This window comes from Oncorhynchus nerka, linkage group LG16 (assembly GCF_034236695.1).
Source record: "Oncorhynchus nerka isolate Pitt River linkage group LG16, Oner_Uvic_2.0, whole genome shotgun sequence".
NCBI lineage: Eukaryota > Metazoa > Chordata > Actinopteri > Salmoniformes > Salmonidae > Oncorhynchus > Oncorhynchus nerka.
The window spans coordinates 4,328,993-4,473,171 of NC_088411.1; the positions used below are offsets into that span (position 1 = coordinate 4,328,993).

Genomic DNA, 144,179 nt, shown 5'->3' on the forward strand with positions numbered 1-144,179 from the left:
GGAGATAGGTTGGAGAAGGTTTGAGCAGAGGGAAGAGATGATAGGATGGAAGAGGAGAGAGTAGCGGGGGAGAGAGAGCGAAGGTTGGGACGGCGCGATACCATCCGAGTAGGGGCAGTGTGGGAAGTGTTGGATGAGAGCGAGAGGGAAAAGGATACAAGGTAGTGGTCGGAGACTTGGAGGGGAGTTGCAATGAGGTTAGTGGAAGAACAGCATCTAGTAAAGATGAGGTCGAGCGTATTTCCTGCCTTGTGAGTAGGGGGGTAAGGTGAGAGGGTGAGGTCAAAAGAGGAGAGGAGTGGAAAGAAGGAGGCGGAGAGGAATGAGTCAAAGGTAGACGTGGGGAGGTTAAAGTCGCCCAGAACTGTGAGAGGTGAGCCGTCCTCAGGAAAGGAGCTTATCAAGGCATCAAGCTCATTGATGAACTCTCCGAGGGAACCTGGAGGGCGATAAATGATAAGGATGTTAAGCTTGAAAGGGCTGGTAACTGTGACAGCATGGAATTCAAAGGAGGCGATAGACAGATGGGTAAGGGGAGAAAGAGAGAATGACCACTTGGGAGAGATGAGGATCCCGGTGCCACCACCCCGCTGACCAGAAGCTCTCGGGTTTGCGAGAACACGTGGGCAGACGAAGAGAGAGCAGTAGGGGTAGCAGTGTTGTCTGTGGTGATCCATGTTTCCGTCAGTGCCAAGAAGTCGAGGGACTGGAGGGAGGCATAGGCTGAGATGAACTCTGCCTTGTTGGCCGCAGATCGGCAGTTCCAGAGGCTACCGGAGACCTGGAACTCCACGTGGGTCGTGCGCGCTGGGACCACCAGATTAGGTGGCCGCGGCCACGCGGTGTGGAGCGTTTGTATGGTCTGTGCAGAGAGGAGAGAACAGGGATAGACAGACACATAGTTGACAGGCTACACAAGAGGCTACGCTAATGCAAAGGAGATTGGAATGACAAGTGGACTACACGTCTCGAGTGTTCAGAAAGTTAAGCTTACGTAGCAAGAATCTTATTGACTAAAATGATTAAAATGATACAGTACTGCTGAAGTAGGCTAGCTGGCAGAGGCTGCGTTGTTGACTATGTAGGCTAGCTGGCAGTGTCTCGTTGTTGACACTACACTAATCAAGTCGTTCCGTTGAGTGTAATAGTTTCTACTGTGCTACTGTGCTGCTATTCGGGGCTAGCTGGCTAGCTAGCAGTGTTGATTACGTTACGTTGCGTTAAAAGAACGACAATAGCTGGCTAGCTAACCTAGGAAATCGCTCAAGACTACACAATTATCTTTGATACAAAGACGGCTATGTAGCTAGCTATGTAGCTAGCTACGATCAAACAAATCAAGCCGTTGTACTGTAATGAAATTAAATGAAAAATGTGATACTACCTGTGGAGCGAAGCGAAATGCGACCGGATTGTTGAGTGCGGAAGTTCTGTTCGGTAGACGTTGGCTAGTTGTTGGCTAGCTAGCAGTGTCTCCTACGTTAAGGACGACAAATAGCTGGCTAGCTAACCTCGGTAAATTAAGATAATCACTCTAAAACTACACACTCTAAACTACACAATTATCTTGGATACGAAGACAGCAAAGACAACTATGTAGCTAGCTAACACTACACTAATCAAGTCGTTCAGTTGAGTGTAATAGTTGTGCTGCTAATCGGTAGACGGTGGACTAGCTAACGGTGGACGTTGGCTAGCTGGCTAGCTGCAGGGCAGTGTAGACTGCGTTAGGACGACGAAATACGATAATTACGCAATTATCTATGATACAAAGACGGCTATGTAGCTAGCTAAGAAGAAATTGCTAAGATTAGACAAATCAAACCGTTGTACTATAATGAAATGTAATGAAATGTAATACTACCTGCGGACCGAGTGCAGATGCGACCGCTCGCTCCAACCCGGAAGTAATCAAGTGGTAGGCCTGATCACTGACAATGATGAGATGGCCTTAGGGAGGAGGTCAGAGAACTGGCAGTGTGGTGCCAGGACAAGAACCTCTCCCTCAATGTGAGCAAGACAAAGGAGCTGATTGTGAACTACAGGAAAAGGCATACCAAACAGGCCCCCATTAACATTGACGGGGCTGTAGTGGAGAGGGTTGAGTTTCAAGTTCCTTGGTGTCCACATCACCAACGACTTATGGTCCAAACATACCAAGAGAGTTGTGAAAATGGCACGACAAAACCTATTCCCCCCCCAGGAGACTGAAAAGATTTGGCATAGGTCCTCAGATTCTCAAAAGGATCTACAGCTGCACCATCGAGAGCATCCTGACTGGTTGCATCACTGGCTAGTATGGCAACTGCTCAGCCTCCAACCGCAAGGCACTACAGAGGTAGTGCGTACGGCCCAGGACATCACTGGGGCCAAGGGTCCTGCCATCCAGGAAGTCTGTACCAGGCGGTGTCAGAGGAAGTCCCCATTGTGAAATACTACAGCCACAATAGTTATAGACTGTTCTCTCGGCTTCAACGTGGCAAGCGGTACTGGAGTGCCACGAGGCTTCTAAGAGGCTTCTAAACAGCTTCTATCCCCAAGCCATAAGACTCATGAACATCTAATCAAATGGATACCCAGACAATTTGCATTGCCCCCCCCCCCCACCTTGACACTGCTGCTACTCTCTGTTATTATCTATGCATAGTCACTTTAATAACTCTACCTCCATGTACATATTACCTCAATTACCTAGACTAACTGGTGTGCCCGCACATTGACTCTGTACCGGTACCCCCTGTATATACAGTGGGGAGAACAAGTATTTGATACACTGCCGATTTTGCAGGTTTTCCTACTTTCAAAGCATGTAGAGGTCTATCATTTTTTTTATCATAGGTACACTTCAACTGCGAGAGACGGAATCTAAAACAAAAATCCAGAAAATCACATTGTATGATTTTTAATTACTTAAAAATCATACAACAAAGTACGATCTTTTTCCCCATGTGCAGTTGCAAACCGTAGTCTGGCTTTTCTATGGCTGAGCGGCCTTTCAGGTCATGTTGATAAAGGACTCGTTTTACTGTGGATATAGATACTTTTGTACCGGTTTCCTCCAGCATCTTCACAAATTCCTTTCCTGTTGTTCTGGCATTAATTTGCACTTTTCGCACCAAAGTACGTTCATCTCTAGGAGACAGAACGCGTCTACTACAAGTCTGGTTCATCCACCAGACTTGTGGAGCTCTACAATTTTGTTTCTGAGGTCTTGGCTGATTTCCCCATGATGTCAAGCAAGGAGGCATGGAGTTTAAAGGTATGCCTTGAAATACATCCACAGGTGCACCTCCAATTGACTCAAATTATGTCAATTAGTAGCTTCTAAAGCCATAAGCCATAATTTTCTGGAATTTTCCAGGCTGTTTAAAGGCACAGTCAACTTAATGTATGTAAACTTCTTACCCACTGGAATTGTGATAAAGGGATTTATAAATTAAATAATCTGACTGTAAACAATCATTGGAAAAATTACTTTTGTCATGCACAAAGTAGATGTCCTAACCGAATTGCCAAAACTATAGTTTGTTAACAAGAAATTTGTGGAGTGGTTGAAAAACAAGTTTTAATGATTCCAACCTAAGTGTATGTAAACTTCCGACCTCAACTGTAGATCAATTCTCTAGTAAAAAGGTGCTGCCCAGCCTGTAGTTTTTTTCTGATAGTGGATATAACGTTGAAGATTTGACGTTGTTTCAAAAAGGTACAAATTCAACATATTTTATTCAAGGTTTGTCAATGTTGAAAACTGGTTACAATGATGACATAATCCTGTGATTGAAAAAAACAATTTACGTTGATAACTTTTTCAAATCCAATGTAGATTCCACATCACAATATGTTGACCAATTACGTTGATTCAACCAATTTGTGCCCAGTGGGAACCTAATATGAGGGAAGGATTAAAAGAAAAATCAAGAACACATCAAGTAACTGTTCCTGTTGACCTTCCATAGGAAGGATTACATAACCTTATTTGGAAGAGGAATTATAATGTGGAACAAAAAATTGCAAACACTTAGTTTCCATCCATTTTACAGGTATTTTTTAATTACAGCTTTTACAATCATTATCATTGTTATATTACTTTCAATTATCATCACTACTCTTCATTAATTTAAATCCTAAGTTGTTTTTAAAATGTACATATACAAGTATATCTTAAATGTCCATAATTTAAAATGCATTTACTTTATAAACAAAAATTACAGTCAGTCTTAACTAAGTATGATATTAACATACAGTTCAGACACACACACACCATAAAAACATGATACAAATAAAACACACACAATTTACAAATTACCCGTACCCAAGGTTTCATGTCATTACATGATTGATATCATTAATCTCACTCTAAAATGGTTTTGTTTTGGCATGCATATTAACAAATTTGTTGGTGGAACAGGATTTTGTCATAATGCACTTCACTCATTGTCCTTCTCATTGTGCACCTCATGGTGTATGTTATGGCTTAAGAACATGATTCCATTCCCTCACACACTCTCCCTTCATAACCCTTATAACTTATTTCGTAACCTCCCTCTCCCTCTGTCCTAACACAGTGTTCCTCAACCTCTGGTCCATGGACCGACCAGTTCCTTGGATGATGCTGACTGGTCCCTCAGATGGTTAGCTGTACCTGATTTAGTCAGTTCTCAAGTGCTCATTTTAATGTAAATGGTTCCCCAAGAGAGAAGGACCATAGCTTGTGGGTCCTTAGTAAAGGAAAGACCTTATCTTGCCTGTCCACGTTACAAAAAGGTTGAGAAACACTATCCCAATACCCTGTTCTGAGATTTGAACAGATAGGGTATGCATGTTCTCTCGACAGTCCAAAACAATCTGGATCATCATTCTGTTGATCAGAATGGGAATGCAGTTTTACATCTCAAAGAAAAACAAGAAGAGTCATTATGTCGTCATTTCACACTCACAACTGAACTTAACAATTGGCGATAGAGTCACTTTCTACAGCATCAAACAACTGTGGACAGACACAGAGACAGAGAGACACACAGACACAGAGACAGAGAGACAGAAAGACACAGAGACACAGAGACAGAGAGACAGAGAGAGAGATGGACATTCACTCTATTTTAGCATCTTTTCATTCTCTCACATTGTCCTTGTTTCTTGAAGGATTCCAGTTGAATTCTTGTTGTTTGTGTTCTATTCTCCATTTTGTTGTTCTAAAAACTGGGTAGATTTTTTTCGGACTCTAAAACAAACACAGGGTTGCTATATAATGAAGCAACCAAAAAATAACTACAATTCAGTATGGGTCGGCTCTTTTCTGAAATGTGTTTGGATGACTGAGATGACTGAAATGACAAATGGGTTCTGATGACAGTACTGAATATTTAGTGAGTCTGCCAGATCAGAGGCAGTAGGGATGACCAGGAATGTTCTCTTGATAAGTGTGTGAATTAGACAATTTTCCTGTCCTTCTAATAAGCATTCCAAATGTAGCGAGTACTTTCAGGTGTCAGGGAAAACATACTGAGTGAAAAGTACATACGTTTGATAAGAATGTAGTGAAATAAAAGTTGTCAAAAATATAAATAGTAGAGTACAGATACCCCCCAAAAAACTACTTAAGTAGTACTTTCAAGTATTTTTACTTCAGTACTTTACACAACTATTTACAACTTTGTACATGTTTATGATATTATTTGGCAATTAAGTATTTTTCTCACCTGGTGTGCTTATCTCTAGCAGGAATATGTTCTCACTGACCCTGACTCACCCCTGGGACCGGAGTTCACTGAAACAGATAGCATTACGATTTTAAAACACCAGTCAATGACACTAGATTTCCAGTCAATAACACTGAAATGATTGGTCAGCATGGAATCAATGACTCAAATAGCAGGTACCCGGCGGGAAGGAGATGAAAGAAACGACCACCTCACCTTCACTTTGGACTTTCCTCAGGGTGACGGAGGGCGTGGAGATGGCGGAGGCACGGAAGTTGGCGGGTAACGTTTCCGAGGAATCAGAGGTCACGCCCCGGAGGTCCTTCTCTCTGAACATCTTTCTCCACGAGGGTGAGCGAGTGAACGTCTTAGTGCCATCCTATCAAAGAGACAATATTGTATGATGATATTCATAAGGTTTACCAGTGCTAGTTAAAGTTGAAGTCAGAAGTTTACATACACCTTAGCCCCCCAAAAATTTACTCAGTTTTTTATAATTCCTGACATTTAATCCAAGTAAAAATTCCCTGTTTTAGATCACTTTATTTTAAGAATGTGAAAAGTCAGAATAATAGTAGAGAATGACTTATTTCAGCTTCTATTTCTTTCATCACATTCCCAGTTGGTCAGAAGTTTACATACACTCAATTAGTATTTGGTAGCATTGTCTTTAAATTGTTTAACTTGGGTCAGATGTTTTGGGTAGCCTTCCACAAGCTTCCCACAATAAGTTGGGTGAATTTTGGCCCATTCACACTGATAGAGCTGGTGTAACCGAGTCATGTTTGTAGGCCTCCTTGCTCGCATGCACTTTTTCAGTTCTGCCCACAAATTGTATATGGTAATGAGGTCAGGGCTTTGTGATGGTCACTCCAATACCTTGACTCTGTTGTCCTTAAGCATTTTGCAACAAATTTGGAAGTATGCTTGGGGTCATTGTCCATTTGGAAGACCCATTTGCGACCAACCGATAACTTCCTGACTGATGTCTTGAGATGTTGCTTGAATATATCCTCATGATGCCATCTATTTTGTGAAGTGCACCAGGCCCTCCTGCAGCAAAGCACCCCAACAACATGATGCTGCCACCGCCGTGCTTCACAGTTGGGATGGTTTTCTTTGGCTTGCAAGCCTCCCCCTTTTTCATCCATACATAACAATGGTCATTATGGACAAACTACTCTCTTTTTGTTTCATCAGACAAGAGGACATTTCTCCAAAAAGTATGATCTTTGTCCCATGTGCAGTTGCAAACCGTAGTCTGGCTTTTCATGGCGGTTTTGGAGCAGTGGCTTCTTCCTTGCTGAGCGGTCTTTCATGTCAATATAGGACTCGTTTTACTGTGGATATAGATACTGTTGTACCAGTTTCCTCCAGCATCTTCACAAGGTCCTTTGCTGTTGTTCTGGGTACGTGCATCTCTAGGAGACAACGTTCAAAGTACGTTCATCTCTAGGAGACAGAACGCGTCTCTTTCCTGAGTGGTATGACAGCTGCGTGGTCCCATGGTGTTTATATTTGCATACTATTGTTTGTACAGATGAACGTGGTACCTTCAGGTGTTTGGAAATTGCTCCCAAGGATGAACCAGACTTGTGGAGGTCTACAATTTAGTTTCTGAGGTCTTGGCTGATTTCTTTTGATTTTCACCTGATTTGTTAACAAGAAATTTGTGGAGTGGTTGAAAAACGAGTTTTAATGACTCCAACCTAAGTGTATGTAAACTTCCGACTTCAACTGTAGGTATACTATAGAACAGCATGTGGGAAAAATACATGCACATGGTTCCCAGTTAATGTTCGTAGAAACAAACTGCCTTTCTTCATGATCAAAAGCCTCCGGCAGGCAACTATCCACCTACCATTTCATAAAGATTGTAACGCTTGCTTGTATGAGTCATTAACATTGAGCATACCTTTATTGATGTTGTTTTCATTGGCATTCTTGTATTATTATTTTTACCTCATCTGGTCTTCTCTCAGTTCCCATGGAGATGAGAGCATTGTAGTCCTTCTCCAGCATCTGCCTCGCCTGGGAGAGAAAGAATGAGTGTATTAAGATTATAATTAAGATTATAAAGGGAATTTATTGATTACATTGAATTACAAAACAGTTGTAAATGAAGTAGGTTGGTGATTGTGGTGAATGATGGTTGTTCTGATTAGACTACGATAGTAAAATGGGGAATGCCTGTCCTCTGATTGGATAGTGGTCAGCCCGTCGGCATGGCTGGATTTTAGAGAACATTTTAGAGGACCCCATCTTGGCGGTGTAGAGACTTTTTCTTAAATTTAAGGACATTTTTTGCAATTCTACAAGTTTCTTAATGAAGTTGAAAGAAATTGTGTCCGTTTTAAAGGTGTGATATGCAGAAATCGCATCGCCATTGCTTGGTTAAAAAAATTCAAATAGTTTGCCTAATTTCAATTTGTGTGACAAAATAAGCAACAAAAACTAGTAGAGAATCATGGGACCATGTAAAACGTTGTGAAATATATTTTAACGAAAAAATATTGTATTTTCAGCTTGTTTGAAGTTGGTGTACAAAAGTATCAAAGTACGAGAGTAAAAGATACAAAAACGAAACATAAGAATTATAAGCATAGAAAATGCGCACATAGAACACATCTACCGCTTCTTAGACTTGCTTTCAATGAGAATGACAGATCTATAACCCACATATGAATTTGGTCAGGTCACCCATAAAGTTACATATTGCAGCTTTAAAGTAAATGTCTTAGCTTTTATTTTGCTGATTGTTAGTTCTCAAACATTATATTAGTACAATATATACATCTGTTATTATCGTTATGTCTGGTTTTAGTCATTTAAGTTTACACCGAAAGCATTTTTCCAGCATAAAATAAATATGAAAAAAAACTTAGACGGCCCTTCCAAGGATTTCCATGGCAGAAAAATCCCTGTTGGTGAGCATGTTCTGATTGGACTACTGTACACAGAAATATGCTGGGTTGTTTGGATGATCCAACTGCTGGGTTGCAGGCATTGGGCCACTTAGTTGGGTTGTTAACTTTAAAAAGAGCAAGGTTGGGTTGTTGATGCTGATAGACCGTAGGCGTGGCTTAGTAGGGGGCGTGGCTTTCAGGTAGTTTTTGGCCACCCAGGAGTGCAAATGTCATTCCGGTTAATCTGTTCTGTTGTTGCATTGTTATCACATGAAGGTTGAACACTAATGATTTTATAGCAATAATAAGGGTTACACAAGTGTATGAGTCAAAAGCCTATGCATATCTGAATGTTGGGATAGATACCACTTTGTTACAATATTAAAAATCCTATTGTTATTCATTTCAAATTAGAATATGGAAAGATTAAAAATATTCAAGGCAAATTTAAATTTGCAGTGTACAAACTTAACATGATGAACAGGAATGACATTTACTCTCACGGGTGGGCAAAAATAACTGTCTGAAAGCCACGCCTGCAAATTACCTATGGATTAGAATAAAAAAGGGTTTGTGCTACCCTTGGGATGTCCCTACCCCAAACCCTACCCTAACCTTAACTGTTTTAAATGTCAACTTCAACGGGGTGACGTCAGCGTTGGGACGTCCCAAGGATTCCTGATAGCAAAAAACAATAAAAATGTGAATAGCAGCAGTCTTACCACTAACCTGATCAATTCTGCCATTGTGTTTTTTTACACTGTTCTTAACTTTTTTTGTACATAATGTCTCCACCATCATTTCCTATGACCAAAAACAGCTTACTATTATTCACTGTGTATTTATTCCTCAAGTCTATTTTAAATTCTCTTTTTTATCTTTAACTCTGCATTGTAGGAAAATAACCGTAAGTAAGCATTTTACTGTTAGTCTACATCTGTTTACAAAGCTTGTGACAAATACAATTTGATTTGAATGGATAAAGCCATCGATAACGTGACACCATTCATTCCTATGTGAAGACTCAATAGTGCATTGAAGCCAAATGAAGTCGGTTAAGATGACGTCTCGGAGACATACCATGCACAGTCTGAGCTTCTCCAGGAAGTGATGTTGCAGACATACTGACAGGCCAGTTTATTAGGTACACCATCCACCGTCACGGAAATTATTATTTTTACAGTGAGTCACGTGGCTGTGCCTTGCTATACAAAGCAGGCAGACAGGCATCGAGGCATTCAGTTACTGTTCAATTGAATGGGCAAAATGAGTGATCTAAGCGACTTTGAGCGTGGTATGATCGACGGTGCCAGGCGTGCCGGATCCAGTATCTCAGAAACAGCGACCCTCCTGGGCTTTTCAAGCACAACAGTGTCTAAGGTTTACAGAGAATGGTGTGACAAACAAATAAATAAACATCCAGTCAGCGGCAGTCCTGTGGGCGAAAACGGCTCATTGATGAGTGAGGTCGAAAGAGAATGGCAAGAATTGTGCAAGCTAACAGGTGGGCCACGAACAGGCAGGCAAATAAATGAGCAACACAACAGTGGTTGGCAGAACGACATCTCAGAACGCACAACTGGTCGATCCTTTCTATGGATCAGCTATTGCAGCAGACGACCACAACGGGTTTCACCACTACCAGCTAAAAACAAGAAGAAGTGGCTCCAGTGGGCACACCATCACCAACACCGGACAATTGGACGGTTTCTTGTGTCATGTTGATGGCAGAGTCATGTCTTGGCGAAAGCAGCATGAGTCCATGGTGTACTGGTGTGGGGAATGTTTTCCTGGCAGACATTTAGGTCCCTTGATACCAATTGAGCAACGAATGTTTCCAACACATTGTAGAATCCACGCACTGAAGATTTCAGGCTATTCTAGAGGCAAAGGGTGATCTGACCCGGAAGCAGATGGGTGTACTTAATACACTGTCAGGTGACTGTACATCTGGTCTATTAGAAGCTATTATTGGTATCATGATTGTGTTCAAAAACATTTACCACGAAGATTGCAATTTTTCCATTCACTATAACGAGGGATCCTGTTTCCTGCTAACAATTCCTGCAGTACCGCGGTTGGCTTTCAACTTGCGTGGCTTCAATGCGAGGGGGCAGTCATTCACCCCTGGGTCAACCCAGCATGAAAGTGATGGTTAAATGATGGTTAAATTAGCCAATGTTTGTGTAAGCCAAACAACCAAACATATTGGGTTCTTCACACAACACAACTGGCTGGGTCAAAATAACCCTGTGTGTGTGTTCTGTCCAATATTTACCCGAATATCTGAACAGACATTGTTATTCGATTACCTGTGAGAGTATATCTTTTTTTATTTTTTATTAAAAGGCTTTGACTAAAATTGTATTATATATGTGCCATTGCTACATGCAAGGATAGACCATGACATTAAAAATGTTTATAAAACAGTTTTATGACAGTTTCGATGACAGTTTTAATGAGTGTGTTTATCAGTCATTCAAAACAGCTTTACTGTCAGAGGCTCTATGTGTAGCAGTGATGTGGGAGAGTAGGCTACAATGATCATCCAATAGGTAGGCTGTTGTTTAATATGAATGGAATTGTTGGACGGGGAGAGCAGCAAAATAGCCTCAATTAGCCTTGCTAGCTAGCTGGCTAGTGTAGCTAGCTAGCGTCTTTACTTCAATTTGATGCAGTCAAGACAGACCAGATGAGATGATAAATTTGTTGCTGCAATAGGTTGTCTAACCGAGTTGGTCTGTCTACTTTCTCTCTCCCCCTCCATGTCAGACACTCCGTCCCTCCCACACCGTTCTGTGCTGAAACAGGCAGAATTACACCTCTTGAATCGCACGAGCAAGTCCCCATTGAAGTTTTAAATGTATTTAGACTATCCGGATACCATGATGTTATTCGAATAGTGAAATTATTTCAAAAGCAAACTGGGTCGTTTTTAACCCAGCATTTTTTGGGAATGTAGCAGGAAGGGAAGGTACCTGTGTGTTCTGATTGGGCATCTGGAGGAGCAGGGCTAGGTCGGTGTAATCAAACGTGTCGTCCAGGGCTAGGAGGGCCCCATGGACCCCACTCTCTGTGAGATTATCTGCAAACTCCTTTAGCCCAATGGCCTGGACCCAACACATCACTCGATCATTGGACCATACCATCACATCTAGGGAGCAGGCAGAAAGAGGCAGCTACTGTAGTACAATAACAATCGTGTGGGGTTACAAATACAGTGAACATTTGCATTTGAGAAACAAAGAATATGGCGACGTTATAGCCCAAGTTACCCGGTTAAAAGTTACCTGTACGTATGCTCACCTTGGTTCTGATGTTGGTTCTCATCCCTCCTCCTTTCAAGCTCCTTCCTGTCATAGTTCAAACGCTTCAAGCACATGATGCCATAATGTAGACTGACCCTGAGAGAGAGAGAGAGAGAGAGAGAGACAGAGAGAGAGAGAGGGATACTGTTGATGTCCTCACAACCAAACACATTAAAAACCCTGATGCAGAGAGACTGGAGAAAAGAAAACTATTGAGTAGGGGAGACCAGGGTTGGTTGTCACAGTGCTAATTACTCCCAATCTAAATGGCACTCTGTAATATTTTTAAAGGTTAATATATGTGAATTCTTTGAAAGAGCTCCGTTTGATGCCCCTCTCTCACACATTTGTTTCTGTCACACACACCCACATGTGCAAGCACACGCAAACACTCACAAATGTCCTAAAAAGGTACTTTGTTATTCTCATGGCCTAAAATGCTGAATTTTGTTAGGAATATCATTCGATCAAAGAAAGGCTATTTTTTTGTATGCTATATTGCTTTATTTCCTGTAGCAAAAGGTATACGCTTCTAGCAAAAACCAACCCCATACTGTGTGGCTGGTTGTCACAAGTGGACAGAGTGTTTGATGGCTTATGGAATAAGATATGAGGATAAAAATGGTCTCCATTTCAAACCAAGTCCTTGGTCTTTCTCCTGATATTGAAAAATTGATTGACACTACAAAAGTATGTGGACACCTGCTCGTCGATCATCTCATTCCAAAATATCATTCCACTAGATGTTGGAACATTGCTGCGGGGACTTGCTTCAATTCAGCCACAAGAGCATTAGTGAGGTCGGGCACTTATGTTGGGCTATTAGGCCTGGCTCACAGTTGGCGTTCCAATTCATCCCAAAGGTGTTCGATGGGGTTGAGGTCAGGGCTCTGTGCAGGCCAGTCAAGTTCTTCCACATCAATCTCAACAAATCATTTCTGTATGGACCTCGCTTAGTGCACGGGGGCATTGTCATGGTGAAAGAGGACTGGGCCTTCCCCAAACTGTTGGCACAAAGGTGGAAGCACAGACTCGTCTAGAATGTCATTGTATGCTGTAGCGTTAACATTTCCCTTCACTGGAAATAAGGTGCCTAGCCCGAAACATGAAAAATAGCTGCTCCAGAGTCCAATGTCAACAAGCTTTACACAACTCCAGCCGTCGCTTGGCATTGTGCATGGTGAGGCTTTTTCATGAAAACACATTTCATGATGCTCCCGACAAACAGTTCTTGTGCTGATGTTCCAAACTGCCTCTGGAGGACAGACCATTTAAACGCGTTACGCACTTCAGCACTCGGGCAGTCCCGTTCTGTGAGCTTGTCTGGCCTATCACTTCTCAGCAAAGAACATTGTTGCTCCTAGATGTTTCCACTTCACAATACCAGCACTTACAGTTGAACGGGGCAGCTCTAGCAGAGCAGAAATTTGACAAACTGACTTGTTGGAAAGGTGGCATCCTATGACAGTGCCACGTTGAAAGTCATTGAGCTCTTCAGTAAGGCCATTCTACTGCCAATGTTTGTCTATGGAGATTGCATGGTAGCGTGCTCAATTTTATACACCTGTCAGAAAAAGGTTTGGCTGAAGTAGCCGAATCCACTAATTTGAAGGGGAGTCCACATACGTTTGTATATATAGTGTATACTGGTGCTAAGAAATACACACAAGAGTAAAACGTATGACAACCAACCCCTTCTCCTCTAGAGAAGAGGAACAAAAGAGATGATGATAAGAAATACATGTAAAAACCATTGAACTAAGCAGACGACACTAGATAAGATGCCCTTTGGTAATTGCACATTTAATATTCCCATCCCACTACTCCTCTTTGCTGTTGATGATCAGTATTTTATTTGTTTTCATGCAGCACATAAATTAAGGAAGCAGATTTGTGCCAAATCAATACCAAGATTTTGGCATGAATGGAATGCTCTTCGATGACAGCAAAGATTGATTGAAACTATTTGAATCCAACCTGTGGAAGCTGTCCACCATTTTAAGCTGTCCCCTAAGCTCCTTCTTGGTGAGATGGTCCAGCATGCGAGCGTCCACCAGAGACTCCATGAAGTAGGAACGGTACTGGGGCAGACCCAGGCTGGGCAACCACTCATTCCCTACCCACTCATGATTCATGTCCCCGTAGGCCAGGATCTAGATGGGGGGGGGGGGGAGAGGGAGGGAGAGAGGAGGGGTGTTGGGATACAAAACATAGGGGGGAAAGAGGGAGGTGGGATATAAAAACAGGAGAAAAAGTGGATGAGAGAGCGCTAGACAATTTATTTCAATTTCCTAAATTTCCTTCCAAAATCTTCTCTGAGAATAGATCAAATCATTTAAAGGAACATTTGGATTTGGGATATACAGTTGAAGTCGAAGTTTATATACACTTAGGTTGGAGTCATTAACTCGTTTTTCAACCACTCCGCCAATTTCATGTTAACAAACTATAGTTTTGGCAACTCTACTTTGTGCATGACAAGTAATTTTCCCAACAATTGTTTACAGACAGATTTATTTAATTTATAATTCACTGTATCACAATTCCAGTGGGTCAGAAGTTTAGATACACTAAGTTGACTGCCTTTAAACAGCTTGGAAAATTCCAGAAAATTATGTCATGGCTTTAGAAGCTTCTGATAGGCTAATTGACATCATTTGAGTCAATTGGAGGTGTACCTGTGGATGTATTTCAAAGCCTACCTTCAAACTCAGTGCCTCTTTGCTTGACACTATGGTAAAATCAAAAGAAATCAGCCAGGACTTCAGAAAAAAAATGTGTAGACCTCCACAAGTCTGGTTCATCCTTGGGAGTAATTTCCAAATGCCTGAAGGTACCGCGTTCATCTGTACAAACAATAGTACGCAAGTATAAACACCATAGGACCTCGCAGCCATCATACCGTTCAGGAAGGGGATGCGTTCTGTCTCCTAGAGATGAATGTACTTTGGTGCAAAGTGCAAATCAATCCCAGAACAACATCAAAGGATCTGGTGAAGATGCTGGAGGAAACAAGTACAAAAGTATCTACATCCACAGTAAAACGAGTCCTATATCGACATAAGCTGAAAGGCCGCTCAGCAAGGAAGAAGTCATTGCTCAAAAACTGCCATAACAAAAGTCAGACTACGGTTTGCAACTGCACATGGGGACAAAGATTGTACTTTTTGGAGAAATGTCCTCTGGTCTGATGAAACAAAAATAAAACTGTTTGGCCATAAAGACCATCGTTACGTTTGGAGGAAAAAGGAGGAGGCTTGCAAGCCCAAGAACACCATCCCAACCGTGAAGCATCGGGGTGGCAGCATCATGTTGTGTGGGTGCTTTACTGCAGGAGGGACTGGTGCACTTCACAAAATAGATGGCATCATGAGCTAGGAAAATTATGTGGATATATTGAAGCAACATCTCAAGACATCAGTCAGGAAGTTAAAGCTTGGTCACAAATGGATCTTCTAAATGGATAATGACCCCCAAGCATACTTCCAAAGTTGTGGCAAAATGGCTTAAGGACAACAAAGTCAAGGTATTGGAGTGGCCATCACAAAACCCTGACCTCAATCCTATAGAAAAATTGTGGGCAGAGCTGAAAAAGCATGTGCGAGCAAGGAGGCCTACAAACCTGACTCAGGTACACCAGCTCTGTCAGAAGGAATGGGCCAAAAATCACCCAACTTATTGTGGGAAGCTTGTGGAAGGCTACCCAAAACTTTTGACCCAAGTTAAATAATTTAAAGGCAATGCTACCAAATACTAATTAAGTGTATGTAAACTTCTGACCAACTGGGAATGTGATGAAATAAATAAAAGCTGAAATAAATCATTCTCTCTACTATTATTCTGACATTTCACATTCTTAAAATAAAGTGGTGATCCTAACTGACCTAAAACAGGGTGTGACTAGGGTGGGTACGCTAGTTTTGTTTTTGTCTAGGGGGTTTGTATGTCTAGGGTTCCGTAGGTCTAGGGATTTTTGTAATTCTATGTTGGCCTGATATGGTTCCCAATCAGAGACAGCTGTTTATCGTTGTCTCTGATTGGGGATCATATTTAGGTATCCATTTCCCTTTGGTGTCTGTGGGATCTTGGAGGAATGGACATGGACCTGGGAAGAGATTCTGGATGGAGCAGGACCCTGGACGCAGGCGGGGGAGTATCGCCGTCCGAAAGAAGAAATCGAGGCAGCGAAAGCGGAACGGTGATATTACGAGGAGTTATACAAACGAGGCGAGCACAAGAGGGAACCCCCCCAAAATATTGGAGGGGGCACACGGGGAGATTGGCTGAGTCAGGTTGGAGACCTGAGCCAACTGCTTGTGCTTACTGTGGGGAGCGTGTGACTGGTCAGACTTGCCGGGCTCAAGTGAGCCTCCAGCCAGGACGCATTGTGCCAGCTCTACGCTCCAGATATCCAGTGTGCCTCCACAGTCCAGTACGTCCTGTGCCTGCTCCCCGCACTCTCCCTGAGGTGCGTGTCACCAGCCCGGTACCACCAGTGCCGCCACCACGCACCAGACCTCCAGTGTGCCTCCACAGTTCAGAGCTTCCGGCGACAGTTCCCAGTCCAGAGCTTCAGGCGACGTTTCACTGTCCGGAACCTCCAACGACGGGCCACAGTCCGGGGTCTCTGGCGACGGGCCACAGTCCGGGGTCTCCGGCGACGGGCCACAGTCCGGGGTCTCCGGCGACGGGCCACAGTCCGGGGTCTCCGGCGACGGGCCACGGTCTGGTGGATGGGGTATGTCACGCCCTGACCTGAGATATCTCTGTTTTCCTTATATTTTGGATAGGTCAGGGTGTGACTAGGGTGGGTACGCTAGTTTTTGTATTGTCTAGGGTTTTTGAATGTCAAGAGTTTTGTAGGTCTAGGGGGTTTTGTAATTCTATGTTTGCCTGATATGATTCCCAATCAGAGACAGCTGTTTATCGTTGTCTCTGATTGGGGATCATATTTAGGTAGCCATTTCCCTTTGGTGTTTGTGGGATCTTGTTCTATGTTTAGTTGCCTGTCTGCACTATTCATTACAGCTGCACGTTTCTTTTGTGTTTGTTTGTTTTGCTGAGTTTCGGTGTTATTATAAGCATGTGGAACTCTACTCACGCTGCGCCTTGGTCTGATCTTTATAACGAAAATGACATCAATATAGTTTTCCCGATCATGACAATAATATTAATGACAAAAAACAACTCACCTGGTCCCAGCTGAACTCCTTTACTTCCTTCAGTAGAGGCAGAAGAAAGGGAAAGAGGAAAAAAAGGATAGATATGGAGGGAGAAGGAACGATTGCCAGAACGGTAAATGGCAGGAGGCATTATGGAGAGGAGAAGATATAAGGAAGGAGGGGCAGAAGGAGGAACAGTTTGTTGGTGAAGGAAAATTAGTTGGAGAAACACTACATTCAAAGAGAAATTGGGGGAGTAGTGGGGGAAAGGTGCAGCAATACATGCCTAATCAGAGACAAAGACAAAGAAAACAAATGTTAAATGGCATTTCATTCAGCATAGTCTCAAGTTGCCTGACGATTTTAAGCCAGTTAAATGTGTACCATACAATCTTATACAGTTTCAAATTAATACACCATCGTTAGACAATTGAGTTGCACGAAATGTCTTTTAATTGGTTGAACAAAGATTTAATCACTTTTGAAATAAGATACTTTCTAGGAGAACTTAAAGCAAATAGAAACAGCTTACTGGTTTTATGGCAGAGGTCAGTGACTCCATTTCTGCATGAGTCATCCAGATATTACTGGTCGACTGTGATGTCATAGAGGACAATTTGAGATTGGAAAAGAATAAATGATTACAGTTGGAATACATTTTCACTCAGACACATTTAAACTTCTGGATGTGTGGCAAGTATGTTACTGAACATATGCTAATGTTTGTGTACAGGTTATTACGTATTGTTTCACTTACAGAGTGTGTGCTGGCCGGTGCCGAGGGGCTGGTGAGGGACACCATCTCCTGAATGGCCAGGCGTAGTTTAAGGCGATGCAGGGGGTTACTGATGCCAATCTCCCGCTGGATCTCTGTGTCCGACAGGTTGGCCATAATGGCACCGCTCTTCACATTGGCACGACACGCAGCCACATACCAGGCAGGCATGCCCACCCACAACTAAGACGAGGGAGACCGAATATGGAATATGGGAATATTTACACACATTACCTGCCAATAAGGCTGAATTGAATTAAAGAATATCATTATGTACAATAACAGTAAAGAAGTTGACACCTACTCATTCAGTGGTTTTTCTTTATTTTTACTATTTTCCACTGCAGAATTATAGTGAAGACATCAAAACTATGAAATAACACATATGGAATCATGTAGTAACCTAAAAGGCATTAAGTAAAAAAGTAGCCACCCTTGGGCCAAAATACCAGCAACAGTGTGTGAACCTTGTGAAGACTTACAGAAAACATTTGACCTCTGTGATTGGCAACAAAGGGTATATAACAAACTATTGAGATACATTTTTGTTATTGACCAAATACTTATTTTCCACCATAATTTGCAAATAAATTCATAAAAAATCCTACAATGTGATTTTCTGGATTTTTTTTCTCATTTTGTCTGTCATAGTTGAAGTGTACCTATGATGAAAATTACAGGCCTCTCTCATCTTTTTAAGTGGGAGAACATTCACAATTGGTGGCTGACAAAATACTTTTTTGCCCCACTGTATATGTCAAGGCTGAGAAATGCTTGTTCTTCCAACAATCGTCTCCTTCCTAGGGCATCAGATTGCCACGTCAGGAGTGGAGATGGAGAGAGACCGCATTGCAGCCGTGCGTAATTGGCCGACTCCCACCACGGTAAAGGAGGTGCAGCGATTCTTAGGGTTTGCCAACTACTACCGGAGGTTTATCCTATTACCTCACTGCTAAATGGGGGCCCGGTGCGCTTACTGTGGTCGGTTGAGGTGAACAGGGCTTTTAGGCACCTGAAGGCTCTGTTTACCTCGGTTCCTGTGTTGGCTCATCCGGATCCCTCTTTGCCATTCATAGTGGAGGTGGACCTATCCGAAGCTGGGATAGGAGCAGTGCTCTCTCAGCGCTCGGGTACGCCACTGAAGCTCGAAACTATGATGCGGGGGACCGGGATTTGTTGGCTGTCGTAAAAGCCTTGAAGGCGTGGAGACATTAGCTTGAGGGGGCTAAACACCCTTTTCTCATCTGGACTGACCATTGCAATCTGTAGTACAGCCGGGAGGCAAGGTGGGCCATGTTTTTCCACTCGTTTTGTGTTTACTCTCTCTTACAGACAGGCTCCCAGAACGTTAAGGCAGACGCATTGTCCCAGCTGTATGACACAGAGGAGCAGTCCATGGATCCCACTCCCATACTCCCAGCTTCTTGTTTGGTGGCGCCGGTAGTGTGGGAGCTGGACGCGGACATTGAGCGGGCGTCACGTGCAGTTCCCTCTCCCCCTCAGTGTCCAGCTGGGTGTCTGTACGTTCCGTCTGCTGTCCGTGACCGACTGATCTATTGGGCCAGCACGTCACCCTCCTCTTGTCATCCTGGGATAGGTCGGACGGTGCACTGTCTTGATGGGAGGTACTGGTGGCCCACTTTAGCTAAGGACGTGAGGTTTTATGTTTCCTCCTGCTCAGTGTGCGCCCAGTGCAAAGCTCCTAGACACCTGCCCAGAGGCAAGTTACAACCCTTACCTGTTCCACAACGGCCGTGGTCGCACCTGTCAGTGGATTTTTTTACTGATTTTCCACCTTCACAGGGTAACACCATGATCCTGGTCATTGTGGATCGTTTTTCTAAGTCCTGTCGTCTCCTCCCTTTTCCCGGTTTCCCTACGGCCTTACAAACTACGGAGGTCCTGTTTACACACGTTTTCCGGCACTATGGGGTGCCTGAGGATATAGTGTCTGATCGGGGTCCCCAGTTCACATCAAGGGTCTGGAAGGCGTTCATGGAACGTCTGGGGGTCTCGGTCAGCCTTACCTTAGGTTTTCACCCCAAGAGTAATGGGCAGGTGGAGAGAGTTACCCAGGATGTGGGTAGGTTTCTGCAGTCTTATTGCCAGGACCGGCCGGAGGAGAGGGCGAAGTTTGTGCCCTGGGCAGAGATGGCCCAGAACTCTCTACGCCACTCCTCCACTAACCTTTCTCCCTTTCAATGTGTATTAGGGTATCAGCCGGTTCTGGCTCCTCAGAGTCAGACCGAGGCTCCTGCAGTGGACAATTTGTTCCGGCACCAGGATTGAAACCTGGAAATCTCAAGTGTTCCACATACAGGGGAAGAACTATTGGATACCGCAGCGATGGCCCCGGCGTTCGACCAGGAATACATCTTTCTCCGACCCGGAACCTTTGTTCCCCTCCACCCTGGACCTGGGATCTGGGTCCCCGGTTTGTGGGGCCAAAAAAGTCCTGAGGAGAGTGAACAAGGTATGGTCAGACTCACAGCGATCACAACATCCACTGCTAACCCCATCGTTCCATGCAATGTCCAATCTCAGATAACAAGGTGGTAGCTGGTTGCTTCCAGGAGAGACATTAGGATGTAACATTCTCTGTTTCATAGAGGGGAGATATGGCTCATCTTGGATATGTGGTCAGGCGAGGCCTTCATTACCCAGTTTCTTCATGCACGGTCCAGAGGAGAAATGCTGGCTTCCAGTAAGGAGGACGGGGGTGATCCTTCCATATGATTCCACCGACTCATCCAGGTGCCCTCACTCGCCCTCCGGGGAACATAAGGCTTTTGTTCACCTGACCTCGAAGCCTCTACTTGTTTCGGTGCTCGGCCGTCATCATCTAGCCATCATTGATCCATTTTTCATTTTCCATTGGTTTTGTCTTGTCTTCCTAGTCACACCTGGTTTCAATCCCCCAAGCATTACCTGTCGGTCCTGATTTAACCCTCTGAACTCTATGTCTTTGTCAGAGATAGTTTATTATTCAGTGCTGCATTTTTGTATTGGTGGGGATTTTACCCAAGTTAACTAGTTGCTCCTACCCTCTACTTTTTGAACATTTTGTTAAAAATCGCGCAACATTTCAGCGCCCTGCTACTCATGCCAGGAATATAGTACGTTCATATGGTTAGAAGGTGTATAGGAAACTATCGGAATATTTTAAAACTGGTTAAATGTATTTTTTATGCATTTTTTCTTACATTGTTAGCCCAGGAAATCTCAAGTGTTATTAAATACAGCGCGGGAAGAACTGTTAACAGTGATATAATAAGACCGATGCACAACTCGACCAGGAATACATCCCCATGTAGTCGGTATCTTTGTTCCAAATCCACTCTTTGATTCTTGGATCTTATCCCAGAAGCTGAGCCAAAACAACTCCGGTCTCCGCAGGAGATCAGACGGAGCAGCCTACTCCTCAGATTTTTCAGAAGGCGATCACTAATGATACTGCTCGCCTACGGATGCATTTTATGGCAATGTCCAACGTTTACTAGATAACAAGGTAGCATTACAAACGTATTTACGAGTGTTTTTCCAAAGTTTAGTCTACTTTTTGAATTTTAAAAAATCTCGTTACGTTGTGAAATCGCTGTAACATTTTTTTCATTTATCACACAGTCTACATATAACAATATCTTGGTCAGAGTCGATTTACATTCACCCAGTTTCTTCATGACATCGCGCCGACAGAAACAAAACAGATGGTAAGAAGGTAATGACTGTTTTCTATTTGATTGTGCGGTTGGTGTAATCACAACAACATACAGGAACTTAATTATTTTGTTCACCTCCCCTAGCTGTACTTTTCTGTTGTAGTGTATTTATCTTCAAAATAGCTTCTCATGCTTCGAAAAGCATTTTTATAGTCACAGCTGCCTGGATTCATCCCCCCGAGTGTAGCAGATACCCTGCATGTGTATTTTAAGAACTTTTGAACTCTATGTAAACTTGAAACCATACATCTTGAGGCTGCATTTATTGTAGCTGGGGATTTTAACAAAGTTAACCTGAGAACGAGACTTCCTAAATTCTATCAGCATATCGAATGCGAGACACGGGCTGCTAGCATTCTGAATCATTGCTACTCTAAATTCTGCGATGCACAGAAAGCCTTCCACTGCCCTGCCTTCGGCAAATCTGACCATAACTCCACTTTGTTGCTCCCAGCCTATAGACAGAAACTAAAACAGGAAATGCTCAGGTCCATCAAACAATGGTCTGACCAATCGGATTCCACGCTTCAGGATTGCTTCGATAACGTGGACATTGATGTATACGCTGAGTTGGTGGGGTGAGTTTATTTGCAAGTGCATCGGAGATGTCATACCCACCGCAACTATTAAAACATGTCCTAACCAAAAACCTGCCACATTCATCAATCACAGGATGTATGTGGCAGGTTCTACAGCCAATCACGGATTACAAAAAGAAAACCAGCCCCGTCGCGGACATCGACGTCTTCCAGACAAATTAAACAACTTCTTTGCTCGCTTTGAGGACAATACAGTGCCACTGACATGGGCCGCTACCAAAGCCTGTGGGCTCTCCTTCACCATGGCGAACGCGAGTAAAACATTTAAATGGGTTAACCCTGGCAAGGCTGCCGGCCCAGACGGCATCCCTAGCCATGTCCTCAGAGCATGCGCATTTACGGACATATTCAATCAATCTCTATCCCAGTCTGTTGTCCTCACATGCTTCAAGATGGCCACCATTGTTCCTGTTCCCAAGAAAGTTAAGGTAACTGGTAACTAAAGGTAACTAAATCACAATTGCCCCGTAGCACTCACTTCTGTCATCATGAAGTGCTTTGACTAGACTAGTCAAGGAGCATATCACCTCCACCCTACCTGATACCCTAGACCACACCAATAGATCCACTGACGATGCAATTGCCATAACACTGCACACTGCCCTCACCCATCTGGACAAGAGGAATACCTATGTAAGAATGCTGTTCATCGATTACAGCTCAGCATTTAACACCATAGTACCCTCCAAACTCGTCATTAAGCTCGAGACCCTGGGTTTTGACCCCGCCCTGTGCAACTGGGTCCTGGACTTCATGATGGGCCGCCCTCGGGTGGTGAGGGTAGGAATCTCCACCCCGCTGATCCTCAACACTGGGGCCCCACAAGGGTGCATTCTCAGCACTCTCTTGTACTCCCTGTTCACCCACGCCTCCAACTCAATCATCAAGTTTGCAGACAACACTACAGTGGTAGGCTTGATTACCAACAACGACGAGACGGCCTACAGGGAGGAGGTGAGGGCCCTCGGAGTGTAGTGTCAGGAAAATAACCTCACACTCAATGTCAACAAAACAAAGGAGACGATCGTGGATTTCAGGAAACAGCAAAGGGAACAGCCCCCTATTCACATCGACGGGACAGTAGTGGAGAAGGTGGAAAGTTTTAAGTTCTTCGGAGTACACATTACGGACGAACTGAAATGGTCCACCCACACAGACAGCGTGGTGAAGAAGGCGCAGCAGCGCCTCTTCAACCTCAGCAGGCTGAAGAAATTTGGCTTGTCACCAAAAACATTCAAACATTTACAGATGCACAATCAAGAGCATCCTGTCGGGCTGTATCACCGCCTGTTACGGCAACTGCTCCGCCCACAACCGTAAGGCTCTCCAGAGGGAAGTGAGGTCTGCACAACGCATCATCGGGGGCAAACTACCTGCCCTCCAGGACACCTACACCACCCGATGTCACATGAAGGCCAAAAAGATCATCAAGAACAACAACCACCCGAGCCACTGCCTGTTCATCCCACTATCATCCAGAAGGCGAGGTCAGTACAGGTGCATCAAAGCGGGGACCGAGAGACTGAAAAACAGCTTCTATCTCAAGGCCATCAGACTGTTTAACAGCCATCACTGACTTTGAGTGGCTGCTGCCAACATACTGACTCATCTCTAGCCACTTTAATAATTAAAAATGGATGTAATAAATGTATCACTAGCCACTTTAAACAATGCCACTTTATATAATGTTTACATACCCTACATTACTCATCTCATATGTATATACTGTTTTTTTCTACTGTGTTATTGACTTGTTAATTGTTTACTCCATGTGTAACTCTGTGTTGTCTGTTTACACTGCTATGCTTTATATTGGCCAGGTCGCAGTTGCAAATGAGAACTTGTTCTCAACTAGCCTACCTGGTTAAATAAAGGTGAAAAAAAAATATATATATATATATATATATATATATATATACTATACTCTTGCCTATGCCGTTTGGCCATCGCTCATTCATATATCTATGTACATATTCTTATTCATTCCTTTACACTTGTGTGTATAAGGTAGTTGTTGTGAAATTGTTAGATTATTGTTTGATATTACTGCATGGTCGGAACTAGAAGCACAAGCATTTCGCAACACTCGCATTAACATCTGCTAACTATGTGTATGTAACAAATTTGATTTGATTTGTCCCTCAGATATGCAAGGAGAGCTTCCCATATAATTGGTGCTCAAAAATAGGTCTACATGAGTGTTCAGAAATGTTACACGTGAGATTATTTAGTAAGTATGTGCCAAACCTCCATCTTCTTGAGGGTGGCTGTGCTCTACTGACTGGTACTGAAGCCAGTCGGGCATAATGATCTGATATACATCTTGGTAAGTACTTACGGCCAGTAGTTAAACTTCCCTTGGCTGCAGGAAAAATAAATAAGTCAATTCTATAGTAACTGTTATGGACAGGGGAGTAAAATGAGTATTCTTGAACCTTTTAGTTGTGAAATCTCCATGTCTACAAGTCCAAAATGTTTAATTTCTGCCTCTAACATTTTAGCTGCCTGTGTGAGGTTGAGGTCTTTAATCTGAGATTGTATCTGAAAGGGGCAATGCTTATGGCCATCCCTCCTCCCGAGAGGTGAACGGTGAATCGTACACTTGACCCACCCACTCTCTCTTCAGTTTATCATGAAGAAGATCTATATCAACCTTACGCTGCTTTAGATCATTCAGAATGCGTTTGCGCTTGACTGGGCATTTAGTACCCATAATGTTAAGTGGCATCGACATCTTTAAAGATGGTGCCGACATCTTTAAAGATAATAAGAAATAGGGAAAAGGAAAGAAACAAAATTGCGTTGAGTGTATACAACTTGGACAAAATGAAATTATGAAAGTATAAAGTAGTAAACATCTCATGAACTAATAGCCTGACCCTACCCCAAACCCACCCAACCCCCTCCCCAACTGAGGGAGTTAAAGAACCCATATCCTTAGACACTAGTCTTTCAGATAGATGTACCTGCTATACATAGCATCGCTCAAATTAGGTTAATTCTAAATTATATGTATATGGAATTAGAAGTACACTGCTCCAAAAAATAAAGGGAACTCTAAAATAACACATCCTAGACCTGAATGAGTGAAATATTCTTATTAAATACTTTTTTCTTTACATGGTTGAATGTGCTGACAACAAAATCACACAAAAATGATCAATGGAAATCAAATTTATCGACCCATGGAGGTCTGGATTTGGAGTCACACTCAAAATTAAAGTGGAAAACCACATTACAGGCTGATCCAACTTTGAAGTAATGTCCTTAAAACAAGTCAAAATGAGGCTCAGTAGTGTGTGTGGCCTCCACGTGCCTGTATGACCTCCCTACAACGCCTGGGCATGCTCCTAATGAGGTGGCGGATGGTCTCCTGAGGGATCTCCTCCCAGACCTGGACTAAAGCATCCGCCATCTCCTGGACAGTCTGTGGCGCAACGTGGCGTTGGTGGATGGAGCGAGACATGATGTCCCAGATGTGCTCAATTGGATTCAGGTCTGGGGAACGGGCGGGCCAGTCCATAGCATCAATGCCTTCCTCTTGCAGGAACTGCTGACACACTCCAGCCACATGAGGTCTAGCATTGTCTTGCATTAGGAGGAACCCAGGGCCAACCGCACAAGGGGTCTGAGGATCTCATCTCTGTACCTAATGGCAGTCAGGCTACCTCTGGCAAGCACATGGAGGGCTGTGCGGCCCCCCAAAGAAATGCCACCCCACACCATGACTGACCCACCGCCAAACCGGTCATGCTGGAAGATGTTGCAGGCAGCAGAACGTTCTCCACGGCGTCTCCAGAGTCTGTCACGTCTGTCACATGTGCTCAGTGTGAACCTGCCTTCATCTGGGAAGAGCACAGGGCGCCAGTGTAAGCACAACCCCCACCTGTGGACGTTGGGCCCTCATACCACCCTCATGGAGTCTGTTTCTGACCGTTTGAGCAGACACATGCACATTTGTGGCCTGCTGGAGGTCATTTTGCAGGGCTCTGGCAGTGCTCCTCCTGCTCCTCCTTGCACAAAGGCGGAGGTAGCGGTCCTGCTGCTGGGTTGTTGCCCTCCTACGGCCTCCTCCACGTCTCCTGATATACTGGCCTGTCTCCTGGTAGCGCCTCCATGCTCTGGACACTACGCTGACAGACACAGCAAACCTTCTTGCCACAGCTCGCATTGATGTCCCATCCTGGATGAGCTGTACTACCTGAGCCACTTGTGTGGGTTGTAGACTCCGTCTCATGCTACCACTAGAGTGAAAGCCCCGCCAGCATTCAAAAGTGACCAAAAGATCAGCCAGGAAGCATAGGAACTGAGAAGTGGTCTGTGGTCACCACCTGCAGAACCACTCCTTTATTGGGGGTGTCTTGCTAATTGCCTATAATTTCCACCTGTTGTCTATTCCATTTGCACAACAGCATGTGAAATTTATTTTCAATCAGTGTTGCTTCCTAAGTGGACCGTTTGATTTCACAGAAGTGTGATTGACTTGGGGTTACATTGTGTTGTTTAAGTGTTCCCTTTATTTTTTTGAGCAGTGTACATTGACTGTTCCTTGTAGCATGAAAATATTGTTAGGCAAGTAAGAAAATACAATTTGATTACAACAATAATGACCGTAATATTTAACCCCACTTAACAACAACAAAAAACTTGGGTGAATCCATAGTCACCAACAGAGCCTGCCCTTATCCCTGCCTCAGTATCACTAGCATACATCTCTAACAGTAAACAAGCAAACGTAATAGTAGCTAAAAATCCCCGAAGTACTAACTTAGTTTGGCTTGAAAGCCAGTCAAAAGCCACATAACTATTTAACCAAATCCGACCTCTCTGCGTAAAATAAAAGTGTGCAGCAAAAATGTAACTACCTGGCATAGTGTGGATGTTTAGTAGCTATAGTTACACCCTTGTAAACATAGCGAGCTGGCTAAATAGCACAGCCAGCATTAGCTATGATCCAACTTTACCTCTTCAGTCATTATCACGCTAGCCATCTAGCCAGCCGTTTCCTGGAGGGGGTAGATCCAGAATTTTGGGAATCCATTCCCGTAGAAAGGAGATTGCGTCCCTTCCCTCCACAGCCTCCGGGAAACCTTGAAGTCTCGTAATAATAAAATGTATCCTCGAGTTTAGAGATGGCGTCTTCCAACCTCTTGTATTTTTGGTCCATTTCCTCGCGGACATCCAGGATGGCAGCCTGGTGGTCAGCATGGTCTTTTTCTAACTTTGTCACTCGTCCCTTTGTGACTTTCTGGTCTTCGTGGAGTTTATCGACCAGTACATCAATTTTGCTGAGGCGTTCAGAAAGTGTCTCTTGGATTTTTGTTTTACCTTTGTCCATCTCCATTCTGAACCTGGTGCTTCTTCCAAGCTAGCATCCTCCGAGGCCAAAGAAGGGCTGTCAGAGAGAGGCATTTTTCCATGCTTAATCTGAGGCTTTGACATGTTGGGCATCTTTTGCTTTGGCGATACAGTAGATGTTTTAACTTCCAACTCACTATTAACGAACAGGTAAACCGTGTCAAAATGCCATTTTTCGAAAGTTTGAGACCCGTCTTGTTAGAGCTTCGCCATTGTCGGAAGTCCCATGAAGACACAGTCTTGAAAATCTGTGTCATCGCGTGTCATGATGAAATTGCGCACCTGCTAAAATTGGTTTCCTATTGAACATACTTCTTTCTTTCCGAAATATTTATTATAGTTTGATTTCATTTTAGGGTTTCTGAGGAGTAAATACGTCTTTTGACTTGCTGAAACTAAGTTCAGGGGTAGATTTTTGGATTTCTTTCTCTTCAAGTTGAACGAGTAGATTACTCAAATTGATGGCGCCAACTATACAGGCTTTTTGGGATATAAAACATTATTTTATCTAACAAAACAACACTACATGTTATCTCTGGAATTATTTTTTATGTGGGGCGCAATCCTCAAACAATCGCATGGCATGTTTTCACTGTAATAGCTACTGTATATTGAACAGTGTAGTTAGATTAACAAGAATTTAAGCTTTCAGCCAATGTAAGACACTTATGTACCTAAATGTTTAACTATATAATAACTATTAGAATTTATTTGAATTACCGCCCTCCAGTTTGACCGGAAATTGTACCGCCAGTGGTACACTGATCCCGAACAGGTTTTAACATCTGCTAACCATGTGTATGTGACCAATAACATTTTATTTGATTTGGCATTAACTGTTCAGAGTGTAAATCAGGCCATAATGGTCAAATTGTTGCAACAACAAAAAAAACTACTAAAGGACACCAATAATAATAAGATTACTTCTTAATCAGCTTTGGTCTGATGAGTCCAAATTTGAGATTGTTGGTTCCAACCGCCATGTCTTAGTGAGAGGCAGAGTAGGTGAACGGATGATCTCTGCATGTGTGGTTCCCACAGTGAAGCATGGAGGAGGTGGTGTGATGGTGTGGGGGTGCTTTGCGGGTGACCCTGTCTGTGATTTATTTAGAATTCATGGCACACTTAACCAGCATGGCTACCACAGCATTCTGCAGCGATACGCCATTATGGTTTGCGCTTAGTAGGACTATCATTTGTTTTTCAACAGGACAATGACCTAATTCATATCCAGGCTGTGTAAGGGCTATTTGACCAAGAAGGAGAGTGATGGAGTGCTGCATCAGATGACCTGGCCTCCACAATCACCTGACCTCAACCCAATTGAGATGGTTTGGGATGAGTTGGACCGCAGAGTGAAGGAAAAGCAGCCAACAAGTGCTCAGCATATGTGGGAACTGCTTCAAGACTGTTGGAAAAGCATTCCTCGTGAAGCTGGTTGAGAGAATGCCAAGTGTTCAAAGCTGTCAAGGCAAAGGGTGGCTACTTTGAAGAATCTCAAGTATAAAATATATTTGATTTGTTTAACTGTTTTGGTTACCACATGATCCCATATGTGTTATTTCATAGTTTTGATGTCTTCACTATTAATCTACAATGTAGAAAGAACCCTTGACTGAAAAGGTGTGTCCAAACTTTTGACTGGTACTGTACTCATAATTAAATGGAGCAACTTCAGGTAAAACACTGCACATCATTAATGATTTCCTCCCAGATAGTTAACCAATAAGACAACGTACCTCAAGCCATGTGACCACGGTGGGGCCATCCCATGAGGCAAAGGGCAGACCCTGACGACAGGCTTGTTCTAGCAAGTCTTGCTTCTTCCTGATGCGGCGATCTTTCTCCACGGTGCCAGTTCCTATCTTGGCCAGGCCCAGGGGGTCGGCTGATCCCAGGTCATCAGAGGGCGTGGAGGCTGAGGTCAAAGGTCACTGCTTAAATCACAGGTGTCAACTCATTCCACGGAGGGCAGAGTGTCTGGGTTCACACCTCCCTTGTACTTGATTGATGAATTAAGGTCACTAATTAGTAAGGAACTCCCCACACCTGGTTGTCTAGGGCTTAGTTGAAAGGAAAAAACCTACAGACACTAGGCCCTCCATTGAATGAATGAGTTTGACACTGGCTTAAACCACCTCTGTCTAGGACAGGGTTCACCATCCCTGTTCCTGGAGAGCTACCCTCCTGTAGGTTTTCGCTCCAACCCCCCTGTAGGTTTCGCTCCAACCCCCCTGTAGGTTTTTGCTCCAAACCCAGTTGTAACTCACCTGATTCAGCTTATCAACCAGCTAATTATTAGAATCAGGTGTGCTATATTAGGGTGGAGTGAAAACCTACAGGAGTGTAGCTCTCCAGGAACAGGGTTGGAGACCATACTCCACATGATTACTGGAAAATCAGTTTTGCCATCAGTTTTTCTTCTTAAAACTGAAAGTAGCTGACCTTGTTGTATATGTCTTTAGGGTAAATGATATTACTGTTATATTGTGAATAATAGTGTATACTGTATAAGTGTGCAGGCAACCTTACATTGTTTCTAACCCTCATAACACACACATGGTTAACACTCTATATTTACTTACCCAGAGAGGCAGACTGACTCCCAGGTCCTCCAATCCTCCCTTTCTCCTTCTTTCCAAACAGGCGTCCAATGGAGGACTTGATGCTCTTCTTCTTGCTGGCTTTGTGGAGAGAGTCCTGACTACTGGTAGTTGCACCATCAGCAGACAGACGGACAAATTAATCTCAGAACATCACTGGTGACACATCACTGATCTAGTTGGTAATCTATTCTATATGTATTCTATTGGCTAGCTATTTTATATATATTTTATTTGATTTATTTCAACGGGAAGTGAATTATATTACCTAGCATCCTAACAAACACCACACTAAAGTAATTTCTGTACCTGCAGAATTCACGGTGATCATTCAGCCCCGCACCTGGGTGTGTGTGAGTCATTCTGTCTAATCGCAGAGCGCGAGGAACTGGAGGGGTAGAGTCAATCAGGGCTAGCGCCCGGCAGTCGTCGCTCTCTTTGCTGTTCTGTATTGACAGAGAATCAGTTCAATTGAGTCACTGTAGACAACTCTAATACATTCTAATTGCTGTAGGAATATGTGTTCATTCAAGTAACGGTGCTAGTTTAATTAATTTGGAACCCTATAGACAGTTCAACCCATACTGTAAACAATTCAGCTCATTTAGGTCACAGCACACTTGAGACTTGCATATTATACCATATTGTTTTTCTCGTGCAGCCACATGAGAATATATTTAGAAGACCAAACACACAAACAAACACAGTGTAGAAATAAAGAAGGGGCTCCTTTACCCAGCGGGTAAAACTATTGAAATTATGTTACAACTAGGCTATAACCAGTTCTGATTGTAAACTGACATATGTCATTTCAACTAGCCTTACCCGTTGGGGAGCAACAACCAAGAAGTGCACATTGAAATGCTAGATGTGTCCAAACACAGACAGCCACCAGCAGTACGGTACTGTACCTGTCTGTCTGACTCTCGGGCAGGGGAATGTGACAGTCGGGGGGTGGAATATCCAGAGCTAGGGGGAGACGGGGAGGCCAAGGTGGAGGAAGTGAGGGAGGGGGTCATGTAGCCCCTCCCCACACTCTCCCTGCCCCCGCCCAGTGAGGAGGGGGGGAGAGGGTTGGAGTCCATGGCCACGCTGCTGACCCGGCTCTCGATCTCCTCCGCCCTCAGCTCAGTGCTCTCCTTCTCCTCCTGGATCAGCCTGAGAGGAGAGTGGAGGAGAAAGGGGAGGAAAAGAAGAGTGATGAGACAGAAAGGGGCAAGTGGAGGGCATTGGAGAAGTGAGGAAATGAGAAAAGAGGAGAAGAAAGAGAAGGGAGAAAAATAGGATAGCTCAAAGAGATGTTTGCGGTATCACTATTTTCTAATATGCATGTGCAAAAAACCTCTGGCTTAAGTAAAGCAAGGGAGTGTGAGTTTTTCCATCTGTATCGGTGTTGTTATTCACTCCTGGTTTAGACAAAGCAGAGTGGAAAAGCAAAGAGGTCGATTTTTAGAAATTGTTTTGACCTCTGGATCACCCATTGAATGGGACAGAGGATATAGTAAGAGTGTAGTTTATTGACGTATTTCTGAGGCAATTTTAGGTCCGTTAGGAATTCAGTCAAACCCAGCAATCCTGTTTGTGTTGTACCAGAAGACTTACTTGATCTCCTTGTTGATGGCCTCCAGTTGCTCCTGCAGCATGATGGCAAGGGTCTGCACGTCCGTCTGTCCACTGGGCGAGAGCAGCTCCGAGCCAAACAGGGTCTCACTGTCCTCCTCGTCGTCTGAGCAGCCCCCCTCAGTTCCCCCCTCAAACCTGGGACCCAGCATGGTGCCACTGTCCCTCTCTCCATACTGCAGAAAGACAGAGGAGGAGGGAGAAAGAAAGAAAGACAGAAAGGGAAAAGAAGAGATGACTTGGAATGCTGTTAGCTACACTGTAAAACATTTATTGTAAAATGTACAGTAAGACAGGGTTTCCCAAACAAAGCTTGATGATGAGTTGGTTAATTGAAAACCGCTGTGAAACGTTTCACTTAGATTGGCACAGGACACTCACTAACGGGTGCAACAAATATAGCCACTTCAAGGCATACCTTCAAATATGTTAATGAGCCAGCGATTATTTCCCTCCCACAATGCACCATAATTTACATTACGCTACATCAAATATACAGCAAAACAGTACTTTATTGTTGAATTGTATTGAAAAACTATTCATAAATTGCTGATAGTGAATATGTAATTATATATTACAGCATGCCAAACTGATATTTGGTGTTTCATATCGCTTGCACTTTAGGCCTCAACAGGCTTCTAAACTGACAGGTGACTACAGGGCAAAACAGATCAAAAGGACATGGCTAGCCAATCAACCATTAACGGTTTGAGACTAGACGCCACACTGATCTGTCCCCTATATTACTTAAATTATTAGGGACCCACTTCCACATATCAGCTAAATTCAAAAAACATTCTCACTAACAGGTACAACAAATATAGCCTCTTACAAGAAACCCCTAAAAATATGTTAATGAGTCAGAAACAACAATACTATGCACCCACTAGTGTACAAAAGGTTTTTGGAGCTCCAAAAATACATTATGGTACTGTATTCTGAACTATTGTAAATTACTGGCAGAAAATAGTAAGTTACTGAAAATATTTGTAGAAATTCTTCTTATACAGTCTATTACTGTATTCTGTGGGGGTACAGCGTTCCCATAATTAATTCTGTAAAACACATTTATGGTATTTTACTGTGCATTCAACAGTGTTTTACTGTTGAAATTAGAGAAATGTCTTACTTACTTAGTGTACTTTTATCCTTGCATGTCAAATCAAGACTCAAATTAAATGGCCCCAATGTGTAGGAGTGACAGGTCACTCAGTCAATCATAAATCATTAAAACACAAAATTGGGTGCCACCCAGAGAGCTAGACTGGTCTAAGACTGTACATTGTGGGACAGGAGTTGAAACTCTTACAAAGGCAGCAAAGCTGTTGAAATGTTGGTATTTATTCAATTGCATTGGACCACATACAGTGCCTTCGGAAAGTATTCAGACCCCTTGACTTTTTCCATATTTTTTACGTTAAAACCTTATTCTGAAATGTATTAAATATTTTTTTCCCTCATCACACAATAGCCTATAGTGACAAAGCAAAAACCAATATTTAAAAAAATTTTTGCTAATGAAAAAAATATATATATATATATAATTTACACAAGTATTCAGACCCTTTATTCAGTACTTTGTTGAATCACCTTTGGCAGCGATTATAGCATTGAGTCTTCTTGGATATGACGCTACAAGCTTGGTACACCTGTATTTGGGGAGTTTCTTCCATTCTTCTCTGCGAATCCTCTCAAGCTTTATCACAGCTGCTGCACAGCTATTTTCCGATCTCTCCAGAGATGTTCGATCAGGTTCAAGTGCAGGCTCTGGCTTGGGTCACACAAGGCATTCAGAGTATTGTCCCAAAGCCACTCCTGCATTGTCTTGGCTGTGTGTTTAGGGTCGTTGTCCTGTTGGAAGGTGAACCGTCACCCCAGACTGGGGCCCTGAGCACTTTAGAGCAGGTTTTCATGAATGATCTCTCTGTACTTGGCTCCGTTCATCTCTGCCTCGATGCTTACTAGTCTCCCAGTCCCTGAAAAACATCCACACAGTATGTTGCTGTCACTACCATGCTTCACTGTAGGGATGGTGGCAGGTCTCTTCCAAACGTGACGCTTGGCATTCAGGCCAAAGAGTTCAATCTAGGTTTCATCAGACCAGAGAATCTTGTTTGTCATGGGCTGAGAGTCCTTTAGGTGCCTTTTGGCAAACTCCAAGCGGGCTGTCATGTGCCTTTTACTGAAAAGTGGCTTCTGTCTGGCCACTCAAATCAAATCAAATTTATTTATATAGCCCTTCGTACATCAGCTGATATCTCAAAGTGCTGTACAGAAAGGCCTGATTGGTGGAGTGCTGCAGAGATGGTTGTCCTTCTGGAAGGTTCTCCCATCTCCACAGAGGGGAGCCAGCTCCAGAAAGACTCTTGGTGGTTCCAAATGTCTTCCATTCAAGAATGATGGAGGCCACACTGTGTTCTTGTGTATCTTCAATGCTGCAGAAATGTTTTGGTACCCCTCCCCAGATCTGTGCCTCAACACAATCTAGTCTCGGAGCTCTACGGACTGTTCCTTCGACCTTATGGCTTGGTTTTTGCTCTGACATGCACTCTGTAAACTGTGGGACCTTATATAGACAGATGTGTGCCTTTCCAAATCATGTCAAATCAATTGAGTTTACCACAGGTGGACTCCAATCAAGTTGTAAAAACATCTCAAGGATGATCAACGGAAACAGGAGGCACCGGAGCTCAATTTCGAGTCTCATAGCAAAGGGTCTGAATACTAATGTAAATAAGGTGTTTCAGTTTTTTTATTTAGCAAAAATTGTTATTATGGGGTATAGTGTGTAGATTGCTGAGAATTGTTATTTATTTAATCCATTTTAGAATAAGGCTGTAACGTAACAAAATGTGGAAAAAGTCAAGGTCTGAATACTTTACGAAGGCACTGTAAATGCGCAGCCTTTCTATTCTAGGAGTTGGCTATAGCCAATACGTTATGGGACCAGGCTACTAGGGAGCTACAGTACTGTAGATAGTCCATGAGATCCTCACCTTGTTGCTTTCATCCCTAGGGAAAGCCCATCGGCCACGGTGTGCCCTCCGGACCACCACACCACAGGAGGAGCTGCCATAGCCGGCTGGGAGGGAGCCACCACCCTGGGGGTACCGGAGCTCTGAGGCACTCCCTGAAAGAGATCTTCAAAATAGATTGGAAGGAAAGTGAGCTCACATTGCTCGCCCTACAGCATTGGTCACAAACAGTCGATCGCAATAGAATGGTCGATCTCCAAGGCATTCCTAGTTAATGGAGAAACATTTCTATAATAAAGCCTTGCATTCCTACTTTTTTCTGTCTTGCGTTGTTGGCAGTAGGTGCATTTGTTTCAGCTGCCCTGAACACCGGGTAGGTGAAGTATTCCCATTTTGAACCATTTCATGTGTCTGAAGGTACAAACTCTGCCTACTCTGCATGCTCGGAGAGCAAATCAAGTGCACCTATAGACTTTCTCGTTGATACTGTGATTCCAAAACATCTAAAACCATGACTAGAAAGAGACTGCCAACAAATACAGCAGTGCTGTTTTTTATGAGTGAGTTCATGTTTAAGTTTCATTCAGCACAGACAATACTTTTTATTCAACACTTTATAAGCCATGAAAGGCGCTGCTCCACTTGCGCTGCAACCAGTACTTGCAGCTTAAATTAATGAGTAGCAAAGTGTAACGATAGGCTTGCGTAGTTATTATTAGCGGCTGTGTTTTTTAATATTTCACTTTCTCTAGTCATAGGAGTAACAACATGAATTTGTGTATGAGGCAGAAATGATGCGGTGTTACTGGAGTTTTACCATCAGCTCGAAGACGGTTTCCCCTTTTTGGTCAGTCTTAGCGGAGGGGGGAGAGCTGAGGGACGGTCCAACGATGAGAGGCAGAACCTCTGTTATCCCTCCGCTGAGACTGACCATCAGATGCAGGCACCATCAGTCCAGTAAAATGTAGAAAGCAAATAATTAAATTTATGCTCACTTAGCTGTGTCTCACAAGTAATACAACAAATGATGTATTACCAGTGTGATCATATACATCAAGTTTTTAAATACAATTTGATAATGGTTTGAGAGGAACAACATTGGCAGGGCAATTCAATCATAGCCAATATGCAGTGATAATATATTGGGTGTATATTATACTGCACAAAACTCACTGATACAAAACTGTTTTTAATAGATTAGTATTAGTATTATTATTATGCATAGGCTTACGTTTTTTAAGTCATGTAAAAATTAAAAATAAACATCTGTGTTGTAGATCTCAGCCTGCATAGGGCAGTGGTCACCAAAAAAGTTAGTTGACCAGTGCCCAAAAGAGTTCGTCATATTTTGTGAGATGAGAAAATAAAAATACTTTATTCGTTATAGCACATCTTTCAGAATGTATTCCCCTCGTTTCTTGAAAAATAAAGTTTCTTCAGCATCGGTGGGTTCCCCACGTGACGGTTACATAGGCTAACAAAGGCTAATGCGATTAGCATGAAGTTGTAAGTAACCATAACATTTCCCAGGATATAGACACATTTGATATTGGCAGAAAGCTTAAATTATTGTTAATCTAACTGCAATGTCCAATTTACAGTAGCTATTACAGTGAAATAATACCATGCTAATGTTTGAGGAGAGTGCACAGTTCTGAACTTGAAAAGTTATGAATAAACCAATTAGGCACATTTAGGCAGATTTGATACAACATTTTGAACAGAAATGCAATGGTTCATTGGATCAGTCTTAAACTTTGCATATACACTGCAGCCATCTAGTAGCCAAAATCTAAATTGTGCCTGGGCTGGAATAATACATTATGTCCCTTTCTCTTGCATTTCAAAGATGATGGTACAAAAAAATAATTTAAAATGTATTTTTTTTTCTTTGTATTTTCTTTTACCAGATCTAATGTGTTACATTCTCCAACATTCATTTCACATTTCCACAAACTTCAGTGTTTCCTTTCAAATGATATCACGAATATGCATATCCTTTCTTCAATGCCTGAGCTACAGGCAGTTCGTTTTGGGTATGTTCATTTAGGTGAATTTTTTTTTAAAAGGGGCGGATCCTTAAGAGGTTTTAATGATTTTTTTTTTAGATTTGTAAATTGAGTGAAATTGTGACATTTTATCCTCAATCACAATATATTCTTTATTTTTCACACTACATTAGAAAGAAATCTAATGCTACCTCAACTAACAAAAAGTGAGAAGAACAATGTAAACTTAAAGGTCCGGAACAGTCATTCTGATTCCCATGTAAAATAGCCTTTTGAGTGACTAAAGCAATATTTTTTATGGATACAAATGCTAAAAATGTGTTTTTTCTCTCATGTCAAACTACCAGGAAGTCTGAAAAGACAGATTGAGTGGGCTTGAGCTAGTAGGATGTTAGGGTGGGGTGGAGCTCACCTTGACTGGCGATTCTTTGAAAACACCTACAGTACAGTACCAGTCAAAAGTTTGGACACACCCACTCATTCAAGGGTTTTTCTTATTTTTTACATTGTAGAATAATAGTGAAGACATCAAAACTATGAAATAACTGTCACATTCTGACCTTTATTTCCTTTGTTTTGTCGTTATTTAGTATGGTCAGGGCGTGAGTTGGGGTGGGCAGTCTATGTTTGTTTTTCTATGATTTGGGGATTTCTATGTTTCAGCCTAGTATGATTTTGGGATTTCTATGTTTCGGCCTAGTATTCACTGTTTGTTTGTGGGTGTTTGTTTCCGTGTCTGTGTTTTTCACCACATGGTACTGTTTAAGTTTTCGTTCGTTTCACGTTTATTGTTTTTGTATTCCTAGTGTTCAGTTTATGTTTTTTAAATAAACAACCATGGACACTTACCACGCTGTGCATTGGTCCTCCGATCCTTCTTGCTTCTCCTCCTCAGATGAAGAGGAGGAGGAAAACCCTTACAATAACACATATGGAATCATGTAGTAACCCAAAAGTTTTAAACAAATCCAAATATATATTATATTTGTGACCCGATTCTGGAAACTAGGTGTATGTCTTAAGTCACGACTTCACAGGAGAGCCGGTTGATGGTAAAAAAAAATATGTTTTTTATCAGAAATGCCTTCTCGAACATGTGAACTTTCCTGTGCCTTAAAAAAAGTGTATGCCATCTGTAAATACAAATAAAATTGTGAAATTACGAGCCTTGTTGGTTAAGCCACATAATTTTTCCACTAGCCATGATTGGCTGAGGTAATGAGTGGGCTGGACATGCAGGTTTATGTCTATTTTAGCTCATCAGTCTGTGTCGGTAATCCGGTCGAACACGGCATTTAAAAAATATATATTGTGTAGTGGAGCTGCATAAGTGTTGTTCTCCACTTTCTGGAGGATCAAGTTTTGAAATCAGTGGAATTTGAGTATGATAGCTAAAGAGATGGCGATAACACCTGTCTCCGGATTAAATCTTCAAACTAAGGGCAACCATGTTATGGCATTCCTGACAGGTAGACACGTCCATCATGCATAATGATGTATACAGGTAAGATAGTCTAGCATTAGCTAGCTCCATTTTCACATATTATACGTTTCTAATTTTGACAGAAAGTGGTTTTATTTCAAGCTAAAGTGTACTGTTAGCTAGCTAGCTAATGTTAGCTGGCTGGCTCCCTAGCTGATATTATTATTTATTTCCCAGAGCCGTTTGCTTTTCTAGTTAGAGCCTAGAGTTAGCTAGCTAACATTGAACCTGGTTGGTTAGCTCCCAGCACTGTGGCATTGTTGTAACTTTGTTTATTGTTGTTTAAATAGCTAATGATAGCTAGCTGGCTCGTTAGCTAACGTTACATGTGTGATCTTAAATGTTGTTTACCTTGCTAGCTATATGTCTTAAAATGAAGTGTACTGTTAGCTACCTAGCTACCATTAGCTGGCTGGCTCCTTAGTGGAGGTTATAATTCGTTTCTCAGAGCTGTTTGCTTTTCTAGTTAGAGCCTAAACGTTAGACATTGTTGGGACTTTGTTCATTGTCGTTAAACTAGCTAATGTTAGCTGGCTGACTCGTTAGCTAATGATACGTGACGTGTGTACTACACCCGTTGAATATCGCAGGTGTCAGTAAACGTCTGCAAAAAAGAGTAATGAAAATGTTGCCAGCAGAGCTGGTTGGCCTTTTTTCATGTTATCCATAGGCAAACAAATCATCGGCCAGAACGTCAAGTGTGCGCTCCGAGAGCGAAAGGAGATGGGTGGGGCTAAAGCTTAAGAGGGTGTGAACGATGGTGAATGGGTGTAGACAAAGAAGAGCTCTTCACTAGATACCAAAACATTTAAATGCAATTTTCTCAAAAGTGAGTTTACAAGTTGATCAACTTTCAAAGGAAGAGTTACTTTCCCCTTGTTCCTCAAATGCAGTGTATGATATGCCATTTTGTAGCTCTGAGTCTCTACTCTTATCCTATGTAAAAAAACAACATTTCCCGTTTTGCTACATAAGACCGAATCCAAGTTGTAGAAACATCTCAAGGATGATCAATGGAAACAGGATGCACCTTAGCTCAATTTTGAGTCTCATAGCAAAGAGTCCCGAATACTTATGTAAATAAGGTGTTTCTGGGTTTTTTAAATTACACATTTGCAAACATTTCTAAAAAACTGTTTTTTGCTTTGTCATTATGGGTTATGTGTGTGTGTGTGTGTGTATTGATGAGGACAATAATTAATTTAATCCATTTTAGAATAACATTACAAATACTTTCCAAATGGCTTGTATGTAAACCACGCCCCTCAGCAAACCTTTCTCCTGCGATGTTGGTTACAAGGTTTAACTTATTTAAATTCGGTAAGAGAATAAGATTTTACCATTGATGTAATCAAATTAGTATTTTTGTGATGTCACAAAAAGCCCTTAATAATCTTGCCTCCATCCAGCCTCCTGAATCGAAGTGTTTGACATGGGGGAGGGGACCAGTAACTTTATGATACAATTTTATCAATGTAGAAGCAACAGTAATTTTTCATACTTTGGTAGTCCTACTTTGATCTGGTTTCATCCAATTATCATCCAATTTCATGAAAAACATGATTTTGACTGTTCAGGAACTTAAAAATCAGTGACTTGTCACCAACCATTATTTTTGTTGGTTTTGAGGATATTAGGGCAAAACATATTGATAATATCTCTGCTCTAAACTATTTGCTTTGGTCGTCTTAGCAAAATTATAAACAAATGTAGAAAGTCTATCATTTAGGAGTGGTAACGTGTTCATAACATGATCCTCTGACAAGGGGTGGATTACTTTTCCCTCGAGAGAACAAATGTGTTTATTTTATGCTTTTATCAAATGTATTTATAAATACCCTTGCAGCTCAATTGTGGCTAACCTGGAATAAGAAGAGCCAGGCCTCCCCCTCAGTTGATCCACCTCCAGCTGAATCCTCTCCAGCTCGGCTATGAGCTGGTCCTGGGAGAGAGAGATGGGAGCACAGTACAGGATAACATTATATTCCAGTAAAGAAAAGTGCCTACTTGTTTACATGCATCTATTTCCATACTAAAATAACAAAACAAAGACCACATATAAGAATAACTAAAGAACAGACAGAACTGACAAAACTACAAGATCACATAAGTCTTTGTCTGTTGGCAAAACCAACATACAGTGCAGAGCAGTGTGACTGGTCTCCAGTTCTCGCCGCGAAACAGACAAACCCTTGCGATGATAGATTAAATTGTATATTGAGACTGGGGAGGGTAAACTATCCACACTAGTATCCCAAAAAGGGTTTGCAAAAGTCAGTGTATAGCCCTAAAAACAACCGATGAGTAAGACCCGAGTCCAAAGTTTTAAATCAGTATAAAGTACTGCCGATGTCCTCATTCCATGTATCGACAGATGTAAAGTACAACAACAATGTACATATTGAAATCTGATCAACTGGATACAATAAGGGGAAGATATGTACCTTGTTCGCTAAAAGATCATCTTGGATTTTCTTCATGTTTGCTAACTCCTCTGACAGTGAATTCTAGAAGAGTAGAGGAGTGATTATGCCACGTTTACTCATGTTTGCCATTGATTGTGTTGATAAAAAAATACTTAGGATTATTGATGGCAATATTAGCTTAATTTAGCATATGGTTAACAATGCTTTATAGTACCTTCTCCTCTAGGGCAGCCATTCTCTCTTTGAGGTGAAGCTGCAGTCGCTCGTTGGACTCAGACAGTAGCTTGTTCACCGTATCCGAGAGGCGTTTGTTGTGTTCGTCATTCATTCTCTCTCTCTGCCTTGCCTGAAACAGATGACATTACATAGTGAGGGTCAAGGTAGAGAAGAGAAACACGGTTCATTAGTCAGAGCTTCATTATCTGTTCACAATGCACATAAGTGACATCTGCTGGTTAGCAATAAAAGGCAGCGTGTGATTATCAGAAAATACGTTTTTCTCTCCACTGTTTTCATCTAAGCATCTTGATGCAATGGTAAGTCGCTGGCTGTAATAGCTTATAATCAATTGGAATGGTTCCTTGTTTTTCCTTCAAGTTTACTATCTTTCAAAAACTGTATCTATGGCACTATTTAGGATTCTTAACACAGATGCACACGATACTAAATAGAAAAACAAATATTTTAACTACAGTGCAGAAATGGTGGTTTCACCTAAATCAAATCAAATGTTATTGGTCACATACACGTGTCTAGTAGATGTTATTGCCGGTGTAGCGAAATGCTTGTGCAGCGAAATTCAACTTGATTTGACCTCATACCCCTCACATCCCTGAATGTTCCATAGTTCACTACTCTACCTGCTAAGCTACCGGTCAGGTGACTACACTGAAGAAAAATATAAATGCAACAATTTAGAAGATTTTACTGTGTTACTGTTCATATAAGGAAATCAGTCAATTGAAATAAAGGCCCTAACCTATGGATTTCACATGACTGGGAATAGAGATATATATCTGTTGGTCACGATACACTACATGGCCAAAGGTATGTGGTCACCTGCTCGTTGAACATCTCATTCCAAAATCATGGGCATTAATATGGAGTTGTTCCCCACCATTTGCTGCTACACCAGCCTACACTCTTCTGTGAAGAGGACTTGCTTCCATTCAGTCACGAGCATTAGTTAGAACCGGGCACTGATGGGCAATTAGGCCTGACTTGTAGTTGGTGTTCCAATGCATCCCAAAGGTGTTCAATTGGGTTGAGGTCAGGGCTCTTTGCAGGCCAGTCAAGTTCTTCCACACCGATCTCAGCAAACCATGTCTCTATGGACCTCGCTTTGTGCACGGGGACATTGTCATGCCGAAACAGGAAAGGACATTCCTCAAATTGTTAGCATAAAGTGGAAGCACAGAATCATCTACAATATCATTTATGCTGTAGCGTTAAGATTTCCCTTCACTGGAACTAAGAGGCCTAGCCCGAACCATGAAAAACAGCCTGTACAGTTGCCACTATGCATTCGGGTAGGTAGCGTTCTCCTGGTATCCGCCAAATCCAGATTTGTCCGTTGGACTGCAAGATGGTGAAGCGTGATTCATCACTCCAGAGAACTAATTTCCACTGCTCCAGAGGCCAATGGTGGCGAGCTTAACACCACTCCAGCCGACTCTTGGTATTGCGCATGGTGATCTTATTTATGCTTGTGGGCTGCTCGGCCAATAGAAACCCATTTCATGAAGCTCCCGATGAACAGTTATGTTGTCATTGCTTTCAGAGGCAGTTTGGAACTCAGTAGTGAGTGTTGCAACTGAAGACAGATGATTTTTACGCGCTAGTGCTTCAGGTCCCGTTCTCTGAGCTTATCAAATCAAATGTTATTTGTTACATGCGCCGAATACAACAGGTGTTGTGAAAAGCTTACTTACAAGCCCTTAACCAACAATGCAGTTAAGGAAAGAAGTTAAGTATTTACTCAAATAAACTGTTGTAAAAAATACAAAAACACAATTATAAAAAGAAAAATAACAAATAATTAAGGAGCAACAATAAAATAACAGTAGCGAGGTTATAAACAGGGGGTACCGGTACAGAGTCAATGTGCGGGGGCAATGGTTAGTCGAGGTAATTGAGGTAATATGTACAGTACCAGTCAAATGTTTGGCCACACCTACTCATTCCAGGTTTTTTCTTTATTTTTACTATATTCTACATTGTAGAATAATAGTGAAGACATCAAAACTATAAAATAACACATATGGAATCATGTAGTAACCAAAAAAGTGTTAAACAAATCAAAATATATTTTAGATTCTTCAATGTAGCCACCCTTTTCCTTGATGACAGCTTTGCACACTTTTGGCATTCTCTCAACGAGCTTCCCCTGGAATGCTTTTCCAACAGTCTTGAAGGAGTTCCCACATATGCTGAGCACTTGTTGGCTGCTTTTCCTTCACTCTGCGGTCCAACTCATCCCAATCAATCTCAATTGGGTTGAGATTGGGTGATTATGGTGGCCAGGTCATCTGATGCAGCACTCCATCACTCTCCTTCTTGGTCAAATAGCCCTTACACAGCCTGGAGGTGTGTTGGGTCATTGTCCTGTTGAAAAACAAATGATAGTCCCATGAAGAGCAAACCAGATGGGATGACATATCGCTGCAAAATGCTGTGGTATTCTGGTATGCTGTGGCTTAACCATGCTGGTTAAGTGTGCCTTGAATTCGAAATAAATCACAGACAGTGTAGTGTCACCAGCAAAGGACCACCACAACATTACACCTCCTCCTCCATGCTTCACCGTGGGAACCACATGGGTGGAGATCATCCATTCACCTACTCTGCATCTCACAGACACAGCAGTTAGAACTCAAAATAAAACATTTGGACTCATCAGACCAAAGGACAGCTTTCCGGCCCAATGTCCATTGCTTGTGTTTCTTGGCCCAAGAAAGTCTCTTCTTATTATTTGCTGTTTTTTTTGCAGCAATTCGACCATGAAGGCCTGATTCACGCAGTCTCCTCTCAACAGCTGATTTTGAGATGTCTCTGTGAAGCATTTATTTGGGCTGCAATCTGAGGCTGGTAACTCTAATGAATTTATCCTCTGCAGCAGAGGTAACTCTGGGTCTTCCTTTCCTGTTGACGGTCCTCATGAGAGCTAGTTTCATCATAGCGCTTGATGGCTTTTGCGACTGCACTTGAAGAAACTGTCAAGGTTCATGAAATGTTCCGCATTGACTGACTTTCATGTCTTAAAGGAGCGATGGACTGTCGTTTCTCGTTGCTTATTTGAGCTGTTCTTGCCATAATATGGAATTGGTCTTTTAGCAAATAGGGCTATCTTCTGTATGCCACCCTACTTTGTTACAACACAACTGATTCGCTCAAACGTATTAATAAGAAGGAAAGAAATTCACAAATTAACTTTTAACAAGGCACACCTGTTAATTGAAATGCATTCCAGGTGACTACCTCATGACGCTGTCTGAGAGAATGCCAAGAGTGTACAAAGTTGTCATCAAGGCAGAGGGTGTCTACCTTGAAGAATGTCAAATACTAAACATATTTTGATTTGGTAAATACTTTCTTGGTTACTACATGATTCCATATGTGTTATTTCATAGTTTTGATTACTTCAGGTGTTCTACAATGTAGAAAATAGTACAAATTAAGAAAAGTCCTGGAATGAGTAAGTGTGTACAAACTTTTGACTGGGACTGTACATGTATGTAGAGGGGCGGCAGGTAGCCAAGTGGTTAGAGCATTGGGCCAGTAACCGACAGGTTGCTAGTTCTAAATCCCCTAGCTGACAAGGTAAGAATCTGTCATACTGCCTCTGAACAAGGCAGTTAACCCACTGTTCCTAGGCCATCATTGTAAATAAGAATTTGTTCTTAAATGCCTTGCCAAGTTAAATAATAAACAAACAAAAAAAATAGAGGTAAAGTGACTATGCATGTACAATAAACAGAGAGTAGCAGCAGTGTAAAAATGCCTTCAGCTCAGTGCGGATGTTGCCTGTAATCCATGGCTTCTGGTTGGGGTATGTACGTACGGTCACTGTGGGGATGACGTCATCGACAACACTTATTGTTGAAGCCAGTGACTGATGTGGTGTGCTCCTCAATGCCATTGGAAGAATCCCGGAACATATTCCAGTCTGTGTTAGCAAAACAGCCACTGGTACTTCCTGCTTTAGTTTTTGCTTGTTAGCAGGAATAAGGAGGATAGAGTTATGGTCAGATTTGCCAAATGGAGGGCGAGGAAGAGCTTTGTACGCATCGCTGGTTGCACGTTTAACATGCTGGTAGAAATGAGGTAAAATGGATTTAAGTTTCCCTGCATTAAAGTCCCTGGCCACTAGGAGCACCGCCTCTGGATGAGCATTTTCTTGTTTCCCTTTGGCCTTATAGAGCTCTTTGAGTAGATAGACAGCTGCAAAAAAATACAGATGAAAACTCTTGGGATACTCTACCTTAGGTGAGCAAAACTGTGAGACTTCATTAATATTCGATTTTGTGCACCAGCTGTTATTGAGAAATAGACACAGACTGCCACCCATCTTACCGGAGGCAGCTGTTCTATCTTGCCGATGGACAGAAAACCCCGCCAGCTGTATGATATCCATGGCGTTGTTCAGCCACGACTCGGTGAAACATAAGATATTACAGTTTTTAATGTCCTGTTGGTAGGATAGCCTTGATCGGAGCTCATCCATTTAGTTATTCAATGATTGCACGTTGGCTAATAGGACTGACGGTAGAGGGGGTTACTCACTCGCCGTTGGATCCTTACAAGGCCCCCCGACTTGTTGGAAAGGTTGCATCCTATGACGGTGCAACGTTGAATGTCACTGAGCTCTTCAGTATGGGCCATTCTACTGCCAATGTTTGTCTATGGAGATTGCATGGCTGTGTACTCAATTTTATACACCTATCAGAGATGGGTGTGGCTGAAATAGCCAAATCCACTAATATGAAGGACATTTGGCCATGTAGTGTACATTTAAAAAAAGTAGGAGCGCGGATCAGAAAACCAGTCAGTACCTGGTGTGACCACCATTTGCCTCATGCAGCTCGACACATCTTCTTCACATAGAGTTGATCAGGTTGTTGATTGTGGCCTGTGGGATGTTGTCCCACTCCTCATCAATGGCTGTGCGAAGTAGCTGGATATTGGCAGGAACTGGAATCCGCTGTCGATCCAGAGCATTCCAAACATGCTCTGTCTGGTAAGTATGCAGGCCATGGCAGAACTGGGACATTTTTAGCTTCCAGGAATTGTGTACAGATCCTTGTGACATGGAGCAGTGAATTATCATGCTGAAACATGAAGTGATGGCGGTGGATGAATGGCACGACAATGGGCCAAAGATCTTTTATTTTTTATTTAACCTTTATTTAACAAGGCAAGTCAGTTAATTAAGAACAAATTCTTATTTACAATGACTGCCTACCCCAGACAAACCCTAACTTGGATGACGCTGGGCCAATTGTGCGCCGCCCTATGGGACTCCCAATCACGGCCGGTTGTGATAATGCCTGGAATCGAACCAGGGTCTGTAGTAACGTCTCTAGCACTGAGATGCAGTGCCTTAGACCGCCACTTGGGTTTGGCAGCTGTAGGCCGTCATTGTAAATAAGAATTTGTTCTTAACTGACTTGCCTAGTTAAATAATGGTTAAATGAAATAAAAAATGTCTGTCACTAACAATAAGTGGTAATTCTGCAATACACTCGAAAGGGCAAGCTGATACCGTCCAACTCATATCTGGATCCCCCTATAGCATGTGTCAAACTCATTCCACGGAGAGTCAAGTGTCTGCGGGTTTTCCTACCTCCCTTGTACTTGGTCGATGAATTAAGGTCACTGATTAGTAAGAAACCTACCTCAGCTGGTTGTCTAGGTCTTACCTGAAAGGAAAAACCTCAAATCAGCAGACACTAGGCTCTCCATGGAATGAGTTTGACACCCCTGCCCTACAGGGTCACATCGACTCTATCGATTTGAGTAATGACTCCAAAATCACTTTAAGTAACTGTGCTCAAATATATTTAGTGCAACAGGTTTCCTAAACATTTTTGAATAATGACAGCGCATTGGGGTTTACAGTGTACAAACAAATAGTCCATTATTACCCTCTGCAACTCCTGATTCTTCTCTTCAAGTTGTGCCTCGGTCTGTCGTAGTCGCTGCTCAAAGTTTCCATGGCGTTCCTCTGCCTAAATAGAAAAGATAGAGTCTGTATATGAGATCAAATATAAACTCAGACTAACACACGGACAGATAGTTGGTTTGCCAATAGGAGGACAACTCAGGTCTTACAGACGGACGGACGGTAGAAAGTGGAAAGAGACAGACAGACACAACCAAGCAGTTTCACAGACAGTCAGAAATATCCACATGAGTAAACAGAGCAAACAGAATGAACGTAGACATCCAGTACAGTACCTTGTTGAGGGCAGCCACTCTCTGGGCGAGCTGGGCCTCAATCTCGGGCAGTGTTTCGGCCCGCTGCAGGGTCTGCTGGAGCTTCTGCTTGGCGTCCTCCAGACGCTCCTGGAACTGCCTGTTCTTCTCCTCACTCTGACAGCACACAGGACGAGAAAGAGGGAAGAAAGCAGATGAAGTCAGGGATATTTTTATACAATCCAGGTCTGAGCCCGAGGGCTGGTTTTCTGGACTCAGATTAAGCCTAGTCTTGGACTAACACACTTTTAATGGAGATACTCCATTGAGAATGACTTCAATCTCGGTACAGGAAATTGGCCGTAAGAATCTGGCCCTAAGTATTAAAAGACAATGCTACTCTGGATATAACCTACTCATTTTTACAGGGTTATTGTACATCTATGTAAGCCACCCTTGTAGTCGTGTGTTAACCATTACCTGTCTGTGCAATGACTCCTTGCTGGCCAGCTCATTCTCCAGCTTATCTTTGATGTCATGTAGAGAGGTTGCTTCCCTCTGAGCACTAAGGTACCTGCAAACAACATGGACACATTGTGATGTGATGGTAACAAAGGTGGATAACACCAACGGTGAACGTTGGTCGGGCCGATGACCGACAGCGAGTAATGTCAATGTTAACGCTAACAAATCTTATTTGGCACAATAGGAGTGTAAACATTTTCTAAACAAAGTTTATGTGCATTTACGCTCCACTACATCCCTGACCATTAGTTATGCACATCCACTCTTCACTGTATGTACAGTATGCAGACACAAGCCTAACTATTGCAGTGTGCTGTAACGATTGAAAATACCCAGGCATTGAGATAAAGACGAAAGGTGTTGTGACACCTTGGTGACAGCTTTTCAGATAATGAGGGAAAAACCTGGTAGTTTGGCACCATTGTACTCGGTGTAAAAAATGGGAAATTAATAATCACACAAGTCAGTATCATTCTGCAAATAAAGGGTTACCTGCGTTCTAATGTAGTGATCCTCTCCTCCATATCCTCCCTCTGGCACAGAGCCTGAACGATGCAGAAATGTAGTAAAGCATGGTTAATCATCCAAATAAACACATTACACATTGTGAATATCACAACCTGTATAAAATGGTAACCTAAACATTTGACAGAGAAATGTGCACATTTACAGTGGGGCAAAAAATATATATATTTAGTCAGCCACCAATTGTGCAAGTTCTCCTACTTAATAAGATGAGGGAGGCCTGTAGTTTTCAACATAGGTACACTTCAACTATGACAGACAAAATGAGAGAAAAAAATCCAGAAAATCACATTGTAGGATTTTTTATGAATTTATTTGCAAATTATGGTGGAAAATAAGTATTTGGTCAATAACAAAAGTTTATCTCAATACTTTGTTATATACCCTTTGTTGGCAATGACAGAGGTCAAACGTTTTCTGTAAGTCTTCACAAGGTTTTCACACACTGTTGCTGGTATTTTGGCCCATTCCTCCATGCAGATCTCCTCTAGAGCAGTGATATTTTGGGGCTGTTGCTGGGCAACACAGACTTTCAACTCCCTCCAAAGATTTTCTATGGGGTTGAGATCTGGAGACTGGCTAGGCCACTCCAGGACCTTGAAATGCTTCTTACGAAGCCACTCCTTTGTTGCCCGGGCGGTGTGTTTGGGATTATTGTCATGCTGAAAGATCCAGCTACGTTTCATCTTCAATGCCCTTGCTGATGGAAGGAGGTTTTCACTCAAAATCTCACAATACATGGCCCCATTCATTCTTTCCTTTACACGGATCAGTTATCCTGGTCTCTTTGCAGAAAAACAGCCGCAAAGCATGATGTTTCCACCCCCATGCATCACAGTAGGTATGGTGTTCTTTGGATGCAACTCAGCATTCTTTGTCCTCCAAACACAACGAGTTGAGTTTTTACCAAAAAGTTATATTTTGGTATCATCTGACCATATGACATTCTCCCAATCTTCTTCTGGGTCATCCAAATGCTCTCTAGCAAACTTTAGATGGGCCTGGACATGTACTGGCTTAAGCAGGGGGACACGACTGGCACTGCAGGATTTGAGTCCCTGGCGGCGTAGTGTGTTACTGATGGTAGGCTTTGTTACTTTGGTCCCAGCTCTCTGCAGGTCATTCACTATGTCCCCCCGTGTGGTTCTGGGATTTTTGCTCACCGTTCTTGTGATCAATTTGACCCCACGGGGTGAGATCTTGCGTGGAGCCCCAGATCGAGGGAGATTATCAGTGGTATTGTACAGTGGGACAAAAAAGTATTTAGTCAGCGACCAATTGTGCAAGTTCTCCCACTTAAAAAGATGAGAGAGGCCTCTAATTTTCATCATAGGTATACTTCAAGTATGAGAAAAAAAATCCAGAAAATCACATTGTAGGATTTTTAATGAATTTATTTGCAAATTATGGTGGAAAATAAGTATTTGGTCACCTACAAACAAGCAAGATTTCTGGCTCTCACAGACCTGTAACTTCTTCTTTAAGAGGCTCCTCTGTCCTCCACTCGTTACCTGTATTAATGGTACCTGTTTGAACTTGTTATCAGTATAAAAGACACCTGTCCACAACCTCCAACAGTCACACTCCAAACTCCACTATGGCCAAGACCAAAGAGCTGTCAAAGGACACCAGAAACAAAATTGTAGACCTGCATCAGGCTGGGAAGACTGAATCTGCAATATGTAAGCAGCTTGGTTTGAAGAAATCAACTGTGGGAGCAATTATTAGGAAATGGAATAGAAAGTGCTGTATGTAGAAATGATAATTGACCTATATAATTTTGAAATAGCGGTCCTTTTTCTGTCACGCAAATTGATTTTGACAAACATATAGGTAAAAAAAAATCGCTTCAGCCCTCCGTTGAATTTCGTAATACCGATGTGGCCCTCGAGCGAAAAAGGTTTCCCACCCCTGACCAAAGGCCTTGGCCAGGAACAGATTGGCCTGACTGACCTCCTTCACGTCCCTCTGGAGCTTCTGATTGGCCTCCTCCGACTTTGTCACCTCCCTCCTGGCGGCTGCAAGCTGTTCCTCTATTTCCCCAACCTGAAATGACACGAGGAAGGGCAATAAGATGATAAGGGGCAATAAAGGACTATAACAGGATAGAGGGCCTTTATGTGTGAAGCCGTGAAGCACTGGTTTGGGTAGATGCAGGTTTATGGCAATTATATAGAAAAGAGTGTCATGTTCAATGATCAGGCTGTGTGGGTTTTGTCAAACAGATGAAATGTTATGACTGTCCACAAGAGGGAAGAAGGGAACTGGTTTTAAGAATCTTCAAACACCCCCCCAACCTAATCTCTTTTTCTTTATATTTCTTCTCTTTCACTCTCTTTCACTCTTGTTCTCTTTCACACTCTCACACAATAGTGTTGGGAATGGTTCATAACAGTATAGGTTGCATTAAGCCCATATTATTTAACGGGTGGGTCAAATCCTCAATGCTGATTGGTTAAAAACGCATTCCAGCTGGTGTCTATTACCACCAGCTAAATGACGTTAAAATGCATATTTACTCTGTTCCATCTGACTGCGCAATCCACTGTCTCATCAGCCCAGGCAGGGAAGTTATACACTTGATCTCCAATATAGAAAGCATCTAGACATTATCGCACATTTCTTTTAGACTAACATTTTGTTTTCAACAGCAGAGATTTGTATAAACCTTACGACATTTGCAACATTGTTTCAATATTAAAATATTCAGCTGTCCCATAGTAATGAACGTGTAGGGATCAGAAGTCAGGACGAGAGAGGCAGGCAGCGTTTCTCAGGCAGTCGAAATCATGAATCAGCTGGTATATTTATGGATATAATCAAAGAAATGTCAATTGAAAAAGGGTATAACTAAAAGACGTGCAGCTAGCTTGTAGTGTTTCCAGCTTTAGTTTGAAGTTATTGTGATAGCTGTGTTGATGGCTAGCTCCTCTGAACAACTGTCCTGACGAGAGAGCACATTTTCTATGCCAGGTGAAATCGCACCTCATTAGCTCAATGTTATAGATGTATTCAAATAAATGTCACCAGAAAACAGCTTCAACAAATGCAGCTGCTGTTGTTATTCTGTCTGCACTGTTCGACGTGACTGTAAGTTAGCCGTAGTTGACTAGCTAGCAAGCAAGTCATAATGTTGCCAGTCAGTGTGGTAATGGAACCTTTAGGATGAACGACTGGGTCGCGTCCGTAGATACAGAACAAAAAGACTGAACGACTGGGTCACGTCCATAGATACAGAACAAAAAGACTGAACGACTGGGTCGCGTCCATAGATACAGAACAAAAAGACTGAACGACTGGGTCACGTCCATAGATACAGAACAAAAAGACTGAACGACTGGGTCACGTCCATAGATACAGAACAAAAAGACTGAATGAGTGGGTCACATCCGTAGATACAGAACAAAAAGACTGAATGACTGGGTCACATCCGTAGATACAGAACTAAAAGACTGAACGACTGGGTCACGTCCATAGATACAGAACAAAAAGACTAAACGACTGGGTCACGTCCATAGATACAGAACAAAAAGACTGAACGACTGGGTCGGGTCCATAGATACAGAACAAAAAGACTGAACGACTGGGTCACGTCCATAGATACAGAACTAAAAGACTGAACGACTGGGTCACGTCCATAGATACAGATCAAAAAGACTGAACGACTGGGTCACGTCCATAGATACAGAACAAAAAGACTGAACGACTGGGTCACATCCATAGATACAGAACAAAAAGACTTAACGACTGGGTCACGTCCATAGATACAGAACAAAAAGACTGAACGACTGGGTAACATCCATAGATACAGATCAAAAAGACTGAACGACTGGGTCACATCCGTAGATACAGAACAAAAAGACTGAACGACTGGGTAACATCCATAGATACAGATCAAAAAGACTGAACGACTGGGTCACATCCGTAGATACAGAACAAAAAGACTGAACGACTGGGTCACGTCCATAGATACAGAACAAAAAGACTGAACGACTGGGTCACGTCCATAGATACAGAACAAAAAGACTGAACGACTGGGTCACATCCATAGATACAGAACAAAAAGACTGAACGACTGGGTCACGTCCATAGATACAGAACAAAAAGACTGAACGACTGGGTCACGTCCATAGATACAGAACTAAAAGACTGAACGACTGGGTCACGTCCATAGATACAGAACAAAAAGACTGAATGAGTGGGTCACATCCGTAGATACAGAACAAAAAGACTGAATGACTGGGTCACATCCATAGATACAGAACTAAAAGACTGAACGACTGGGTCACATCCGTAGATACAGAACAAAAAGACTGAACGACTGGGTCAAATCCGTAGATACAGAACAAAAAGACTTAACGACTGGGTCACATCCGTAGATACAGAACAAAAAGACTGAACGACTGGGTCGGGTCCATAGATACAGAACAAAAAGACTGAACGACTGGGTCACATCCATAGATACAGAACAAAAAGACTGAACGACTGGGTCACGTCCATAGATACAGAACAAAAAGACTGAACGACCGGGTCACGTCCATAGATACAGAACAAAAAGACTGAACGACTGGGTCACGTCCATAGATACAGAACTAAAAGACTGAACGACTGGGTCACGTCCATAGATACAGAACAAAAAGACTGAATGAGTGGGTCACATCCGTTAATACAGAACAAAAAGACTGAATGACTGGGTCACAACCATTGATACAGAACTAAAAGACTGAACAACTGGGTCACGTCCATAGATACAGAACGACTGGGTCACGTCCATAGATACAGAACAAAAAGACTGAACGACTGGGTCACGTCCATAGATACAGAACTAAAAGACTGAACGACTGGGTCACATCCATAGATGCAGAACAAAAAGACTGAACGACTGGGTCACGTCCATAGATACAGAACTAAAAGACTGAACGACTGGGTCACGTCCATAGATACAGAACAAAAAGACTGAATGAGTGGGTCACATCCGTAGATACAGAACAAAAAGACTGAATGACTGGGTCACATCCATAGATACAGAACTAAAAGACTGAACGACTGGGTCACATCCGTAGATACAGAACAAAAAGACTGAACGACTGGGTCAAATCCGTAGATACAGAACAAAAAGACTTAACGACTGGGTCACAACGACTGGGTCACGTCCATAGATACAGAACTAAAAGACTGAACGACTGGGTCACGTCCATAGATACAGAACAAAAAGACTGAACGACTGGGTCACGTCCATAGATACAGAACAAAAAGACTGAACGACTGGGTCGGGTCCATAGATACAGAACAAAAAGACTGAACGACTGGGTCGGGTCCATAGATACAGAACAAAAAGACTGAACGACTGGGTCACGTCCATAGATACAGAACTAAAAGACTGAACGACTAGATACAGAACAAAAAGACTCGACGTCCATAGATACAGATCAAAAAGACTGAACGACTGGGTCACATCCAAAGATACAGAACAAAAAGACTGAACGACTGGGTCACGTCCATCGATACAGAACAAAAAGACTGAACGACTGGGTCACATCCATAGATACAGAACAAAAAGACTGAACGACTGGGTCACGTCCATAGATACAGAACAAAAAGACTGAACGACTGGGTCACATCCATAGATACAGAACAACAAGACTGAACGACTGGGTCACGTCCATAGATACAGAACAAAAAGACTGAATGAGTGGGTCACATCCGTAGATACAGAACAAAAAGACTGAATGACTGGGTCACATCCATAGATACAGAACTAAAAGACTGAACGACTGGGTCACGTCCATAGATACAGAACAAAAAGACTGAACGACTGGGTCACGTCCATAGATACAGAACTAAAAGACTGAACGACTGGGTCACGTCCATAGATACAGAACAAAAAGACTGAACGACTGGGTCACGTCCATAGATACAGAACAAAAAGACTGAACGACTGGGTCGGGTCCATAGATACAGATCAAAAAGACTGAACGACTGGGTCACGTCCATAGATACAGATCAAAAAGACTGAACGACTGGGTCACATCCAAAGATACAGAACAAAAAGACTGAACGACTGGGTCACGTCCATCGATACAGAACAAAAAGACTGAACGACTGGGTCACATCCATAGATACAGAACAAAAAGACTGAACGACTGGGTCACGTCCATAGATACAGAACTAAAAGACTGAACGACTGGGTCACATCCATAGATACAGTACAAAAAGACTGAACGACTGGGTCACGTCCATAGATACAGAACAAAAAGACTGAACGACTGGGTCACGTCCATAGATACAGAACTAAAAGACTGAACGACTGGGTCACATCCATAGATACAGATCAAAAAGACTGAACGACTGGGTCACATCCGTAGATACAGAACAAAAAGATTTAACGACTGGGTCGCGTCCATAGATACAGAACAAAAAGACTGAACGACTGGGTCACATCCGTAGATACAGAACAAAAAGTCTGAACGACTGGGTCACATCCATAGATACAGAACAAAAAGAATGAACGACTGGGTCACATCCATAGTTACAGAACAAAAAGACTGAACGACTGGGTCACGTCCATAGATACAGAACAAAAAGACTGAACGACTGGGTCACGTCCATAGATACAGAACAAAAAGACTGAACGACTGGGTCACGTCCATAGATACAGAACAAAAATACTGAACGACTGGGTCACGTCCATAGATACAGAACTAAAAGACTGAACGACTGGGTCACGTCCATAGATACAGAACAAAAAGACTGAATGAGTGGGTCACATCCGTAGATACAGAACAAAAAGACTGAACGACTGGGTCGGGTCCATAGATACAGAACTAAAAGACTGAACGACTGGGTCGGGTCCATAGATACAGAAAAAAAAGACTGAACGACTGGGTCACGTCCATAGATACAGAACTAAAAGACTGAACGACTGGGTCACATCCATAGATACAGATCAAAAAGACTGAACGACTGGGTCACATCCATAGATACAGAACAAAAAGACTGAATGAGTGGGTCACATCCGTAGATACAGAACAAAAAGACTGAATGACTGGGTCACATCCATTGATACAGAACTAAAAGACTGAACGACTGGGTCACGTCCATAGATACAGAACGACTGGGTCACGTCCATAGATACAGAACAAAAAGACTGAACGACTGGGTCACGTCCATAGATCCAGAACAAAAAGACTGAACGACTGGGTCACGTCCATAGATACAGAACAAAAAGACTGAACGACTGGGTCACATCCATAGATACAGAACAAAAAGACTGAACGACTGGGTCACATCCATAGATACAGAACATAAGGACTGAACGACTGGGTCACGTCCATAGATACAGAACAAAAAGACTGAATGACTGGGTCACATCCATAGATACAGAACTAAAAGACTGAACGACTGGGTCACGTCCATAGATACAGAACAAAAAGACTGAACGACTGGGTCACGTCCATAGATACAGAACAAAAAGACTGAACGACTGGGTCACGTCCATAGATACAGAACAAAAAGACTGAACGACTGGGTCACGTCCATAGATACAGAACAAAAAGACTGAATGAGTGGGTCACATCCGTAGATACAGAACAAAAAGACTGAATGACTGGGTCACATCCATAGATACAGAACTAAAAGACTGAACGACTGGGTCACGTCCATAGATACAGATCAAAAAGACTGAATGACTGGGTCACGTCCATAGATACAGAACAAAAAGACTGAACGACTGGGTCGGGTCCATAGATACAGAACAAAAAGACTGAACGACTGGGTCACGTCCATAGATACAGAACTAAAAGACTGAACGACTGGGTCACATCCATAGATACAGATCAAAAAGACTGAACGACTGGGTCACATCCATAGATACAGAACAAAAAGACTGAACGACTGGGTCACGTCCATAGATACAGAACAAAAAGACTGAACGACTGGGTCACGTCCATAGATACAGAACTAAAAGACTGAACGACTGGGTCACGTCCATAGATACAGAACAAAAAGACTGAATGAGTGGGTCACATCCGTAGATACAGAACAAAAAGACTGAATGACTGGGTCACATCCATAGATACAGAACTAAAAGACTGAACGACTGGGTCACGTCCATAGATACAGAACTAAAAGACTGAACGACTGGGTCACGTCCATAGATACAGATCAAAAAGACTGAACGACTGGGTCACGTCCATAGATACAGAACAAAAAGACTGACATCCGACTGGGTCGGGTCCATAGATACAGAAAAAAAAGACTGAACGACTGGGTCACGTCCATAGATACAGAACTAAAAGACTGAACGACTGGGTCACATCCATAGATACAGATCAAAAAGACTGAACGACTGGGTCACATCCATAGATACAGAACAAAAAGACTGAATGAGTGGGTCACATCCGTAGATACAGAACAAAAAGACTGAATGACTGGGTCACATCCATTGATACAGAACTAAAAGACTGAACGACTGGGTCACGTCCATAGATACAGAACACTGAACGACTGGGTCACGTCCATAGATCCAGAACAAAAAGACTGAACGACTGGGTCACGTCCATAGATACAGAACAAAAAGACTGAACGACTGGGTCACATCCATAGATACAGAACAAAAAGAATGAACGACTGGGTCACATCCATAGTTACAGAACAAAAGACTGAACGACTGGGTCACGTCCATAGATACAGAACAAAAAGACTGACGACTGGGTCACGTCCATAGATACAGAACAAAAAGACACGACTGGGTCCGTCCATAGATACAGAACAAAAATACTGAACGACTGGGTCACATCCATAGATACAGAACTAAAAGACTGAACGACTGGGTCACGTCCATAGATACAGAACAAAAAGACTGAATGAGTGGGTCACATCCGTAGATACAGAACAAAAAGACTGAACGACTGGGTCTGAATGACTGGGGTCCATAGATACAGAACTAAAAGACTGAACGACTGGGTCGGGTCCATAGATACAGAAAAAAAGACTGAACGACTGGGTCACGTCCATAGATACAGAACTAAAAGACTGAACGACTGGGTCACATCCATAGATACAGATCAAAAAGACTGAACGACTGGGTCACATCCATAGATACAGAACAAAAAGACTGAATGAGTGGGTCACATCCGTAGATACAGAACAAAAAGACTGAATGACTGGGTCACATCCATTGATACAGAACTAAAAGACTGAACGACTGGGTCACGTCCATAGATACAGAACGACTGGGTCACGTCCATAGATACAGAACAAAAAGACTGAACGACTGGGTCACGTCCATAGATCCAGAACAAAAAGACTGAACGACTGGGTCACGTCCATAGATACAGAACAAAAAGACTGAACGACTGGGTCACATCCATAGATACAGAACAAAAAGACTGAACGACTGGGTCACATCCATAGATACAGAACATAAGGACTGAACGACTGGGTCACGTCCATAGATACAGAACAAAAAGACTGAATGACTGGGTCACATCCATAGATACAGAACTAAAAGACTGAACGACTGGGTCACGTCCATAGATACAGAACAAAAAGACTGAACGACTGGGTCACGTCCATAGATACAGAACAAAAAGACTGAACGACTGGGTCACGTCCATAGATACAGAACAAAAAGACTGAATGAGTGGGTCACATCCGTAGATACAGAACAAAAAGACTGAATGACTGGGTCACATCCATAGATACAGAACTAAAAGACTGAACGACTGGGTCACGTCCATAGATACAGATCAAAAGACTGAACGACTGGGTCACGTCCATAGATACAGAACAAAAAGACTGATACGACTGGGTCGGGTCCATAGATACAGAACAAAAAGACTGAACGACTGGGTCACGTCCATAGATACAGAACTAAAAGACTGAACGACTGGGTCACATCCATAGATACAGATCAAAAAGACTGAACGACTGGGTCACATCCATAGATACAGAACAAAAAGACTGAACGACTGGGTCACGTCCATAGATACAGAACAAAAAGACTGAACGACTGGGTCACGTCCATAGATACAGAACTAAAAGACTGAACGACTGGGTCACGTCCATAGATACAGAACAAAAAGACTGAATGAGTGGGTCACATCCATCCGTAGATACAGAACAAAAAGACTGAATGACTGGGTCACATCCATAGATACAGAACTAAAAGACTGAACGACTGGGTCACGTCCATAGATACAGAACTAAAAGACTGAACGACTGGGTCACGTCCATAGATACAGATCAAAAAGACTGAACGACTGGGTCACGTCCATAGATACAGAACAAAAGACTGAACGACTGGGTCGGGTCCATAGATACAGAAAAAAAGACTGAACGACTGGGTCACGTCCATAGATACAGAACTAAAAGACTGAACGACTGGGTCACATCCATAGATACAGATCAAAAAGACTGACGACTGGGTCACATCCATAGATACAGAACAAAAAGACTGAATGAGTGGGTCACATCCGTAGATACAGAACAAAAAGACTGAATGACTGGGTCACATCCATTGATACAGAACTAAAAGACTGAACGACTGGGTCACGTCCATAGATACAGAACGACTGACTGGGTCACGTCCATAGATCCAGAACAAAAAGACTGAACGACTGGGTCACGTCCATAGATACAGAACAAAAAGACTGAACGACTGGGTCACATCCATAGATACAGAACTAAAAGACTGAACGACTGGGTCACGTCCATAGATACAGAACAAAAAGACTGAATGAGTGGGTCACATCCGTAGATACAGAACAAAAGACTGAATGACTGGGTCACATCCATAGATACAGAACTAAAAGACTGAACGACTGGGTCACGTCCATAGATACAGAACTAAAAGACTGAACGACTGGGTCGGGTCCATAGATACAGAAAAAAAAGACTGAACGACTGGGTCACGTCCATAGATACAGAACTAAAAGACTGACGACTGGGTCACATCCATAGATACAGATCAAAAGACTGAACGACTGGGTCACATCCATAGATACAGAACAAAAAGACTGAATGAGTGGGTCACATCCGTAGATACAGAACAAAAAGACTGAATGACTGGGTCACATCCATTGATACAGAACTAAAAGACTGAACGACTGGGTCACGTCCATAGATACAGAAAAAGACGACTGGGTCACGTCCATAGATACAGAACAAAAAGACTGAACGACTGGGTCACGTCCATAGATCCAGAACAAAAAGACTGAACGACTGGGTCACGTCCATAGATACAGAACAAAAAGACTGAACGACTGGGTCACATCCATAGATACAGATCAAAAAAGACTGAACGACTGGGTCACATCCATAGATACAGAACAAAAAGACTGAATGAGTGGGTCACATCCGTAGATACAGAACAAAAAGACTGAATGACTGGGTCACATCCATTGAACAGAACTAAAAAGACTGAACGACTGGGTCACGTCCATAGATACAGAACAAAAAGACTGAGCGACTGGGTCACGTCCATAGATCCAGAACAAAAAGACTGAACGACTGGGTCACGTCCATAGATACAGAACAAAAAGACTGAACGACTGGGTCACATCCATAGATACAGAACAAAAAGACTGAACGACTGGGTCACGTCCATAGATCCATAGATACAGAACAGAAAAAGACTGAATGAGTGGGTCACATCCGTAGATACAGAACAAAAAGACTGAATGACTGGGTCACATCCATAGATACAGAACAAAAAGACTGAATGACTGGGTCACGTCCATAGATACAGAACTAAAAGACTGAGCGACTGATACAGGTCGGGTCCATAGATACAGAAAAAAAGACTGAACGACTGGGTCACGTCCATAGATACAGAACTAAAAGACTGAACGACTGGGTCACATCCATAGATACAGATCAAAAAGACTGAACGACTGGGTCACATCCATAGATACAGAACAAAAAGACTGAATGAGTGGGTCACATCCGTAGATACAGAACAAAAAGACTGAATGACTGGGTCACATCCATTGATACAGAACTAAAAGACTGAACGACTGGGTCACGTCCATAGATACAGAACGACTGGGTCACGTCCATAGATACAGAACAAAAAGACTGAACGACTGGGTCGGGTCCATAGATACAGAACAAAAAGACTGAATGACTGGGTCACGTCCATAGATACAGAACAAAAAGACTGAACGACTGGGTCACATCCATAGATACAGAACAAAAAGACTGAACGACTGGGTCACATCCATAGATACAGAACATAAGGACTGAACGACTGGGTCACGTCCATAGATACAGAACAAAAAGACTGAACGACTGGGTCACGTCCATAGATACAGAACTAAAAGACTGACGACTGGGTCACGTCCATAGATACAGAACAAAAAGAATGAACGACTGGGTCACGTCCATAGATACAGAACAAAAAGACTGAACGACTGGGTCACGTCCATAGATACAGAACAAAAAGACTGAACGACTGGGTCACGTCCATAGATACAGAACAAAAAGACTGAATGAGTGGGTCACATCCGTAGATACAGAACAAAAGACTGAATGACTGGGTCACATCCATAGATACAGAACTAAAAGACTGAACGACTGGGTCACATCCATAGATACAGAACAAAAAGACTGAACGACTGGGTCACGTCCATAGATACAGAACAAAAAGACTGAACGACTGGGTCGGGTCCATAGATACAGAACAAAAAGACTGAACGACTGGGTCACGTCCATAGATACAGAACAAAAGACTGAATGACTGGGTCACATCCATAGATACAGATCAAAAAGACTGAACGACTGGGTCACATCCATAGATACAGAACAAAAGACTGAACGACTGGGTCACGTCCATAGATACAGAACAAAAAGACTGAACGACTGGGTCACGTCCATAGATCCATAGATACAGAACTAAAAGACTGAACGACTGGGTCACGTCCATAGATACAGAACAAAAAGACTGAATGATACAGAACAAAAAGACTGAATACACAAAAAGACTGAAGTGGGTCACATCCGTAGATACAGAACAAAAAGACTGAATGACTGGGTCACATCCATAGATACAGAACTAAAAGACTGAACGACTGGGTCACGTCCATAGATACAGAACTAAAAGACTGAATGAGTGGGTCACATCCGTAGATACAGAACAAAAAGACTGAATGACTGGGTCACATCCATAGATACAGAACTAAAAAGACTGAACGACTGGGTCGACGTCCATAGATACAGATCAAAAAGAGAACGACTGGGTCACGTCCATAGATACAGAACAAAAGACTGACGACTGGGTCACATCCATAGATACAGAACAAAAAGACTGAATGAGTGGGTCACATCCGTAGATACAGAACAAAAAGACTGAATGACTGGGTCACATCCATTGATACAGAACTAAAAAGAAAAGACTGAACGACTGGGTCACGTCCATAGATACAGAACAAAAGACTGAACGACTGGGTCACATCCATAGATACAGAACAAAAAGACTGAACGACTGGGTCACGTCCATAGATCCAGAACAAAAAGACTGAACGACTGGGTCACGTCCATAGATACAGAACAAAAAGACTGAACGACTGGGTCACATCCATAGATACAGAACAAAAGACTGAACGACTGGGTCACATCCATAGATACAGAACATAAGGACTGAACGACTGGGTCACATCCATAGATACAGAACAAAAAGACTGAATGACTGGGTCACATCCATAGATACAGAACTAAAAGACTGAACGACTGGGACGTCCATAGATACAGAACAAAAAGACTCGACTGGGTCACGTCCATAGATACAGAACAAAAGACTGAACGACTGGGTCACGTCCATAGATACAGAACAAAAAGACTGAACGACTGGGTCACGTCCATAGATACAGAACAAAAAGACTGAACGACTGGGTCACGTCCATAGATACAGAACAAAAAGACTGAACGACTGGGTCACGTCCATAGATACAGAACAAAAAGACTGACTGAACGACTGGGTCACGTCCATAGATACAGAACAAAAAGACTGAATGAGTGGGTCACATCCGTAGATACAGAACAAAAAGACTGAATGACTGGGTCACATCCATAGATACAGAACAAAAGACTGAACGACTGGGTCACGTCCATAGATACAGATCAAAAAGACTGAACGACTGGGTCACGTCCATAGATACAGAACAAAAAGACTGAACGACTGGGTCGGGTCCATAGATACAGAACAAAAAGACTGAACGACTGGGTCACGTCCATAGATACAGAACTAAAAGACTGAACGACTGGGTCACATCCATAGATACAGATCAAAAAGACTGAACGACTGGGTCACATCCATAGATACAGAACAAAAAGACTGAACGACTGGGTCACGTCCATAGATACAGAACAAAAAGACTGAACGACTGGGTCACGTCCATAGATACAGAACTAAAAGACTGAACGACTGGGTCACGTCCATAGATACAGAACAAAAAGACTGAATGAGTGGGTCACATCCGTAGATACAGAACAAAAAGACTGAATGACTGGGTCACATCCATAGATACAGAACTAAAAGACTGAACGACTGGGTCACGTCCATAGATACAGAACTAAAAGACTGAACGACTGGGTCACGTCCATAGATACAGATCAAAAAGACTGAACGACTGGGTCACGTCCATAGATACAGAACAAAAAGACTGAACGACTGGGTCGGGTCCATAGATACAGAAAAAAAAGACTGAACGACTGGGTCACGTCCATAGATACAGAACTAAAAGACTGAACGACTGGGTCACATCCATAGATACAGATCAAAAAGACTGAACGACTGGGTCACATCCATAGATACAGAACAAAAAGACTGAATGAGTGGGTCACATCCGTAGATACAGAACAAAAAGACTGAATGACTGGGTCACATCCATTGATACAGAACTAAAAGACTGAACGACTGGGTCACGTCCATAGATACAGAACGACTGGGTCACGTCCATAGATCCAGAACAAAAAGACTGAACGACTGGGTCACGTCCATAGATACAGAACAAAAAGACTGAACGACTGGGTCACATCCATAGATACAGAACTAAAAGACTGAACGACTGGGTCACGTCCATAGATACAGAACAAAAAGACTGAATGAGTGGGTCACATCCGTAGATACAGAACAAAAAGACTGAATGACTGGGTCACATCCATAGATACAGAACTAAAAGACTGAATGACTGGGTCACGTCCATAGATACAGAACTAAAAGACTGAACGACTGGGTCGGGTCCATAGATACAGAAAAAAAAGACTGAACGACTGGGTCACGTCCATAGATACAGAACTAAAAGACTGAACGACTGGGTCACATCCATAGATACAGATCAAAAAGACTGAACGACTGGGTCACATCCATAGATACAGAACAAAAAGACTGAATGAGTGGGTCACATCCGTAGATACAGAACAAAAAGACTGAATGACTGGGTCACATCCATTGATACAGAACTAAAAGACTGAACGACTGGGTCACGTCCATAGATACAGAACGACTGGGTCACGTCCATAGATACAGAACAAAAAGACTGAACGACTGGGTCACGTCCATAGATCCAGAACAAAAAGACTGAACGACTGGGTCACGTCCATAGATACAGAACAAAAAGACTGAACGACTGGGTCACATCCATAGATACAGATCAAAAAGACTGAACGACTGGGTCACATCCATAGATACAGAACAAAAAGACTGAATGAGTGGGTCACATCCGTAGATACAGAACAAAAAGACTGAATGACTGGGTCACATCCATAGATACAGAACTAAAAGACTGAACGACTGGGTCACGTCCATAGATACAGAACGACTGGGTCACGTCCGTCCATAGATCCAGAACAAAAAGACTGAACGACTGGGTCACGTCCATAGATACAGAACAAAAAGACTGAACGACTGGGTCACATCCATAGATACAGAACTAAAAGACTGAACGACTGGGTCACGTCCATAGATACAGAACAAAAAGACTGAATGAGTGGGTCACATCCGTAGATACAGAACAAAAAGACTGAATGACTGGGTCACATCCATAGATACAGAACTAAAAGACTGAATGACTGGGTCACGTCCATAGATACAGAACTAAAAGACTGAACGACTGGGTCGGGTCCATAGATACAGAAAAAAAAGACTGAACGACTGGGTCACGTCCATAGATACAGAACTAAAAGACTGAACGACTGGGTCACATCCATAGATACAGAACAAAAAGACTGAACGACTGGGTCACATCCATAGATACAGAACAAAAAGACTGAATGAGTGGGTCACATCCGTAGATACAGAACAAAAAAGACTGAATGACTGGGTCACATCCATTGATACAGAACTAAAAGACTGAACGACTGGGTCACGTCCATAGATACAGAACGACTGGGTCACGTCCATAGATACAGAACAAAAGACTGAACGACTGGGTCACGTCCATAGATCCAGAACAAAAAGACTGACGACTGGGTCACGTCCTGATACAGGTCACGTCCATAGATACAGAACAAAAGACTGAACGACTGGGTCACATCCATAGATACAGAACAAAAAGACTGAACGACTGGGTCACATCCATAGATACAGAACATAAGGACTGAACGACTGGGTCACGTCCATAGATACAGAACAAAAAGACTGAATGACTGGGTCACATCCATAGATACAGAACTAAAAGACTGAACGACTGGGTCACGTCCATAGATACAGAACAAAAGACTGAACGACTGGGTCACGTCCATAGATACAGAACAAAAAGACTGACGACGACTGGGTCACGTCCATAGATACAGAACAAAAAGACTGAACGACTGGGTCCGTCCATAGATACAGAACAAAAAGACTGAATGAGTGGGTCACATCCGTAGATACAGAACAAAAAGACTGAATGACTGGGTCACATCCATAGATACAGAACTAAAAGACTGAACGACTGGGTCACGTCCATAGATACAGATCAAAAAGACTGAACGACTGGGTCACGTCCATAGATACAGAACAAAAAGACTGAACGACTGGGTCGGGTCCATAGATACAGAACAAAAAGACTGAACGACTGGGTCACGTCCATAGATACAGAACTAAAAGACTGAATGACTGGGTCACATCCATAGATACAGATCAAAAAGACTGAACGACTGGGTCACATCCATAGATACAGAACAAAAAGACTGAACGACTGGGTCACGTCCATAGATACAGAACAAAAAGACTGAACGACTGGGTCACGTCCATAGATACAGAACTAAAAGACTGAACGACTGGGTCACGTCCATAGATACAGAACAAAAAGACTGAATGAGTGGGTCACATCCGTAGATACAGAACAAAAAGACTGAATGACTGGGTCACATCCATAGATACAGAACTAAAAGACTGAACGACTGGGTCACGTCCATAGATACAGAACTAAAAGACTGAATGAGTGGGTCACATCCGTAGATACAGAACAAAAAGACTGAATGACTGGGTCACATCCATTGATACAGAACTAAAAGACTGAACGACTGGGTCACGTCCATAGATACAGAACGACTGGGTCACGTCCATAGATACAGAACTAAAAGACTGAACGACTGGGTCACATCCATAGATACAGAACAAAAAGACTGAATGAGTGGGTCACATCCGTAGATACAGAACAAAAAGACTGAATGACTGGGTCACATCCATTGATACAGAACTAAAAGACTGAACGACTGGGTCACGTCCATAGATACAGAGACTGAACGACTGGGTCACATCCATAGATACAGAACAAAAGACTGAACGACTGGGTCACGTCCATAGATACAGAACAAAAAGACTGAACGACTGGGACTCACGTCCATAGATCCAGAACAAAAAGACTGAACGACTGGGTCACGTCCATAGATACAGAACAAAAAGACTGAACGACTGGGTCACATCCATAGATACAGAACAAAAAGACTGAACGACTGGGTCACATCCATAGATACAGAACATAAGATACAGAACTGAACGACTGGGTCACGTCCATAGATACAGAACAAAAGACTGAATGACTGGGTCACATCCATAGATACAGAACTAAAAGACTGAACGACTGGGTCACGTCCATAGATACAGAACAAAAGACTGAACGACTGGGTCACGTCCATAGATACAGAACAAAAGACTGAACGACTGGGTCACGTCCATAGATACAGAACAAAAAGACTGAACGACTGGGTCACGTCCATAGATACAGAACAAAAAGACTGAATGAGTGGGTCACATCCGTAGATACAGAACAAAAAGACTGAATGACTGGGTCACATCCATAGATACAGAACTAAAAGACTGAACGACTGGGTCACGTCCATAGATACAGATCAAAAAGACTGAACGACTGGGTCACGTCCATAGATACAGAACAAAAAGACTGAACGACTGGGTCGGGTCCATAGATACAGAACAAAAAGACTGAACGACTGGGTCACGTCCATAGATACAGAACTAAAAGACTGAATGACTGGGTCACATCCATAGATACAGATCAAAAAGACTGAACGACTGGGTCACATCCATAGATACAGAACAAAAAGACTGAACGACTGGGTCACGTCCATAGATACAGAACAAAAAGACTGAACGACTGGGTCACGTCCATAGATACAGAACTAAAAGACTGAACGACTGGGTCACGTCCATAGATACAGAACAAAAAGACTGAATGAGTGGGTCACATCCGTAGATACAGAACAAAAGACTGAATGACTGGGTCACATCCATAGATACAGAACTAAAAGACTGAACGACTGGGTCACGTCCATAGATACAGAACTAAAAGACTGAACGACTGGGTCACGTCCATAGATACAGATCAAAAAGACTGAACGACTGGGTCACGTCCATAGATACAGAACAAAAAGACTGAACGACTGGGTCGGGTCCATAGATACAGAAAAAAAAGACTGAACGACTGGGTCACGTCCATAGATACAGAACTAAAAGACTGAACGACTGGGTCACATCCATAGATACAGATCAAAAAGACTGAACGACTGGGTCACATCCATAGATACAGAACAAAAAGACTGAATGAGTGGGTCACATCCGTAGATACAGAACAAAAAGACTGAATGACTGGGTCACATCCATTGATACAGAACTAAAAGACTGAACGACTGGGTCACGTCCATAGATACAGAACTAAAAGACTGAACGACTGGGTCACGTCCATAGATACAGAACAAAAAGACTGAACGACTGGGTCACGTCCATAGATACAGAACAAAAAGACTGAACGACTGGGTCGGGTCCATAGATACAGAACAAAAAGACTGAACGACTGGGTCGGGTCCATAGATACAGAACAAAAAGACTGAACGACTGGGTCACGTCCATAGATACAGAACTAAAAGACTGAACGACTGGGTCACGTCCATAGATACAGATCAAAAAGACTGAACGACTGGGTCACATCCATAGATACAGAACAAAAAGACTGAACGACTGGGTCACGTCCATAGATACAGATCAAAAAGACTGAACGACTGGGTCACGTCCATAGATACAGAACTAAAAGACTGAACGACTGGGTCACGTCCATAGATACAGATCAAAAAGACTGAACGACTGGGTCACATCCATAGATACAGAACAAAAAGACTGAACGACTGGGTCACGTCCATAGATACAGATCAAAAAGACTGAACGACTGGGTCACATCCAAAGATACAGAACAAAAAGACTGAACGACTGGGTCACGTCCATCGATACAGAACAAAAAGACTGAACGACTGGTTCACATCCATAGATACAGAACAAAAAGACTGAACGACTGGGTCACATCCATAGATACAGAACAAAAAGACTGAACGACTGGGTCACATCCATAGATACAGAACAACAAGACTGAACGACTGGGTCACGTCCATAGATACAGAACAAAAAGACTGAATGAGTGGGTCACATCCGTAGATACAGAACAAAAAGACTGAATGACTGGGTCACATCCATAGATACAGAACTAAAAGACTGAACGACTGGGTCACATCCAAAGATACAGAACAAAAAGACTGAACGACTGGGTCACGTCCATCGATACAGAACAAAAAGACTGAACGACTGGGTCACATCCATAGATACAGAACAAAAAGACTGAACGACTGGGTCACGTCCATAGATACAGAACTAAAAGACTGAACGACTGGGTCACATCCATAGATACAGTACAAAAAGACTGAACGACTGGGTCACGTCCATAGATACAGAACAAAAAGACTGAACGACTGGGTCACGTCCATAGATACAGAACTAAAAGACTGAACGACTGGGTCACGTCCATAGATACAGAACAAAAAGACTGAACGACTGGGTCACGTCCATAGATACAGAACAAAAAGACTGAACGACTGGGTCACGTCCATAGATACAGAACTAAAAGACTGAACGACTGGGTCACGTCCATAGATACAGAACAAAAAGACTGAACGACTGGGTCACGTCCATAGATACAGAACAAAAAGACTGAACGACTGGGTCGGGTCCATAGATACAGAACAAAAAGACTGAACGACTGGGTCACGTCCATAGATACAGAACTAAAAGACTGAACGACTGGGTCACGTCCATAGATACAGAACTAAAAGACTGAACGACTGGGTCACGTCCATAGATACAGAACAAAAAGACTGAACGACTGGGTCACGTCCATAGATACAGAACTAAAAGACTGAACGACTGGGTCACGTCCATCGATACAGAACAAAAAGACTGAATGAGTGGGTCACATCCGTAGATACAGAACAAAAAGACTGAATGAGTGGGTCACATCCGTAGATACAGAACAAAAAGACTGAACGACTGGGTCACGTCCATAGATACAGAACTAAAAGACTGAACGACTGGGTCACGTCCATAGATACAGAACAAAAAGACTGAACGACTGGGTCACGTCCATAGATACAGAACTAAAAGACTGAACGACTGGGTCACATCCATAGATACAGAACAAAAAGACTGAACGACTGGGTCACATCCATAGATACAGAACAAAAAGACTTAACGACTGGGTCACGTCCATAGATACAGAACAAAAAGACTGAACGACTGGGTCACGTCCATAGATACAGAACAAAAAGACTGAACGACTGGGTCACATCCATAGATACAGAACAAAAAGACTGAACGACTGGGTCACATCCATAGATACAGAACAAAAAGACTGAACGACTGGGTCACGTCCATAGATACAGAACAACAAGACTGAACGACTGGGTCACGTCCATAGATACAGAACTAAAAGACTGAACGACTGGGTCACATCCATAGATACAGTACAAAAAGACTGAACGACTGGGTCACGTCCATAGATACAGAACAAAAAGACTGAACGACTGGGTCACATCCATAGATACAGAACAAAAAGACTGAACGACTGGGTCACATCCATAGATACAGAACAAAAAGACTGAACGACTGGGTCGGGTTCATAGATACAGAACAAAAAGACTGAACGACTGGGTCACATCCATAGATACAGAACAAAAAGACTGAACGACTGGGTCGGGTTCATAGATACAGAACAAAAAGACTGAACGACTGGGTCACATCCATAGATACAGAACAACAAGACTGAACGACTGGGTCACGTCTCTGGCAACCGAACCAATAAAACGAACGACCAGCTGGCTTGGGTAGCAACCCTAGATTTGTTTCGGGACTATATCTTGTGGAAGGATGAAATAGTATGAATACATTCATCATAATAACGTTTTTAATGAAAATATGTCAATTATTATTTGAATATGTTGGTAACCCGCATTATACATCATCCAAACACCGGCTTCTTGGGCATTATCACTTAAATAAACTACACTGTAAAACTTTTAATGTAAATTTACAGTAACATTCTGGCAGCAATTGGCCAGTAAGTCACTTTAATTTATTTTACAGTACAGCTACTGTAATCCATTTTACGGTACCACAAATATGACTGTAATCTAATTTACAGTACCAATATTACTGTAATTACCCAGTGACATATTAACCAGTGGTCCAGTATTACAGAAACGGCCGGCCTCCTGGGCTTTTCACGTACGGCAGTGTCTAGGGTTTACCGAGAATGACTTGACAAACCCAAAACATCCAGTCAGTGGCAGTCCTGTGGGTGAAAACAGCTCGTTGATGAGAGGTCGTAGGAGAATGGCAAGAATTGTGCAAGCTAACAGGTTTGTCCACAAATGGCACAGTACAACTGTGGTGTGTTGAACAGCATCTCGGAACGCACAACTCGTCGGTCCTTTACACAGATGGGCTATTATAGCAGACCACACCGGGTTCCACTCCTGTCAGCTAAAAAGAGAAAGAAGTGGCTCCAGTGGGCACGAGATCACCAACACTTGATAATTGAGGAGTGGAAAAACATTGCCAGGTCTGACGAATCCAGGTTCCTGTTTTGTCATGCTGATGGCAGAGTCAGGATTTGGGGTAAGCAGCTTGAGTCCATGGCCCATTCCGGCCTGGTGTCAACGGTACAGGCTAGTAGCGGTAATAGTGTGGGGAATGTTCTCCTGAAACATGTTAGGTCCCTTAATACCAATTCAGCAACGTTTCCATGCACCAAATAATTCAGGCTGTTCTGGAGGCAAAGGGGTGTCCGACTCAGTACCAGATGGGTTTACTTTCCAGCACACTAACTGATATTTGGTGTTTTATATCACTTGCACTCTGATCTGTTCCCTACATACATTTAATTGTTAGGGAACCACTACCACATATTAGCTATATTTGTACAGCATTCTCACTAACAGGTGCAACAAATATAACCTCTTACAAGACACCCCTCAGAATATATTAATGAGACACTAGTGTTCAAATGGTTTTTGTCACTCAAAAAATAAAGTATGGTACTGTGTTCTGAATTACAGAAATTTACTAGCAGTGAAATTCAGGACAAGGTTTGTAGAAATCCTTAAAATACAGTATATTACTGTTTTCTGTTGGGGTACAGCACTCTCACGGATACAACAAATATAGCCTCTTACAAGGCACGTCTTAAAATACATTAACGAGCCAGAAACTCTTTCACCGCCCACAACATTTTTCCCACAATGCACCATAATTCATTCTGTAAAAGACATTTACAGTATTTTACTGTGCATTCTACAGTGTTTTACAGTTGAAATGACAGAAAAGTCTTACAGAGTGCTGTAAAACACATTTACAGTATTTTACTGTGCATTTTAAACATGTTTACTGTTGAAATGACAGAACTATCTTACAGTGTAGGCATTGCATACATGTACCAAAACATGTAGGGTAGGCTACATTCTCTCCTTCTCTAACCCACCTGTCGACACATCAGGGCCAGTCTCTCTTTCAGCTGGCAGAGCTCAGCTCTTAGGCGCTCTATCTCCGTTTCTCTCTGTCTGCCGATCTCCCCGTCCAATCCAGAAGACGGTCCATTGGGTAGGCGCTGATGTCACGGGCAACAATGGTTTTCGAGGAAGGAGAGGGACGGGAAATGAGATCAATTAGACCCATGTTGAATATCAAGGAGACACATCATAATACCCATATACTATGCACTGTTATTAACTTTTGGACGCTAACAAACTTAAATACTGGAACCAACGAGCATAAATCTTACATCTTTCCCGCCGTCCATCCCCTTTTGCCGTCTTTTAATTTGGTCTCTTAAAGAGATTACCTGTAAGAGAGGTAAATGACAAAAAAATTGTGAATGCATTTGTATCTTTCTTATTGTCAAGAAATAGAGATATAACATGCTCTAATAAAACATCTGTATCCCGTATGGCTTTTACCTCTTGTGCTGTTGCTTGTAGTTGATCCTCCAAAAGAGTCACTCTCTCAAGGGCCACCCGGAGTCGCTCTCGAACCTTAGGGCCAAAAATGAGAAATTAAAGAGAAACGCTGAGAAATGTGTCTGTCTGGATCCCTTCATCAAAACAATAAAGCGACTGTTGAGAGAAAGCTACAGTAGCTGCTTATGAGTGGGATGGAGACCCAAAATGGGAGCCTGGTGGCCTGGTCGCCCACCTTCTCATCCAAAGCTTTGTGGTGTTCAAACAGGGACTTGAGGGCCTTGAGGACCTCCACTTCACTGGAGACCCCTGCTGGGGACTGGGCCTGTCTCTTCACCACCGTCATCCTCAGACTGCGCTCGTGGCGGGACACAAGACACTCCAGGTGCTCTAGTAACAACTATATATGGGAAGGGAGAGGGAAAGATGGAAAGAGACAGAGAAGGGGGGAGAGTAGGAGAAAGAGACAGCCAGAAAGAGGCATATAAAGAGATTGAGGTAGAGGGAGAGAGAGGCAGTAGAGTTAGACGCACAGAAGGAGATGGAGAGAGGCAAAGGAAAGGAGAGACAGGCAGAGTAGGAGGTGGAGAGGAAGGAAAAAGGAGGACAGAAGGTAAGAGAGGCACAGGAGGGGAGAGAGGGGGGAGAGAGAGAGACAAGATGGCAGAATGACAGAGTTTATAGGGAGTAGACAGGAGTGGAAGTGCATAAGATAGCAGAAAGAGAAGGGGGAGAAAAAGGAGAGGGCAGAGGGACGGAAGGAGAAAATGTGAAAGTGTGTACTAGGGAGGAGAAGAGGGAGTAATAGAATGAATCAATACCACAACTACAATGGGTGAGAAAGAACAAACACAACTGCTGGGAAAGTGCTAAGGAGTCAAATGTCTGATAAACATCTTACACGTGTGTTGTTTCTCTCTGCCTTGAGCTCAGAGATCTCCTCTTCCCTCTCCAGTAGCTGCTCCCGGCAAACATTCAGCTCCTTAGTCAGCACAGCAAACTCCTGCAGAACCCCCAAGCAACATAACATAACATTCGTGAACAATATGGACGACTTGTAACATGCTCACATATACTCAATCAATGTAGACGCAATATTACAGGAAATATACTGTAATCAGCTAGGTGTGCAACCAACTCTGAAAACACACATGCATGTACAGTACACACATACACATCCTTATGATCCGTACCCTTCCAAAAAAAGTGAAAATTATCCCTATTATTTGGAAGAAAAAGGAAACCCCCAAATGAAGCTTGGTTTTGGCAGCACCATCTTTATAATGTTCATTTTGGAGGCACAAGCTTAGAACCTTCGTTTTTTTTCACTTGACTACCTTCAGACTGGAGGACTACAATGACAATGTATATGCTGCAATGTAAGCCATAACAATTTCTGTCGTCAACATGGCCTAAGACACACAGAAACATACAGCATGAAATGCAATGGGACAGCGATGGGAGTCAGAGATAAGAGAAGGAGAGTATACAGATGGTGACACAGTAGGACTGTTGGCACTCTGCTTTCTGGGGTTGGTCCTTGTTTTGGATAAGGGTCAGAATTTCACTTGGCATCTCGGGTCATTTATTTGTATTCCATCTCTCTCTCATTCTCACTGTCTGTATGATCAAGGAGAGACTTTGGGCTCCATTCAGTAGAACTCTTATTTAAAGAGTAGCATACAAACATACCCTTTATCACACGGTCCAATTAGTAGTTGTGTGCTATATACTGTACAGTTCACGTATGCTTTGTTTATTGTACAGAGTGATTGTTGTGTACTTGTATGCACACTTACTAATTCTAATCTAAAATCACAGAATGGTACTAGGGTACCGTTCAAAAATCTTGTTTTCAGAATAAGCTGTGTGTGTGCAGTTGAGGCCCCGTAAACCAAGCATACATTTATTAAACTAAATAATAATAAAAACAAAACATAAACTGTGGCTGTCTGTAGGATCAGTAGTGTATGTAGTGTCTGGATGAGTGGAGAGGTTGTATGGTGAAAACAGACCAAAAAAACAAAGGTGGTGGAAGCCAGCCTGCCAGTGACGGAAGACAGTGTGTTGGCTGATGTGGCCACCCTTTATAGCCCACCTGCGCCACATCAGCTGACTATCCTCCCAGCTCTGCCCACTGGCCTCCTGCAACAAGCAAACTACCACACAGGAGATCTCAGCAGACATAGATGCGATAAGTGAACTGTGTGTGCGTCACAGGAGATTGGTGGCACCTTAATTGGGGAGAACGGGCTCATGGTAATGGCTGGAGCAGAATTCGTGGAATGGTATCAAATGTTTTCCAGATGTTTAATGCCATTCCATTTACTCCATTCCAGCCATTATTATGAACCATCCTCCCCTCAGCAGTCTCCACTGGTGTTCGGGTCATCAGGGGTGTAGTCATTCCACCAATTCTGTTGAAAAACGTTTCTTAAAAGGAAGCTAACGGAATGAAATGGGAATAAGCCTACCTAAACTCTCATTTGCAACTGTCTGGACTAATGATTACACCTTAGATCAGCTAGATCAGGTGTGCCCAACATTCTTTGACATGAGATCTACTTTTTCATTTGCCAGCCTGATGAGATCTACCAGTCTCTAAATCTAAACCAACCAACAAAATGTATGAAACGCAACACACCACTGAATATGGACCTGCTGCTATGATACCTATTTGATACCCAAATATAATGTGGACCGATAACATGTTTTCCACAAATAAGTGCAACTCATTTAATTTCCTACCTTAGTGTGACTTTTGGCATAGGGTGGAGGCAAGTTGTTTTTCATAGTCTGGGCTGCAGCAGCTTGTTGCAGGTCTCATGCAGGCCACAAGGTGGTCATCAGTCATAACAGATCTGTACTTCATGTGAGAAAAAGCTGACTCACAGAGGTAGGTTGATCCTAAAAGGGCTGATAAGTTGAGAGCACATCTTCTTATGTTGGGATACTTCTCCTCTAGCAGTAGCTCCCAGAACTCTTCCTTCATCTCAGTGGTTGCCCTGGAGTTCAGCCGAATGTCATTTTGAAGGGTGAGAATTTCAGTTTCTGCTATAGTTGTGTCCAACTGCAAAAGTGATCCCATTTTGGAGGCAATGACTTCCACATTTATGTCTCTGCCAAACGGAAAGCACATATAAGTGGCAATAGGCTCAAGTGATGCAAAGTCAGTGAAACGACTGTCAAACTCAGAAAAGATGCTCTGGATTTGTTCCACGTAAGGTGCACTGTCAAGCTGTGCTGTATCCTTGCCCTGACGTTCAAGTTCTAAATTAATTGTGTTGACACAAGTGCAGGTCCTTACGTTGCAGCTTTCTTGTGAGCAGTTGTAGTTTGCTTTTAATAGTGTTCACAGAGCTGATCATTTCAATTACATGTTTGCCTTTTCCTTGCAGTTCTACATTCAGTTCATTAAGCATGTAAGTTAGGTCAGTGAGAAAAGATAAATCCAGGAGCCACTGTGTGTCCTCTAGGTGTACATATTCTGCATGTTTCGAGACCTTGAGAAACTCCTTGATTTCAGGCAACAACTCACTGAAAAATGTTCCTCGGCTCAGCCACAACACATCCATGTGCAGCAGCAGGTCTGTGTGTTCCGCTTCAGTCTCGTCTAAGTGAGCACGAAATAGTCTCCCTGTAGGCTTCTTGCTCAAATAGAACACACAATCTTCATCGCAACATCCATCACCTCTTCCATGTTTAACATCTTCCCACACAAAGCTTGCTGCTGAATTACGCAGTGATAACTAAACTCAGCCAAAAAAATAAATGTCCTCTCACTGTCAACTGCGTTTATTTTCATATTTGTATGAACATAACAAGATTCAACAACTGAGACATAAACAAGTTCCACATACATGTGAATAACAGAAATGGAATAATGTGTCCCTGAACAAAGGGGGGGTCAAAATCAAAAGTAACAGTCAGTATCTGGTGTGGCCACAAGCTGCATTAAGTAATGCAGTGCATCTCCTCCTCATGGACTGCACCAGATTTGCCAGTTCTTGCTGTGAGATGTTACCCCACTCTTCCACCAAGGCACCTGCAAGTTCCCGGACATTTCTGGGGGGAATGACCCTAGACCTCACCCTCCGATCCAACAGGCCCCAGACGTGCTCAATGGGATTGAGATCCTGGCTCTTCGCTGGCCATGGCAGAACACTGACATTCCTGTCTTGCAGGAAGTCACGCACAGAACGAGCAGTATGGCTGGTGACATTGTCATGCTGGAGGGTCATGTCAGGATGAGCCTGCAGGAAGAGTACCACATGAGGGAGGAGGATGTCTTCCCTGTAACGCTCAGCGTTGAGATTTCCTGCAATGACAACAGGCTCAGTCCGATGATGCTGTTACACACCTCCCCAGACCATGACGGACCCTCCACCTCCAAATCGATCCCGCTCCAGAGTACAGGCCTCGGTGTAACACTCATTCCTTCGACGATAAACACGAATCCGACCATCACCCCTGGTGAGACAAAAACCGCGACTCATCAGTGAAGAGCACTTTTTGCCAGTCCTGTCTGGTCCAGCGACGGTGGGTTTGTGCCCAAAGGCGACATTGTCCGGTGATGTCTGGTGATGACCTGCCTTACAACAGGCCTACAAGCCCTCAGTCCAGCCTCTCTCAGCCTATTGCGGACAGTGTGAGCACTGATGGAGGGATTGGGCGTTCCTGGTGTAACTCGGGCAGTTGGTGTTGCCATTCTGTACCTGTCGCGCAGGTGTGATGTTCGGATGTACCGATCCGGTACAGGTGTTGTTACACGTGGTCTGGCACTGTGAGGACGATTAGCTGTCTGTCCTGTCTCCCTGTAGTGCTGTCTTAGACGTCTCACAGTACGGACATTGCAGTTTATTGCCCCGGCCACATATGCAGTCCTCATGCCTCCTTGCAGCATTCCTAAGGCACGTTCACACAGATGAGCAGGGCGTCTTTCTTTTGGTGTTTTTCAGTCAGTAGAAAGGCCTCTTTAGTGTCCTAAGTTTTCATAACTGTGACCTTGCCTACCATTTGTAAGCTGTTAGTGTCTTAACGACCGTTCCACATGTGCATGTTCATTAAATGTTTATGGTTCATTGAACAAGCATGGGAAACAGTGTTTAACCCCTTCACAATTAAGATCTGTGAAGTTATTTGGATTTTTACAAATTATCTTTGAAAGACAGGGCCCTGAAAAATTACGTTTCTTTTTTTGCTTAGTTTAAGATAATAAGATGCTATGGTTGCCGCCTTCCCTTATGTCACAGGCCTGTGAAAATTGACTGCTGCGCTTCCAGTAGATATTTTAGTTATTGTACCTTCTCTTCTTCGTAATTCAGTCGTTGCTGGAAAATCTCTTTCCTGGGTTTTGTGTGTGGTTTTGAAATGTCGTTCTATGTTACCTTTCTTTGGGATAGCGATGCTGTTATGGCAGATGAGGCACACAAATCTTGAGTTTGACATGACGAAAAAATAATCCTTCTCCCATTCCTTGTGGAAATGATACGTTTTCTGTATCCTTCCCTTCACTCATTATTGCTTCTGTCGACCACACAACTTAAGAACAATTTAAGAGCGAATCTCAGTCTACAAAGTTAGTATATATACCCACTGAAGTAGATTAGCCTTCACCTACGGTGGCCATGAAGGTCAATCTAATGAAAAATATGAACACAGTACCACTGTATAATGTCCTATCAGATCCATAGGCTATTACACCTATTACCAATGACTGTATGGTAATTACAGTTCTAAAAACAAACAAATGTTTCCCTCAATCTGAGATGAAAACTAGCTCAAAGAAAATGCAGACAGTAAGGGAGCAAAAAGACAAAAGGGAACACAAGCACAAATCCTCTCCATGTGTAAGTACAATACCGGTAATTCTAAAGAGGACGGAGTAGAATTAATTGATGACCCGCTCCACTGTCGATAGTTTTTCTCTAAATGGGGGAGCACACTGATCTGCCACTGCAGGGATTTATTGTGAGCCAGCTTTGCTCTGCAACTGACGCATACACAGACGAACACACGCATGCATGAACACACGCGCGCACACATGTAGTCGCACACACGCACACCTGCACCACACACACGCGCGCGCACGCACAAACACACAAATACACACTCAGAAATGCCAATCACACCGACATACTCACTCACATGAAAATAGATAGACTGTACCGCCACTCATACATACTGTACCCCCCCACGCAAACACGTGCACACACACACACACACACTACTGTACCTGTGGCAGGGCGATGGACAATTGTCTCGAGAGAGAGTCCTTCTCATGGCCTAGCTCTCTGAGGCGTAGCTGGGCCGTCCCAAGGCTGTCCTGGGTCTCCCTCAGGCTCTCCAGCAGCCTCTCCCTCTCGGTCAGCATGTTGACCATCAGGGACTCCAGGTTCCCTGTGCTGCCTCCCTCATCACCCCCACCCCTTGATTCTCCTCGGCTACCATAGTCCCCTTCCCCTATGGCACCACCAGGGCCCCCAGCCCCAACCCCAGGAGAGGAGAGGCCTCCACCGCGCCCGTCCTCCGAAATGGTGGGCATCACTTCGCACATCATCATGAGACTGGAGTGTGTGGCGGGTTCTGAGAGAAAACGTCTATGTTGGGAGTTTGTGTTTACCCAAAAGCCCTGTGTGTAGGTGGGTCAAAGTGTGTGTACGTGTGATTCAGAATGTCTGTTACTTGAACAAGATCTTCTGTTTGAGTCTGTTCATCTCTGACTGATATGACAGTGTATAAAAAAGATAAATTGTTCCTTTATTTCTTTGTAAAAAAAATAGCTTTCAATCATGTTTGACGCTTCCATTACACTCCTTCTGATGCCATCTATTGCATTACTACTTCTCCCCAAAACAACACTAACAAATAGGCTTAGTGCACTTTTCTCTCTCCCTGCTTTTTTCTTTCTGTGCAACAACCTGGGTTTTGTTTACTAGGAAGGATCTATGTCAGGGTTCCGCAACTGGAGGCCCGAGGGGCCACGACAAATTTGGCCCTCTGGTGATATTATTTTGCCCCCCAAGTTTGTCGTGCAAAGAAAATATTTATTTATTTATTTTTGGACATAAAAGACACCAGCAAACCAGCTACAAGTGATTTTAATTTTGAAAATCTGTTCCAAAGTATTCTCACGCATAATAGAGAGATATATGTGATCATATACAAATGCAAGAAAGATTTGAAATTATTGTTTTAGTCAAATGTTATATCTGTTGGGCTTCTTGCGGTCAGTTCAGGCCCCCTGACCATCCACTTAAGAAAAAAATCAGCCCGCGGTTGAATCTAGTTGATAATCCCTGATCTATGTGCTCTTGAATGACCGAAGGAGGAAGTATCTTTGTGAAACTGGGCTGTGGTGGGAGTCTAGCATTGGCTGAGGAAAGGGAGGGGAGGAATGGATAGTGGAAGGCCCCACCTTCCGACTGGATCCACAGGTTGGGTCTTCACAACATCCGGAGCGATAGCTGAAAGAAATAAAGATAGACAAAGCGTCACACTAGGCCCACCTCAGTTAATGTATTGTATACAACATAGGAAAAGACAAGCTAGGCCAGTACTACAACTACTGTAAGACAATTCCACAACATAAACCTGTACTGTAACTTGATGTACTGTAACTGTAGTAACCTCAAGCATCTCTCAAACATGGACAGATAATGATACGAAATATGTAATGAAATATAGGTGTGGGACCTGGGCCGTGTTCAGCAGGGCACGTGTTTGTTTTGTTTTCCAGTGTTAAACCTTTGCAATCTGTGATCTTATTGGTAGTACCTCCCCATTTCTACATGTTTTCTCCCTACTGAACATGACCCAGATATTGACCACATCTCGTGTGTTATACATATTAGTGTATTCTCTGTGATTTAACAAACAAAGCGCGTGCAAGCTTTTTTTCAGCACTAACACACCTGATTCAGCTAATCAAGTTTGGAAAAAATGGCTGATTATTTGATTCAATCCTGGTCATGGTGAGACACAGAGTGTGCAGGCTTTTGAGACCACACAGACCTATGTAACCTAATCTAAATGCTGAAGACCCTCACCTCTCCAGATTGGGGAGCTGACCAGCACATAGTGGCTCTGTAGTCTTTTCGAGAGAGATTACTAGTGGTACAGTAACAACAAAGGGCTGCCTGGGAAGACTACAACTCCCAGCCTGTGTCCCAATACTTTACAAACCCTTCCTTCCCTTATAGTTATCTAATGATCACAGATCAATAAGGTGACTGGATGAAAAAGCTTGTTTCCCACACCTGTCCAGGTTGTGAACAGAGAGGATAGGCCTAAAATAGAGATCTAAGGAAAGATCCGTGTTTTTCTTCAAGCCTGGTCCCGGGCACCCACAGGCTGTGCAGGCATTTGTCCCTGCCCCTTGTTAACACATACTTGATTTAAGAAATCGGTGTCTGGAAACTGGTGTGTTAATGCTGTAATAGATGAAAAGCCTGCACACCCTGTGAGTGCCCAGTCAGGACCAGTAAGGAATACCACTGGTCTAGGTGTTACATTTTTATTACATGATGTGGTGGCTGTAGATAGGGCAAGTCAGGCCATCAGAACCATGAGTCAGTCTGGGTAACCACTATAGCATTCCCTCCATGACCTGCCAGGAAGAGGATGTCTGGCAAACTGTAACCCACCCAGCACCTACTGCACCTGGGTTACTTCTGCTGCTCTACCAGCATCTTCCAGCTCATCCAGGAGAGCTAAGGAGGACCACCGAGGCTGTATCTCATGCCATCCTTCTACTGGTACGAGCAGTGGTCTCCAACCCTGGTCCTGAAGAGCTACTAGGTGTGCAGGCTTTTGTTCCAGCCCAGCACTGACACACCTGATTCAGCTCTGAGGTAAGGGTACTTAGTGATGGCCAGTGTGCCTGTACAGGGGACTAGAGATATTTACAGAAACACATTCAAAAGCAATGCAGAACACTGCCATATGATCAAAGCACAAACAGACTGGACAACCAGGCAATGTGACTCTTTAGTCCCTGCACTTCAGGACAAGTGCTAGATGTGGCCCAAGCCTTTCCACAAAATATAATACCAATAGTAATGTAGTAGTGTTTTCATTATCTTTGTGGGGTAGGCTATTCAAACATGTTAATGACAATACAAACAGTTGACACAAAGGCGACAAACCTCTCAAGACAAGCAAAGTTCCAAATGATAGACAAATGATTATATAGAGTCAAAGATGATTGGGCTTGTGATACCAATTTCACACGGACTAATATGCAATGTCGACTAATACTGCATCATTGAACAGCTACAAAATGATCTCTGTATACTATTTATCATCATACTTGCCATCACCCTCATCATCTCTGTCAACACCCCATAGCTGTCACATTCCTAGCATGGTTGTGGTTGTTCTTTCCAGCCCAGAGTAGTAGGCTATCTCATGGTTGCTCTCTATATGGCCAATTAGGAGCAGGCATCAATCTTGTACAGTATTAGGTTACTAAAATAGCAGCTATCCACGAATGGGGGTCTAATAAGGAAAATATGAAATGTTTGAGAGAGAGAGATTGGTGAGGAAGGATGGAGCAAGGCAGCCTACACAGCACTGTTCACCAGACATTGGGGCGCTATTACCGACATTGGAAGAAAGTGGGGCATGATCTATTCACCATAAATGCTGTCTTATATAGGCTACTCAGCATTTACGCACACATTAAATGATTTATTTGACATGTGCACACATTAATGATGACTGAGACGGCAGCGGTTTGTCCTGTTAGCCTATTTCCATCCACCTCATATCATGAAACGCGTCATTGAAATCAATAACCGATTGTCGGCAGCTGGGCAGAGTGAGACAGAATCAAAGGAACGAAAGCCAATCAAACATGCCTTTAATCGCGTCCCCAGCAGTGTTTCAGTGCTGAAAACGAGGCGTTTGGAGATGGCAGCTATAGTCTACTTCCATGTTTTAATGTATGGAAAGAAAAATATAATTTGATAAAACACACACACAGCCCCACACAACTACAGACATTCCTGAATGTTCATAAAGACATCCACAGTTTGCAGGAAGATATCTCGGATGGTTAACTCTCATCATGCCATAGGATATAGGCTACTCATTTGATGGTGAACAGCACGTCAGAAATACACTGAATGGGATCCAAAATACATGTCACGCATTTTGGATACAATTTACTCCAGAGACAAACGAGATAAAAGCATTAAAATAATCGTTATTCTTGGAAATCGTTGCTTAATAACGGTATTTCATATGCTAGTGTATTGGTTTATTATAGGCGTATAATAACTTGGCAAAGCATAGGCTACATATACCGTTATTTGTAGGCTACATTCTCTCTCGTGAGCGCCCTAAATAAATCGAGGTGTGTGTTGCTAACGCACCTGTAGGTTAAGTACAGTACAGGTGTCACGTTTATTTTATTGCATCGTTTATTGTATTTATTTACCTCCCTCCTATATTCCCCCTCCCTTCCTGACAACACAATAAACATAGGCTACCTGGTTATCGGCTACACACAAACGCACACATTTCCCAGACTCTTCTCGTTTCGTGCCATAAGAAAATGGGTTGCAAGGGGCGGTGGAAGTTACATCCTTACCACAGTCATCGCGCGATGCTCACACTGTCCAAATCTGACGTTAAATATTTTTCCGCGGATTATGCCTCCGTGCCTGTGCTGCTTTCAAATCCACATATATATGGTTGTCTCTCTCTCCCTGTCTCTCTCCTTTGCACATGTAAACGGCATAAGGGAGCGGGGAGCGGCGCTACACCACCTTACCATAGCCTCCCTCTCTGTCGGATTGGAAGGTAATGGGTCTTAAAGAAACATCCTCTCAGCATTCTCCACATCTCTCTGTGATTTCCGCGTGCGCGCACACACACACAAAGAACACACACTGAGGCCAAACAAACACCTGATTTAATTACAAGTCCCCCTGACTGCTGCACGCGATTCCCCCTGACAGCGGCGCGCGATTCCCCCTGACTGCGGCGGTTATGTATGTCATGTACTGTTAAAATTGTGTTGATAAATGTTATAACTTTAATTAAATTATTTTATTGAGCATATATATAGCTCTGGATAAGAGCGTCTGCTAAATGACTTAAATGTAAATGTAAATATATATATATATATATACACACACACACACACAGTTACTAACTATACCTGATTTATAATGCGATTTACTTTGGAGAAAGACTATACCATATAGACATACTGACAAGCTGAATTAAATATATATATATTTCACCTTTATTTAACCAGGTAGGCTAGTTGAGAACAAGTTATCATTTACCACTGCGACCTGGCCAAGATAAAGAAAAGCAGTGCGACACAAACAACAACACAGAGTTACACATGGAATAAACAAACATACAGTAAATTATACAATAGAGAAAGTCTACATATAGTGTGTGCAAATGAGGTAGGATAAGGGGGGTGAGGCAATAAATGGGCCATTGTGGCGAAATTATTACATTATGGCAAATTAAACACTGGGGTGATAGATGTGCAGAAGATGGGTGTGCAAGTAGCGGTACTGGGGTGCAAAGGAGCAAAATAAATAATACATAAATGAATAAAACAAACTTAGTGAGGAGGCTTCTAATGTTAACATGCATGAAACCAAGGCTTTTACGGTTACAGAAGTCAACAAATGAGAGCGCCTGGGGAGTGGGAGTGGAGCTAGGCACTGCAGGGCCTGGATTCATCTCCACATCACCAGAGGAAGAGAGGAGGAGTAGGATAAGGCTCCAGGCTAAAAGAACTGGTCGTCTAGTAGGTTCAGAACAGAGAGTAAATGGAGCAGATTTCTGGGCACGGTAGAATAGATTCAAGGCATAATATACAGACAAAGGTATGGTAGGATGTGGGTACAGTGGGGGTAAACCTGTGCATAGAGTGACGATGAAAGAGATATTGTTTCTAGGAATATCATTTAAACCAGGTGATGTCACCACATGTGTGGTAGTGTTAACTAAGGCGTATTGAGCAGGGCTAGAGGCTCTACAGTGAAATAAGGCAATAATTACTAACCAAAACAGCAATGGACAAGGCATGTTGACGTTAGGGAGAAGCATGCGTAGCCGAGTGATCATAGAGGAGTCCAGTGAGTGGCTTCAGGCAGCTAGCGGGCCCGGGCTAGCAAGCTAGCAGACGGGCCATTGAAGGACGTCGCGATGGAAGAAAGTCTGTTGTGGCCCTCTCGTGCTGTGACGTCGGCAGACGGATCAGTAGGGCTCCGTGTGGTAAACCAGGCCAATTGGCAAAATAGGTATAGTGGCCAAAGAATTTGTCCGATGGGCCTCTTAAGCTAACAGTCCGATGTGCTCTAGACAGCTAGCGTAATGTGTGTACAATGTGCTTTGTACATTAAGTTATACCAGCTCCAGTAAAGAGATCAGAGACTCGGTGACTTCTACATCCTTAGTAGAAGCAATTAACACAGCAGACAAAAACAAGGTTTGACCTCTCCTCAAAAATGGCTTCACTCCTGCTCCTCAAAAGGGGCAAAGACAGTTATTTTGTTGTTGTCATCTGCCACCACATAGAACATCTCATAATCTCTCTGTAACATGAATGGTTCCTTGAGGAGAATATGTTCCTCTTCATCCAGGCCATCATACAACCGTAGTTCTTTAAGGGTTGTAATGCGGTCTTCCCCATCCATCCCAATTACACTAGGGAGGGGAACAGTGCCTTTAAATGTTTGGAGTTCACACCACCTTGCTGCCTCTAGGGTGTCCCTGGGAAGAACATCTGCTTCCTTGAAGAAAAAGGAAGAATAAATATTAACAGTATTGCCTCATTGGGTGATCAAGTCAAATTACACCCCACTTTCACAATACCACCATGCAAACAAAAGCCACTACTACTAAAGGGGTTTTCAGTGATATCTATAACTACTCAACAAGTCATCACAACTAGTATATCTTGCCATGCATCAAGCCTTCAGCATTACACACAGTAGACTACATACCCAGTTCACAACTCCCAGTTCGCCATGCATTTTGTTTTCTGTATCGTCTAGAAAGAAAACAGGTTGTGGTCATTAAGTAATTTAAGGGAACCTCTAGGGATGTATGTACAAGAATGCACTTTTAGCTAATAGCCTACACAGTACCTGATCCCGCGGAGCTGGGGGGGGGGGGGGGGGGGGGGCTTGCATCTTCTACATCATCCTGAAATATAGTGGAGAGGGGGAAGTGGGGGTTAAGTCTTTAAACATTGGTTTAAGACTATACCACTCATCATATGACACCTCCAACCTGTAGTGTGTTTTATTTTTGCTTCCTTTTTTGATCTTTCAACCTCCTCTTCAGACCTTAGTGAATGAATGATATACATTCAATATGAAAAAAATATTCAGGTGAGTCTGGCTACAGTGAAACAAATGATTTTAAGGATGCGAATGAAAAGTTTTTATGATGTTCAAGACTTACTGCATGGGAAAGTTCTGCAGGAGAATTAGGTACCACTATCACCTAATTTGCTGCATGATTTCCTTTGAAAAATATAATCACACAATCGGATGGGTATCCAAAAAAACATTATATCCACTAGTGATGAGAATTTCATAATTTATGCATACCTCCATTGCAATGTACAGAGCGTACTGTAAGTTAAGAAATAGTAGGTTGTTCAGTTTGATAGTTATGATAACAATAATGATAATAGTAAATCATAATAATAATAATAATTATACCCCCACCAGGAATATATTTCAGGATGTAGAAGACATCCCCTCCCCCAAGAAGTCACAGCATGTTACATCAGCATCCAGGAGTTTGATGTATGAAATGTGTATGTAGCGTAAAAACTGTAAGAAATTCCCAAAAGTGTCAAGAATAATAAACAATAAAAAGTATGAGCAATAACGTCAGTGTGCTCTGCCTGCTGCAAGCACAGAAATAATAATACATTTTATCAATAACGACAGTGTGCTCTGCCTGCTGCAAGCACAGAAATAATAACGACAGTGTGCTCTGCATGCTGCAAGCACAGAAATAATAATAACTTTTATCAATAACGATAGTGTGCTCTGCCTGCTGCAAGCACAGAAATAATAACGACAGTGCGCTCTGCCTGCTGCAAGCACAGAAATAATAACGACAGTGTGCTCTGCCTGCTGCAAGCACAGAAATAATAATACATTTTATCAATAACGACAGTGTGCTCTGCCTGCTGCAAGCACAGAAATAATAACGACAGTGTGCTCTGCCTGCTGCAAGCACAGAAATAATAATAACTTTTATCAATAACGATAGTGTGCTCTGCCTGCTGCAAGCACAGAAATAATAATAACTTTTATCAATAACGATAGTGTGCTCTGCATGCTGCAAGCACAGAAATAATAACGACAGTGTGCTCTGCATGCTGCAAGCACAGAAATAATAATACATTTTATCAATAACGACAGTGTGCTCTGCCTGCTGCAAGCACAGAAATAATAATAACTTTTATCAATAACGACAGTGGGCTCTGCCTGCTGCAAGCACAGAAATAATAATAACTTTTATCAATAACGATAGTGTGCTCTGCATGCTGCAAGCACAGAAATAATAATGACAGTGTGCTCTGCATGCTGCAAGCACAGAAATAATAATAACTTTTATCAATAACGACAGTGTGCTCTGCCTGCTGCAAGCACAGAAATAATAACTTGTATCAATAACGATAGGGTGCTCTGCCTGCTGCAAGCACAGAAATAATAATACATTTTATCAATAACGACAGTGTGCTCTGCATGCTGCAAGCACAGAAATAATAACGACAGTGTGCTCTGCATGCTGCAAGCACAGAAATAATAATAACTTTTATCAATAACGACAGTGTGCTCTGCCTGCTGCAAGCACAGAAATAATAATAACTTTTATCAATAACGACAGTGCGCTCTGCCTGCTGCAAGCACAGAAATAATAATAACTTTTATCAATAACGACAGTGTGCTCTGCCTGCTGCAAGCACAGAAATAATAACTTGTATCAATAACGATAGGGTGCTCTGCCTGCTGCAAGCACAGAAATAATAATAACTTTTATCAATAACGACAGTGTGCTCTGCATGCTGCAAGCACAGAAATAATAATAACTTTCCATATGTTATAACAGAAAAGAGGACAATATAATATACTGAATAGCATCTTACCATTAAAACAAACACCCCACAGATGTTTGACAAACCTTTGGTAGATCCTGTGGTGTGAACAAGGTACACTTTGAAAAGCATCTTACCATCAAAACAAGCACTCCACAGTTGTTTGAGAACCCTTGCTTTTCTAGGCCCTGTGGTGTGAACAAGGTACAATCTTCAATAAAGGACTGACAATCAAATGGTACAGTTCAATGGAATAATTTAAAGGAATATCTAACCTGAACATCATCCACACCAAAAGTCCTCAAAGGTCCAGGGGACAAGATCCGAGCAATGTTTCTGTGAACACAGTGTATGTGAAAGTAGAGAAAAAGTACAATTCAACAGCTTTTTATACTCCAGCGTGCATAACAGTTTTGAACACAGTTGGAACTGAATTAGCCCAAGTATTTTTCACAACATGTATGGATGTTGCTGGACCAGAAAATGTATTTTCGACTGCAAACACACCATTTCTCACATCAATGCACTCACATGCCAAAAACCGTTTCTCGGACACTGTTTCAAAGCAATGTGTTTGCTTTCTTCGTAGATGTGTTGAAGTTTTTCTAAATTACCTTCAGTTTGCAGTGTGGACAAGTTAAAATGACTTTTCTTGACTTGCCCTGTATGTTGGGACCAGGTGATTTCATTATTGTATACATTATGTAGGCTGTGAAGACTCGCTATGTGTAACTAAGGGAATGGCATCAGCAATACACATTTAGAGCCAAACACAACAAGGCCTTGAAGAAACACAGAAAATCAACGATCAAATTGATTACATCACTGCACATTTAAACCTAGGCTTACAGCTCAAGTAGGCAAATTTGTCCAAATAAGATTCCCTCATTGTGAGCAATTAAGATAGCTCACGTGCAAATGCATGCTAATTAACACTATGCTAACATTGGTGCGGTAGTTGGTCATATAAAAATGTACCACTGCACTGGTATAACATGAATATTACAAAGTACATTATGAATAATGACAGTCTCACTTACTTCCATGGTTTATATTTTTACCCATGTAGATTAGGTTTGATTAAGATTGGCGTTCGTTGACGTTGATACCTTAGACGTTTACCTCAACTTGGGTGACCATGAAGGAGACGGGTGTTAAGCGCGCTTGACTCCGCAAACATTGAGCCCGGCCCCGGCGTTCGACTCTGCCCACATTGTGCCCGGCCCCGAACTGCACACTGAGGTCAGGAGCTTCTCTGAGAGACAGCTAGGCCATGTTGACAGACATACATACTTAACCATCATACCATGCATAATGCACACTAAGATGTTTCTGTCATTTCAACAGTAAAACACTGTAGAATGCACATGTAAATGTGTTTTACAGCACATAAGACTTTTCCGCAATTTCAAAAGTAAAGTTAAACACTGTAATACTGTGTCGCAGAGCATTGTAAGACTATTTTTCTGTCATTGCAACAGTAAACACTGTAAAATTACCTTCAATGAGTTTGATAGAATTAATGATGGTGCATTAAGGGCAATGTTGTGGGCGGGGAAAGTATCTTGCACATTTACATATTTTGAGGTGTACCTTGTAAGAGTATATTTGTTGCACCCATGAGTGAGAATGCTGTACCCCCACAGAATACAGTAAAAATACAGTAATACAAACTAAAAATCTACAGCAGTTCAGAATACAGTACCATAATGTATTTTTGGAGCAATGTATTTTTGTTTCTGACTCATTAACATATTTTTAGGGGTGTCTTGTAAGAGGCTATATTTGTTGTACCTGTTAGTGAGAACACTGTATGTGAATTTAACTGATATGTGGTAGTGGTTCCCTAGCAATTACATTTTTATAGGTGACAGATCAGAGTGGCAACAAGTCTCACACCTGAGTAGCTTGTCATGTCCTTTTAAATCTGTTTTGCGTTGTAGTTACTTGTCAGTTTATAAGCCTTTGTTGAGGCCTAAAGTGCAAGCGATATAAAACACAAAATATCAGTTGGTATGATGCAATATATAATTACATATTCACTATTAGCAGTCGATGAATAATTGTTCAATAGAATAATAAAGTACTGTATTCGTTATTTAACTAGGCAAGTCAGTTTAAGAACAAATTCTTAATTTCAATGATGGCCTAGGAACAGTGGGTTAACTGCCTTGTTCAGGGGCAGAAGGACAGATTATTATTTTATCTTCATTTACCTTGTCAGCTCGGGGATTCGATCTTGCAACATTTCGGGTACAAGTCGGGACTGAGGGGCAGCTCGGGACTGAGGGGCAGCTCACCAAATATCAGTTGGTATGATGTAGTCGGGACTGAGGGGCAGCTCGGGACTGAAGGGCAGCTTGGGACTGAAGGGCAGCTCGGGACTGAAGGGCAGCTCCGGACTGGCTGACGACTGGCGGATCCTTGATGAATGGCGGCTCTGGCGGATCCTGGCTGAATGGCGGCTCTGGCGGATCCTGGCTGAATGGCAGCTCTGGCGGATCCTGGCTGAATGGCGGCTCTGGCGGATCCTGGCTGAATGGCGGCTCTGGAAGATCCTGGCTGACTGGCGGCTCTGGAAGATCCTGGCTGACTGGCGGCTCCCTGCAGACTGGCGGCTCCCTGCACACTGGCGGCTCTTGAAGATCCTGGCTGACTGGCGGCTCTGGAATATCCTGGCTGACTGGCGGCTCTGGAAGATCCTGGCTGACTGGTGGCTCTGGAAGATCCTGGCTGACTGGCGGCTCCCTGCAGACTGGCGGCTCCCTGCACACTGGCGGCTCATGACAGGCGGGAGACTAGCAGCTCTGGACAGGCGGGAGACTGTAGCAGCTCTGGACAGGCGGGAGAGTCTAGCAGCTCAGGACAGGTGGGAGACTCTAGCAGCTCAGGACAGGCGGGAGACTCTAGCAGCTCTGGACAGAGGCGAGGTGCACTGTAGGCCTGGTGCGTGGTTCCGGCACTGGTGGTACTGGGCCAAGGACACACACCTCAGGGTGAGTGCGGGGAGGAGAAACAGGGAGTACTGGGCTCTGGACATGCACAGGAAGCCTGGTGCGGGGGGCTGCCACCGGAGGGCTGGTGCGTGTAGGTGGCACTGGATAGACCGGACCGTGCAGGCGCACTGGAGCTCTTGAGCACCGAGCCTGCCCAACCTTACCTGGTTGAATGGTCCCGGTCTCCCTGCCAGTGCTGCGAGGTGGAATAGCCTGCACTGGGCTGTGCAGGCGAACCGGGGACACCATGCGCAAGGCTGGTGCCATGTATGCCGGCCCAAGGAGACCACCCATGTACGCCGGCCCAAGCAACCACCCACAAAACCCAACACAAAACAGGCTACCTAAATATGGTTCCCAATCAGAGACAATGCCTAACACCTGCTTCTGATTGAGAACCATATCAGGCCAAACATAGAAATAGACAAACTAGACACACAGCATAGAATTCCCACCCAGCTCACGTCCTGACCAATACTAAAACAAGGTAAACAAAAAAGAACTATGGTCAGAACGTGACACCTGCTTGCTCCAATCCCTTGAAATGTCTGTAAAATACTGTCAAAATATCTATCATACAGTTTATTAGTCACTTTTACTGTATTGTACTGTTTTTTTTGCTTTGGATATTGTAGTAATTGTAGTTATTGTAGTTACAGGCTGCTGGCATCAAGTTACTGTGAATAGCCTAGTACTGTATTGGCACTATCCAGAGATAGTCAGAGAAATATATTCTGAAGGCCAGTGTATGCTTAACTACAACATTTTCAGTAATGGTTACAGAAATGTTTTACTTGCTATGACTGATGTGTGTTTTTTAACAACCTTGATTGTAAGCACCTACTGTAAGTTGGTAAGAACAAGAGTGCCCACTAAATGACCAAAATGTAAAGGTAAATGTAAAAATAAAAACTTGCAAAGAACACTGGGTAATATGTGGTCGTTACAGTAATATGCTGTAATTGTAATTGGTACTGTAAATTAGATTACAGTAACTGGCTCGGTAATGTAAAGTAGATTACAGTAATATGTGTGGTAATGTACAATTTTACAGTAGTTCTACTGTAAAATAAATGACAGTAACTTACTGGAAAATGAATGCCAGTATGTTACTGTACATTTACAGGAAATGTTTTACAGTGCATAACATGATAAGAACCTAACAAATGAAAAGTGAATATAGTGTGCTTTAGGCTAGTTTGAATAGAAACTCAGCAAAAAAAGAAACGTCCCTTCTTAAGGACCCTGTCTTTCAAATATAATTCGTAAAAATCCAACTAACTTCACAGATCTTCATTGTAAAGGGTTTAAACACTGTTTTCCATGCTTGTTCAATGAACCATAAACATTTAATGAACATGCACCTGTGGAACGGTCGTTAAGACACTATCATCTTACAGACAGTAGGCAATTAAGGTCACAGTTATGAGAACTTAGGACACTAAAGATGCCTTTCTACTGACTCTGAAAAACACCAAAAGAAAGATGCCCAGGGTCCCTGCTCATCTGCGTGAACGCGCCTTAGGCATGCTGCAAGGAGGCATGAGGACTGCAGATGTGGACAGGGCAAAAAATTGCAATGTCCATACGGTGAGATGCCTAAGACAGCGCTACAGGGAGACAGGACGGACAGCTGATTGTCCTCGCAGTGGCAGACCACGTGTAACAACATGGGGATCGGTACATCAAAACAGGATGGCAACAACAACTGCCAGAGTTACACCAGGAACGCACAATCCCTCCATCAGTGCTCAGACTGTCCGCAATAGGCTGTGAGAGGCTGGACTGAGGGCTTGTAGGCCTGTTGTAGGCAGGTCACAAGACATCGCTGGCAACAGCGTCGCCTATGGGCACAAACCCACCGTCGCTGGACCAGACAGGACTGGCAAAAAGTGCTGAGAGAACAGTCTATGACTAGGGTGGCTGGAGTCTTTGACAATTTTAGGGCCTTCTTCTGACACCGCCTGGTATAGAGGTCCTGGATGGCAGGAAGCTTGGCCCCAGTGATGTACTGGGCCATGCGCAATACCCTTGTAGTGCCTTGAGGTTGGCGGTGATGCAACCAGTCAGGATGCTCTCGATGGTGCAGCTGTAGAACCTTTTGAGGATCTGAGGACCCATGCCAAATCTTGTCAGTCTCCTGAGGGGGAATAGGTTTTGTTGTGCCCTCTTCAAGACTGTCTTGGTGTGCTTGGACCATGTTAGTTTGTTGGTGATGTGGACACCAAGGAACTTGAAGCTCAACCTGCTCTACTACAGCCCCATCGATGAGAATGGGGCCGTGCTCAATCATCTCCTTAGTGTTGATCACGTTGAGGGAGATGTTGTTGTCCTGGCACCACCCGGCCAGGTCTCTGACCTCCCTACAGTCTGTCTCGTTGTTTTTGTGATCAGGCCTACCACTGTTGTATCATCTGTAAACTTAATGGTGGTGTTGGACTCGTGCCTGGCTCTGCAGTCATGAGTGAACAGGGACTACAGGAGGGGACTGAGCATGCACACCTGAGAGGCCCCGTGTTGAGGATCAGCGTGGCTGATGTGTTGTTACCTACCCTTACCACCTGGGGCGGCCCGTTAGGAAGTCCAGGGTCCAGAGGGGAGGTGTTTAGTCCCAGGGTCCTTAACATAGTGATGAGCTTTGAGGGCACTATGGTGTTGAACGCTTAGCTGTAGTTAATGAATAGCTTTCTCACATAGGCGTTCCTTTTGTCCAGGTGCGAAAGGGCAGCGTGAAGTGCAATAGAGATTGCATCATCTGTGGATCTGCTGGGGCGGTATACAAATTGGAGTAGGTCTAGGTTTCTGTCATAATTGTGACTTTCAAAGCACTTCATGGCTACAGACGTGATTGCTATGGGTCGGTAGTCATTTTGGCAGGTTACCTTGGGCACAGGGACTATGGTGGTCTGCTTGAAACATGTTGGTTTTACAGACACAGACAGGGAGAGGTTGAAACTATACTTGTACAAATAACTTTTTTAGTTTGTAAAATGGCCTCTGATGTTTGTAATTTCGCTCACTGCACCAATTAGTGAATATTTAACCGAATGTACATTTCTACAGATGTGGGATATTCATTTGAACCAGCTTGCATCAGCAGGAAAATAACACTGCAACAACAGAAAATGTAAATTATTATGTGGATTATAATTAATGGAATATTTTTTGTCAGGGTTGAAACATTTTTCGTTAGGGCAAATCAAGTCTGATATTTGAAAGTATAAATTACTAACTTTAGAAGCCTTTTTAAACCTCAAATACACTACACGTTTGCATTTTCTGCTAAGCAGGAAAATTCTCAGCAACAAAAAAAGTGATCAAATTAAGATCCTACATCTGTAAATAGTTGTTTGCATCTTTTATCTTTTATGTTACTCTATTATAACGCGGGAGTCTTTTTTCTTTTAAGATATGCATGACATAAAAGTAGGCTAAACTATCCATTCCGGGCTGAGTACGGTATTGTAATGACAATTATAGTCAATACAATATGACAATAATATTATTATATGTTTATTACATGCATTAGTTTGCAGTTTGTAAATGTAGTTGTCATGTTGTATTCTGAATATGTTGATGTGTGAGTAGTAGACCATGTACATACTAGCCTATATTCAATTCCATTGCATTGAATGTTCTTTAAAATAAATAAACTAACAAGACATTGTTTGATATAAATGTAGTTTCCATATAGGCTATGCCGATATTGATAACATATCTCAGGTAAACAAATAAGCTGGTTGAGTTTGGTACAGTCAATTCAGAAGGTAGGGCTGTTTTTAAGCTGCAACAGAGCCCAGCAAAGTGGTGATGTAATGTGTTCTCAGACAGTGATGTCATTGACTGAGATACAGCAAAAATTTAAAGTGACAAGGGCGTTTAAAAAAAATAACAGTGCAATTCTGCATTAGGCCTGGTCAGAGAAGAGTTAACCAGAGGGAGTAGGAATCTAGAAGACCAGTGTTGAAGGAAAGAAAGCACTATTGACGAAACAAGAGCAAAAACATGCATTACTCCCACGTATGTCATTAATGTTCCTAATTTTATAATAATAGTTTCAGTGCAACCCATGGTAATGGCAAATATATGTTTATTAATTAAGACATTTAAGATACAAATCACAAGCACAATTAATGTTAAACAGTAAGAATAATAATACGTGATTTGTGAATAATAAACCCCCATCCAACTGTGATACGTGTGTATTTGCTCAGTGTTAGATATGTAAACTGGGTGGAATGACTCTGTAACCTTAGACATTTAACATGTAGATTAGTTTATAGCTAGTACTGTAGCTTAAATTATATTCATACTACAAACGATCAAAATGTGTACATATAGTATATACAGATTTTAGGGTGAATTCCACGTATGTACTTTTCTTTTGATAGTAGTATATCCTGATCATAGATTTATTTTCTGATCAATACTTCCAGGATATATAACATAAAAAATAACTTGAGATGTTTAACTGTTTTTATTGGTAAACATCAATATCTCTCCCTGAAACGTGATCCTATTGCATCATTCTCCTATTCTGACAACAGTCCCATTCCCCCAATTTCTCTCTTCTCTTCTCCTCAATACACTATTTCCCTCTATCACTTTTATACTCTCCCCCCCCCTATCTTGCTCACGACTCTAGTCTCTCTTGTACTACATATGTTTTGTCATCCTCAATTTTGTGGTCTCTATAAACTTGTCCGCCGTACTGTTACTCTCCCTCTTCCAAACGAGGCACTTCGACCCACGCTTTCACCCTCATATAGGCCTAAAGATTTGGTTTTGGATAGGCTACCTCTTTTTTGGACCACCTCTCCACCTAAACTGATATTACCCACATTCAACTCTGAAGATCCCTCCTGTTCTACCTCCATATCTACTGTCTCAACTCTTCCACAATTTCCTTCTCCTGTTTTTGCCCTTCGACGTGTATCCATAGAGGGAGCCTGTTCTGATTCACGATTATCCGACGATTCGGGAATAGCTTTCCTTGATTCCTTACTTTTCTTGATTTTCCCTTGACTCTCTTGACTGGGTTTCTCAGTTGCTTTGGACAAGGCGTCATTGTCCGGTATCTCTTCATAGATGCATAGGTCTGGTTTGGTTGATGCACATGATGTTTGATTACCAGATAGTGTTAGTTGTGCGTTCAGGTCCATAGATGTTGAGTCTTGCTGCTCATTGGTTGTAGCGATGTCTCCACTATCGTCTGTGGCTGTACCATGACTTGTGGAGGATTCTGAATGGTGGCAACCTTCAATTTGTTGATATGTTGGTCTTACCACACTATAGGTCACTTCATCTGCTCTTGAAATCTCACTGGTTGCCCCTCCAGCTTCTCTCCCTGATTGGATACTGATTGCCCATCAGTCATTGTAATGTCTGTGTCTGATAGATTGATGTCACTTGTGATTCTATAGAAGAGGGCATGATTTTCCAACATTTTCTCTGAACTTTCACTGACAGAAAATGTGTCGCCATTGGAATCAGTTGAGAATACATTGGCACAGACACACACACACACACACACACACACACACACACACACACACACACACACACACACACACACACACTATACATGCACATGCACATGGATTTAGTACTGTAGATATGTGGTAGTGGTGAAGTAGGGGCTTGAGGGCCAACAGTGTGTTGTGAAAGTTTCCTCACATCTTCACAAGGTCCTTTGCTGTTGTTCTGGGATTGATGAATCACCCCATTTGTGGTATCGACCCAACGATTCTGAGATTAAGAGGTTCATGCTCAAATGTCTGAGCTTGCCAGGCAGATCAATTGGAGTACTGACTTGGACCGAAATTCGTACAGATATGTTGGTGCAAAAAATGGTGGTCAGTAACCATGTTCTGCATAGCTCCTGTGGCGCAGTCGGTTAGCGCGTGTTACTTATACAGCAGTATGCAACGAAGCAATGCCGAGGTTGTGAGTTAGATCCTCACCAGGAGCAAGTGCTTTTCTTGAACCCTCTGCCTGTATATTTCTTGTCCAGAAAAAGAGCATTTATTTTATCTATTTCATAAGTAATTGGTATGTCATTGACATAACAGGTCAGAGTGCAGGGACAGCTACAATTCAAATGTATAGTCTTCTGCATTACCAGCAATGCCTGACACATCACATCAGCAAAGCAGGATGGCAAGCCTGCTCGAAAATCCAAGCAGTTGGCTGTTCCCGAAGTGAGTTGGTACTTCGTCAGAGAAAATAATCACCCAACGTGGGGCTCAAACCCACGACCCTGAGATTAAGAGTCTCATGCTCTACCGACTGAGCTAGCCAGGTACCTCAATGGTAATCTTGTATTGGTCCGAATATCGTACAGCTCCGTTTGTGCAAAATATGGTGATCAGTGAGAGTGTTGTTAATGGATCCTGTGGTGCAATCGGTTAGTGTATTGTGCTTATACAGTAATATGCAGCAAATTGATGACAAGGTTGTGCGTTCAAGCTCCACCAGGAGCAAGTATTCTTCTTGAACACTCTCCCTGTCTATTTCTTGTCCATAAAAGGAGCATTTATTCAATACACTTAGGAGGACGTTTCATAATTAATTGGTATGTCATTGAGATAACAGGTCAGAGTGCAGTCACAGCTAGGATTCAATTCGACCCTACGATTCTGAGATTAAGAGGCTCGTGCTCAAATGTCTGAGCTTGCCAGGCAGATCAATTGGAGTACTGACTTGGACCGAAAATCGTACAGATATGTTGGTGCAAAATATGGTGGTCAGTAAGCATGCTCTGCATAGCTCCTGTGGCGCAGTCGGTTAGCGTGTGGAACTTATACAGCAGTATGCAGCGAACCAATGCCGAAGTTGTGAATTCGATCCTCACCAGGAGCAAGTGCTTTTCTTGAAATCTCTGCCTGTCTATTTCTTGTCCAGAAAAAGAGCATTTATACAATACACATAGGAGGACGTTTCATAATTAATTGGTATGTCATTGAGATAACAGGTCAGAGTGCAGTCACAGCTAGGATTCAATTCCATAGTCTTCTGTATCACCAGCTATGCCTGACACGTCAGCACCTCAGGGTGGCAAGCCTGCTAGAAAGTCCAGGTGAATGGCTGTTGGCAAAGTGAGTTGGTGCTACGGCTCAGACAAGAATCACCCCATTTGTGGTATCGACCCTACGATTCTGAGATTAAGAGGCTCGTGCTCAAATGTCTGAGTTTGCCAGGCAGATCAATTGGAGTACTGACTTGGACCGAAAATCGTACAGATATGTTGGTGCAAAATATGGTGGTCAGTAAGCATGCTCTGCATAGTTCCTGTGGCGCAGTCGGTTAGCGCGTGGTACTTATACAGCAGTATGCAACGATGCAATGCTGAGGTTGTGAGTTCGATCCTCACCAGGAGCAAGTGCTTTTCTTGAAATCTCTGCCTGTCTATTTCTTGTCCAGAAAAATAGCATTTATTCAATCTATTTCATAAGTAATCGGTATGTCATTGATATAACAGGTCAGAGTGCAGGGACAGCTACAATTCAAATGTATAGTCTTCTGCATTACCAGCAATGCCTGACACATCAGCAAAGCAGGATGGCAAGCCTGCTCGAAAGTCCAAGCGGAGGGCTGTTCGCAAAGTGAGTTGGTGCTTCGGCAGAGAAAAGAATCGAACAACGTGGGGCTCAACCCACGGCCCTGAGATTAAGAGTCTCATTCTTAGGCAAAGGGTTCAAGAAAAGCACTTGCTCCTGGTGAGGCTTTATTTTCCATTAAACCACATTATGGATACATAACACGCTTCTTCCTCAGAGGAGGAAGAAGAAACCCGTTACAGCTTCTTTCAGCCACTGCATGGTTTTATTAAAATCCTATAGCTTCCTATTACTGAGAGAAATGGGGACATTTGTCGACATATGAATAATTATTATTCCCAAACCTTGCACTACTTTCCTGTGATATTCGTATTTATTCTTTGTTTTACTGTGTTAGTCACTTTATTAACATCACTCTCTTTCTCTTGTTCTCAGATTTCTCCCTACTATTGTCTGTTGCTCACATGTATGTGTTTATTACATTTCCTGAGTTTTCCCCGCATTCCCAGCATAAGGTGCTTGTAGATTCAGGCTGGGAATTTTATTGACCGTTCATTTGCCATAGTTTAGGGATTCTCCTTGTTCCTGTGGATATGCCCGTCCCTGTGCACGCCCTAGATAGTTGACCATTAGGGTCAGGGCTGATTAGGGCTGACATGGTTACGCAGGAGGGTCACAAGGAGAGAATCTCTCCTTGTCTCTTCCTTGTTGATTCTCCTGCGTTTCCCGTGGTGCTGGGCCTAGCCTGGTTGGCCTGTCATGACCCCACTATTTCGTGGCAACAGATGGCTCTCAAGGGGTGGTCACGAAAGTGCTCACGGAGATGTGTAGGGGTTTCCATCGGTGCTACTACGGTGGAAAGTCCAGACCAGGTCTCCACCGTGCACATCCCCTCAGAATATGCCGATTTGGCTCTCGCCTTCTGTAAGAAGAGGCCGACTCAATTACCACCCCATCAATGGGGGGATTGTGCGATAAATCTCCTGGTAGACGCAACATAGGTCTCCGAGTCCCTGGGGCAGGGATACATTCGGCCCTCCACTTCACCTGCATCCTCAAGTTTATTTTTTTGTGAAGAAGAAGGATGGAGTTCTGCGCCCGTGTATTGACTATCGGGGTATCAATCAGATCACTGTGAGGTACAGCTACACGATGCCTTTCATCACCAGTGCGATCAAGTCAATGCACGGGGCGCGCTTCTTCACAAAATTGGATCTCAGGAGCGCTTACAACCTGGTGCGTATCCGGGAGGGGGACGAGTGGAATACGACATTTAGTACCACCTCAGGGCACTATGAGTACCTCGTCATGCTGTACGGGTTGATGAATCCTCTATCAGTCTTCCAGACCTTTGTTGACAAGATTTTCTGGGAACTGCACGGGCAGGGTGTAGTGGTGTATATCGACCACATTCTGATATACTCCGCTACAGCGCCGAGCATGTGTCCCTGGTGCGCAGGGTGCTTGGTCGACTGTTGGAGCATGACCTGTACATCAAGGCTGAGAAATGTCTGTTCTTCCAAAAGCCCTCTCCTTCCTAGGGCACCGCACTTCCACGTCAGGGGTGGAGATGGAGCGTGACCGCATTTCAGCCGTGCGTAATTGGCCGACTCCCACCACGGTAAAGGAAGTGCAGCGGTTCCTAGGGTTTGCCAACTACTACCGGAGGGTTGTCCGGGGCTTTGGTCAGGTAGTGGCTCCCATTATCACTGCTGAAGGGGGGACCAGTGCGACAGCAGTGGTCAGCTGAGGCAGACAGGGCTTTTGGTCACCTGAGAGCTCTGTTTACCTCGGCTCCTGTGCTGGCTCATCCGGATCCCTCTTTGACTTTCAAAGTGGAGGTGGACGTGTCAGAGGCTGGGATAGGAGCCGTGCTCTCTCAACGCGCGGGTACGCCACCGAAGCTCCGCACCGTGCCTTCTTTTCGAAGAAGCTCAGTCCGTCGAAGAAAAACTATGATGTGGGGGACTGGGAGCTATTGGCTGTCGTCAAGGCTCTGAAGGAGTGGAGACATTGGCTTGAGGGGGCGAGACACCGTTTTCTCATCTGGACTGACCTCAGCAATCTGGAGTACATCTGTGCGGTGAGGAGTGTCGTGGTAATTTCCTGTATTACAAAGTGAAAGGAGAGTTTACAAACCACACACAAGTCAGAGTTATACTTTAAACTTCATCTTTTTAAATATGAGCTTCACCATAGCCCTGTGACTCTCGGATCAATTCAGTGTCTATAAATGAATTCTGAGAGTGTCAACATAATGGCAACTGAGATCTTTTATAGCAAAGATACACCCCTCCCAACTCACAATGACGAACCACAGGTCTTAGGAAAACTGCACAAACGCAGACGTTTACTTGAGAGAGGAGTATCCCATAGCCAGATGGCATATAAAATATATGAAAGCTATAAATTGATCATGAGGAAGGTGAGGGATCAGCCCAGAACTACACGGCTGGACCTGGTCAATGACCTGAAGAGAGCCTGGACCACAGTCTCAAAGAAAACCATTAGTAACACACTACGCCGTCATGGATTAAAATCCTGCAGCGCACGCAAGGTCCCCCTGCTCAAGCCAGCGCATGTCCAGGCCCGTCTGAAGTTTGCCAATGACAATCTGGATGATCCAGAGGAGGAATGGGAGAAGGTCATGTGGTCTGATGAGACAAAAATAGAGTTTTTTGGTCTAAACTCCACTCGCCATGTTTGGTGGAAGAAGAAGGATGAGTACAACCCCAAGAACACCATCCCAACCATGAAGCATGGAGGTGGAAACATCATTTTTTGGGGATGCTTTTCTGCAAAGGGGACAGGACGACTGCACCGTATTGAGCGGAGGATGGATGGGGCCATGTATCGTGAGATCTTGGCCAACAACCTCCTTCCCTCAGTAAGAACATTGAAGATGGGTCGTGGCTGGGTCTTCTAGCATGACAACGACCCGAAACACACAGCCAGGGCAACTAAGGAGTGGCTCCGTAAGAAGCATCTCAAGGTCCTGGAGTGGCCTAGCCAGTCTCCAGACCTGAACCCAACAGAAAATCTTTGGAGGGAGCTGAAAGTCCGTATTGCCCAGCGACAGCCCCGAAACCTGAAGGATCTGGAGAAGGTCTGTATGGAGGAGTGGGCCAAAATCCCTGCTGCAGTGTGTGCAAACCTGGTCAAGAACTACAGGAAACGTATGATCTCTGTAATTGCAAACAAAGGTTTCTGTACCAAATATGAAGTTCTGCTTTTCTGATGTATCAAATACTTATGTCTTGCAATAAAATGCAAATTAATTACTTAATCATACAATGTGATTTTTCGGGATTTTTGTTTTAGATTCCGTCTCTCACAGTTGAAGTGCACCTATGATAAAAAAATGACATACCTCTACATGCTTTGTAATTAGGAAAACCTGCAAAATCGGCAGTGTATCAAGTACTTGTTCTCCCCACTGTATCTAAACATATTTCAAAGAGAATAACAACACATTCTATTGAAACAATTATTTCAAATTGGCTTATACTCCCCATCACACTGTCAACTCCATCGTAGAGCCAAGGATCAAAAAGTTAGACCTATACCCCTCGGGAATAGAACAGAACAAACAACAGTACAATACACTACTTCACATATCACTCAGGGTGTATAAACTTCAATTCAAAACCTCAAATAACTGAATCCTCCCCCATTTTTAACACATATCTCTCAGTGTGAGAGTAATGTATAAAACAAAACTACTACTGGTACAAAAGATAAAACAACATTTCAAATAACCTAATCAAATAAAAATCACTACTCTGAAAAATGATTTTACCCATATGGTCATAGGAAAATAGAATTAAAGCAGCATACCCTTAGTTAAATGCAATGCCCTCTCCTTCTTCACATTGGTCCAAATGACAAATTGGTCCAAATTACAAATATACTATGAACTATAAACTCAAACATATTTATCAATTACACAAATTATCTTGAAATCAGTATTACAAATTACCATAAATTCATTATCCAAATGTCTTTCCAATGAGGGTGATCAAGCCACAATGGAAAGTCATGATATAGGTCATACAAAACCCTTCAAATAAGTATTTTTTTACTATATTAGACAAATTATTTAACAAATGTTTTGTGTGATGGGTTTTTGCAAACCTTAATGGAAAAACACACAACTTACATACTTTAGATAACTTCCATCCGTCCCAGAAGAAAGAATCCTACTCAAACACATCAGATAATACAATGTTTAATTAAATCAAATCAACACCTAAAAAACAATCTGTTTTTTTTTTTTTTACAAATCTAAAATCTTCCAAAAGTTGGCGCTGTCTCACCAGCGTAAAAATCAAAGCTAACTTTTTTCCACTCATATCCACAATGTTTTCATTCCCCAAAGGTCAAAACTGTTCAGCTCGTACATTAATGATCTTCCTTCTGTCTGTACAGGGTCTGAAGTTCCAATGTATGCAGATGATACAGTGGTACATGCATGCAAATAACAAACAACAAACTTCACAAGAACACACTACTATAATGGTTCCGATGACAAACTTGCTCAGAGACTCATGTTTGCATCTCAATAAAAAAACAGTCTGCATGTTTCTCACAAAGAAAACAACTGATGCACCTGAGACAGATCTCTATGTATCAAAGGAAAAGCTCCAGGTAGTATCTGATTTTAAGTACCACGGCATCTTACTTGATTCCAATCTCTTTTAAAATAAAAAAGGTAACTCAAATAACCAAATTCAACCTAGTTAATTTCCCAAACACATATGCAATTGTTTTGACTATAGAGGTAACCCAACTATAATTCAAATCTATGATACTCCCCCACTTAACATACTACCTTACTAGTTTGGCCCAAGCTTCCTCTTCAACATTAATACCCATTCAGTCTTCTGCAAACAGGCTCTCAAACTACTTGTTAGGAAACCCAATAGCTATAGAAAGCATAATAAGCTCCTGAGTTGGAAAAAAAACTTATGCAATACACTGACGCCTATCTTATATTCATTGATTCTAAATGTCCAGGCTTCACCCTCTACTCAGTACTTTTATTGAACAGAAAACCCAAACCTTATTGCAACAGATCCACAAGCTCTGCCATAAGACATGACTGTATAGTTCCTTTAAAGAAAAGTACCTTTAGTCAATCTGCTTTCAGTGTGAGAGTTTCCCATGTGTGGAATACCCTGCCATTAGACACACACAACTGTGATTAATGATGCACTGTCCCTGTAAAAATAAAACTACTCAAACTGCCATCAACTTTAATGACCTGACATTGTTCCACGTAATGGAAACAGATTACAATGTTAGACTACATGAACTTTCTTGCTCAAATTCACTGGTGTTAACTAAACAATGAAACCAAGAATCAATAACCATCAGAATACATTATCACAATGTTTCACACCTGAATAACTTTCAGCTTAACATATCCTATTTTTTTCCCCAGTGGGCAAAAATATATAACCCCTCATTTCAATGTTTTTCCTTACCTCTATCGTAAGATTAAAACCAAACTTTACAACTTTCTCTTTCCTCTTATGAAATGTCAAATACTTTAAAAATAACATGCACAGCGCCAAATTTACAACATATGTCAGTCAATCCATAAGAATGAAAACATTTCGGTGGGCACTGTTTCAGTATGATATGTTGGATAAAGGAATAAAGACCGACACCAATGTCAGGTTCAATAGCCTTGTTTGTGCATTGTACAAATCCCTACACATGGAGTCCGGGGAACAGTCCAGCTAGTCGAATACCTATCAACTAGACTCCGTAACATCATCCTTTTCAATAGAAAGTGCAAACATAAAGGCATAACATTAAGTTCTTAACAGTCAGGTCATAACAATAGAAAAAGCATGATATTTTCTTTTTACTTCAGTTGTCATCTTCCTTTTTTAATAACATTTTATTATTTAAGAAATATATATATTTTAATTAACCGAGGGCAAGTTAACAGTCCCTTGCTTACAGAGTAAGCCTGTCGGTGGCTTGCACAGCCGACCCACCCGTGAGTAAGTATTGGCTCTGACAGGGGTAGGATTAGGGGCACGAGCTGGAGAGCTTGGTGGGGTAGAAGCCTCACCTTCAGTTGACCTATGTCTCAATTCTGCGCCCCTTACCCTTAGGCCTGGACTGTGATCCAGCTCATCTAGGTGAGTGTATGGTGTGTTCTGGTTTGTCTGCTCTGCTACGTGCAGATCCACCCGATTGCGACGATAGAGGGAGCCACCAACATCCATCAGGTAAGAACGTGGTGCAACTCTGCAGGCATGTGCCCAGCCTCCAAAGTTCTGTGTGGTCTCCCGGCAGCAGTTTCATCCTTATCATTTCACCCACCTCCAGCTCTGGCAGGTCTCGAGTAGTCCGGTCGTAGAAGCACTTAGCGAGCTGCTTTCTGTGATGCAGTTTGTCCGTGACGCCAACCATGACCCAGGGCTCAAGTAGCTTGTTAGCTAAGGGGATGGTAGTCTTCAGACGTCTGGACAGAAGGCGCTGTGCTGGGCTGGGCTGCTGTCCATGTTTTTGGTGGGTGTGTTCCTCCACTGTAGGTCATTTTCCATGGGTCGTTGCTGTCGCGCAAGGCCCTGCTTAACAGGTTTTTTAGAATCTTGACAGCTGATTCTGCCTTGCCATTTGCTTTTGGGTGTCTTGGAGAGGAGGTCACGTGGTCAAACTCCCATTCTGAGGCAAACGCTTGAACTGTGCAGTGAATTGTGGGCCATTGTCCGTGATTACCTTGTCAGGCTGACCTTGTCTTGCAAACTGCTCCTTGCAGTGCTTTATGACCATCTCTGCAGACAAGTCAGGGAGCAGTTCAATTTCCCAAAAGTCAGAGTAGTGATCAACGATGAGAAGATTTTCAGCCACAGACAAAAGGACTAAGTCCATGCTGACGATTTGCCAGGCCCTTGTGGGCAGTTCGTGTGACATCATGGTTTCCTTTTGCTGTTCATGAGCGTACTTGTTGCATGTGGTACAGTTGCTGACAAAGTCTTTAATTTCTGCTTGCATGTTTGGTCAGTATAATGTTTCACGAGCCTGGCGGTAGCATGCGTCACCTCCAACGTGACTGGAGTGTATGTGGGTAAGCATCTCTGGACGTAGTGATTTGGGAATAATGACCTTCTGACCTCTGAACAAGACGCCATTTTGCACGCTGATCTCATCTCGAAAGGTCCAGTATTCTCTCACTGTGAAAGGTGTCTCCTCTTTCAGGTATGGCCAACCTGCGAGAGCCATGGACTTCAGTGACTGTAGGTGTTCGTCCTTGTCAGTGTGTTGCCTTATCTGGGCTAGGTGGTGATCTGTGACGTTTAAGTAGTCTGCCCGATTGATCTGTTGAACATCTTGTTGTTCCTGCTGTAGCGAACAGATGGCCTGCCGCTGATAGATATTGCCTCTGCCTGTACATTGTGTTGTTGCCCTGCTCAGTGTGTCGCTGATGTACATCTCTGGTCCTGGTTTGTAAATGACCTTCAGGCTGTAGTTTTGCAGAGTCAGGAGCATGCTTTGAAGCCTCTTGGGCGCGTTGAGTTGAGGTTTACTGAATATGGCAATGAGTGGTTTGTGGTCAGTTTCAGCGGTGACCAGCTCTCGCCCATATAAGTAGTGATGGAATAGCTGGCAGGAGAAGACGATGCTGAGGCACTCTTTCTCAATTTGTGCATAGTTTTGTTCGGTGGGGGTGAGGCAAACACAACGGGCTGGCCTTCCTTCATAAGGCAGCATCCAAGTCCCCTTTGGCTGGAGTCGCTCGGGATTGTGACAGGCTTCATGACGTCGTAGTAGCGCAACACTAGCATGGATGAAGCCAGAGATTATCTCCTGCTCTGCGGCCTCGTGCTTGGATAGCCAGTGCCATGGTGTGTCTTTGTCCAGCAACCGGCGCAGAGGCAACCGGTGCAGACTGCAGATAGGTGTGGCATGAACTTTGCAAGATAGTTTGCAAAGCCGATGAGACGCTGTACTCCTTTTGCATCAGACGGGTTTGGCATGTCGAGGATCGCTCTGACCTTGTCTGGCTTCAGGCCTTTTGCCGAGAGAATGTGGCAATGGAAGTGGACGTCTTTCACCTTGAACTGCAGCTTCTTCAGGCCAAGGCGAAGCTTAACTGATCGGCAGCGCTCCATCAGTGCCAGGAGCTTCACATCGTGGTCGCGTTCTGCTTCTTCGTCTGTGTCACCACAGCCTACGATCAGGACATCATCGGCGATGGGTTCAATGCCCTTGAGACCAGCCAGTAACTCGTGCTGCTTGCGTTGGTATATCTCAGGCGCCACTGAGACACCAAACGGGAGCTTGAGCCAGCGTTTCCGACCCCAGGGGGTCCAGAAGGTCGCCATGAAGCTGCTTTTTTCATCAGCTTGCATTGAAGGAATGCATCTCGGGCATCCACCAAGGTGAAAATCCTGACTTTGGGAAGCTTATAGAGGACATCCTCTAGTGTCGGCATGATGTAGTGGGATCGTTTCAGTGCTTGGTTCAGATGCTTTGAGTCGATGCAGACCCTCAGCTTCACTGTTTTTTTTCACTATGACCATATTGCTGATCCAGTCAGTTGGTTCAGTCACAGATGTCATGTGGCCATCGGCCTCATACTTGTCCAGCTGGGCCTTCACAGCCACTTTCATTGCAATGGGCACATTGCGAGGAGCACACTGGACTGGAGTGATGCTCTCATCCACTTCAAAGTGTACCTCCCCAGGCACAGATTCAACAGGCAACTATTAAAAAGTCAAATGTATCCCTTCTTTCAATTTGAACCAAACAAGCTATTATTATTAACGTTCAGTTTATATCTTATACAAACACTAGCGACCGTTTCTTTCCAGGCAAAATATACAAATAGTTTAATTACAATCAAAAACTTTTAGTATGTGCATTGACTGGGAACTGAATACAGGTCTCCAGCTTAGAAGGCATCTATGCTCACCACTGTACCACCAACGCTATTCGAATGACAAAGACTCTCTGCAAACAAACCCACTTTACATTGTCTGTATTCGTAAAATCGAGATACATCACTATCGAGACAATTCCCAGAAAAATAGCCCTAGTTTAAAGGTCCAAGCGTTACTTCGGCTATGATTCTAACATGCCAAATAAATAGATTAGCGATCAAAGAATAAAATCGACATTTATAGACTAGGGAAAAAGATCTTGCGCCTTTTAATAAAAGTAGATTGTTTACTCATGCAACGTATTTCAATTACTTTACGACATCACATTAATCATGCAATGATAAATAGTTTGATGGAAACCTTAGGCTTTGTACGACATTATGTCTAGATTCCCTCTTAATTCTCTAACATTATGGAAAACAGTTTATTCAATAAATCCCGCAACTCCTCTAATACAGGAAAGAAAAAACAAAACATTTTCAGACCTTAAGGGCAGTTTTATTTCAAATGTTGTACCCAGACGGAGATAATCCAATAAGTGTTTTATAGTTCCATCGTTAGGGTAAGATAACCAAAAGTGGACACACTAATCAGTTTCTAGAGCTCAATTTTCCAGATTATGTAGACTAGTTTAATAGTGCTTAAAACCTCATCTTTATCAAATTATCCATTAAAGATACCAACTCAAAACCTACGTACGTCTAGGAAAGGGTGGTCTAATTATATTCTCAGCATTACTTTATCAAATCTCTAGTAATTGATTACACACATACAATTTATCATATTTTCAAATATTCACAGAATCCATATAAAACGTAAGAAATCTTAGGTACTCACACAGAACTTTAAGGATCCCCACACAGGATTGGTCAGATGTTCACACAGAACATCAGATCATAATTAAAATGTTACCCACACAGTAAACCTACCCCGCTCACACAGAACGCTCCTACAAATATTACCTTGTGATCCCATAACAAAATACTAACACAGAGTAACCCAGGGCATACCTGGCTAGAACATTTAAAATAATTGGAATTCATCACCTCTGAGAGTCACTTAGACAGTCACACAGACACTTTCAGAATGAGGTCCTTCTTCCAATAGGGGTTCACCAAGTACTGTGTTTCACACAGAACACAGTCGCCCTGGCCCCTCACTCCCACAGACCACACCAATCCCCACTGTGATCAATTCGGTGTCGGGGCGGCTCTAAGTCGCCCGCAACCGACCAAGAGCAGAGCATTCTTTGAGTCCGCAAACTCGCAGATTACTCTCCTCTGACTCGGCCCTGTTTACGCCTCCAAGGTGCCCTCCTTACAAAGGAATTCACACTCAGAGTATACGTAACAGAGGCATATTTTAGAAAACTCGACTTTAAGTGTGTGTGGTTCGCTCACCTCCTTTAAAAAAAAACTCTGAGATGTGGTATCCACTCGGCTCGCTGCCTCTCAGATCAAAGGTGGGTCCATCTGCTTCGTTCCCGAAGTGTGGTTTCCCTGAGATCCCAAGTTTGAGGGATCCCTCGTGCACGATTTACCTAGGTCAGGAGCAGTCACCGAGTGAAGATTCACATTCCATCCCCAAATGTCGTGATCATTTCCTGTATTACTAAGTGAAGGGAGAGTTTACAAACTACACACAAGTCAGAGTTACAGTGGGGCAAAAAAGTATTTAGTCAGCCAATAATAGTGCAAGTTCTCCCACTTAAAAAGATGAGAGGCCTGTAATTTTCATCATATGTACACTTCAACTATGACAGACAAAATGAGAGAGAAAAAATCCAGAAAATCACATTGTAGGATTTTTTATAAATTTATTTGCAAATTATGGTGGAAAATAAGAATTTGGTCACCTACAAACAAGCAAGATTTCTGGTTCTCACAGACCTGTAACTTCTTCTTTAAGAGGCTCCTCTGTCCTCCACTCGTTACCTGTATTAATGGCACCTGTTTGAACATGTTATCAGTATAAAAGACACCTGTCCACAATCTCAAACAGTCACACTCCAAACTCTACTATGGCCAAGACCAAAGAGCTGTCAAAGGACACCAGAAACAAAATTGTAGACCTGCGCCAGGCTGGGAAGAATGAATCTGCAATAGGTAAGCAGCTTGGTTTGAAGAAATCAACTGTGGGAGCAATTATTAGGAAATGAAAGACATACAAGACCACTGATAATCTCCCTCGATCTGGGGCTCCACGCAAGATCTCACCCCGTGGGGTCAAAAATGATCAAAAGAACAGTGAGCAAAAATCTCAGAACCACACGGGGGGACCTAGTGAATGACCTGCAGAGAGCTGGGACCAAAGTAACAAAGCCTACCATCAGTAACACACTACGCCGCCAGGGACTCAAATCATGCAGTGCCAGACGTGTCCCCCTGCTTAAGCCAGTACATGTCCAGGCTCGTCTGAAGTTTGCTAGAGAGCATTTGGATGATCCAGAAGAAGATTGACATTCCCCATATGGTCAGATGAAACCAAAATATAACTTCTTGGTAAAAACTCAAGTTGTGGTGTTTGGAGGACAAAGAATGCTGAGTTGCATCCAAAGAACACCATACCTATTGTGAAGCATGGGGGTGGAAACATCATGCTTTGGGGCTGTTTTTCTGCAAAGGGACCAGGACGACTGATCCGTGTAAAGGAAAGAATGAATGTGGCCATGTATTGTGAGATTTTGAGTGAAAACCTTCCATCAGCAAGGGCATTGAAGATGAAATGTGGCTGGGTCTTTCAGCATGACAATGATCCCAAACACACCGCCCGGGCAACGAAGGAGTGGCTTCATAAGAAGCATTAAGGTCCTGGAGTGGCCTAGCCAGTCTCCAGATCTCAACCCCATAGAAAATCTTTGGAGGGAGTTGAAAGTCCGTGTTGCCCAGCAACAGCCCCAAAACATCACTGCTCTAGAGGAGATCTGCATGGAGGAATGGGCCAAAATACCAGCAACAGTGTGTGAAAACCTTGTGAAGACTTACAGAAAACGTTTGACCTCTGTCATTGCCAACAAAGGGTATATAACAAAGTATTGAGATAAATAAGTATTTTCTTCTCATTTTGTCTGTCATAGTTGAAGTGTACCTATGATGAAAATTACAGGCCTCTCATGGTTTTCCAAATCGACAATGACCCCAAGCATACTTCCAAAGTTGTGGAAAAATGGCTTAAGGACAACAAAGTCAAGGGATTGGAGTGGCCATCAAAGCCCTGACCTTAAACCTATAGACATTTTATGGGCAGAACTGAAAAAGCATGTTTGAGCAAAGAGGCCTACAAACCTGACTCAGTTACACAAGCTCTGTCAGGAGGAATGGGACAAAATTCACCCAACCTATTGTGGGAAGCTTGTGGAAGGCTACCTGAAATGTTTGACCCAAGTTAAACAATTAAGGCAATTCTACCAAATACTAATTGAGTGTATGTAAACTTCTGACCCACTGGGAATGTGATGAAATAAATAAAAGCTGAAAGAAATAACTATACTATTATTCTGATATTTCACATTCTTAAAATAAACTGGTGATCCTAACTGACTTAAGACAGGGAATGTTTATTTGGATTAAATGTCAAATTGTGAAAAACTCAGTTTAAATGTATTTGGCTAAGGTGTCTGTCAACTGTATATACAGAGAAGAGTCAGCACAATAATTTAACCCTGTGGCACCCCCCATAGAGACTGCTAGAGGTCCGGACAACAGGCCCTCCGATTTGACACACCAAACTCTATCTGAGAAGCAGTTGGCGAACCAGGCGAGGCAGTCTTTTGTGAGGCCAAGGCTATTGAGTCTGCCGATAAGAATGCAGTGATTGACAGAGTCGAAAGCCTTGGCCAGGTCGATGAAGATGGCTGCAAAGTACTGTCTTTAATCAATGGCGGATATGATATTGTTAATGACCTTGAGCTTTGCTTAGGTGCACCCATGACCAGCTCGGAAACCAGATTGCAAATGGTCGCTGATTTGTTTATTAACTTGGCTTTCAAAGATTTTATAAAGGCAGGGCAGGACGGATATAGGTCTAAAAGTATGGGTCTAGAGGGGGATAACCGCGGCAGCTTTCCAATATTTGGGGATCTCAGACTATTTCCTTCTCCCCCCACCTCGCTCTCTCTCTCCTATCTATCCATGTCTTTATTTTCCTCTCTCTAGGACTGGTTCAGTATTTATGAGCACAACAGAAGGACAAACTGCACAGCCTCAGACCTGATCATGGAGAACGAGTATACGTTCTGTGTCTTCAGTGAGAACCTCAGACGTCATACCTTAGATAGGTAGGTGTGTATGTGCTGTACATGCTTACATACTGTAGGCCTTGTTGATATAATGTATGTGTTTCAGAGACATCCGTTACAGTATGAATTCATTACCAGTCCATATTAATTCACTATATAATAACCTCCTTTTCAATCAGGATTGCAAACTGCCCCCAAGTTCATAGTACAGCCCCTGCGTGACTGGTCTGTGGTGGCAGGCTACAGTACCGCCTTCAGCTCTGCTGTCAGTGGCTTTTTTTGGGACAAACAGTGTGAATGTGCTAACTGTAGATGCAGGGGTTTAAATTGGGGCTCTGTGCCAAATGTCTCCAATTGCTTTGTCACCACCTGAAAGGACGTGTAAACACATTCAGTTCTTTCTTCGTCATGAATGCACATTAGAGAGAATTAGATAAAAACAATGTTTTACAACGTGAAAAAAAACAGAAACATAATTTCATATACTGTATGGTAAATTCATACATAAACATTTATGGTCATTCATAAAGTGATTTATATATGCATTTCTAAACATTTACAAGCATTTCCATGTGCTTATTCATGAAAAATGTAATAACATGTTACCAAGTCTTTCCCTGATTTGTATTACATTGAAGACCATTAAGGTCAAAGTCTCTTTGGGGTCCCTCTCAGCCTAAGCTCAAGTGGATGAGGAGAATCTGAGAATCCTAGGTTCCTGATGCAGAACAACCAGGGGGTGTTGACTCTGAATATCCGCAAGCCCAGCCAGTATGACAGGGGCAACCTGCACGGCCGTCAACACTCTGCTCGTACAAGGTACGGGGGGAGGACATTGTGGAGTGCACTCTGCTCAAACAAGGTATGGATGGAGAGGCACGGAGGGGAAGGGAGGTGGAGAGAGAGGGGGGTGGATGGAGGAAAGGACTGAGGGAGAGAAGAGATGGAGATATGAGGTATGAAAAAAGGGTGAGGGAGAGGGGGGTGGAGAGATGAGGTGTAGTGCAAGAGATAGGAAGTATGGAGATGGGAGGGTGGAGATAAGGATAGGGGTGGTGTGTGTAGGGCAGGAGAAAGGGATGGAGAGAGAAGAGATGGAATGAAAGCTGGAGAGAGCAGTGAAGGAGGGGTGGAGGGAAGGATGGGGAGAAGGATGGACGAAAGAAGAGCGGTGGAGTGCAAGCTGGAGATATAGTATGGAGGGAGGGAGGGATGGAGATGTGTTAGGACGAAAGGATGGAGAGAGTGAAACAGGGAGAGGAGAAAAATTGTAGCAACAAGGTAAAAATATGCATATACTGTATTTGTACAATCGTATGATTGTCATTGTAATGGAAAAAAACAGCTTGGGTTTAAAAATAGTACTTTCATTATGATTGATTAAATGTATTAGTTTTAATAAAGCATTATGTTGTACATTATCAAGTATATTGACCATGCAGTATGAACAGCACCTGAATGTTCCATGTTCTTCTCTTCCCTAAGCTCTCAAGGAGGATAAGGAGGAAGGAGATCAGAGTTTTTTTTCCTTTTAACCATGTTTTCTATTTTGTGGAATCAAGAGTAGTACATTGCAAATTAATACACCACATCGCCAAAATTATGTGAACAACTGCTTATCGAACTTTCAAAATCACAGGCATTTATATGGAGTTGGTCCCCCCTTTGCTGCTATAGCAGCCTCCACTTTTCTAGGAAGGCTTTCCACTAAATGTTGGAACATTGCTGCGGGGACTTGATTAAATTCAGCCACAAGAGCATTAGTGAAGTCAGGCACTGATGTTGGGCGATTAAGACTGGCTAGCAGACAGCAGTCCAATTCATCACAAAGATGTTCGATGGGGTTGAGGTCAGGGCTCTGTGCAGGCTAGTCAAGTTCTTCCACACTGATATTGACAAACCATTTCTGTATGGACCTCACTTTGTGCACAAGGGCATTGTCATGCTGAAACAGGATAGGGCCTTCCCCAAACTGTTGCCACAAAGTAGGACGCACAGAATAATCTAGAATGTCATTGAATGCTGTAGCGTTAAGATTTCCTTTCACTAGAACCAAGGAAAACAGCCCCACACCATTATTCCTCCTCCACCAAACATTACAGTTGGCACTATGCATTGGGGCAGGTAGCATTCTCCCAGCATCCACCAAACCCAGATTCGTTCATTGGACTGCCAGAGAGATTCATCACTCCAGAGAACGCATTTCCACTGCTCCAGAGTCCAATGGCGGTGAGCTTTACACCACTCCAGCCGACGCTTGGCATTACGCATGGTGATCTTAGGCTTGTCTGCGGCTGCTCGGCCATGGAAAACCCATTTCATGAAGCTGCAGATGTACAGTTCTTGTGCTGACATTGCTTCCAGAGGCAGTTTGGAACTCGCTAGTGAGTGTAATTGTAATTCATAACACATCTTTGCCGCAATATAATATAATTACCTGTAGGCCTACTATGCTACTCGTACTTAAACCATGAACAGGAAAAACCAAAGAGGGCAAGATGCAAAACTTAATTTCATGCCACAATATAATAATATAATAACCTGTTTCCCTATAAACAATGACTTTACTTACTTTTTATATTAGCCTAATACAGTTAACTTATTTTGTGAAGGTTTGGTGTGGTATGGCTATTATTAGTTTAAGCTACTGCAGGCCTATGAAGAGAATGTGCTCCAGTGGACTCTGACAGTTGCATTTAAGGTGAGGAATAATGTTTTAGACCTACTAGAGTTACTGCTTCAATCTAGCAATATAATGCTTATCTTTATAAAAAATATATTCTGATAGAAAATGATGAATTAGCCTCCTTCTGTACGCTTATATCTGTATAGCAGTAGTAGACTATCTGACAAGTATAAACACATTCATGTCAATGTCGGGACTGTTTGGGTCTGTTTTCGTGCCCAACTTTTTGGAACCGTGAAGAACTTGTGCCTGTGTGAACATGTTATGTGTGTGTATGTGTTGGAATGTCAGTGTAAGTCTGTGTGAGTGTGTGGGCAGAGTCCAGTGTGTGTGGATAGTCAAAAAGAGTTAGTAAAAAAAGGGTCAATGTAGATAGTCTGGTTAGCAGCAGGGGTTCAAACTGTAGAACCTAGTTCCTACATTTGAATAAAAAATATATTTTATCAAACAAAACTATGCTAAATTGTATTTATGGGACCCTCAGGATGACAAATCAGAGCAAGATTACTGAATGTAAGTACATTAATTACCTTCAGAGGTGAATGTATCAAACCAGTTGCCGTGATAAGTGTTTTGTTCTTGTGCACTCTCCTCAAACAATAGCATGGTTTTTTTCACTGTAATAGCTACTGTAAATTGGGCACTGCAGTTAGATTAACAAGAATTTAAACTGTCTGCCCATATAAGACATGTCTATGTCCTGGAGTTGGCTGTTGTTTACAGCGTCATTCTAGTCACATTAGCGCACGTTAGCAACAACCGTCCCAGTTTACAGACACCAATCCCATAGAGGATAACTTGGGTGGCTGGAGTCTGACCATTTCTCCCAGGGCTCATTCCATGCATTAAGTCACTCGACTCTGTCATATCCTCACATGGCCTCTCCTGGTATATTATTGCTAAACTTCCCCCTTTCTGCCACCCAGGTGGCGAGACGCATCTCTGCATGCCTGGCAGACATCTCATCTTGGATGTCTGCCCACCACCTCGACAAAACAGAGCTGCTCTACCTCCCAGGGAAGGCCTGCCCGCTCCAAGACCTCTCCATCACGGTTGACAACTCCACGGTGTCCCCCTCCCAGAATGCAAATAACCTTGTCATCCTCTGCAGACATCAAAGCAGTGATTCAGTCCTGCAGGTTCATGCTCTACAACAGTACAATCTTTCCTCACACAGGAAGCGGGGCAGGTCCTAAAATCAAGGCACTTTTCATCTCCCGTCTAGACTACTGCAACTCTCTGTCGGCTGGGCTCCCCGCTTGTGCCATCAAACCCCTGCAACTTATCCAGAATGCCGCAGCCCCCCTGGTGTTCAACCTTCCTACATTCTCCAATGTCACCCCACTCCTCCGCACACTCTACTGGCTTCCAGTAGAAGCTTGCATCACCTTCAAGACCCTGGTGCTTACCCACAGACCAGCAAGGGGAACTGCACCTCCTTACCTTCAGGCCATGCTCAAACCCTACATCTCAACCCGAGAACTCCGTTCCGCCACCTCTGGTCTTACGGGAGGGCAACTCCCGCTCAGCCCAGTCAAAGCTCTCCCTCTGTCCTGGAACCCAAATGGTGGAAGTCAGGACAGTGGAGTACCTGCAATCTTCTGAAAACTTCTGAAACCCTTCCTCTTTTAAGAATATCTTAAAGCCCCGACGTAGTCTCACCTAGCTATCTTAATCCTTAAGAATCTGTTGATGCACCCGTGTGTTAATCTAAGGAACATAATAAAAACATCCCCTCAAAATCTATCAGTTAAAGCTAGCGATATAAAAACATGTGCGTGATCTGTGTCTCAATCCACCACATCCGCTTATTTCGGCCTTCTGTATCTGTGGTGGAAGGTGGCTGAGCTGCAGCTGTGTTTGTCAGACCATAAAACATCCCGGAAATTGGTCTTCTCGCCAAAACATTTGTAGCGCTCGAACCGTTTGAGCTGCAAACTATTATCACCACTCAATGGAAAGGGGACTCTCATGAACACAGTGATGTTCCCTGTGTTTCACCACCACAAGTGTCACGGGACTTGTCTGAAGGTAACTCATCCTGTAACGGTTTTCTTCCTGGGAAGGAGAGGAGGACCAAAATGCAGCGTGGTTATTGTTAAGCATCTTTAATAAAGACGAAAACGTTAACACTATACAAATACAAAATAAGAAAAAGTGGCAAAACCGAAACAGTCCTAACTGGTGCAGAGAACACAGAGACAGGAAACAATCACCCACAAGATGCCTAAAGAATATGGCTGCCTAAATATGGTTCCCAATCAGAGACAACGATAAACACCTGCCTCTGATTGAGAACCACTCCAGGCAACCATAGACTTACCTAGAACACTCAACTGAACACAACCCCATAGACTAAAAAACCCCTATGTCACACCCTGGCCTAACCAACATAATAAAGAAAACACAGAATACTAAGGCCGGCGCGTGACACATACAAATGGGTATGGAGGTAATTTTGTGTCTCCCAAAATATTGTGTTAAATATGTGTCACAAATATATATATTTACTGATATTTCTTTTATCTCCTAGATATAGGACATATACTTCAAAGTCTCATTCCTCATTATTTATTTGTTTTACTGTCTATGAATATCTTATTCAATGCGTTTCTATGGGCTATAGTAAAGGCAAAATTCAATATTTTATCAAAACATTTATTTATGGGGGATACGTAAAGTGGTCCTATAATGTCAAATCGAACTAAATGGTCCATGGTATGACCATCTTAAAACAATTCCATATGTTAGCTTAGAACCCCCCCCTCCCCCCAACGGCTTAGACTTTTAGAGGTTAAGATTAATGCACTAATTGTAAGTCGCTCTGGATAAGAGCGTTTATCTCCATACCATGATGTTTTAGGAAAACTTATTCAACACTCGGAGAGCCCTCCCATCCCTGGAGTACAGGTTTCTTCTCTGGTGGATCAGCACCGCTATGCTGGTCAACAGTGCCACCAATGGGAAAGCCACTGCCACTACAAGCGCCACAATGACACGTTGCAAAAGTCACGAGAGATGCAATGAAGTTTAGTAATCAGATTTAAGATTTCAGTCTTAAAGAGAGTCCTGTTTCAATGAGTAGTGGTAGTTTCAGAGTAAACATTGTGATAACTTTAACTTATCTGTGGTAATATTTAGGGTTATTATGTTGTATGGAATGACAGAACAATGAGCTCCTCCGCCAAAGTAACAAAGCAAAACCTTTGATCTTACTCATGAGATATGGACTACCTCGCTTACCTGTGTTGGACCGTGACGGTGTGAGCCCACACTCAGTCCGTTGAGATTAAATCTTTAAGTCTAAAAATGTGCCCGTTTCAAGGACAAACTTATTCTTGTATTCAATGCTTTTTGTTGTGTGTTTACAGAACATACTATATGTGATTATGATATAAGGGTCTATTGTGAAAAGGTGAGGGAGACATTTTTCGGGTAACACTTTTACTCCACAGATTCAGCATCATGACACATTATGGAACGGTCATAACCATGTCATAACACTGTCATGACACAAATATTTAGAGTGTTGTGACTTTTTTCTCTTATTTTATGTCACCTACAGTTGAAGTCGGAAGTTTACATGCACTTAGGTTTGGGTCATTAAAACTTGTTTTTCAACCACTCCACACATTTCTTCTTCACAAACTATAGTTTTGGCAAGTTGGTTAGGACATCTACCTTGTACACGACACAAGTAATATTTCCAACAATTGTTTACAGACATATTTCACTTATAATTCACTGTACACACACACACACGCGCGCGTGTGTTATAATTCACTGTATCACAATCCAGTGGGTCAGAAGTTTACATACACTAAGTTGACTGTTCCTTTAAACAGATTGGAGAATTCCAGAAAATGCCTTTAGAAGCTTCTGATTGGCTAATTGGCATCATTTGAGTCAATTGGAGGTGTACGCGTGGATGTATTTCAAGGCCTACCTTCAAACTCAGTGCCCCTTTGCTTGACATCATGGGAACATCAAAGGAAATCAGACAAGACCTCATAAAAAAAGATTGTAGACCTCCATAAGTCTGGTTCATCCTTGGGAGCAATTTCCAAATGCCTGAAGTTACCACGTTCATCTGTACAAACTATAGTACGCAAGTATAAACACCATGGGACCACACAGCCATCATACCGCTCAGGAAGGAGACGCGTTCTGTCTCCTAGAGATGAACGTACTTTGGTGAAAAAAGTTAATATCAATCCCAGAACAACAGAAAAGGACCGTGTGAAGCTGCTGTAGGAAACAGGTACAAAAGTATCTATGGCCACAGTAAAACGAGTCCTATATCGTCATAAGCTGAAGGGCCGCTCAGCAAGGAAGAAGCCACTGCTCCAAAACCGGCATAAAAAAAGCCAGACTACGGTTTGCAACTGCACATGGGGACAAAGATCGTACTTTTTGGAGAAATATCCTCTGGTCTGATGAAACAAAAATAGAACTGTTTGGCCATAATGACCATCGTTATGTTTGGAGGAAAAAGGGGGATGCTTGCAAGCCAAAGAATACCATCCCAACCGTGAAGCACGGGGGTGGCAGCATCATATTGTGGGGGTGCTTTTCAGCAGGAGGGACTGGTGCTCTTCACAGAATAGATGGTATCATGAGGGAAGAAAATTATGTGAATATATTGAAGCAACAACAGTCAGGAATTTAAAGCTTGGTCGCAAATGTTCTCCAAATGGACAATGACCCCAAGCATACTTCCAAAGTTGTGGCAAAATGGCTTAAGGACAACAAAGTCAAGGTATTGGAGTGGCCCTCAGAAAGCCCTGACCTCAATCCTATAGAAAATGTGTGGGCAGAACTGAGAACGCGTGTGCTAGCAAGGAGGCCTACAAACCTGACTCAGTTACACCAGCTCTGTCAGGAGGAATTGGACAAAATTCACCCAACTTATTGTGGGAAGCTTGTGGAAGGCTACCCAAAACATTTGACCCAAGTTAAACAATTTAAAGGCAATGCTACCAAACACCAAACTTCTGACCTACTGGGAATGTGATGAAAGAAATAAAAGCTGAAAGAAATCATTCTCTACTATTATTCTGACATCATTTTTACTAGGATTAAATGTCAGGAATTGTGAAAAATTTAGTTTAAATGTATTTGGCTAAGGTGTAAGGTTCTGACTTCAACTGTACATAAGAGTGTAAGAACCCACAAAACCTACCACACAAGGCAAAACATTACATTACACCATAGCCTTTTTGTAAACAGTTTGTTTAAGTTGTTTTATTGTTTTACCATAATGAATTATCATTGTAATTGCACACAAATTGATGGCAGACATGCACCTATCCCAATGCTCTGTTGCTGGTGACTGGGATGAATGCAGGAGCAGATTTCAAGAGCAGGACAAGACACCCTTGACTGATGACTGGTATAAGTGTATGTATGTGATAGGCCTATCTGGCTTATATAATTATGGTCATAATTATTCTTCAGGATCATAAAGTGTATTTTCTACAAGTTATTTGAAATATGATGAAAACATGACTAAAGAATTCATAACAAAGGATTTAAGAAAAACGTTCAAACGAAAGGGAACTTGACAGGAAAAAAACAAATGAGAATAAATGTGGGTTTTGACACTCTTATGTAGTTGTCGTAACCAGCCATAAAATAACTAAATATATATGTCATAACAGGTATATATGGGTCATGACAGTGTTATGACCATATTATGACAGGTTATGACAAGTTATGTCAGCTGTTATGACATTATGACATAGTTATGACTAGGGCTGTTACGGTGACCATATTACTGCCACACCGGCGGTCACGAGTCATGATGGCAGTCAAATTGTGACCGTTTAGTCATGGTAATTAGGCTTCTCCATACTCTGATGTTGCTGATGGTCATTAGTAGCCTACCAAACTTGCTAACTGCCTGGTACTCCGCACTCTGTTGTCCCTCTAATCACTCTGACATCAATGTAAATGTAATCAAAAATCTAATCAAACACTTAATGAGAGCGCGAATGGACAACGCTTTTTTTGTGGTTACTTTTCATGCCAGCTAGGTAGGCTATACTCCTGTCTTAAAGAGAAGCAATGCGCTTAATATTAGGAAGGTTGAGAAATAAATATAGTAGGCCGAGCCTATAGAAAGCTGATAGAGGCCATCAATTGCATAGCCTGTAGAAATGTTGCACAACATGAGCTCATGCTATTTAAACATTTTAAAAACTTGCTGGCCCAGTTTCGAGACTGTTACATAATAATGGTCCATCCTAAATCTAAACAAATTTCTCTCATTAATGATTTAGTATATGTAAAGACATGATTAAATCAAGAATAGTGTGATGGTGACAATATTAGCCTATCACTTGTGATTTATATGTTATCACATGTGAATGATTCATGCAAAAAGTGCCTTATTTTTTTGCCACTTTTTCTAACCATAGTCCCACACAATATGTAGCCTAGCCCATAGGTCTATATTTTGATAAGGTTTGTATTACAACTAAAGTGGCCAAGTAACTTCTTAAAATTAAGCACATTAAAATCGCTTTACAACGTGTGTACAGACTAACTGGGATACATTCGCAGCACGTGAGTTTCAAGTTTGGGGAAGATCATTTTTACCATAAAAAAATGCACCTTTATAATAAAAGCATTACATGCACAAAATCACATTAATTTGTCGTCACTTTTGAGAATAGCCCACAGCCATATGGCATAACCAGATCACATAAGGATAATGCAGAGTATGCTATTCTGAAAATAGACATTTTCTTCATATCTTGTTTCTTTAGACCTGTCTAAAATAAATATTTAGATTTATTGTGATGTGTAGGCTATATTACATGCATTTATTATTTTTTTTAAATATGTAGAAGTTCCAAAGGTCTGCATCGGTGGCTTGTAGGCTGTGCATGGAACTAGGAGATGCTAAATGTGTTTATGTTAATAACCGGTCAATTACCGTGAGACCGGCAGTTATTTGCTTGACCATCACTAACTGACAACATTTCATGACTGCCACAGCCCTAGTTATGACCATGTCATAACATTTTATTACAGTGGGTGTCAAGTAAATTGATACCCATTTTTCTATGCTCCCATGCTGGAGGTTGTCTCCCTGTTGGAACGTGTACTAAACCAGATTTCCTTTGTCAACGACTGCACTCCTTTTTGTTCACCTGGAATTTCCCTTTACAGATACAGGCATGTGTTATGCAGATTTATATAACACTTTAATACTCGTTTCACATATCACATACCATTTAGTTTCATTTAAATCAAGAAGAAAATCTAAAATAACCTGTCCAGTTTATCGCACTAAAACATTAGCCTTGTACATACTGTATCATTTCTAGAGGTATTGCAACTATTACTACATTACCCACCATCCTCTTGGTAGAACTCAGAGCTGACAGACAGTGTAAGGAGGAAGGAGACTGTTGTACATGTCTAGGGCAGCCTGGAGCGTGATGAGGGTGGATTCATACTAGAGAGAGAAACATACACATCAGGTCACATAGAATTAATTGGTGTCGTATAAATTGCATAATCACATCGCATAACCATTGTGTTTGTATGTACGGTCACGCGTGTGTGTGCTTGTGAATGTGCAAATATGAATACGGAGACATGCCAGTAGAGGTCTGATTGCATAATATGAAGTGTGTGCATTTTGTGCGCACGTGCGTGTGCGCCATTGGCATTCACAAACCCCTGAATACATGAACTTGCGCCTGCTCCATTGCCTTGGAGAAATTCCTCAGGATGCCATTCAAACAGAACCCCTAAACATTAAACAAACATTGGATCAACATTATAAAAACAATCACGGTGACACACAAGCAAACAGTTGGCATAATCCAACCTTCTATTACCATAACATTCAGACCAACTCACGATGCCCAGCATATTCCACTACTCAACTTCTCAGCCCACAGCCACAACCTTAAAGCAACATTACTTCAACTCTTTTACAGCCCATAGCACCTCTGGCAACATTTGAACTTCAACCTCTCACCTCCCGAGGGTCTTGTCCTTTCTCTTGTGTGTGACAACACTGAACACGATCTCAAATGAGGCTATTTTCTGTATGGTGTTGAGTACTTCCTGTGTGGCACAGCCCGGAGTGGTTAGGTTGTGATTTCTCTAACGGATACAATGACCGTTAGCATCATTCTGTTTGAAGCGTAATCTTCCATAACACGAGTCACAACCAAGCCAATACCCATATAATTACTGTGACTGCGTCACAAATGGCACCATATTCCCTTTGTGGTACACAAATTCTGCTCGGGGCCCATAGGAGTCATGGTCAAAAGTAGTATACTATATAAAAGGGTGCTACTTGGGATGCATCATGTATTTCATGGTTTGTGTAAGTCTTTCCATTTATAGCCATCTCTAAAAATAAGAGATGTTGGAAGTACACTTTGTACTATTGCGAACGCGTATTACTGTAATTATGGCCAATTCTACCTCTTATATAATCATGAATATTTCTCAATTCAATGTGCTATTGTGGTATTAAGCCCAAAGACCCAGATGATCACATGGCAGTGTTTCACCTAGATTGCCTATTCCCAGATGGGGAACACAGGTCCAAAAAGCAATATCCAGACTTTCTGGCACCAAAGTTGTCAATAGAAACCAATAAAATACGAAATATTTTAGACACAGGGCAGGAGAGCTAGGTAGGAGGGACACCAGTGTTATGAAGTAACACAGACAACATGCAGGAAACGTGAGTTTACCGGGTAATAACCAAGTATATGTATGTAATGTATGCATTAGTCTCAAATGACACCCTATTCCCTATTTAGTGCACTACTTTTGACCAGAGCCCTATGGGCCCTCCATAAAAGTAATGCACTATAAAGCGACTAGGGTGCCACTTGGGACTCTGTTCTCCGGTCACCTTGCTCCCCACCCTCGGGAAGGGACACGCAACTAGTCCCACGGCGGAAACCCTGCGTACATGTGGCATGGTGTTTATATCAGAGTCAGAGTGTGTATGTAGTGAGCTACATATGGTCGTCCAGTACCTGACAGGAAAGTGTCGCAGACCCTCCAGATGGAATTCCTGCCCAGCAGCTTAGACACAGGGTACACGGTGTGGTTGGAGAGTTCCTGTATAAATCGCTGTGGAATCATAACTACATTCTTGTAAGATATATATTTTTTTATCCAGTCAGTCAAATGTATTACTGTGACTGACGGATTCTTAAAAGCAATTAATATATTCTGTCACATTAGCGTTTTGCCTCCGTAAACAGTTAATTATTAAAACCATGTCTTGTCAAATAAGTGCACTGTACCAAGGTGTTTTTTACCCAGTGCTTAGTCAATTTCATTGTTCTTCCTTTCGTCTACACTGATGCAAAATACTTGACAAGTGTTCATTACTGTCAGTATGTAGCTTTGTGTGTGACCTGACCAAATTCACACAGAAATGTGAGTTGTAGATATGTCATTATCATTGAAAGCAAGTCTGATTAGCAGTAGATCTGCTCTGTGTGTGCTAATTATATGCTTCCAGTCCTAAAGTTTTGCTTTTGCTCTTTTTACTTTCAGTTTTGCACACCAGCTTCAAACAGCTGACAATGCAATATTTTTGGTTATTGAAAACATATTTCACAGCAGTTTAGATTGTACAATGATTCTCTATATACTATATATTGCTTGATGTCACGTCAACTGAAATCAGGCGAACATGATCGAATTTTAGCAATCAGGTAATGGCGGAGCAATTCCAACATATTACACCTTTTACAACCTATTAGGCTTTCAGCTGCTCAATTCCTTCAGATCCCATCGAATGACACAAGGAGAGGAAACCACTTATGAATATTGAGACGTACCAAGGGGTGACACAATTTTTCAGTTACTCCATGTTCCCACCAGAGGGTAGTAAAACGTACCAATGGACGCCTCCATAAATTGCCAGATTACTCCTTAATAGGAATCATGATGGCACTCAGTTTAATTAAAACCTTTTCAGTTGAATTCAATCCTGTGGTTAATTAACAGCTCTGAGAAGGTGAGAGAAATTGCGTTGAGCAGCTTTTTGGAAGACGACAGAGAAAACTGACTGAGAATATCGCTGAGGACTTGATGTCACACCAAAATAACTAACAAGGTCTTTGTGACAATGAAACATTAATTCAGTCTTTGGATAACAAACACAAGTAGCAAGTGAGTCAACATGTATTTATGGGACAAGATGAGTAGGGAGAGACAGGGTTGGGAGGAAAAGGGTTTCATGGCATATTGCTCAAAGCATTTCTATCACATGATATGACTTGAAATGACGGGACAAACATTAAAACAATGACATAAACAGCAAGTTGTCAACAAACTCATAAAAGTCTTTGAGGTGTACTTGGTATATCTTGGAGTTTTCCATTTTGGGACTATTCTATTTGATTCAATTGGATCGGGCAACTCAATCAAGCTCAAGCTGTATTTGAAATGTGTTGACATACTGCTATGAATTTGACCCAAGTCTGAACATGCTATGTCATGTCTACTATGAAGCAGCTTGTCAAATCCAAGACAAAAATCCAAGTCTGAACATGCTATGTCATGTCTATGTCCTATGTCAAACGTGTCTAGTAAAATTAATGTAAACTCAGTTTACAGCTTTGCTTTATTAGCGGCCCTTTGTTTTGTTTTTATCGCCGTTTCCATCCTACTGCCAAATGGCCTAGTGGTAAGGGAAATGGATGTGAAAGATCCATGCTCACAGTCACATCTCAAATGGCCTATTGGTAAGGGAAATGGATGTGAAAGATCCATGCTCACAGTCACATCTCAAATGGCCTGTTGGTAAGGATAATGGATGTGAAAGATCCATGCTCACAGTCACATCTCAAATGGCCTATAATGGATGTGAAAGATCCACGCTCACAGATCTCAAATGGATGTGAAAGATCCACGCTCACAGTCACATCTCAAATGGCCTATTGGTAAGGGAAATGGATGTGAAAGATCCATGCTCACAGTCACATCTCAAATGGCCTGTTGGTAAGGGAAATGGATGTGAAAGATCCATGCTCACAGTCACATCTCAAATGGCCTATTGGTAAGGGAAATGGATGTGAAAGATCCATGCTCACAGTCACATCTCAAATGGCCTATTGGTAAGGGAAATGGATGTGAAAGATCCATGCTCACAGTCACATCTCAAATGGCCTATTGGTAAGGGAAATGGATGTGAAAGATCCATGCTCACAGTCACATCTCAAATGGCCTATTGGTAAGGGAAATGGATGTGAAAGATCCATGCTCACAGAGTGAGCCAGGTCAGATGGGCTGGGTTTGCACTTTTGGGACTCTTTCATTGGTTACAATGCAACCAGGCTAGTTCAAACACAGTTGACTGAGTAGATATGTTTTTTTATGCCAGCCAGCTGCCTGCCTGCCGCCTGCCTACCTACCTTATCCTTGGCTCTGGTGACAGTTTAACTGGAATGGGCTGCCATGGTAACTAGGGCATGAGGGGAGGGGGGTGTCTTTTGGGGGGGGGGGGGGCAGCTCAGCCAGGTTAGCCTGGGAATTCATCAGGGTGCAGTAGTAGTCTGTGCTCCGCATGTACACCTGTGTGGAGGGGATGAAGTGAGGCTTGGTTACATCCCACTGTCCATACTAGCATACCACAGAGAATGCATGTCCAAAAAATGTATTCACTGTAAGTGGTATGCCAGTGTGCATAATGGAACAAAGCTTCTCTATTAAGAATTCATATGTTCTACTTAAAAGCCAGTATAGGAATATGCTAACAACATAGGCTTAACAAGTATCACACTGTTTGAAGTATTTTACCAGTTGAATAGGGCAAACAATTCAATTTAAGGTTATACTGTGGTGTATGCCTGAAAACATGTGATGATATCAAGAGAGAGATATAATATTTTTGGTAAAGGGGAAAGAAAGAGAGAGAATAGAGAGAGAGCAATGTCTCTCGTGACATCTGTATTTGCTTTTTCCTTTTCTATGTGAAGTGATAGGACACTATAAATCACTTTGACAACATTGGCTTTTCCTGTGATGCCGATAAAGCTTGTTAGAATTCGAATGTAACATGACAGGGGAGAGGAAAGGTACAGCATGAACTGAAACTTGAGCGCGACAAACATTATTAGCGACAGCCAATTCCCGAAAGTTGTTATTTTGTTGATAATTGCATGTTACTTAATGTATGGCGGGATGGATGGAAAGAGATGGGGAAGAGAGAGGGAGACAGGGACGAGAGAGAGAGAAAGAGATAAAGGGAAATAACGGAGTAAAGAGAAAGTGGGGGAGAGAGAAAGCAACAAGCAGAAGGAAATCAGATCTTTGTTGTAATGCCAATATGATGCACACAGAGCCAAACAACATGTATGCAGTCTAATGCACAGTGGGCCCTCAGGCATGAAGCCCAGATGCAACATCATGTTATGAGGTTGGGGTGATGACATCATCAAAATTAGTCACTCTTATTAGCCTAGACCATAATCAAGTGATAATGCCCAAGAAGCTGGTGTTTGGAGAATACAGTGCCTTCAGAAAATATTCATACCCCTTGACTTATTCCACATTTTGTTGTGTTACAGCCTGAATAACAAAATGGATGACAGATTTTTATTCTAACCTACAGGTAGCCTAGTGGTTAGAGCGTTGGGCCAGTAACCGAAACTTTGCTGGGTTGATTCGCTGAGCTGACAAGGTAAAAATCTATTGTTCTGCCCCTGAACAAGGCAGTTAGCCCACTTGAAAATGAAATACAGAAATAGCTTATTTACATAAGTCAATACATGTTAGAATCACCTTTGGCAGCGATTACAGCTGTGAGTCTTTCTCGGTAAGTCTCTAGAACATATAGTCCCGACACAAATCTAGGCTTGCTTCCCAAGCCAGCTGGTCGTTCATTCCATCGGTTCGCTTGCCAGAGATACAACCCAGTCCCTTTGTTCTAAATCTATGGATACAACCCAGTCGTTAATTTCAGATGTTCCATTAACATGATGGCTGGCAACGTTCTTATCGAGCCAACTTCCGCTAAGACATTAAACAGTGCAGACAGAATAATGGCAAAGTAGCTGCATTTGTTTAAGCTGTTTTCTAGTGATTTTTTAGGGCTACATCCATAACAATGAGGTAATGATGCATGATTTAGACTGGCATAGAACATTTGCTCCCTGGCCAGGACACTGTTCAGAGGACCTAGCCACTGCACAGCTAACAAAGTCACTTAAAACTGAAGCGGGAATGACAGAAAATTAGCTGCATTTTATGTTTTTCTATTTATTTCTATACAGTGCCTTCAGAAAGTATTCTTAACCCTTGACCTATTCCACTTTGTTGTGTTACAGCCTGAATTCAAAATTGATTAAATATTTTAAAAGATATTCACCCATCTACACACAATACACCTGATGACAAAGTGAAAATATGTTTACTGACATTTTAGCTAATTTAAGTGTAATACAGGAATATATATACACTGCTCAAAAAATAAAGGGAACACTTAAACAACACAATGTAACTCCAAGTCAATCACACTTCTGTGAAATCAAACTGTCCACTTAGGAAGCAACACTGATTGACAATAAATTTCACATGCTGTTGTGCAAATAGAATAGACAACAGGTGGAAATTATAGGCAATTAGCAAGACACCCCCAATAAAGTAGTGGTTCTAGACTTCCGGGTTGGAGCGATCTGGTCGCATCCGCGCTTCGGTCTGCAGGTTGTATAACTTTTTCATTACATTTCATTATAGTACAACGGTCTGATTTGTCTAATCTTAGCAATTTCCTCTTAGCTAGCTACATAGTCGTCGTTGTATCAAAGATAATTGCGTAATTATCGTATTTCGTCGTCTCCTATCTGTCGTCTCCTATCTGTCCAACACGTTCACCGTCTACCGTAGCACTGTAGTAACTATCACACTCAACTGAACGTCTTGATTAGTGTAGTGTTAGCTAGCTACATAGCTAGCTACATAGTTGTCTTTGCTGTCTTCGTATCCAAGATAATTGTGTAGCTTAGAGTGTGGAGTCTTAGAGTGATAATTGCGTTATTATCGTATTTCGTCGCCCTCCTATCTGCCTAGCAGCTAGCCAGCTAGCATACGTTCACCGGCTACCGTAGCACTGTAGTAACTATCACACTCAACCGAACGACTTGATTAGTGTAGTATTAGATAGCTACATAGTTGTCTTTGCTGTCTTCGTATCCAAGATAATTGTGTAGTTTAGAGTGTGTAGTCTTAGAGTGATTATCTTAATTCACCGAGGTCAGCTAGCCAGCTATTTTGTCGTCCTTAACGTAGGAGACACTCCTAGCTAGCCAATAGCCAGCCAACGTCTACTGAATAGAACTTTCGCATTCCGGTCGCATTCCGCGTCGCTCCACAGGTAGTATCACTTTTTCATTTCATTTCATTACAGTCCCAACGGTGTGATTTGTTTGATAGCTAGCTACATAGCTAGCTACATAGCCGTCTTTGTTTCAAAGATAATTGTGTAGTCTAGAGCGATTTTCTAGGTTAGCTAGCCAGCTATTGTCGTTCTCCTAACGCAACGTAACGTAACCAACACTGCTAGCTAGCCAGCTAGCTCCCGATAAGCAGCATTGTAGAAACTTCACACTCAACGGTACGACTTGATTAGGGTAGTGTCAACAACGCAGCTAGCCTACCCCAGCAGTACTCTATCATTTTAATCATTTTAGTCAATTAGATTCTTGCTACGTAAGCTTAACTTTCTGAACATTCGAGACGTGTAGTCCACTTGTCATTCCAATCTCCTCTGCATTAGCGTAGCCTCTTCTCTAGCCTGTCAACTATGTGTCTGTCTATCCCTGTTCTCTCCTCTCTGCACAGACCATACAAACGCTCCACACCGCATGGCCGCGGCCACCCTAATCTGGTGGTCCCAGCGCGCACGACCCACGTGGAGTTCCAGGTCTCCGGTAGCCTCTGAACTGCCGATCTGCGGCCAACAAGGCAGAGTTCATCTCAGCCTATGCCTCCCTCCAGTCCCTCGACTTCTTGGCTCTGACGGAAACATGGATCACCACAGACAACACCGCTACTCCTACTGCTCTCTCTTCGTCCGCCCACGTGCTCTCGCACACCCCGAGAGCTTCTGGTCAGCGGGGTGGTGGCACCGGGATCCTCATCTCTCCCAAGTGGTCATTCTCTCTTTCTCCCCTTACCCATCTGTCTATCGCCTCCTTTGAATTCCATGCTGTCACAGTTACCAGCCCTTTCAAGCTTAACATCCTTATCATTTATCGCCTCCAGGTTCCCTCGGAGAGTTCATCAATGAGCTTGATGCCTTGATAAGCTCCTTTCCTGAGGACGGCTCACCTCTCACAGTTCTGGGCGACTTTAACCTCCCCACGTCTACCTTTGACTCATTCCTCTCTGCCTCCTTCTTTCCACTCCTCTCCTCTTTTGACCTCACCCTCTCACCTTCCCCCTACTCACAAGGCAGGCAATACGCTCGACCTCATCTTTACTAGATGCTGTTCCTCCACTAACCTCATTGCAACTCCCCTCCAAGTCTCCGACCACTACCTTGTATCCTTTTCCCTCTCGCTCTCATCCAACACTTCCCACACTGCCCCTACTCGGATGGTATCGCGCCGTCCCAACCTTCGCTCTCTCTCCCCGCTACTCTCTCCTCTTCCATCCTATCATCTCTTCCTCTGCTCAAACCTTCTCCAACCTATCTCCTGATTCTGCCTCCTCAACCCTCCTCTCCTCCCTTTCTGCATCCTTTGACTCTCTATGTCCCCTATCCTCCAGGCCGGCTCGGTCCTCCCCTCCCGCCTCCGTGGCTCGACGACTCATTGCGAGCTCACAGAACAGGGCTCCGGGCAGCCGAGCGGAAATGGAGGAAAACTCGCCTCCCTGCGGACCTGGCATCCTTTCACTCCCTCCTCTCTACATTTTCCTCCTCTGTCTCTGCTGCTAAAGCCACTTTCTACCACTCTAAATTCCAAGCATCTGCCTCTAACCCTAGGAAGCTCTTTGCCACCTTCTCCTCCCTCTTGAATCCTCCTCCCCTCCCCCCCTCCTCCCCTCTCTGCAGATGACTTCGTCAACCATTTTGAAAAGAAGGTCGACGACATCCGATCCTCGTTTGCTAAGTCAAACGACACCGCTGGTTCTGCTCACACTGCCCTACCCTGTGCTCTGACCTCTTTCTCCCCTCTCTCTCCAGATGACATCTCGCGTCTTGTGACGGCCGGCCGCCCAACAACCTGCCCGCTTGACCCTATCCCCTCCTCTCTTCTCCAGACCATCTCCGGTGACCTTCTCCCTTACCTCACCTCGCTCATCAACTCATCCCTGACCGCTGGCTACGTTCCTCCCGTCTTCAAGAGAGCGAGAGTTGCACCCCTTCTGAAAAAACCTACACTCGATCCCTCCGATGTCAACAACTACAGACCAGTATCCCTTCTTTCTTTTCTCTCCAAAACTCTTGAACGTGCCGTCCTTGGCCAGCTCTCCCGCTATCTCTCTCAGAATGACCTTCTTGATCCAAATCAGTCAGGTTTCAAGACTAGTCATTCAACTGAGACTGCTCTTCTCTGTATCACGGAGGCGCTCCGCACTGCTAAAGCTAACTCTCTCTCCTCTGCTCTCATCCTTCTAGACCTATCGGCTGCCTTCGATACTGTGAACCATCAGATCCTCCTCTCCACCCTCTCCGAGTTGGGCATCTCCGGCGCGGCCCACGCTTGATTGCGTCCTACCTGACAGGTCGCTTCTACCAGGTGGCGTGGCGAGAATCCGTCTCCTCACCACGTGCTCTCACCACTGGTGTCCCCAGGGCTCTGTTCTAGGCCCTCTCCTATTCTCGCTATACACCAAGTCACTTGGCTCTGTCATAACCTCACATGGTCTCTCCTATCATTGCTATGCAGACGACACACAATTAATCTCTCCTTTCCCCTTCTGACGACCAGGTGGCGAATCGCATCTCTGCATGTCTGGCAGACATATCAGTGTGGATGACGGATCATCACCTCAAGCTGAACCTCGGCAAGACGGAGCTGCTCTTCCTCCCGGGAAGGACTGCCCGCTCCATGATCTCGCCATCACGGTTGACAACTCCATTGTGTCCTCGTCCCAGAGCGCTAAGAACCTTGGCGTGATCCTGGACAACACCCTGTCGTTCTCAAATAACATCAAGGCGGTGGCCCGTTCCTGTAGGTTCATGCTCTACAACATCCGCAGAGTACGACCCTGCCTCACACAGGAAGCGGCGCAGGTCCTAATCCAGGCACTTGTCATCTCCCGTCTGGATTACTGCAACTCGCTGTTGGCTGGGCTCCCTGCCTGTGCCATTAAACCCCTACAACTCATCCAGAACGCCGCAGCCCGTCTGGTGTTCAACCTTCCCAAGTTCTCTCACGTCACCCCGCTCCTCCGCTCTCTCCACTGGCTTCCAGTTGAAGCTCGCATCCGCTACAAGACCATGGTGCTTGCCTACGGAGCTGTGAGGGGAACGGCACCTCAGTACCTCCAGGCTCTGATCAGGCCCTACACCCAAACAAGGGCACTGCGTTCATCCACCTCTGGCCTGCTCGCCTCCCTACCACTGAGGAAGTACAGTTCCCGCTCAGCCCAGTCAAAACTGTTCGCTGCTCTGGCCCCCCAATGGTGGAACAAACTCCCTCACGACGCCAGGACAGCGGAGTCAATCACCACCTTCCGGAGACACCTGAAACCCCACCTCTTTAAGGAATACCTAGGATAGGATAAAGTAATCCTTCTCACCCCCCTTAAAAGACCTAGATGCACTATTGTAAAGTGGCTGTTCCACTGGATGTCATAAGGTGAAAGCACCAATTTGTAAGTCGCTCTGGATAATGACTTAAATGTAAATGTAAAATGTGGCAGGGCTTGCAAACTACTGCAGACCTAAAAGGGAAGCACAGCCACAAGCTTCCCAGTGACACGAGCATACCAGACGAGCTAAACTACTTCTATGCTCGCTTCGAGGCAAGTAACACTGAAACAACAAGCATCAGCTGTTCCGGAAGACTGTGTGATCACGCTCTCTGTAGCCGATGTGACTCAGACCTTTAAACAGGTCAACATTCACAAGGCAACAGGGCCAGATGGATTACCAGGACGTGTACTCTGAGCATGTGCTGACCAACTGGCAAGTGTCTTCACTGACATTTTCAATTAACCTCTCCCTGTCTAAGTCTGTAATACCAACATGTTTCAATCAGACCACCATAGACCCTGTGCCCAAGAACACTATGGTAACCTGCCTAAATTACTACCGACCCGTAGCACTCACGTCTGTAGCCATGAAGTGCTTTGAAAGGCTGGTCATGGCTCACATAAACACCATTATCCCAGAAACCCTAGACCCACTCCAATTTGCATACCGCCCCAATAGATCCACAGATGATGCAGTCTCTATTGCACTCCACACTGCCCTTTCACACCTGGACAAAAGGAACACCTATGTGAGAATGCTATTCATTGACTCCAGCTCAGCGTTCAACACCAAGCTCCAATAATATGCCCTCCAAGCTCATCAATAAGCTAAGGACCCTTGGACAAAACACCTCCCTCTGCAACTGGATAGTGGACTTCCTGACGAGCCACGCCCAGGTGGTAAGGGTAGGCAATAACACATCCATCACGCTAATCTTCAACACGGGGCATGCTCAGTCACCTCCTATACCCCCTGTTCACTTATGACTGCACAGCCAGGCACGACTCCAACACCATTATTAAGTTTGCTGATGACACAACAGTGGTAGAACAGATTACCGACAACGACAAGACAGCCTATACGAAGGTGGTCAGAAAACTGGCCATGTGGTGCCAGGACAACATCCTCTCCCTCAACATGATCAAGACAAAGGAGATGATTGTGGACTACAGGAAAATGAGGACCGAGCACGCCCCCATTTTCATTCTCAACCTATTCCCCCTCTGGAGACTGAAAAGATTTGGCATGGGTCCTCAGATCCTCAAAAGCTTCTACAGCTGCACCATCGAGAGCATCCTGACTGGTTGCATCACTGTCTGGTATGGCAACTGCTCGGCCTCTGACCGCAAGGCACTACCGAGGGTAGTCAACACAGCAGATTTTTGGCATGTTTTGTTATTTCTTTATAATAGGAAAGAATGTAGATGTTTTTCAATTTGTGGGAGTATTATTACATGAATACCGACTTGGACTATCGACACCGGCTGGAGCGCGTTTTTTACATTTTTTTAATAACGAAGCATTAAGGCACGCGAGGCTGTGCTGTATCATGAATAGTCACAGGTCAATGGCGAGTCAACTGATTTACCTGTGACTGTATTCATGATACAGTACTGCCTCGCGTGCCTTACGGCTTTTATAAAACTGTTACCAAAATATTAAAATAACAATAAATTACATATTTTCATTAAAACATTTTTGGGGGGATAAGTCAATTTATATATCATTTTATTCTACCACTGGAAGATACAGTCTGAGAAAAATCTTGTTGTTAGTTATTTTGGTTATGTTGCTACAGACAGGACCCAGTCATTAATTATTTTTGCATAGTTGCTATGTGGTCAGTAGTTGTCTGGTCAGCAGTTGTGTGGTTGTGGTCAGCAGTTGTGTGGTTGTGGTCAGTAATTGTGGTCAGTAGTTGTGTGGTTGTGGTCAGTAGTTGTGTTGTCGTAAGTGCTTGTGGTCAGTTGTCAGTAGTTATGTGGCTGTGGTCAGTGGTTGTGGTCACTCTCTACACCCTCGTCATAATTATTGCCTATGCTGCTGTAACAGTTTAACTTTAGTCCGTCCCCTCGCCGGGCTCGAACCAGGTACCCTCTGCACACATCAACAACTGACACCCACGAAGCATCGTTACCCATCACTCCACAAAAGCCACAGCCCTTGCAGAGCAAGGGGAACCACTACTTCAAGGTCTCAGAGCAAGTGACATCACCGATTGAACCGCTATTAGCGCACACCCCGCTAACTAGCTAGCCATTTCACGTCAGTTACACTGCCAATGCGCTCCTCTGCATCTGTGAGTATCCATAGCAACCACTCTGTTTGAGCTGCTCAATGATGAAACCAAGCGCTGTTAGCTGACTTTAGCTAGCTACTTTGTGTAACTCTAAACTCTGATAAACAGCTGTAACTTTTTATTGGCAGGAGGTATTCCTAATCCGCTCTATCCAATCAGAGGGCTACAGCCTGCACTTCTCTTTAGAGACAGGCAAATTGGCGAGTTGACTTAGAGCACAGACCATGAGCCTGAGAAGGAAGACAAAGCTTGTGAACATTAGTAATCTTCTCTGTATCATTCCAGGTCATCCAGACTGGGAAGCATTCAAAATCTTATAGCTAGCTGTTCAATCTCAAACAGCTGGACAAACCATGAGAATTTGTTGAGATATGAAGATGTTGACTCCTGCCGATGCTGCCACCCCCGTGCTTCACGGTTGGGATGTATTGGGATGTATTCTTCGGCTTGCAAGCCCCCCCCCCCCCCCATTTTTCCTCCAAATATAACGATGGTCAATATGGACAAACAGTTCTATTTTTTTCAGACCAGAGGACATTTCTCCACAAAGTACAATCTTTGTCCTCATGTGCAGCTGCAAACCGTAGTCTGGCTTTTTGTATGCTGGTTTTGGAGCAGTGGCTTCCTCCTTGCTGTGCGGCCTTTCAGCTTATGTCGATATAGGACTTGTTTTACTGTTGATATAGATACGTTTGTACCGGTTTCCTCCAGCATCTTCACAAGGTCCTTTGCTGTTGTTCTGGGAATGACTTGCACTTTTTGCACCAAAGTACGTTCATCTCCAGGAGACAGAACACATCTCCTTCCTGAGCGGTATGACAGCTGTGTGGTCCCATGGTGTTTATACTTTCAGGCATTTGGAAATTGCTCCCAAGGATGAACCAGACTTGCGGAGGTCTACAATTTTAGCTGATTTCTGGGTCTTGGCTGATTTCTTGTGATTTTCCCCATAATGCCAAGCAAAGAGGCAGAGTTTGATGGGAGGCCTTGAAATACATCCACAGGTACACCTCCAATTGACTCAAATGATGTCAATTAGCCTATCAGAAGCTTCTAAAGCCATGACATAATTGTCTGGAATTTTCCAAGCTGTTTAAAGCCACAGTCAACAAGCACCACATGGTAAAAAATGTACTTTCTCTCCTATGTAATACGTACACGTTTAGGCTGCAGCAACACACCCCTTTGCTGTTGTAGTCTTCACTGTGGATGTGTCAGTTGTGCTTCTTTAGAAACCTGCCCAAGTCAAACTGCTAGGTCAAGTAAGAAGTTATACAAAGAAGATTTTTTTGATATTTCTGTGATAATATTGCTTGTTTTTGTTGTGGTACAGGATTATATAACATTTCATGGCAGACTCCTTCAAATGGGTCAACAATATTCTGGGTCTACAAAGTAACTGAAGAAAATGTGTGTGCATGCTTAATTGAGTTTATAGTTGTTACAGGAACATTCATAATAAAAATATATGCACTGGGATATGTTTTTGGAAATATCATTGTCAATTTATACTCAGAGGATTCTATACCTCAGTTAACTGCCCAAAGACTTGCATCCACATTTCCTCTACGTGAGGGTCGATGGGAAACGACTTGATGGGGGATCGATCGCCTTGACAAATTACACAAGTCATATGTCTTGTGCAATTAACCAACAAAAGCCTTGTTTTTACCTGGTGCTAACCAGTGGTGGAAAAAAATTGTCATACTTCAGTAAAAAATAGAAAATGACTCAAGTAAAGGTGAAAGTAACCCAGTAAAATACTACCTGAGTAAAAGTCTAAAAGTTTTTAATTTTGAATATACTTAAGTATCAAAAGTAAAAGTATAAATAATTTCAAATTCCTTATATTAAGCAGACCAGACGGCAGAATTTTCTTGTTTTTTTTCATTTATTGACGGATAGCCAGAGGCACACTCCAGAAATCAGATATCATATAAAAACCAGTAATAATGTGTTCAGTGAGTCTGCCAGATCAGAGGCAGTTAGGGATGACCAGGGATGTTCTCTTGATAAGTATGTGAATTTGACCATTTTCCTGTCATGCTAAGCATTCAAAATGTAATGAGTACTTTTGGGTGTCAGAGAAATGTATGGAGTAAAAAGTACATTATTTTCTATAGGAATGTAATGAAGTAAATGTAAAAGTTGTAAAAATACAGTATAAATAGTCAAGTAAAGTACAGATACCCAAAATCTTTACCCCACTGGTTCCAACATGCATTCTTTGTTCTAAACTTATACACATTCTGATTTTGTGCACAATGTAGCCGTTGCATCTACACATGGTATTAAAATGTGTCTCTTATCCATCCACTGTGTCCTCATTCTGACCAGATATCCTGGCCCCTCCAGAGGTGGACAGGAAGATCTAATCACAGTCAGAAAACAATGTGGGCACAATCAGAATGTGGAAAAGATCAGGGCAAAGGGCACATGTTAGAACCCAGTATAAACAGGCTACAATGGGGTTCATTTAAGCTTAATTCATTGGGTTAATACATGGCTCCTACATCAAGCAAAAAATACAATATGATTATGGGTTATCAACATTATCTTATTTACTTATTTTCCCCTCAAGCATAAATCAAGTCGTAAATCTATCAGATTTCAAAATGAACCCAAAACAGTAAAGCAGAACTGAAAATAACTGCGGTGACAATACATTTCAGAATGTGGGATTCAGTCGATGAGAAACAAGAAGAAATGAAAAGGTATCCCAAAGTTTTCAGGGATCCCCACCTTTTCTGTCCTTTTTTTCACTTCTGCAACAGTGGGGTTGCCTTTCAGAGGTTAACTGAAAATATTGATAGACAATGAAAAAATACTGCCAAATTCAGTCTACTTTCACACAGTATTATCAGACCTCAGGATAAGACCCAGATGTACGAAGTGACAACGTGTATTACAATAACAGGGTGCAGGAAAACGACAGGGCAGGCAGAGGTCAGTAATCCAAAGCAGAGTCCGAACGGTACAGAACGGCAGGCGGGCTCAGGGTCAGCAGAGGTCAGTCATCCAGGGCAGTGTCACAAGGTACAGTACAGCAGCCAGGCTCAGGGTCAGGGCAGGCAAAATGGTCAATAGCGGGAAAACTAGAAAACAGGAACTAGAAAGAAAAACGCTGTACGGGAAAAACGCTGGTAGGCATGACGAGACAAGACGAACTGGCAACAGACAAACATAAAACACAGGTATGGGGATAATGGGGCAGATGGGGTTTTACCTGGAAGGGGGTGGAGACAAGCACAAAGACAGGTGAAACAGATCAGGGTGTGACAAACATGCTATTTGGCAATTCCAAATATAGCAAAAATGTAATGGTGATTCTAATTCCACAAGTTTAATAGTTGTTAATGAACTAATAATAGTTCATTCGTTTTGAACCCTTATGTCATTAAATGATGACCTGTCATGTAACAAATTATAATATGTATAAAACATACCGTATGTAGTGTAAATGTTCCTTTCCCTTAATGTGTATGTAATAAGACTCAGACTTATTGCTTACAGCTGGTTTAAAACATCTATGAGAAAAGGGCCCATTGCAGTACATCTCATATGTGAAGCTATACACAGATATGACTTGACATTTAGTGCATGTTGCACTAAAGGATGTGCTGCTTTCATAACCCACCTACCTGACCCCCTCTCTTCCCCTCTCCCGTGTGATGCCTAATCCCAATTCACACTGCCGCTCAAAATCCCAATCACCGTCAATCTCTCGCTCTCCCTTGACATACATGGACCAAAAAATCAAATCAAATTGCATTGGTCACATACACATGGTCAGCAGATGTTAATGCAAGTGTAGCGAAATGCTTGTGCTTCTAGTTCCGACAATGCAGTAATATCTAACAGTAATCTAACAAATTCACAATGACTACCTTATACACACACAATGTACGGGGATGGAATAGGAATATGTACATATAAATATATGGATGTGCAATGGCCGTGCGGCATAGGCTAGATGCAATAGAAGGTATAAAATACAGTATATACATACGAGATGAGTAATGTAGGATATGTAAACATTATTAAAGTGCCATTATTTAAAGTGACTAGTGATATCTTTATTAAGTGGCCAGAGATTTGAGTCTATATGTTGGCAGCAGCCACTCTATGTTAGTGGTGGCTGTTTAACAGTCTGATGACCTTGAGATAGAAGCTGTTTATCAGTCTCTTGGTCCCAGCTTTGATGCACCTGTACTGACCTCGCCTTCTGGATGATAGCGGGGTGAACAGGCAGTGGCTCGGGTGGTTGTTGTCCTTGATGATCTTTATGGCCTTCCTGTGACATCGGGTAGTGTAGGTGTCCTGGAGGGCAGGTAGTTTGCCACCGGTGATCCGTTGTGCAGACCTCATTACCCTCTGGAGAGCCTTGCGGTTGAGGGAGGTGCAGTTGCTCCCAAGATAATTGTCCCCCCCCCCCCACACACACACACACATGTAAACTGGAAACCATATATCCTCAGGCTACATTTATTGTACCCCCACCCCCGCACCCAATATACCAGGCAGTTCTCATTAGTTCAGTACATGATCTGTAAACATGTGCACCTAAGAAAGGATAGCTCCCTTTATGTAACAGCCATACCGCGCAGTGAGAATCATTACTCACGTAGTTAATTTCTGGGGCTAGCAAGCTAGCTAGGCTTAATACGGGGGTAAAAGCTCACTGGTAGCCTATCATTTCTCATCATTCCCCCCCCCACACACACACACACACACATAGCTAATTTGTCCAGCAGCCAGTGGGTCTGTCTAGCTAGCTGTCGATAGCATGAATCTGTAACAACAATTCTGTATAAACAGGGTCTAATACGACCATTACATCTCAAGCATGCTAACTAACTCACTTGCACAGCCATCATACATATCAAAAGCACATCACAGGAAGCCCCCGATATCTAACAGCTACCGTAAACACATACCATATACATCAGGAAATGTACATAGTCAACTCGTACACATTGTAAATATGAAAAAAGATGACAGTATTTCAAAACGTGACTTACCTCTTGCATGGAGTTATCAGACTAGGGAGAATGTACATTCCCGATCTCCCTGTACTAGAGTGCAGTGTTGAAGTCACCTCGCCTCCATCTTGGCACTCCCCCACTATTGTCAAAAAATATTTTGGAATATATAGAAATGCATTTATTAATGTCTACTTTTGTTTTTGCCACAAATCAAATCAAATCAAATCAAATTGTATTTGTCACATACACATGGTTAGCAGATGTTAATGCGAGTGTAGCGAAATGCTTGTGCTTCTAGTTCCGACAATGCAGTGATAACCAACAAGTAATCTAACTAACAATTCTAAAACTACTGTCTTATACACAGTGTAAGAAGATAAAGAATATGTACATAAGGATATATGAGTGAGTGATGGTACAGAGCAGCAAACAGTAGATGGTATCGAGTACAGTATATACATATGAGATGAGTATGTAGACAAAGTAAACAAAGTGGCATAGTTAAAGTGGCTAGTGATACATGTATTACATAAGGATGCAGTCGATGATGTAGAGTACAGTATATACGTATGCATATGAGATGAATAATGTAGGGTAAGTAACATTATATAAGGTAGCATTGTTTAAAGTGGCTAGTGATATATTTACATCATTTCCCATCAATTCCCATTATTAAAGTGGCTGGAGTTGGGTCAGTGTCAATGACAGTGTGTTGGCAGCAGCCACTCAATGGTGGCTGTTTAACAGTCTGATAGCCTTGAGATAGAAGCTGTTTTTCAGTCTCTCAGTCCCAGCTTTGATGCACCTGTACTGACCTCGCCTTCTGGATGATAGCGGGGTGAACAGGCAGTGGTTCGGTGGTTGATGTCCTTGATGATCTTTATGGCCTTCCTGTAACATCGGGTGGTGTAGGTGTCCTGGAGGGCAGGTAGTTTGCCCCGGTGATGCGTTGTGCAGACCTCACTACCCTCTGGAGAGCCTTACGGTTGAGGGCGGAGCAGTTGCCGTACCAGGCGGTGATACAGCCCGCCAGGATGCTCTCGATTGTGCATCTGTAGAAGTTTGTGAGTGCTTTTGGTGACAAGCCGAATTTCTTCAGCCTCCTGAGGTTGAAGAGGCGCTGCTGCGCCTTCTTCATGACGCTGTCAGTGTGAGTGGACCAATTCAGTTTGTCTGTGATGTGTATGCCAAGGAACTTAAAACTTGCTACCCTCTCCACTACTGTTCCATCGATGTGGATAGGGGGGTGTTCCCTCTGCTGTTTCCTGAAGTCCACAATCATCTCCTTAGTTTTGTTGACGTTGAGTGTGAGGTTATTTTCCTGACACCACACTCCGAGGGCCCTCACCTCCTCCCTGTAGGCCGTCTCGTCGTTGTTGGTAATCAAGCCTACCACTGTTGTGTCGTCCGCAAACTTGATGATTGAGTTGGAGGCGTGCGTGGCCACGCAGTCGTGGGTGAACAGGGAGTACAGGAGAGGGCTCAGAACGCACCCTTGTGGGGCCCCCATGTTGAGGATCAGCGGGGAGGAGATGTTGTTGCCTACCCTCACCACCTGGGGGCGGCCCGTCAGGAAGTCCAGTACCCAGTTGCACAGGGCGGGGTCGAGACCCAGGGTCTCGAGCTTGATGACGAGCTTGAGGGTACTATGGTGTTGAATGCCGAGCTGTAGTCGATGAACAGCATTCTCACATAGGTATTCCTCTTGTCCAGGTGGGTTAGGGCAGTGTGCAGTGTGGTTGAGATTGCATCGTCTGTGGACCTATTTGGGCGGTAAGCAAATTGGAGTGGGTCTAGGGTGTCAGGTAGGGTGGAGGTGATATGGTCCTTGACTAGTCTCTCAAAGCACTTCATGATGACGGAAGTGAGTGCTACGGGGCGGTAGTCGTTTAGCTCAGTTACCTTAGCTTTCTTGGGAACAGGAACAATGGTGGCCCTCTTGAAGCATGTGGGAACAGCAGACTGGTATAGGGATTGATTGAATATGTCCGTAAACACACCGGCCAGCTGGTCTGCGCATGCTCTGAGGGCGCGGCTGGGGATGCCGTCTGGGCCTGCAGCCTTGCGAGGGTTAACACGTTTAAATGTCTTACTCACCTCGGCTGCAGTGAAGGAGAGACCGCATGTTTTTGTTGCAGGCCGTGTCAGTGGCACTGTATTGTCCTCAAAGCGGGCAAAAAAGTTATTTAGTCTGCCTGGGAGCAAGACATCCTGGTCCGTGACTGGGCTGGGTTTCTTCTTGTAGTCCGTGATTGACTGTAGACCCTGCCACATGCCTCTTGTGTCTGAGCCATTGAATTGAGATTCCACTTTGTCTCTGTACTGACGCTTAGCTTGTTTAATAGCCTTGCGGAGGGAAGTGTTGTATTATATTACAGACACCTTAATGCATACTTTTATATTATATTATGTGAGCTAAACAAAACATCTAAATTAAAAAATATGTTTTAAAAATCCTTAAAGTATACATTTTTGAGATGAGTAAAGTTACTGTCCTCACTACAACTTTAAAATACTTAAATACACATACTTTTGCCCTTGAAACATTTAATTGAAACACTATAGAATTCCATTCATTCCTATGCCGGACTGCTCCTACTGGGGAGATATGTGACATCCTATTTTCTCTCTTCATGTTGGCAAGTATTGAGTATATACATCTGCACATTCAAGATATGAAGCTATACTGATGACAGATTTGCTTCTTTTGGCTGAGGTCCATATCTGGATCTTCATATGCTTTTTGATACCCTGACAATAAGGATGATTTCTGATGCATTTCTGAGTTTTCAGCACATGAAATCCATATTTTTCTTCATTGCACAAATCATTTTTGGATTCCCTATATGTTACATGGTATGGCCGGATAATGACTCATTAGATATCCTGAGATAGGCCTATGTGGACATTTTATTTTCTCTATATAATGACAAATACTGACTGTAGGCCTACCTAGTATATTTTCTCAGCACGTACAATGCATATGCTCTTGACTGATGTACATATTAGGATCTTGATATGCGTTTTGGACAATTTCTGACGCTAATTTGATTTTTGAGGACATGCTCAATAATTAGACAAATATTAAATCCATATAATTATTTCAGAGTTAGTTCTCATTTTTGTATGAAGGTGTGTGCAAACCGCAAGCTGAAAGCACTGTAACCAGTAGCGTAGCATCAATAATCACCTCTTTCCTGCTGTTTCTGCTGTGTTCCAACAGTTATCTTTTTTTGTTGGAACACAGCAGAACACAGCAGGAAAGAGGTGATTATTGATGCTACGCTACTGGTTACAGTGCTAACCCTAACCCTAATGTTTAAAAGATGTGTGCTCAAACTGACAACTAGAGAAACAAAGAAGTGAGAAGATGTTCAGAAAATACCTCAAAGTAGCAAATTTGATATTTTTTATTTATCTTAGTAACTTTATTTATCCATTATTTTACCAGCAAAGTTGACTGAGAACATGTTCTCATTTAGAGCAACAATGTGGGGAATAGTTACAAGGGAGAGGAGGGGGATGAATGAGCCAATTGTAAACTGGAGATTATTAGGTGACCGTGATGGTTTGAGGGCCAGATTGGGACTTTAGCCAGGACACCAGGGTTTAACACCCCTACTCTTATGATAAGTGCCATGGGATCTTTAATGACCTCAGAGAGTCAGGACACCAGTTTAACGTCCCATCTGAAAGACCGCACCCTACACAGGGCAGTGTCCCCAGTCACCCAGGATATTGTTTTAGACCAGAGGAAAGAGTGCCTGCTACTGGCCCTCCAACACCACTTCCAGCAGCATCTGGTCTCCCATCCAGGAACTGACCAGGACTTACCCTGCTTAGCTTCAGAAGCAAGCCAATAGTGGTATGCAGGGTGGTATGCTGCTGGCCTATTAACTGGAATCAAGAATGTTAGCTAATTTGTCCAGCAGACAGTAGGGTTAGCTAGCTTGGGTAAAAGTTAATTGGTTGCATACAGTAGCTAGCTAATAAATAATGAAATTGCTTTCCCTTAAGGGAAACATTGTTTCCCCCTTATCAAGCCTCAAGGTGAAAGCTAACGTTTTAAAACATTTAGGCATATTTTGTATGACTGGTTAATATAAGATAGCAGGCTTGATTGTTCCAGTTAGTTTCCTCATCATAAATGAAGCAGGTAGATTATAATTATGTGATTTTACAATGTTTTCTTGCAAAATCAACACAATTTAGATTCATGATTTTTGCAATGACGGTTTGGAGTGGATCACAGACCAACACTACCACCACGTTGGGTCTGGACTGTGAGGGACCTCCGGTGGCGACCCAATCTGCATCCATCGCATATAACAAACAGGGCAGGCAGGTTTTTATTTTATTATTATTATTTTATTTAACTAGGCCAGTCAGTTAAGAACAAATTGTTATTTACAATGACGGCCTACCCCGGCCAAACCCTCCCATAAACCGGACGATGTTGGGCCAATTGTGCGCCGCTCTATGGGTCTCCAGATCACGGCTGGTTGTGATACAGCCCGGGATCTAACCCGGGTCTGTAGTGACGCGATACCGTGCCTTAGACCTCTGCGCCTCTCGGTCCCGGTCTGAGGGTGAGGGTGTGCAACATTTATTTTCCGTTGACCTACGTTTGCAACTGTACAGAAAACATGTGTTGTGATTGGAGCTCTGGATTTGCTATGCTGCATTTTTTTTACAGAAATAGCAGAGATGTGCTTTGGAAATAGCAATTTGTTTGCCGTTCAGTGCCTTGTATAGCATACTACTGAATATGGTGCAAATGTATGATCAGATACAGTGCCTTCAGAAAGTATTCATACCACTTGACTTATTCCACATTTTGTTGGGTTACAGCCTGAATTCAAAATGGATTCAATCAACAAAAACATGCACCTTTCTACAATACTCCATAATGACAAAGTGAAAACATGTTTTTAGAAAATTTTCTGCACATTTTTAAAAATGAAATTCAGCAACATCTCATTTACGTAAGTATTCACACCCCTGAGTCAATACTTTGTAGAAGCACTTTTAGCAGCGAGTCTTTCTGGGTAAGTCTATAAGTGCTTTCCACACCTGGATTCTGCAACATTTGCCCATTTTTATTTTCAAATGTCTTCAAGCTCTGTCAAATTGGTTGTTGATCATTGTATACAACAAGTTTCAGGTCTTGCCATAGATTTTCAAGTAGATTTAAGTCAAAGCTGTACCTCAGCCACTCAGGATCATTCACTGTCTTCTTGGTAAGCAAATCCAGTGTAGATTTGGCCTTGTGTTTTAGGTTATTGTCTTGCTGAAATGTAAATGTATCTCCCAGTGTCTGGTGGAAACCAGACTGACCCAGTTTTTTCACTAGTATTTTGCCTGTGCTTAGCTCCAGTCAGTTAATATTGTATCCTGAAAAACTCCTCAGTCCTTAATGATTACAACCATACCCATAACATGATGCAGCCACCACTATGCTTGAAAATATGGAGAGTGGTACGCATATTTGCCCCAAACATAACACTTTGTATTCAGAACAAAAAGTGAATTGGTTTGCCATGTGTGTTTGCAGTATTACTTCAGTGCCTTGTGGTAAAAAGGCTGCATGTTTTGGAATATTTTTATTCTGTTCAGGCTTCCTTCTTTTCACTGTCAATTAGGTTAGTATTGTGGAGTAACTACTATGTTGTTTATCCATCCTCAGTTTTCTCCAATTACCGCCATTAAACTGTTTTAAAGTCACCATTGGCCTCATGGTGAAATCCCTGAGCGGTTTCCTTCCTCTCCGGCAACTGAGTTAGGAAGGATGCCTGTATCTTTGTAGTGACTAGGTGTATTGATACACCATCT

At 42.9% G+C, this 144,179-nt stretch overlaps 1 long non-coding RNA gene, 1 other non-coding gene and 1 pseudogene across 2 annotated transcripts; 1 reads left to right on the forward strand and 2 right to left on the reverse strand.

Moving 5' to 3' along the window:
* Positions 1-4,078: 4,078 nt before the first annotated feature.
* Positions 4,079-78,440, reverse strand: LOC115143931 (liprin-alpha-3-like; annotated as a pseudogene).
* Positions 78,441-78,998: 558 nt separating this feature from the next.
* LOC115144531 (uncharacterized) lies at positions 78,999-82,666 on the reverse strand. Its single transcript, XR_003865826.2, has 3 exons — positions 82,473-82,666; positions 80,540-80,771; positions 78,999-79,344 (listed from the first exon to the last, which is right to left on the reverse strand). It is a non-coding gene; the product is annotated as an uncharacterized LOC115144531 (long non-coding RNA).
* A 14,591-nt stretch (positions 82,667-97,257) lies between these two features.
* trnai-uau (transfer RNA isoleucine (anticodon UAU)) lies at positions 97,258-97,351 on the forward strand. The gene is made up of 2 exons: positions 97,258-97,295; positions 97,316-97,351. It is a non-coding gene; the product is annotated as a tRNA-Ile (tRNA).
* Positions 97,352-144,179: the final 46,828 nt, after the last annotated feature.